General features: G+C 30.5%; 10 protein-coding genes and 1 long non-coding RNA gene across 23 annotated transcripts; 6 read left to right on the top strand and 5 right to left on the bottom strand.

The window, feature by feature from the left end:
- Positions 1-8,391: 8,391 nt before the first annotated feature.
- LOC126833853 (uncharacterized) lies at positions 8,392-23,669 on the top strand. The gene is made up of 22 exons (XM_050565414.1): positions 8,392-8,431; positions 8,550-8,660; positions 8,728-8,879; positions 9,066-9,395; positions 9,480-9,595; positions 9,680-9,850; positions 10,298-10,521; positions 10,578-10,786; positions 11,067-11,189; positions 11,255-11,403; positions 12,315-12,519; positions 16,497-16,548; positions 16,831-16,953; positions 18,389-18,546; positions 19,115-19,444; positions 19,618-19,733; positions 19,796-19,966; positions 20,128-20,363; positions 21,297-21,505; positions 21,873-21,998; positions 22,512-22,660; positions 23,169-23,669. The coding sequence occupies exons 1-22, from the start codon at positions 8,392-8,394 to the stop codon at positions 23,404-23,406; spliced, it is 3,738 nt and encodes a 1,245-aa protein (XP_050421371.1). The 3' UTR covers positions 23,407-23,669.
- Positions 23,670-24,412: 743 nt separating this feature from the next.
- LOC126833852 (DC-STAMP domain-containing protein 2-like) lies at positions 24,413-29,878 on the bottom strand. Its single transcript, XM_050565413.1, has 13 exons — positions 29,760-29,878; positions 29,439-29,589; positions 29,139-29,298; positions 27,768-27,889; positions 27,321-27,462; positions 27,047-27,260; positions 26,821-26,974; positions 26,442-26,610; positions 26,205-26,369; positions 25,667-25,916; positions 25,204-25,431; positions 24,626-24,777; positions 24,413-24,564 (listed from the first exon to the last, which is right to left on the bottom strand). The coding sequence occupies exons 1-13, from the start codon at positions 29,876-29,878 to the stop codon at positions 24,413-24,415; spliced, it is 2,178 nt and encodes a 725-aa protein (XP_050421370.1).
- Positions 29,879-30,476: 598 nt separating this feature from the next.
- LOC126833536 (NAD kinase-like) lies at positions 30,477-35,773 on the bottom strand. Its single transcript, XM_050564941.1, has 9 exons — positions 35,755-35,773; positions 35,559-35,674; positions 34,008-34,031; positions 33,138-33,247; positions 32,875-33,069; positions 32,519-32,807; positions 31,850-32,007; positions 31,450-31,532; positions 30,477-31,250 (listed from the first exon to the last, which is right to left on the bottom strand). Exons 2-9 carry the CDS (start codon positions 35,617-35,619, stop codon positions 31,145-31,147), a joined length of 1,026 nt encoding a protein of 341 aa, XP_050420898.1. The 5' UTR covers positions 35,620-35,674; positions 35,755-35,773; the 3' UTR covers positions 30,477-31,144.
- Positions 35,774-38,762: 2,989 nt separating this feature from the next.
- Positions 38,763-40,835, top strand: LOC126833453 (probable NADH dehydrogenase [ubiquinone] 1 alpha subcomplex subunit 12). Its single transcript, XM_050564802.1, has 4 exons — positions 38,763-38,931; positions 39,586-39,668; positions 39,828-39,943; positions 40,574-40,835. Exons 1-4 carry the CDS (start codon positions 38,837-38,839, stop codon positions 40,703-40,705), a joined length of 426 nt encoding a protein of 141 aa, XP_050420759.1. The 5' UTR covers positions 38,763-38,836; the 3' UTR covers positions 40,706-40,835.
- Positions 40,836-57,511: 16,676 nt separating this feature from the next.
- LOC126833258 (uncharacterized) lies at positions 57,512-81,422 on the top strand. 12 transcript variants are annotated; one of them, XM_050564475.1, is made up of 4 exons: positions 57,512-57,772; positions 70,997-71,094; positions 77,598-77,714; positions 78,552-81,422. In XM_050564475.1, the coding sequence occupies exons 2-4, from the start codon at positions 70,997-70,999 to the stop codon at positions 80,512-80,514; spliced, it is 2,178 nt and encodes a 725-aa protein (XP_050420432.1). In that variant the 5' UTR covers positions 57,512-57,772; the 3' UTR covers positions 80,515-81,422. The 12 variants fall into 12 exon arrangements, with proteins under 12 accessions (XP_050420432.1, XP_050420438.1, XP_050420434.1 ...); XM_050564477.1 differs by lacking the exon at positions 57,512-57,772 and adding an exon at positions 69,082-69,285; XM_050564479.1 differs by lacking the exon at positions 57,512-57,772 and adding an exon at positions 69,082-69,355.
- A 1,826-nt stretch (positions 81,423-83,248) lies between these two features.
- On the top strand, positions 83,249-84,470 carry LOC126833260 (dynein axonemal light chain 4). The gene is made up of 3 exons (XM_050564488.1): positions 83,249-83,370; positions 83,432-83,515; positions 84,181-84,470. The coding sequence occupies exons 1-3, from the start codon at positions 83,302-83,304 to the stop codon at positions 84,340-84,342; spliced, it is 315 nt and encodes a 104-aa protein (XP_050420445.1). The 5' UTR covers positions 83,249-83,301; the 3' UTR covers positions 84,343-84,470.
- Positions 84,471-84,861: 391 nt separating this feature from the next.
- Positions 84,862-86,740, top strand: LOC126833754 (uncharacterized). The gene is made up of 5 exons (XR_007685011.1): positions 84,862-84,977; positions 85,050-85,124; positions 85,657-85,708; positions 86,293-86,324; positions 86,680-86,740. It is a non-coding gene; the product is annotated as an uncharacterized LOC126833754 (long non-coding RNA).
- A 1,099-nt stretch (positions 86,741-87,839) lies between these two features.
- LOC126833486 (cold shock domain-containing protein CG9705) lies at positions 87,840-90,215 on the bottom strand. The gene is made up of 3 exons (XM_050564862.1): positions 89,896-90,215; positions 89,304-89,426; positions 87,840-89,240 (listed from the first exon to the last, which is right to left on the bottom strand). The coding sequence occupies exons 1-3, from the start codon at positions 90,018-90,020 to the stop codon at positions 89,084-89,086; spliced, it is 405 nt and encodes a 134-aa protein (XP_050420819.1). The 5' UTR covers positions 90,021-90,215; the 3' UTR covers positions 87,840-89,083.
- Positions 90,216-91,559: 1,344 nt separating this feature from the next.
- Positions 91,560-98,770, top strand: LOC126833546 (centrosomal protein of 131 kDa). 2 transcript variants are annotated; one of them, XM_050564960.1, is made up of 17 exons: positions 91,561-91,590; positions 91,679-91,756; positions 93,020-93,160; positions 93,241-93,355; positions 94,104-94,942; positions 95,040-95,118; positions 95,280-95,355; positions 95,456-95,566; positions 95,626-95,854; positions 95,936-96,130; positions 96,198-96,403; positions 96,880-97,084; positions 97,334-97,533; positions 97,723-97,894; positions 98,022-98,197; positions 98,289-98,454; positions 98,586-98,770. In XM_050564960.1, the coding sequence occupies exons 2-16, from the start codon at positions 91,691-91,693 to the stop codon at positions 98,422-98,424; spliced, it is 2,946 nt and encodes a 981-aa protein (XP_050420917.1). In that variant the 5' UTR covers positions 91,561-91,590; positions 91,679-91,690; the 3' UTR covers positions 98,425-98,454; positions 98,586-98,770. The 2 variants fall into 2 exon arrangements, with proteins under 2 accessions (XP_050420916.1, XP_050420917.1); XM_050564959.1 differs by having other exon boundaries at positions 91,560-91,756.
- Positions 98,771-113,674: 14,904 nt separating this feature from the next.
- Positions 113,675-118,762, bottom strand: LOC126833558 (maltase 2-like). Its single transcript, XM_050564975.1, has 10 exons — positions 118,471-118,762; positions 116,902-117,081; positions 116,673-116,827; positions 116,007-116,135; positions 115,701-115,945; positions 114,929-115,127; positions 114,600-114,855; positions 114,306-114,498; positions 113,951-114,094; positions 113,675-113,853 (listed from the first exon to the last, which is right to left on the bottom strand). The coding sequence occupies exons 1-10, from the start codon at positions 118,649-118,651 to the stop codon at positions 113,766-113,768; spliced, it is 1,770 nt and encodes a 589-aa protein (XP_050420932.1). The 5' UTR covers positions 118,652-118,762; the 3' UTR covers positions 113,675-113,765.
- Positions 118,763-120,491: 1,729 nt separating this feature from the next.
- On the bottom strand, positions 120,492-124,192 carry LOC126833496 (maltase 2-like). The gene is made up of 10 exons (XM_050564874.1): positions 123,904-124,192; positions 123,311-123,490; positions 122,795-122,949; positions 122,321-122,449; positions 121,963-122,204; positions 121,588-121,786; positions 121,269-121,524; positions 120,992-121,184; positions 120,749-120,892; positions 120,492-120,666 (listed from the first exon to the last, which is right to left on the bottom strand). The coding sequence occupies exons 1-10, from the start codon at positions 124,082-124,084 to the stop codon at positions 120,573-120,575; spliced, it is 1,773 nt and encodes a 590-aa protein (XP_050420831.1). The 5' UTR covers positions 124,085-124,192; the 3' UTR covers positions 120,492-120,572.
- Positions 124,193-128,352: the final 4,160 nt, after the last annotated feature.

Here is a 128,352-nt window from a genome sequence, read left to right as displayed (position 1 = left end):
TCGAGAAACTGCGGATCGTCTCGCGAAACGACTTTTTATCCGCATTATTAATTTATCCGGTCCGTTTGTTTTATTATTGTTATTATTATATATTATATATATATATATTTTAGCTTGGAGTTTATTGTTTTGCCCGTACATAATGTATAAGTGGCGCGCTATCGTTCTGAAATGCAAGACGAGTATGCGAAAACAGATACAGAGAAATGAAAAAAGAAACGGATAAAATAAAATACCCGACAATTGAATGGAGTCAATAATAATTATATTATACATGTATGTGAACGTTGCCGCCGCCGGCGGTATGTGTGCCGTACCATAGCACGGTCGCCGCAGCAATTACTACAGTGTCCAGTACTTGACCGTCTCTGTGGTACGCGTTAGTTTGTATTTGTATAAAATTATTAAATAAATACAGGATGACACCCAAAGTCCCACTGCATGTTACTAAGTATTAGATATTGTATTACAACAGGTGTCCACTCATGGATATATAGAATTCGAGCTGTCTCCCGTTCTTCTGAGTTTTAAAAGCTACTAGGATGAATTTTACACTCTGAGTGAAAGAAATTCTACCGCTTATATACAGCAGTCCCTTAACATTTTTCTTATTGAATAGCGTTATGCAGAAAGCAATCACTTCACAAAATTATGAAAAACGATATAGTGGTTCTACTAGACGGGAAATGTTTTGTTACACATTTTGAAAACTGCAACCAAACCAAATTTTACTTGTGTCGCAATCTATTAATGTTTTAAAAACTAACAGAATGAATTATTATTGTACAAACATTTTTTTTGATAAAACATCAAATTACCCCCCAAACAGATATTTGTGGAATGGTTGCTTTCAGCATAACGGCATTCAATTTCAATTTTACCCAGTTAAAAGAACCCCCCTCTCACCCTATTTAACTTAAATTTTTCACCGTGTACTCCCGTGTTAACTATATGGTAACATTATAAGTTTAACGCGGTCTAACAAACGAAAATACATATTATAATATGCACTGTATATTATTTTGCGGGACATCCTGTATAATGTGTTGGACGTAATGGTTGGGTCGCTGCGACTTGCGATTGTGTTCGGTGACCTTGCGATTTTTCTCGCATAATCAGAAAACGGTCGCCCCAAAGGAGATAGTGCTCCTCCTGCGGTCGGCACCTAACTCGATCACAATGAGAGGACGTTGTGGGAAAAACGTCCGAGACATTCACCGGGCTCAAGACAGAAGCGAGTACCTATGGGGAGATTCTAAATAATAATATAATTTTTTATTATTATCTATTCCGTTCTCGCATCTGTATAATATGCAAAGACGCGGCACGCATTGTGTCCCAGAGAATGAAAAAAAAAAACCTAACAACCACAGTCGTGCACAATAAGACAACGTTAATTACCCACGGGGACAATCGATATGAGACAGGTCGATGGTCACCGGCGATGGAGTTATCTCACGCATGGTACCAATGGGTGCTCGGATTGAAACCGGTAAGTATTAATTTTCGATAACGTAGTACGTCGGAAGACTAGCAAAGGCGAATGAAGTCAGCATACCAAAAATGAACAATATTAAGTATTACTAGTGCATTTTTTTAAAATTAATATATGTGAATTAAATTACTTATGTGGTTAGTTTGTTCATTTTCAGATCTATCCGAGTTGTCTTTAATTAGTCAGCTGACGTTTCGGACGGAATCGCAAGGTCCGTTTCTTTAGAGAGATAGTCACCGTTCTAATGTTGCTACTATATATGTATAATTTATGTAAAGAAGAGCCCTGTAGTGGATTCGAAACGCCAACTGCTAATCAATGACAACATGGATAGATTAAAAAATAATCAAACTAATAGTTCAATTCACGAAAGTCTTAAGAAATAAGACATTTATACTTATGTGGTTTTCACAAAAAAATAACACATTATATATTTCGTCCCCGAGTTTTTATTTCTACACAGCCCACTTACATTTTAAATCCTTTTTATAATTTTATGTGAAACCATTATCTCATGATGGTCTTAAAGCTACGTGAATTTTATGTAATAACTCGACGTGAGAAACGCTTATAAGTAAATATTATAAAATATATATATATATAAATACAACCTACCCAAAGCCGAGTAATTAAAACTACAATTTTCTATATAAATTGCAATATTAATGAAGCTTACTAATTGGCTATTTTGAAATAAATCAATTATATATGTTTATAAAGTGACACGTTGAATGTATAAAAAAAAAGTATTTGAATTGCTAAACTTACAAGAAATAGTTACAAAATTGTTTGGTTAATTACTCTTTCATAAATTGGTGAATTATGTTAACTAATATTAGCCAGCTAGGTATAACTAATAAATATAGTTTTCATGCGAGCATCGAGTAAGTGAACATTGAATATCATTTAAGTCTTTTGTAATAAATTGTATAACTAGTACTATAATATTGGAATGAATAAATCCAAGGTGAACTAATAATTATTGATATGGGTCAATATTTTACTTAACATTAAAGTGAATTTGAATGACAAGGTTAATGGTATTATAAGTATTTATTTATTTATCACATTTTAACCTTTAACCACCAAACAATTTCAATTAGCCTTTAAATTTTTTTTTTTGTGAATTACACATTATCGTATACAATGTTAGTGATAATAATATAATAGTACTAATTACTATAGTAATGTAGTAAAAACATAGGTATCAATTTATATTAGATATTAATGCAGGATTAAGTTGATATTTTAATTGATGATAATTAACTATTAAGTTTTCATTCTAAAACTTAAGTAGATACCCAAGTTTTAATCAATGAAGTTAGAACGAAACGCATTTGAAATTTTAATTTACTGTCGATTGACTGCAATATTTGTTCACTTGATTGAACGAAAAATTAAAAATGTTGAAACCTTGTTGTTTTATAGCCTACACAGGTATCCTTAATCATACCTGTCCCAAACCTGCACAAACTTAAACAATACCCAAAACCAATCAATCAACAGCTAATAAAAAATAACCTAAGTTTCCGAAGCTTAGAAAAAATAAAAACAGCCTTACATTAAATCGGATAAGTATTCACTGTAAATTAGTGTAAATCATTATTTTAAGAAAAATTATTTGCAGCAGTGAAAAACACATTTTTACCTAAGATGGACTTCCAAGTTTAAAATGTAATGTAATTTTATATCATGTCATCTATATTCTATTGGTAAAATATTACATACGATTGTATAGTTTCAATAAATGTTTTTGTTATTCTAAATATTTCAATTTATATTGTAAATTAAACGTTAAGGGAATATTTGATAGCGAATTACATCTGCACTCACCCAATAATAATATTCACCGGTTTCAAATCACTGTACTGACCATTGGGTTTGCATTTCAATTGTATATTAAGTTTGATTTTTACACTGTCGTAATAGAAATTTCGGCGTTAAAAAAATATAAAAATTAATTCATTTGCAGAATTTTGATCAGGAAAACAAATTTGCTATATTGTTATAAGAGTTAATGCATTTCAATTTCGTTTATTATATTATCATTTGTCGAGTTAAATTTGTGACACGTCGCAACAACGTTTATGTAATAGAAATTAAAAATACATTTTTTTTTTTTGCTGTTTTTTTTTTAATGAAAAAGGGAAGTGGACAAAGTTTTAAGCCGGCGAGTACACGTGCCGTCTAACTGTCGAGTGCAAAACAGCATAACAATATTCTATAATGCATATCTCAATGCGGAAACAGCGATAACACGTGAATAGAAACTACCTATAATAAACTGTCGAGGTATTAATATGACGTATTCAATGTGTAAAATAATCATTTGAAAGTCTATCGTCGAATAACGACTTAATTAATCGCACACGTAAATAATTGCTTCATTAATTTTATCACCGGTACGTTTTTTTATTTATTATTATCTAACGGTAAATATAATTGTATGTGTACACTGTATATAAATGTCTACGACCACAACTTATCCGTCATCCAAGTTCCAGAGACATTTTCGATCCAAGATGTAAGCGCCGCATTTCTAATAAATTATGATAGAAATACTATTCAAATTACGGGTCTTGTGTTTACAACTGGCTTACATAGACCGCCAATTGAAATATTATACAAAGCTTTAATGGTTTTTTTAAAGTTGTACATAATAAAGACTATGTATGAAACTAAATACTAATGTGTCACGTAGGTACTTATTCTGTATGATTTGATTTTTGATTAAATAAGATTATAACCAAAACCAATAGTGATTACCTAATATGTTAATATTTGTATCTTTGGTTAGTATTATAAAATCGATAATCGTCAATTTGTTTAACCATTTAAAATACATATTCACTTAAAAGCCCCTTTATAATACCTATAAATCATGTCTTCAGTTTTTCGTTAATATGTTGAAATTCTGGCTTCAATTATACTAATGGTTTTTTGTTAACCAACATGATTGTTTGATTTTTTTATTAATTATGAAAATATTCGCCATTTTTAATCAAGCACATGATGGGTGGTCCAAGAACCAAGAAGTATGCGTCAAGTAGGTACCTACATTAAAGTATTCTTTGAAACGCGAACGATGAATGCATTTAATAAGTTTATATAATCTTATGACAGATAATAATTTCAATTATTTCTTAGTAAAGGTTTATTTTAAACTTGTGATTATCTTATTAGGTATATATCATTATATCAACAATACACATTGTTTGGTAAATATTATTTATTTATTTTAACTCCACTGTTTTAAGATCTACATGTACTGTTACTTGTTAGACACATTCTTAATGGATTCATCTAAATTATTATTAAATAACTAGTTATTTACATAAAAATCATAAAAATTAATGATTCCTAAATAATTATTAATAATAATTATTCATTAATAATTATACGGCTAATAAACTACGTGAAATACAAATCGAATTTTCTCAAATATTTAATTGTTTGGATGTCAACATAAAAAATATTATTCAGTTTTAGAATAACCGATGTGAGTGCTTAGAAGAAAAAAACGTCATTAATTACATAATCATGGTTAGGCAACATATAATAGTCCAGAAGATATATTCATATTAGTTGGCAATAATATGTTTGAAATTATAATTGGCTAACACGTTTTTTGACAAATCGCGTGTCATTTTTTTAAAAATTATAGCCATTAATGATAATACATTTTTCATAAATATTGCGAACTTAAAATTCTTTATAGTTGTTAAGTATTTATTATGATTTAATTAAACAACCGAGTGTTAAAAAATAATCATCTATTATGTTAGATAATCGAAGCTAATGGAAAAAGTGAAGGTCGTTATTACGATAGTGACCAGTGTTTCTGCAATCATTTTTTTATACATTATTATAATGAAAAATATTTCAATTCTCCGAAAATTTACAAACATCTACTTTGTTCTCGTTAAGCAAAAATGATCGTAAAATAGGAATTTAGCAATTTTTCGTTTAACTCCGCTTCTTATTATTAGGGTATTGTTATAACTTATACTCTACTCTACTATACTCTTTACTTATTTTTTTTATGTTATTTAACAAGTTTCATTTGAAGTTATCATTACTCACACTACAGTTTACACACTTGAAACTGTTTAAAGTCGACCATCCACAACTTCTACAATAACCATTATTTGTCTTAAGGTTAAACGATTAAAAAATGTTATTAATGTTTGAAGAATGTCGGTGAAAATGATGATAATGTTTCCAATTTCTGTTTTGAACGTTTCCGGTATAGGTAGTCACAGCAACTAGTAAGGGACAAGTATTCATTTATTTTAACTCTGAATTTTGGTTAAATACAAAAAGGATTCCAACATGTGCAACTGTGAATATTGTTAATGATTTAAAAATCAGACAAAACTTAAATATATTGAAGACAATACGAAAACAATAAAAACGGTTTAATTCATTTTTATTGGTAGCGACGTTACACAAAAAAAATCACTAAAGAAGTCCAACATCGTTTATCATACAATTTAATATAATATATATTATTTTTTATCGTCACAGAAAAAAAAAACATTAACGCGTCTTCATTGAGTTTTATTTAATACCAATTGCATACAACTAGAATATAAGTAAAAATAACGATTAGCCGTTTGAACAAAAAAGCACAGACATACTAATGATATATACTTACAACATAAATAGCCTGTCTTGTTTTCTTCTCAAAATCACGTTTCGTTTTTAAATTGTGTTAGTATCACGCTTGAATGTGGATTATTCACCGAGTTTAAATAAGCTCGGTATACCTAATGTTATTATGTAGAAAGATCTTAACAAAATAAAGAGAAATAAAAGATGTATATAAAATAATTTTTAAAAAAATCTTTGACAACTGTTGCCGACATCATTTTGTGATACGACTGTAGCTACATCTTTTGTACCTACTTATCCGATAATTAATTTGTATACAACCATTGCACTGACCAAGTTCACGTCGCAAGAGACTTTGGAAAAAAATATAACATGGACACGCTATTACGGGTAGTAAAAATGAAAAGAGAATATTATGATAAAGAAATGGACGGGGAATAGGTATAATAGTCTCATTCTCGAGAGAGCTGACCTGTATGCTATATAATATATATATATATATATATATATATACATATTTTGTTGATTAAAAGACTAGTTCAAATGACCGTTGATAAATATGATTTTTTATGGGTATAAAAAAGTTGAAAACAATGTTTTCCTTTACTCATTCAAGTAATTTCATAGAGAAACTCGTTAAACCCGGCCTCCTCCTTCTCCTCCTCCTCCTCCTCCTCCTCCTCAGATGATTGTTCAATGTATTTTCTTGCAAGCAACCATGTATTCGGTGACCATAATCATATTATAATACTCTTATAAACAATAATAATATTGTCTATGTGTGTGTATCTTTTAGACAAGTTTTTTCCCCATCTCTTGCTCACAATATTTTTCTTCTTTTTGTTTTTGACCAGTAAACTGTCAAACCGGTCGATGTTCATTACGATATTATTTATGACAATAATTGTTCCTTGCGACATAAAAGGCCCTGAACAAGACGTATTAATATATTATGTGTTTTTATAAATATTTAGTAATTTTTTTAACGCCAATGCCATCGCCACACTTGGATACGACTTTTCTCTAATGGATTTAAGAGATAAACATGTTTTACTCATTTCTCGAACATCATTTTATACCTCATCGTTTAGTAGTTTATGTTTTTTTAGTCAGAACTTCTTTCGGTTTCTTTTTATCGTTGTTAAAAATTACAATACATTTCAAGTTTTTAGTTTGATCATTTTGTGAATTGTGAATCTATCCACGTTAACCACATGTATAGATTACAAAATAATCAAACTAGTAGAATAATCCACGGAAGCAACATTCCAGTTTGCATTTTAACCGAAAATAATCTTGAAGTAATCTGACAAGCCATGATTGTATAACTTGGGAAAAACGTCTACAAGTTAGGTTAAGAAGAACGCAGCAATTTAGTGTAGTATGTGAAATTCATTTAACTAAAATTGTGCGAGCCAAAAGGATTCAGGTATCACCTTTTTTTGAAGACAAGTTTTTGATCATATAGTAAACATCTGTATACTAATTATTTTTTATTGGTTTTCAGGATTCTATCTTAGTAAGGGTAGGAGGATTTCTAGGAAAATAATATGTGGATGGGCAACCCTGTTTGCACGATTGAATGTGTAAACTACAACCAGTCCTTTAAAAACATTAGTGTTTTAAAGTCTCTTACTTTACCTACTGACAAATACACATTTATATACTAAGACGTTTTTATATAATTTAATAACGGCTAAAATGTTGATCTCATCTGTTCATGTACCGGTGTACCTAAAAAGGTAATTTATGTAACGTCTACCATCATGTCTACAGTAAAAAAAAAACTGGAAAATTCTATTATTGGACGTTATTGATCATTATAAAATATTATTTTTAAGATAGCGATCGAATTTTATAGGTATAGCTCTTCAATTTAATAAAACACATTATAAATATAGCATAAATAAATCTAAATTGATATCGTCTGGACCTATAAAAGTGATAGACATCTACCATGCAAGCACATCTTACATTTTTTCCACTGAAATATTTCCAACAATATAAGTAAAAAAACATGACAACTCTGGAAAATTGCTTGCATAATAATCTATCTTGAATTTGTACACTATAAAATATAAATAACCAACATTAATATATAAACACATTTTTAAATTCTTTTGATTAATTCATAAAACAGAAAAGTAGGTTAAATACCTAAAAGTATTATCGTAATTATTCCCTTTGACGATATCGTTTACCTATATTAGCGTATTGATCAATTCTTGTATACGGTATCTATATAATATGTTTAATCAAATAAAACAGTGGAATGAAAAGCCATGTGTGACGATTTGGAAAATACCTTTCTATATGGTTTAAGTGAGAAATTGTATTGCAGTACTGAAATCAATTTCCTTCGGGTCGGTCGTGACGGTATTAAAAATATTGTCATTTAGGCAGAAAATGTGTAAAAAATCATTCCTATTGCTTTTAACAGGATTGCAATTTGTGTTGGCAAATGAATATGACGGTTTTATACGAACAGTGACACAACTGTTTTTACATAGACACATACGAACGGTGACGGCGGCAACTTGCTGGTCTTCTGGTAATTTCAACCAACGAACAATGGTGACAACATAACATTTCAATGGCTACTAACTTACTGTTCACAGTCATCAACAGCAATTTGTTAGTCAGATTATCGGACGTGGACGTATCAGTTACGTTTCATCCGTCTACGATACCATCGCATAATCCTTGGTATAGATACGGGATTTTAATCGACTTATCATGTACTAACTTCTCCAGCCCATTATTTAAACAGGTAAACAAATTACATACCATTAATGTCCGTATAGGACAGCCCAAAATAACATGTTCTTAAAAGTTCATCCAATAAACAGCTCATTATAAGGCCGTTTATACATTCATCATAAAATACTTTCACTGTACCGACATTATATTTTGGATTTCTTATTTTTCATTATTAAATTAATATGTTGTCTTTCAGGCGTTTCAGGATCGGTTGTTCAACATGCAAAACGATTGGATACTGTTCGGCGGTCAAACCTTTTCTAATGATACGAATTCATCTACGAATGTACTCAAAATATTTGAAACTTATTTGAGAGACGCTTACGTATTGCCAGATTCTAGAGTTTATTTATTTTCTCAAACCGACCAAGACGCGTGGGAGATTTGGGAAGGTTACCGAATTAGTTATAGAGAAAAAATTCGAGTGTTCCAAAGCGGAATGGCGACTACGAACAATTTATGTTTGAACGATTCAAATGCGGAGAGAATGAATTTTCGGGGCAACGTTCTAAAAGCAACTACAGTGGTTTGTGAAATTTAGTGTATAACATCATGTGTTATTGGTTGTAATATAATACAATTTGTCCTTAACTTTGCTGTGCATATACAGATTGTAGAGCCCGACAAATTTACCGGGTTCCACCCATTCGCTTACACCAACTTAGATGTATTTGCTCATATGCACAACGATTTGAACGCCGTGCTTCAAGACCAATTGAATTTCAAGTTTGATTTAATTTTTAATTTCGAGAAACCCCCGTCCCTTTTCAATTCACAACTTAAGTTCAACGTGCAAGTTTATTTTTATAGGATGGAACTTACAATAACAAACGATTATGGCTGGGACTTGGGGAACGGCTCGTTCAGTGGAATGACTGGTAATCTTCAAAGGGAAGAATGCGATTTTGGCGGTATTGGAAGTTTCATCAGATCGGACAGAATGACTGTAGTTGACTACACAGTTGGAACTTTTTACCGGCAGTAAATATTAAAATAAAATATTTTCCTCAAACATGTTTTATACAGTTAATGAATGTGAATTTTGTTCCGAAGAAATTTTAATTTACTTTATTGTACAAAATTGAAATAATCATTGTTAATTATTATAAATTTAATTGATAATTTGTTCTACTAATAAATGTTCAAATCCCCCCCCCCCCCGAAAAAAAAGAAATACTTTTTAAAAGATATTATAGTTCCGTTCTGTTCAGTTGGGAACAGTTGATTTGAACTCTTTTCAGTATCATATTCAAAACTAAGTAGTTGCCTCCGTGAATCTGTGAAATTCCATTTGCCAGTGCAAAGACTGTTAGAAATTGAACAGTGCAGTGCATTTAACACTTATGGCTTATAATATTATAAAATTAATTTAGTTTATCGACTAAAGTATATTGTATATAATTTTTGTCGACCATTTAACTATTACAGACCCGCTGCCCTCTACAAGCAACCTTCATTGTCTAGCGTCTACAATATATGCGTTTTACCATTTAACTTTGAAGTCTGGTTAGTGACGTTCTTTACGTTTCTTGGGTTTACAATCGTGATTTTATGTTTAAATCGGACTAGTAAAATAGTTAGACATGACGAAATTGAATCGATCACAATTTTAGATTCTGTCACTCTTGTCCATGGCGCTATTTGTCAACAAGGTATACACTTTGCTATTATTTTATGGTTAATTTAATAATTCAAGAATACTTTTCAGGATATTCAGTTAATTTGACCACCGCCTCTTCGAGGATTGCAGTTTTTGTATTGTTCACAACTGCAGTATTTCTATATACTTCTTATTCGGCTAGCATAGTAGCGTTACTACAAACGCCCAGCAACTCGATCAAGACTGTCGAAGACATAATTCAGTCACCCATGACGTTCAGTGCCCAAATAAGCCCATACAGTGAAGTTTATTTTGTTGTAAGTCTATCCTAAACCAAAATTTACTTTGTTTGTGGTTCCTAATGTAAAAGATTATGAGTGCTGAAAACTGTACTTAGCATTATGACTTTCCTGTTCTTAATTTGACAGTATTTAATCGAATAATTATGTGTTGTTATATCGGATAACATGAAGTTCGCTTAATTATAAATTTAAATATACAAACAAATTAGCTTAATTTATTTCAAATTCATAGAATTTGTTTTAATTGAATTGTAAATACACGAGTTCCTGTAAACAAATAGTAATTCATTTTTAGAACACAGATGATCCATTATTGCTTAAATTATATGACAAAAAAATGAAACCAAGTGGTGATAAAAAATTTACAAATGCTCTTGAAGGCCTTAAAAGAATTCAAACAGAATTTCATGGTTTTGTGGTAAAATTTTCGTTTTGTTTATTTTCTAAAATCTGCAATACTATGGCTAATTTAAGTTGTTTTAGGTTGAACTAATTACTGCCTATAAAATTATTAGTGACACATGGCGCGAAGAGGAAAAATGTGGATTGTCAGAAGTACAGCTGTTTAAATTACCAATTCTCGCATTGGCTGTAGTTAAAAAATCCGGATACAAAGATGTATTCAAACAAAAGTATGTGTTGGTCAATTTATAATCCACGTACATATTACACTTCGTATGTTAGTTTGCGATACCCAGCCAAACCTACTGTGCGCAGAGGCCTGACATTTTAAACATAGGTGGACGGAAGAGGGACTGAATGCGCCTCGAAGCCAGATTTAAAATTTTGAGCCACAAGTGAAGACAGATTGTGACAGTCACGATAGAATTTTCTCAATAGGTTTTACGGCTAAAATAAACATTGATATCATCTGTTTATTTAATATGGAGTTTGTTTGTGAATTATTATAAAAAAACACAACATGAACATGTCTTGTAGCTGGGGGTCTGTTGACGAAACCTACGCGACGCTTTTTTTGAAACCCCTTTGTAACATTTGGAGAAAGGGTTCGAGATATAGATGCATAACTGATAAGAGAAAATAAATTATTTCTGGATCCCTTATAAGATATTATTGATAAGTGAATCAGCCGATAAGAGATGTTTGGCAAGATAAAGAGCTGAAGCCACCACATATATAATTTCAGTGAAATTAAAAAGTAAAGTGAGTTATTGATCTTGCAAAATAATGGTTATTTTCAGAAGAATTAGACAAACATATTTTGCAAAAATAGTACCAATTACAACATTGTAGGTTAAGTTTTATAGAACGGTAATGAATCATAGCAAGATCGTATGGTTTATAATGTTAAGTTGTTGAGAAAAACCATTAGAATAGGAAATGTGTAACGAAAGACAGAGTATATACTATATATAAATAATATGATTGATTATGAGTGTATATAATATAAGAAATACATTATGCATGACTATAACATTTTGTAACGTGACTTTAAAGCAATAGTTAGTTGCGGAAAATAATTGTTTTATAGATTTTTATAGATGATATAAGTTCTAAAATTAAGACATTTATATTTGATTAGATTAATACAGCAACAAGAAGTCGGAATCAAGAACCGAATAATCAGAAGATGGATTCCAATGAAGCCAATGTGTGACTCGTCGAACAGAGCCAATGAGTTCGTCAGTGTGTCTTTTAATGAAGTTTATCCAATGTTTCAAGTGTACGGATTCGGCGTAGTCTTATCTGTGTTGGTTTTAATAGTAGAAAAAATTCATCAGTTATATGCAATGTAAAACCAGTACAACTCAAATAATTTATTTTTCTCGTTTAAAGATATAAGCTTTACTTTTACCACTTAACAACACTAGTTGTATTTATAATCAAATTGATAGAAACTGCATAGATAAATAAATGTGTAATAAGTCGAAGTAAGACAAGACTGGAGAGAGTGAGCAGAGTAAATAAGACATGAGGTTGGAAATTAGTTTGTAGGCAAGGTTGGAAGATTTATGATTAAAGGGTTCACGTTACACAATAATGATGGCTTTAAGGAAGATGTGAGCTTTAAGAGCGGCAATATAAATTAATATAAAGTGGAAAAAAGTTACAGTAGGACCGTAAGATAGATTGGATGTAATTAAAAGTAACTTGATGTTAGAGGACTAGAGTGTCCTACCTAAAAATATAGCAGGGCTACGAGGTAAAGTAGAAGATATTAACTATTATACTATATTAAGATATTATACTCTAATATAAGATATTCTGGTCTTGGCTGTGCTGTTATTTAACTGCAAGATACTAAACAGAAAGCTCTACTTATAAATGTCTTATCTTATTATTATAGTATATTAAGATATATCATCATGTATCATTTAATATATAGATGTAGATATTTTGATCAGTAACATTGTGTACTACTCGTATGTATAAAAACACTACAATTTAGAAAAAGGTATTTCGAATAATCAAATAATTGCTTCACCTAAAATTGAAAATGTTAACATTTTATATTATGACCATGTTCATGATAAATTATTGTACTAATAAAAATGTAATTACATAACAAAGTATTCCATATAATTTAATTTTAACACCATTTTGTACTTTTTTAACTTCAAACCCCGGATATTCCATCTAATATAGATACTCTCATCATTCAGATACAATATAATATTTTTTTTTTTATGAAAAAAGGTTGTTTAAAATAATAAAATTTAAGCATAAATTTAATCGCTTTTATCATTTACTATAACCCAAATAGATATTTGGATCAAAACATTTTTCTCGAATATGAATTAAAATTTTCCAAATGTATTACTGTTTCCAAAAAGTACTAACCTTGATTCATAAACTTACTTCCCTTCAGTTGTTTAATAATATATTATTAGCTTTTTCTAATCTATACCCTAGTTAATTATTTAACTTTAGATTTCAGTTATTATTGAATTGAAGTTAAAAAACATTTAAATACAATCTAATTAAAATTGTTTATTTTAATTTTATGAAGGTATTTTATATATTTTTAAAAGAGTTAAATCTAATAAATTAAAATAATTAGAAACTTGGTTTACTTGCACTTTGCCTTACCTTTTTAACTTAAAAGTAATTTGATGTTAGAATAAATAATGGAAATGAATAAATATTAAATTTGTTTTATTGGTATTTTATTAAATGAAAAATACTATGTTGCCTTCTGTACTATACAGTACTAAGGAATAATCAATAAAATACTGTGAGATTTTAATAATGACCTCCTTTAAATAGTTTTTGTGGAAGATCTGTGACCATATTACATAAATCAAAGACCCATCTTCGTTATTCTAACAGATGTTGGAGCAGCAAATTGTATGTTGTAATGGGAATGAAAATAATATGTAAAACGGCAGCGTTTTCTTTTTTTATTCCACTTCTTAATTAATTATCTATGAAATAAAATAAAAACCTCTGACTTTTTAAAGTATATAAATAAAACACTAGTTAGATTGTAGTCAGAGCTATAACCGTAGATATTTTCGTGAATACTTCTTGCTGTGATCGTTGTAATGACAATATTGATTTGCTGAAAAATGATTAGAGGTTATGAATTATTTACAGTTAAAAAAAAACACGTAAATTAAGCCAGTAGTTTCAAAATTTAAACAGGTATGAAACATACTTTGCGCTATCCCCTGCCTTGCCAAGTACATTTGACACACCGTATTGGACTAATTTAGTTGCGTTTGTATATGCCTTTTTTTTTATTTAAGTTTTCCATATTTATCAATATAATATTACTTTTAATTATATATGTTTTGTAACTATTCTAAAAAAGCCATGATCTAACCTCCATACCTCTCCTAAAAATACGCCACTGGACTGATATATTAAATGACCCTACAAAGGTGTGTCTTGATCACGCCCCGTCTTCTGTAAACTGTGTTTATTTCTTATTCATAAAAACCATGTTATAAGTGAATGTTTTCGCACCGAATCTACAATCATATCCATGTCAAAAGTTTTAGTTCAATAACTTACCATTGCAACATTCACGTGACAGTCGTACTCATAAATAACCGATTTTTTTGTTTTATCAACCAACAAAGCGTATTGGAATTGGGACGATCGCAGATTAGTAGTGTAAAAACCTACATAGTAAAAGACTCGCCTAATATGGGACTTATATTATGGTCACCTTAGTATCTCAGGTGAAAATTTTTTTAAAAATTCTATTCAGTAATACAAAATACATCGTATGTCTAAAAATTGAAACAAATATATCATTATAATACAAACTTCACTTCAAAGCTAATAACTGTGTAATCATTTTTAAACCAACTGCGTGCATTTTAGTTACCTGTACATTTATAGAATTTTGAACATTTTTTGTACTTAATAAATAACTTATAGTAGCTTATAGTAGCTTACAAGGAAAAATAATTGCGTGATCACTTTGGATATATTAGTTTTGACCTGGCAGTCTATTATATTATTAAAAACTATACAAAACCCTTTGATGTTTAATTAAACTGTACATGATAGCATAATTAGTGGATAATTTGTTTGACATTTAGTTGCAAGTATTACATTTAATAATATGTATTTGTATTTGTAATAGTATTTGGATCACGAAATCGTTTTTTTTATAACATGGACATTGGTATATTAATATATTGCCAAAAAATCATAATTTCTTGGTGTTGTCTATTTCGCGTAATTTCAAAATTGTCCGTGAATTTAAATTTTATTCACGTGATCATATCTTCGAGTATTTATTAATTTAAACATATTTACATATTATCTGTACTACGACCAACTTAAGAAGATGACTAGTCGCGCCGGTGGAAGAGCCTATTTTAACACTGCGTCGACGTCACGTGTTATAGTCAAAACAAAAACTAATTACACAGCATGTGCGTTAATTATAACAACGAAGAGGCGTATAGCAAATTTATTTGCTATCGGGATGTATGCACAGCTGATGTTATTTTGACGGCCAAAATTTAAACAGACAACCAGATGCCTCGAGTTTATATTGAATAGGTGTCGCGTAAAGGGGATCTGACCGAAAACGCACGCAGACATATCAGCCGCCGTGTCGTTTTCTTAAGTTGGTTACACTATAGCTATTCATTTCTATAATTACCTACTCTGTTTCACTATTATGATGGTTTTTAAATATGCATTCACACAAGTGCAACCACGAAGAGAACGAATCTGATCCAAACAACCTTGACTTTTAGTGTTCAGTGACGTGTCATTATATCCAACACTTAAAATATTTGGATGTGTCATGCGCATTTCTGTCGTTTTATTTGTGGAAATCATTTACTACGTGATTGAAAAACTATAAAATTAATAAAATAAAAAGTTATTAAACAACTATTGTAGTTTGGTTCTTTTATATAAGGGATTAATCAACAGATCTCGATTTATCTCTCCCAAAGATATTTTTACTCTCAAAATGTACAATATATTTTTTTAAATATATTTGTATCTTTTTGCATTCATATTTACATTACAAATATGATCATAATTGATATTAGCTAGCATTTTCTGTAGAACATAATAACCAATTAAAATAACCAATAATACAGTGAAAAGTAAATGCAATTTTTAATTTTGTTTTTGTAATTAATTAATCTTGTTTTTCAAAACCATCTTATCATACTAATCGAAAATTTCGGTCACGATATTTGCAATGAAAATAGTTTTCTGTATACTTAAAATTTGCATAATATAAAAATAATAATTTTTTTAAATGTTGTAAGTACTATGAAAGTAGTACTTACCCAATTTTGTTTTAGATGGCCATTATTATTATAATAATAAGCCAAGTATGTATTTTATGTGTAATATATTTTGATATGCTTGTTTAGGACAAAATTACCGCTTTGATGTCATTGTTTTTTAAGCGTTTGTCCTCACGCACTTATATTTGCATTTAATTTAGTAATTTTATCCATTGGGTATAATACACACAAAATAGCTTTAGTACATTAGACACTGAATTGGTAGTACCTACACAACTACTAAACGTCTTTGTAATCATCATTAAAACTGAAGTCTTAACTTTAACCTTTAAACCATGAATAAACGATGCTATATTCGTTGTCTAGTATTTATTATCAACCTAATGCCAGTTATTGGTGATAAGTACAATAATTTAATCAATGGACTGACGAACATGCTCAAGTACAGAAATATAAATACTGTCTGGGTGGCTACGTGTTGGGGTTCAGGTAAGTCGTTTTCGTTTTTTAAAACAAATGAGTTTAGAGGTATAAATGTCTAATACTAAATGATTTTATTCAATACATAGTAAGTGGTAATAATATATTCGAAAAAATTTAGTGTTTATTTTTTTGTAAGATCACTATAAAAAAAACACTTATTTACACAATAAACAGCACAGTGACAATCATTTCATACTAAAAATGAGCAAAAAGACTTCGATGACTCTTTTCAAGTCAAAATTTGGCAATATATAAAATTAAAAGTGAATATATACATTTTTGACCAATTAGAACAAAATTATTTTGGACATTTTTTTAGTATTTTCGTCCCAGGAAATATGTTTTTTTTTGTATTTTTACCAAATCCCAAGTACAATTTATCTGTAACGCGATATTTTATCTGTGAACTTCCTCAAATATTTAGAATTTTAACAGTATATCATGATTCCTTCGTCAAATATTTAGGATGCTAAACGATTTGAAAATGAAATTTTATTTTAAACACACAAAAGAAACGTCTTAAGGGAATATATGAGTTACGGGTTTCCATCGTTATAGTACTGTATATTTACTGGAATGAATAGGGATCGCTATGCCATATGCCGTCGACCTTAAAGTTTCCAGGAACTCAAAAATGAAAAATAGTTGTTTGTGTTTCGCCAAAATTAAATCGAACAATGAAAAAAAGCCATTAGGTATATAATATAGCTTTTATCACTAGCTGTTCCTCTAAGCCTTATAAATATAACCTTCGAATCCGATTCACTTATTGTTATAATGTCTACTGTAGACAATATATCCAGATCACATAATAAAAAAACACTTTAAACGTTCGAACGAGGTTATCACGATTAAACAATAATATTTCTAAAACAAACCATTATGCAAACATAACCACCAATAAAGTGAATAGCTCTCGACCTAAACGAAAAAGCGCATTAAATTTTATATTATATTACTATTTATACTTTATACCACTATAATTTGTATGACTTACCCATAACAATATGATCATTCGGGCTTTTTTTCTTGACTCTGATTACTGATACACTCATACACAAGAACAATATTAATCAACTGTCAATAATTGTCATTTTCAGTTAAGAGCTACTTATGTTAGTTAATAAAATGCCATATACTTACATCTTAGGTAAAAAAATAAATTATAATACATCAAAATATACACTTCTACATGTATATAACGATATATTTTAAGAAAGCTGAACCCAACAAAACACAACATAAAACTGTTGTGTTAATTGGTCATTCTATTATACTAAAGAATATACTGAACAATAAATGCATATTGTGTCCATTATTTTTGTACCTTCCTATTCAAAGTGTATGACTATAGTTGTCAATTTGTTTATAGTATGTATAAGATGTAAAAAACCCGAAATTGGATATTACAACCAATTCATGTAATATTTGTTTGTCACAGATGTAAACAATGAATTACTAACGATGCTATCGGCGGTGGACATATCTGTAGCTTTTGACCCGGAGGAAACGATACACAAGACACAATATGAAACCTGGTATAGATCCGGATTGCTAGTCGACTTGTCTTGCAGCCAAGCTCCAAGCATACTTCAACAGGTCGACTTTCGTTTAATTAATGTTGTTGTTTGTGCTGTCATGTGCATCCACTATAGTGAAATCGATCACGTATCACGTATCCGGATCTAACATTTTAGAGATTAGGAAAAAAGAGTTTACCTACTGTTTTTTGATTTTAACCTACAAAATCATTAGGTTAAACTCATTAGGGTTAATTTATTAAAAAATAAACATAACTGTTCATCCATGGGAGTAAGTAATAGATAAAGACAACATATTATTGTCAACGGTATATTAGCCACTTTAGTTGGGTGTTATGGTTAAGAACGACGTAGAAATTTACTTTTTCTATACATGAAGTATGATTACTTGTTTAATTTTTGATGGCAAACACAAGGGTTGTCGAGGTATTCATTGACACCTCTACACCAAATAAACAATTTGTTTACCTTATAATAACCCTTATTAAGGGTTTTTGAGTTTATATCTTTTGAAAACAGTGTTGACGCTCTTCATAAAAAACGAATGTGTCCCAATTTGTGTACACAACTCCTTCTGACATTATAGCGTGTTTCGATTTTCGTGTAATATGTTATTTTATTATCAGGCGTCTGACGACCGCAGGTTTACCATTCAAAATGACTGGATACTCTTCGATCAACGCGGAAATGCTAACAAATTTGATGCATTGGACTTAGCCGTACAGACATTCGATACATTTATGGATAAAGCTCGTTTGCTGCCAGACTCGAGAGTTTATTTACTAGTGGAGATCAAAGACAACGTTTGGGAAATATGGGATGGTTTCCGTTCGAAAAACAATGAGAAAATACGAGTGACCAAAGTCGGCATCTTGACACCACATCGTGCCCAAATGAACTATTCGAACTCGGAAAGAACAAACTTGAGAGGATCTGTCATTAAGTCCGCAGCTGCGGTAATTCACAAAATGATAATAATATATTCTGTAGTTAATAAGATAAACGAATCACCATATTCGAATTGTTGTAAAGTAAAATAATAAATTGCACTAGTGCCGTTATGATCAAAATTTGCTACAACAGTCTTTGGATAAATCTATCTGATATTAACAACAGTTTTGTCCGTTAGATTTTAGAACCAAAATTGTTCAGAGGATGGGGAAAGTCATTCGAATTCAGCCTTGACGTATTTGCTCATATGCATCATAACTTGGTGATTTTGTTGGCCGATCAATTGAACTTTACGTGAGTGTGCCCCCTAGGGTACCATCAGTTTTCGTTTAATAATATTTGTTTTTTTTTTTTAGTCTTGATTTGATTATTGAAAAGGATTACGGGTGGAATTTGGGAAATGGCACGTTCGGCGGTTTGATGGGAATGCTACAAAAAGAAGAAATCGAATTTGCTTGTTCCGGAGCTCTTATGAGAACAGACCGGATGGACGTTGCAGATGTTACCGTACCAACGTTCCCTGCTCGGTATTTGACAACAGTATAAAATATTTACTATAATTATTATATCTTTGAATAAGGTTTGAAGTCTTAAATTTAATGTGTACTGAATCAGAAGATTACGCACTAGGAATTTAATTTACAATTATTTGATACAAATTAATGTTGTCAAATTTCACTCTAAACAGGACGACTACTATTTTCAAGCAACCGCCGCTGTCGGCGGTATACAACGTGTTCATTCTGCCGTTTGACATTTACATATGGATGGTGATTTTAATTCTACTTTTGCTGTTCACAATAGCCATAGTATTTCTTGTGAGGTCTGCAGCTATGATGGAAAATCTGAATCTACCATTGCAATCAATACTGTTTACTGCATCGGATACGGTCATGTTGGTGATAGGTGCCATTTGTCAACAAGGTAGGCTTGGTTAGGTTAGGTTGGAAATAACGAGACTACAAAGATACAAATGTGCACACAAAAAGTTTTAACTGAAATGTCGACAATAATGATAAGAACATAGTGTGGTTTCGGAATGAGGGAAGTAGAAAACAATGCCATTAATTAAGATAGAATGTTGGCTAGGAAATAATGAGGAAATCTGAGATGATAAAAAACTAAGATCTATGTCACATAAAAAGCTAGTAATAACTAGTAAGTTTTGTAGTAAACTGTGAAAAAAGGCATCATGTCGGTTGTTTTCTATGTAATAAGCGGATAACAATAGACTAAAGTATTGAACGATGCAAGTTCTATATTTGTCCCTAGCTCTCTGTTGATGGATAAGCATGTTGGACAGTAGATAAGAAGAAATAACAAAATTGATTAAACGGAAAAGAGAATGTTATGGTTAAGAGTAATGTGTACATAGGCGGTAGCATAGATATTACTTAAATCTTAATAGTTAAGAAAAACTATTTAAGAGTTGTATGGACATGTTAAGAAAAGAGAGGACTATAAAGCAGTAAAAGCGGCATCATGCAGAAATTGTGATTGGATAAATAATAGTTTGGTGCTACGGATGACTAGTATAAGGGGGTTGTGACTTGTGGATAATCTGTTTGAATGAAGATCAAGGGCGTTTGATATAAAATAGATTAAAGTAATAATGAAGCATAAAGAATTTTACACTTTATACTTTATTACTTTTTTGAAGGTACCAGATTATATTACGCTATGCCTGGTTTATGGATATTACGGTTTCAATTAAAATTAATGATACATATATATTATAAACAGCATTGCAAGAACAAATTTTTTGTTTTTATAAATTAGTGTTGTAATGTAGTGAAAACTGTTGTCTAAAATAAAAAATGTTTCTATCAAATGTTCATGATTTCATATAATTAATAGGTACGCCAACCATTATAAATACAACTTCATCGCGACTAGCCGTGTTCGTGCTGTTCGTGACTGCTCTCTTTGTATTCACATCATATGCGGCTAGCATTGTTGTATTGCTCCAAACTCCAAGTCAGGCAATCAAATCCATCAAAGACTTAGCAGAAACGTCTATATCGTTTAGTGCATTAGACACTACACATAACTACATCTATTTCAATGTTAGTTTACTTATTGATTAAATATAGTTTAAGAAATAAACGTATCTGCTTCTTTAATTATTGTGTTTATAGTATACTAGTAGTAGGGCGAAAGTATCGCTTATCATTTTTTATTTTATAAAAATTATTATCAATACGTTTTGCTTTTAATTGATATGGTTTAAACTTCGCAAATGTGTGCATATTTATATATATACGTTTTGATCAAGATTAAATTTTTTTTTTTTACTCTAAATTAAACATGAAATATTAATCTATGTTTTGAAATTATACATTATCATGTTATTGATGTTGAGCATGTTAATCTTGTTTTCACTCTGTTACACGCACTCGTGCAAGTCTATCGATTTATCATCACTGTTAACAGGAAACAGACAACCAATACGTTAAAAAAATTTACCGAAATAAAATGTTACCAGAAGGTCAGAAGAAGGCTTTTACTAAACCTGACGTGGGCATGGCCAGAGTTCGTAATGAATTTCACGCATACCTAGTAATGATTTCGTTCATAATTATTTATACTTTATGTCTGTGATACCAGAAGTTATTTTTTTTTTTTTCACTTCAATTCAACTCATTTTTTCTATGTGAAAAACTTGGTGACTTCATTAAAAATATGATTTCCCAACTTTTAACTTAATAATCTTAAACCCAATAATAAACAGATATTTACTTTCTGCCACATAATAATAAATGATCTCTGTTAATTTTTTTTTAATTAGGGTGGAGATTCCTTCTTTGACCATCTCGTTTTATGTTAAAATTTAATAATAATTAGTGTTGTCATATGAATGAGAAAATGTAACTGGATCAAACTATGACTGAACTCGTATTAAACAGTGACTACATTATACTTACAAATTAAAAAACAAAGTGACCCTAGTAGGAGGGGTCTCCTCCCTATTTACACATTTTGTATGGAAAAATATAATTTTTATTTAATTATTTTTAATACTTTCTTGAATTTAACAAAATTTTTAAATTGAAATAATAACGTTTATTTTAGGTAGAAGCAACGTTCGCTTATGATATAGTAGCCAAGACTTGGCAGGAACAAGAAAAATGCAGTTTGTCCGAACTGGAACTGTTTAAACTGCCCATGCTGACGTTGTTTATCGTGAAAAAATCAGGGTATAGAGATATAATGAAGGAAAAGTACGTTTCACAACCTATTAAATAGACTAACTCACTTTCATAAAATAGGATTTGCAAAAGTGGGTATCAAATCTAAGCACTAACAAGTTACAAAGTTAGAATAATCAATTGAACAAAATATAAGTATTTTAAAGTAATAAACAAACTAAATAACCGACCAATGCCATCTTTTCTTATAGACTACTATTTTTATAATAACAATTAGGTATTATTTGTGTGTAAATATTTTTAAATATAACTGTTTTTACACAACACATTTTTTCAATCTAAATACTAAAGCTAAATAATAATGTTCTGAATTTTTATACTCGATGCTTCTTAAAAAAAGTGCTTCTTTATTAATAAACTACTTTTATAAGATACAAGAAGTGCAAAAAGTGAAATCAAAATCCATATTTTGGTTACCTTGGAAACTTAACCGATGTGCGTTTGTTAACCATGTTATAATAACTATTTGTGGATTACACTATCGTTATACACAAACACTTACTAAATTTTTTAATTTTAGGTTAATTAGGCAAAATGAAGTGGGACTAAGGAACAGAATTTTCAAAAAAATGATGCCACAAAAGCAAATGTGTGATTCTTTAAACAGGGCTATCGAATTCGATAGCGTCTCGGCCAGGGAAATTTTTCCAGCACTAATTTTGCTTGGTTACGGCATGTGTGTATCTCTTCTTGTATTTGTCTTAGAACTGACGTATAACGCCAGAGAGACTTGGCGAAAAAACCAGCACTATTTTTGAAATATAAGTTATCAACGTCTTATAAATCATGACTAACAGCTGTATCCATTTGGAAATATTATAAGAGCATCAAACCTCTGAAATAATCTAGTATACAAAAATAATTTGTAAAAAAACTCAACGTGTATTTTTTAATGACTAAAAACCAAAGATAATAATACGTTTTTACTGAAATTACCGATCAACAACATATAATTGTTTAACCGATTAATTAAATGAAACCGATGGGTAATAACTGTTAATATGTCTTTCATAAAATCACTAATTACTAACTTTTTATATTCATACTTATAAAGTACTTATAGTTTATAAAGTCTATTTTATTTGTCCAAATTTTTGGTTATTATTTTCAAATACGGTTTCTATAAATATTGCATACTCGACAATATTACAATAAACAAAATATAGTAACTATTAGATTTCAATGATTGAATTCAATTTATAAATTTAAAAAATGTGTACCTAATCCTTTCGAAACGCCAAAATATGAACTTAACAGTTAACAAATCTTAATAATAATTCTGATCTAATATGTTTGTCGTGTAATCATTGTTATGTGTTTTATTAGAAAAATATACTATTTTAATTGAAAATTAATTACTTTTTATAATGTTATTGCTTATAATGTGATGATTCAACTAATTAATTAACCATAGTCTTAGGTTGTATTTTATTACTTCAAACGCCACAAGTAAAAATGTGTTTAGTGTATAGTTTCATTAGCAAACCATTTTTATGTTTTAGCCTCACGTGAATTTATTTTGCTAAAGCGGTAGAAGTAAATACTGTAAAAAAATATATTATTATTTGATCAAGCCGTCCCGTTCAGTAAAGTAAATTACGTATCTTATAGTTTGTAATCCAAAATAATTATTAATGCGTTCGATACATCGACTCTTAATTCTAAAAATTAAAAAAAAAATATCATAATATAGACACAAAACTAATGTCAAGTGTAAGTTCTTATTTTTTCAATTATCCTGCAACCAAAGGCAGGTTAATAGTTTCAAACACTCAGTGTGGGACCTCTCCGTCTTAAATCGTTGCTGCTATATAAAATCATATTGACACAGTTCAACGGCGCGTTTACATAGTTCGGATCGTGTTCGTATGAATTCGATATGGTGCTGCACGAGCTACTCGAGTCTTCGCCGGAGCCTTAAATATATTTAATTAATGTTATTAGGTGTCCAGTTTAAAAAAAAAAATGTTTTATCACTTTCGTCGTCGCCTTCGTCACCCGAATCGTGGGAGACCAACGATACCGTTACAGTGTGGTAAACCGAAACTGTCTGTTTTTTAAAGATTCTTGGACGTTTTCTTTTCTTCGGCAATTTATTGATTTTATCTTGATTTTCATCCGAACTATCTCTTAAACAAATATGGTACACGATAATGCTATTACATAATAATATGTGATTGGGGGAGCGGTCATATACCGACCCTGTAGTCGTTACGTTTAACCCATCCAGTGTATGTCGACCCTTCACTCTTCAGCGATCGTTAAATTCACACATTTTTAGAAGTCAGTAAAATATTTATTTATTTCTCGTTATAGTTTATTGATAATATTATACCTATTACAATAATCCATGTAAGCCCCAACACTCATAAATCAAGATGACATTTACAGTTCCCTAACAGCACTAGCATAATGGATACTCCTACGGTCACCAAAGGTCTCCGATAAATTATTACAGTAGGATAGTGGATAGGTAGTACAAAACGATTTTGCATAAGTTCAATGGACTTAATCTAATAATTGATATCATAATAAACCATAACAGGAGTACATACTTTTCTTCACTTATGTCAGTCGCGTCTCCATAATCAATCGGTTTCTTGCACAGGGTACATCGGTTGTTAATGTCTGCGAAACATTTGGAACAATAAACTCCTCTGCAATTTTCGTTTTCACATTTCATCATATTGCCTTTTTTAAAGTCCGAATCTTTGGCTTTGTAACCGCACAACAGACAAACTATTTGTTTTTTGCGTCGCCATATATGCTCAAGAAATGGATATCTAAAAAATGAATAAATTGCTTAAGGGAACTAGTACTGTTGGAAGCATAAGAAGAAAAAAAAACGTCAAAGGTTCGGAAATGAACTTTTTTTTTTTAAATAATCATTTTACGGTAAACAAATCATTTTTTTAAGTGCAATTACTTAACGGTCGACATCTTAGAAAACAATAATATTGTATCCTCGTGATTTTTTAAAAACAGTCCTATACAACAATAGCATAATGTTATTATTACTTTGAATAAACATAATCGAGAAACGAAGGATCGGCAGATGTCTCGGCGGTTCCGTCCAAGCCGAATTTTCTTCGCAGAAACCGACGGGCAAACGTAATGAAATTAATCCTTCTTCGAAGAATGCGATTATGAAGCCATACCGCTCTGGTCCTGGCTACGTCCGGGTGATAATATCCCATTACGTATGACCGAAATCGCAAACCGTACGGTTGCATTATCGCCAGAAACCACGTCAAAATCAACACGGTGGCTATGGAAAACCCGTTTTCAAATCAAAAAATATACATTTGTCCATATCTATTTGTGATCGTTTGAAAACATATTTATCATTTTTTTTTTCAATTACTGTATGGGTTACCCACAAAGATGATTTCAAAGTCACCGGTTTTGACAATATTTGTTTTTCACTTCATACTTTTTAAAAATATACACACCAACTCAATTAATGCACTTACGGATTTCATAAATATGTCACTATTATTTAAAGTGCCTATACATGTGTGAAAAATATTGCTTAAATTACGATTGAATGTCGTACTGATCTGCCGGTAACGATGATAATCCGGCGGTAATGGGTTCGGTAGACATTTCATTGTGTCCATGTCCATTTGATTGGCCACTGGTCGAAAGGTGTGTATTATAGTCCTGTACAAATCGGCTAACAATCCGTCGCCTTCGACATTCACATCGAGCACACTGGGAGCTAAGAACTTTCGCCGTTTATTAAGATGACGTTATTGTACCCCCGACAAAAAAAAAATAGAGATTCACATACGGTCTAGTTGTGACGATAGTCTGCCATATTTCCTGACAGTTCTGAGTATCCAATAAAGGCTGTAGTCGATTGCCATTTGTACGGTAATTTTAAACGTAGCCAACACCAATACGGCCAAAGATCTGAACAAAGCTGTCTTTTCCGTGGACAACAACCGAATGGAAGTTCTCTGCAAAAAATTACCGTTCGGTTTAAGTGCACTATGTAGCACTGGGTTAATCGGGAATTCATAGTTTAAAATTATTCCGTTTAAAAGAAAAGTAATTTAAATTGATTTTAATGATGGTAAACTTCTCAACTCTTTCTCGTTTAGCCTTGTTTTTTAGTGTCTTATTTTAGCGGCAATCAACGTTTCAAAAATGCATGTTGTGCAGCCTACCTCGATGTATCTATTCTTTTCGAATCTCGTCAATGGCATGATGGTTGGTCGTTCGAGGATTAACTTTCTTTCGTCGAGTTCGTATAGTTCTTGTGTAAGGTACTTGTTATCGAACGAATCGGTCGTCAAATATTTGCGTCTGTACTGCCACGCCCTTATATTATGTCAACATAATATAAGACACATTCAAATGTGCTGAAAAGCATAATATGATGGGAACACGCACTTGAAGAAAACGTAAAGGAAGAATATCGAAAAAACCGATCCTGCCCAATCGAACAGAAAAAATGCTTTTTCTATTCTGTACTTGATTTCGGTTATGATGTTACGGACAACGTCACTGGTCATCTTACTTGGCTTCGACTCGAATGCGAACGAATGCTGGTAGTCGATCGACACGTAGAACATGTTCTTCATGTGTCGCACATAATTCTTTAAACCTGTAACACGTGTAGACCATCTTTACCGGGCTCGACCAAAAATTGCATAGCAACACTCACTGGCCCTTATGGCGCCAAATATCGATTCGTTGATGAACTCGAAAAATTCGCAAAGACTGTCTAGGAACTTGACCGTGTAGCAAACGTGCGAGATCACATAGGATATTGAACACATCCAGCTCAATGAAGACGGCACAGTAATCTGTTTAAGAAAAAATTATTCGAACGTTTTCAAATTCCATAAGGAATACAAATGATTTTAGTACCTAAATGCCAACGACAGAAAAAAAGTTTAAAAAGTACCTTACAAAACGTTTGTATACAATTATAGTTTAATTCGTCGGCAACTAATGATATTATATCATTACACGCCAATGCCTTATTGTATTATTCAAATAGAATATGTACAAGTAGTGTAGTTAAGTTAAAAATCGATTAGAAATTAAAAAAAAAAAAAAGTTCGTGTAGATTTTGAGTAGTCAAATGTGTTTCAGCGAAATCTCTTACCTTACAGTCTTCCAGGGCGTTATCGAAGACTCTAGTGCACCTCTGAAACGGTGTACCGACTTTTTTATTGCATATACTCATAATGCTATACAACCATTCGTATGCCACTTTAATGGTTCGAACTAAACCATTTACACATAAAAAATATCATTAGTATGGTATAAAAAATACATAATATGCACATGTGGTAAGAATATTTTAATGTGTACAACGAAAAAGTTATACACATTATGTTATTATAGTTATAAAAAAATAAAATTGTATTTAAAATTATTATACTGTAGCAGCACTATATAGTATCCAAAATAGTCGGACGGTGTTTTGACATTTTTTTTTTCTTTTTCACTTAAAAAGTATATGATATTTCAAACGGTTAACTAGAAGTTAAAACACATAAAATCGAAGCGTTTTCTTGAAAGTAATTCTATTAAGTTGAATATCTAATTTAGCTATTATCAAATAAGTAATAACGGATAAAGCTAACCAAAAAATTCTAGAGCTCACCACTTAACATATCGGCTGTACACATAAACGAACTCGAATATTGCATGTACATAACACGTCCTATGTTATTATAACTGTGTATTCATGGTGCTTTATACTCGTTAAATTAATGTGATAGTTGATAGTGACTGTACCCATTGTAAATTATCTAACGTGGACCAACAAGTCCGGAGATCAAGGCGGCAAGTAGTTAGGAGGTGGTATTAAAAAAACTACTTCCAAGAAAACCCTTCAACGTAAGTCTTTGGAAAACCAACCATTTTTGGTATCTACTGTAGATATTGGCTTTTTTACCGTCAACACTCCACATTATCAAAACATGAGAAGCTTTCACAATAATATAAGTATGTTTGGGATTTCTTGAAATTAGTAAACAAGCTCAACGGAATAGTACAAAATATAGCTAGACAATACTAGTTATTCCAAGATGATAAAAAATAAATAAAAAACATTGATCCTCAGCATTATGGAGAGTTTCCTGCGACAACACTATCATATCGACGACATGTTCAATAGCGTAGTTAACTGTACAAATTCTAGAGGATTACAAGAAAAAACCCGAGTACGATAATAGTAAGTTTAACGATTGCCGGGAAATGAACAAATACGTACAGAATACATACAATAAAGATTAAAGAGCGTAGGATTGTTTCATTCAAGTCTGGTTTTCTTATAACAGAGGTGTTTCTTTTTTTTTTTCGGGGAATATAAAAATAAATTGTCTGCGAATGGCAAAAATCTACTCGAGAGACGTTACCAATAAAAACTCAAAAGTCTCGTTATGATTCCAAACAGCGTGGGCGAATTAGAAGTATCTTTTGGTTATTCTGACAATGACAACGGCCACGACATAACTTAACTACTAACCTAATTCGGCCACTGTGTTTTTGACGGCCAACATTCCTTTTTTCATTTTCTCCACCATCGCGGCCAGTTCTACTTTTATCCTCGCTAACGATGACCGGATTGCTAACAACGGCCGCTTAATGATTTGCACTATCGCTCGAATGGCCGACTTGATCTCGTCCTGTGCAACATTATAAGAATACACGAACGATAGATATTGTAATATATGTTATAGGCATTCATTGGTTATATTATGTTACAGCAAGAGCCATTCTGGCAATAGATAAGCATTTTTTTGTTATATCAAATTGAACGCTATACTTGTAGACACGTAAGGGATTCTGATAGCACTCCTGTGTTGTGCATGGTGTTTTTCGAAGGTCCGGCGAAACACAAAATAAACGCATACACGAGCAAAGCATGTCGACCCCTTTCCGAAAAAAGTTGCGGCATCACCATCATAAAAACACATCTAAAATAATAAGTAAGTAGATAGGTACGTAATAAAAACATAACGTATATTGACTTTTCGACGAAACCGCTTCAATGGTCCGATGTCAGTCGCCTGACTTATATAGGACTTAACGAGCATATGTATACATGTTGAATTGCATAACTAAAACGCCGTTTTATTATCTGTACCTGCAAACCGAAGAAAACGCTAAGCCCAGCGTCAATACACTTCCCATGACAGCACTCACAATCGTGGCCTTGGTGTATGAATAATTTAACTGCAATAGCAGAAATGTAAACACCACCATAGTTATTAAAACGCCACCTGAGTAAAAACATTAATTTGATCATTTATTAACATGGATAAAAAAATGAAAACAATATTTGTGTTACATGTTATGTAAACAGAACACAAAACATGGCGACGTATTGGGATGATTAATAATTACTTATAAAGCCAACGGTGGATTTAATTATGAAGTTAAAGAACGTCCCGTGAGTTACTATCGTTTTCTTTATCGTGGCTAATTTAAATATTGTCTTATTTTCTTTTTTGACCACGCATAGTTTTTTAATCCATATACACCAGACAAAACTGGAATGACGAATACAAAAAACAAAATGCAACATTACCGCGTGAGTAAGCGGTCAATTCATTAGTCGACAGTAATATACTTGAGCAAAAAGTTAACCAGACGATCGGTAAGAGAAATTTTTGGTTTTCTACCTTTTAGCCTGTCTAATGCGTATTTCTTTCGTCTCAAATAGCTCTTAAAAATAAATTTTAACAAAAAAGTCCGAAAAAACCGGATACAAAACATTATACTCTATTTTTAACTGATAAGAAAATAAGATGGCTTATACGAAAAAAAAATGTCTTTGTTGAGAAATATATATAAGCAACTGTATAATTTATTGAAACACAATTAACTGTAAACTATAAAAACAAACAAAATAAAAGCAACTTTATTATTTTTTCTTACAGTATGTTAAATTTGTATGACTATTATTATTATTTATAGTGATAACAAAATATTACTGTATATTAACATAGCAACTAATAAACAGCAGACACACAATCACATGTGGATTATGTACATAGGTCTTGCTTACACTATTTATTATCAGATGTCAAATTATTTGTAATAATTATGTTACAAAAAAAAATGTATGTGTTAACAAAATTCGCGAATTTGTAATAACTATTAAGGTCTTCGTTTTGTTGTAAAGCTGATAAGAAGGTTTTTAAAGCAACAATGAAATTTGTTAGTAATTAATTACCTAAATAAAATTATTAAACTCCATTTAGGCAATGGAAACATTTTTTCGGTTAGATTTATAGAATAAAGAAAAATTGAAATAAAATAATAAAGATTTCAAGTATGTTATAAGCATGACTAATTTAATGAAACAATATTTTTATATGGTAAAATCCAATTATTATATATTATTGATTATAAAATTTAAATAAAGAAAAACTTGTTTATCTGAAAATCTCAATTACACATACTACATATAATTATTGGCTACTATTAATCTCCAAGCTTGACAATTTTGTAGTCAGTTTGCTCTGGTCAGACATTCCAATTCAAGGTTTTGGCCAGCGAGCTAAACCAGTCAGTTATTTGATTTTCAGAATTTATCGTCGGTACCGGATACACGGACTTCGTTATATATAAACTATAAATAAAAATAATTTTAATTTCATATAAAAACAAAGTTTATTGTAATCGAATGAAAAAACAATTCGTCAGTGTACATTTTTATCAGAACACTATTTATCTCCATTCAGTTTTAAGAAAGTACAGTTAATTAAAGCAAAACCCATAATATTAATATTAAGAAATTATAATTATTAAAAACCACTTTGGTGACTTACCTATCACCTATTCTTAACTCTTGATCATTTTTATTATCAAAAACGACAGAAACATTTTCACGTGATGCAGGATGCAAAGTAATCTGTAAAAAGCATTCAGACATACTGATTCTGTTTATTGTATAAAAGCCTTATTTAAAAAAGATAATTCCTTCATAAATCAGCAATTAGAACACAATTATTTAAAACAAATCACTTCTTTACCACTCCAATTTATTACTTTTGAAAAAAATTTGTTTATGCCGAACACCAAATACGACACTCAGATTGTATGGTCTAGCTTGATATTCCTTAAACCAATCATAATTTGTAAAAGCAAAAAAAATATCCTAATGCTGATTTACAATAGGATATATTTTAATTTTTGAAAATAATCAATATATTAGTATTAAAAGTTTACTTTTAATTCACCATCTAGTGGCACCATTATCGGTCTAGACGTCAGTGAATGAGAACATATAGTAGAAATCAAAATAGCCTGAACACTTGGGTACAGTAATGACGCTCCTGACGATGCTGAATATGCAGTACTTCCAGTTGCCGTTGATATAATTAGCCCTGGAAATAGAAGTACAAATAACACATAAATATTAATAGGTGACACACACTGTTATAATTTAATGGTAACAGTAAAATATTTAGATTGCATTTATAAATAAAGTAAAAATATTTAAATACCATTGAATACAATATTTAAAGTATAAATATTGTACACCATTTTGTATTTCAAATGATATGTTGGACTGCTTGTCATTTGAAGATAATATAGAAGACATTGCGGAGTGAAAATAAAGGAAAGTACCAAATTTGTAAAAACGAGTATAAACATGCTGCATAAATAACTGTGTATAAATTAAATTTGAAATACGTTTCACTCTTGGTAAGAATAATTTGGCAATTTATTTTTATATTGGATTACCCAAGGGCCCGAAAAATGATTTGCCTTGAACCCCTTAAAGTTCACATCCGACCCTGTTACATATTGTTATTTTTAGACTTGCCCCGTTATTCATAAAAAAAAAAAACTATAACAATATTTTATTTAAAAGATGGGTCCAAAAACGCTTACCATCTGCTTGCACATTTGTTACAAAATACCCATCATGATACACATTTAAATTGGTAAGACTGCTCGATATACGTCGCATAGCTACATCATTGAGCACCGTAAAATGTATGGGATGTTCCATAAGATCATCTTCCTTTTTAAAAAGCTTGCATGCGATTCTATCTCGACGAAATATCGTTGCACACCCTTCAAGAACTTTAGTTATGTCCTTTTGAAAATGTTGAATTGAAAATGGCGCTAAAAAGCCCATGGAACCTAAATTAAACGATATAATTGGAGGTACAGTTTCCTAAAAAAACATAACAATTCAAATTATAATAATACATTTTAGTTATTGGAACGTTATTAGTACATACTTGGAATAGACTACAAGTATAGAGTAATGTCCCATCTCCGCCTAAACAAATAATGAAATCAATTGTGTCTTTCATAATAGCATTATCGTTTTCGAAACACGACAATTCTTGTCTGACTGCCGATAATTTTAAGTTATTGATAAGTATAAGGTCGTTCGCCACAGCTTTTTCAACAAATACTTTCACCCTTTTTTTCTACAAACATTTTACGTAATATAATTACAAGCCGTAATCTATAGTTAAAATTATATATTTGTTTTTACTTGAATCAGCCATATAATAACGTCAACTAATGCATTTACGGCACCTTCATCATCTTTTTTTTTCACCACTAAGACAGATAATTTTTTCCTGGACCATGTTAATTTCAGATCTTTCGATAGAAAAAAAAATTAAATAAAAAATAATTACATACTGTTTACAAAATGAGCATTATATTGCTATAGTTAACTTTCATGCAAAAATAAAAGAAAACAAAAAAATATAAACTTAATAATTTACTTTTTTTATTTTTTATTAGTATTTACTTAAAACATGAGATTTTGTTTTAATCTTTAAACATTTTTCACTGTAATATGAATACATTTATATACAGGTAAGTATAGTTTTTTACAACATTTTTATTTATGTTAATGTTATAGTCGTATCATAAAATTACCATATGTATATATTTATGATGTGCTTAGGACCCGGACTTATTCAATTACACTTTTTTTTGTAATACGATCTTTGGCTTCACAAAAATTTAGTTTTTAAAATCAACTTTTATTTTGTATTTTTCACAAAATCTAGGCTATAGGTGTTTTTTAGTAATCGTAGTACATTCAATTTATTCTTCCGTATTTTTTAAGGAAATATTTACATTTTATATTATTTGAAGTCAGATGATATAAAAATTATTTATAAACATGTATGTAACAAAATACATTTTAGATTTCTTACTAAAAAAAACATTGCATACTTTTTGTTATAAAAAAAAAGTTTTAAAAGCTTTGCAATCTGCATACGTCTGTCATAGACACAGTTGTTAATATTGCTATAAAAATAATTTAAGAGTTTTTTAAGTAACTTGAGTCATTTTTTAATGCATTTTTAAAAGATATCTATGCTTATGTTTAGAACATATTATTTACCACAGTCTGTTGTTTCGCTGTAACCTACAAAAAATAAATATATTAGATAGGATACATTTTATATTAGGTAGGACTTATACATAACTATTTCATATTGAAGAGGAGAAAATCAGGCTTACAGATCTTTTTTTATTGTCAAACAACTTTTTTTTTTTTTGCAGATTTTGTAATTTTCAACATGAACACGCTATGTTCTTACTGTACAGATTTATACTGTGCTTGATTCCGACTACTGGTGTAAGGTTTAGAGTCTAATCCTTACAGCAGTAGTCGGAACTTAAGACTGAGCTTATAAACTGTGCTGGAATCTTTCTAACTACAAACTCACAATGAAGCGTTTAGTTGTGATGTATTCACTTTCAGATTTAATAGTTCCTCTGACCCAACTTTGTTAATTACTTACTGTAAAATTTATACTGTGATGATTTTTTTAAATGTAATTTAAAAAAATATGTATATTTTTTTTTAATTAATAAAACAATTATTATTTTACTGAAATGCATACAGTAATTACTATTACAAATAAATATTACTTTTATTAATAGTTTAATTCAAATTATATTTTTTCCCTGTGAGTACAGTATAATTATAATAATTCGTGGTAAATACTTAATAATAAGTAAAACTTATAATATTTTTTAATCGATTGGTCAAACCAATATAAAAGAGAGACCACGTGGCACGTAATACTGCATAAAACAGCACAGTTAACACAGTTAATAATGATATGAGCGTGCGGGCACAATGACGATTAATGCCAACGTCCCGCATTGCTTTTATAGTGTTTTTTTTTTGCTTGAAAAGTTAATACTGATATTAATATTTATAGTCTTTCATAATGATACCTTCAAATTGACCAATAACTTTAAAAATTAAAATTGATAGCTAATAAGTACTTTAAATTGTCAAGAAATGAACAATGAATAAAATATATATCTTACTATTTAAGTTCCAAAAGTAATTTATAAAATAACTAACTTAGAAAGGGGGTAGAACTATTAAGATTTATGAAAAATTAAGATTACATTGTATAAAAACATTTCGGAAAAAAATTATTTAAAAACTAATAATTATGTGTTATTGCGTGGCTCACTTAAAAAAAGTCACTCTGTATGTATATAATATACATATGAAAGTTTTGGAATATTTTAGCCTAAAGAAAGTGCCACTTATTATTACTGTTATACGATTTGACAACGTTGCACGAAAAATCGTTCGCAATCGTTTGTTATTGGGTATAAAATAGTTTTTCTTTTATCTTCCGACAATCGTTCGCAAAAGTCAAAACGTTCGCAATCGTGTACCACCGATTTAAGACATGCCTGATATGTTATAATGGTAACAGGATAAATACATTTTGAGATCTCGCAATCTTTAATTGTCTATAAATTATGCAAACCAAACGCGAGCGGCCTAACATTTTTGCAACAAAGTAACTTTGTAAAATTTATAAATGAATTAAGTTATACATACTCTAAAATAAGTTTAAAATTGTATTAATTAGAGAAAAACGCAATAATTACAAATATATACACAAATAATTATATTTACCACAAAAAGCGGTCGATAAAATAGTCCCTGCTATTAGGAAATAGGAAATAATACTCTTCATTCTGTAATTTTTTAGATTGGTTATTTTATATGTCGTATTATACCGTCGTCTTTCACTGAAAAATATAAGAATACTGAATAATATGTTATATCAAAAAAAAAAATATGATATGAATTATTATCAAAATTCACCAACGTATATTCAGCTACAGCTGTATCACGTCACAAACATAGAATATTCCCACTTTTTATAACGTTTTTATATACAAATAATGATACGTTTTGGCTTTTAAGCTAAAATATTGACATTGTGTTTTTATTACATTAGGAATAATATACCATACGAATTAATAAATAAAAGGTAAAATATACGACATAAGTAAGCAATACAAACAATTTTTTGTTTAACTTAAGTAACACGTGACATCTAGAAACCAGTAAACTAGTTTAGTCTTATAAATATTATACTAAATTTGAGAATAATACAAATTGTATATATGTTTTAACTCGCTTCCAAACTTATTATTTTTTCACCAACTTTTAAAACTTAAATGGTAACGTACATATTTTATTAACTTTTTAAATTATGAATATGTTACTAAAAATGTTGACTTGGTGACAACCTATTTTGAACAACTATTTTTAAAGTTATGAGTTTAAAAGTTAGGACGGAAGAGGAAGCGCTCGCAGATAAAAATAATACTACACTCCATCTTTCCCCTACCCTAAACTTGAAACTTAAATAACTTCAGATATAGTTATACAAAACTGGCCAGTCAAAAGTTTAGCACATTATTATCAATTTATAAAGTTAATGAAATTACCATTCAAGTTTGAAAAGTTGGTATAAAAATAATTAGTTTAAGAGAAGGGTAGTAACATAAAAATCTGTGGAAAATTAAAATCACAGTACAGTTAATACTATTAAAACAAATTAAATTATTTATAATTAAACCTACTGAAGTATTGTTTGGCTAACGATAAAAAAATTACTCTGTATTGAGGTCTGGTAGGTTACTAGCCTTAAACAATTATTTTATCTGACAGGGATTAAATTAATTTTAAATCAAAGCTTTGCTATGAAACCGTAAATGATAAAAAAAAATATAATATGTATAAATCTTTTTGTACATAATTAATGGGCTCAATATCATGTCATTTAATTTATTGAGTTTTCCTCGATAAAAAATCGTGATAACAATAATACAATTTAGTTTATACTTTATTCAGATTTCAGTCGTGCTCGCGATTAAAGATTATGTGGTTGCCCGGCGTACACTAAAGTATTCTTAGTAAATCAGACAGCTTTGTGGCGCTCTCTATTAGTTGAATTTTGAAACTATCAAACCATTTGGATATGCTATCGCGCCAATTTCAAATTTTGATAATTAAAAAATGTACAATAGCCTAATAGATAATAGGTATTTGAAGAGGTATCAAAAAAGGATTTAAGTGCCATTTTTTCCAAAAATTATTTTTTCAACCAAAAAGGATGTATGTTTCAACGCTAATGCAACGCAATAAGGCAGACATTTCTTCGTCGATTTGCACTTACAGCCTTTTTGATTCCACTCTTCATTTATGTTTTTAAATAATATAATGAAAATAATTGATAACTTTATTATATTATATTATTATATAATATGTAATAATATGATTTATTTAATTTTCATTAATAAAGAGAGAAAATGTCAATTTTCTTCGATTATTTTTGATTTTGATAAAAAAGTTTACTTCTGCACACGATTAAAGATAGTATTGTTCCTTTATTTTTTAAGATTATAGACAAACATGATTATTTTACTCTTTGACTGCGGCATAATGTTATGATGTAAATATATCATCTAGTTTGCCATTTTCCTTTACATAATTTTATTATTTTCTTTTTAACATTTAATATGACTTGATGTAGCTGTCTACCGTACAATGTAGCTAAAACTACTTTTGGAGTCATTAAAAACGGTGTAGAAACACATAAATAGAAAAAAAACTTGCGGTATGATTTAAAAAAGAGGCATAGAGTGTGTGCCACTCATTTCAGCAACAGTGATTAAACAAGCACTCGGACAGGCGTGTTTACTTCATCCCATAAGGGGGGGGGGAATAGAATAAAACAAGAGTTGTGTAAGACGTCAATAACACATAAACGTATAAATTATTGATTACTACATGTCCATCTTCATATAAGCGAAGACTATTTTCTTTTAAACGAATCTGACCAGACAGTATCTACTAGATACGTACACAAATAAATATCCAGAGGGGCGATTGCCCCGTCGTCCCCCACCCTTGAAAACGCCCCTCTTGGAACTCTGATTTAGTCACCTATCTATAAGTTATAAGTACCTTTAGATAACTGTAGAGTTAATATGCTATATTAAGTTTTTATCTATATTTGGCTCACAACCCATACAAACGTTCCAAATCGATAAAATTGTATGCATCAGGCTTAAAAAAAGAAAGATAGATAAATAGAAATCATTAATACATCATTATGTAAAGTACAAATAATTATTAATTATTATTGTTGGCATGTAAATAATTTTCAACGAATTGCTTATTTGATAATTAATTTAGTAGTTATTATATCAAATACTATAAATTATGGGTAGTATAATGTAGTAAAGTATATACCATGTATATTTTTGTAAAATGTATAAATAATTTTTATTATTTAATTACATAGGAGGTATAATTTTAAATATTATTATGAATTACGAATAATTAAACTTGTCTGCAGTGAAGTAGTTTATTGGTAGAGCGCGCCACAAGTTTGTCCGAAAAGCAACAATAAAAAAAGTTTATAAAAGTGTACCTTTAATTTTTTTTATAGTCCTACTTCGTGGCAGCTTTTTTATTGCACGTTGACCGTTGGACAACCATATTATTATCTTTAAATGTGGTCGTGCTTGTGCCTAGACATATCGAAATAAAGAATAAATAAATTCTTTATCTCGATGCCTAGACATGAGTTTTCATTTTAGTAGTGATAAGAAGTGATAAGATATACACATTTTTGCATTAAAATAATAAACATTACTTATTAGTTATTAATATTGTAATTTGTGTTTGTGATTATTTTATATTTTATCTCGTTTTACTTTTTATATTATTTACCCAAAATAAATTTATTTAAATAATTAAACCTTATGAATTGGTAAACAGCTGATTGTTTTACTAATCTAACGCTAAACACTGATAAGAGAAAACTTCTTAAAGTCACATAATATCATCAACCTATTTTATATTTTATTGAATCTGAATGCTTCTTCGTCAAAATGAATAAAATATTTCCTTTTAATAAGATCACTACTGGCATTAATATAATTAAAGCCAACGGTGGCCCTTTGAATGCATTTAAGAAATTATTTAGGTAAGTCATTCTAGATTATTTATATTTATCATAATTCATAGTCAATAGCTAAAACTAATCACTTTTTATACTTTGATAGTTTACTATACACTATTTGAAATGTTTAAGTCAACAAGTCTACCCAGTTCTTATTAGCAACTTTTAAACTAAACAGGACATGCCATGTTAGGTTAAATGTTCATTGCCGATAAAAGGGTATACTTTTCTGTTAAGAGCATATTTGTATTATGCCAAACGTAGGTTAAAACAAATCTATATTTTTATTTTACTAAATATTTATCAAACTAATTACAGTCAAGCACTTTATCTTCTTCAAAAAGTTGATAAATGGTTTTAGAATCCTGATCGTGTTACATACATTTTTATGACATGGTTATTTGTTGTGTTTGAATAATTTTTATATTATTTTATAAAACAAAACAGTAATACATTGTTAAATTATTGTAAAACTAAAAAATTAATTAATTGTATGCTTATTACTTGGACCTATTTTTTATGTTTTTTTAAATTTGTATACATAGGTATTGCATATTTTAGTTTTTTTAAAACATTTAGAAACCTGTTTTGATAGGTAGTGCAATAAACCATCATGCTTTAGTATATTTTGACTTAAAATAAAAAAATTATTTTTACATAATTAACATATTTTTACAGACAAGATGAACTGAAAATCGGAACATTTGTCGGAACTGATGAAATGGGCAATCGTTACTTTGAAAACAATTTATATTTCTATGGTAATATTATTTCTTTTTGTTACGAAAGCTATAGACTTCTTAACAGTTAATTTATTTAAAATATCTCACCACTTTTAAGAATGTTTATTAGTTTATTTTAAATTAATTAAGTCTAAAAGTTTTGTAACATAATAATAGTGTAAATTATTGTTAGTATAGGCCGAAATCGTTGGGTAGAATATAATGAACAAGTGTTTTTGGACTATGATGCCAGTCAAATTCCAGCCGAATGGTACGGTTGGCTTCATTACAAAACTGATTTACTTCCATATAATGTACGTATAATAATTTTGTTTAAAATATATAGTATACAAACTTAAAAAATAATAAATTATTGAGAAATTATTTGATTTTTAAAATAAAATTTGGTTAATACTTATAATGATGCCGTTATAGTTTCAAGAATTTTATAACAGTACCTGAAAATGAGATTTTATAATTTTAATGTAGATAGTCTGGCAGCGAGATAATTCATTCTGGCCAATTCATTAACTTTAATTTGTAAATGTCAATTTACTCAGTGAAAAGCGTTTAAATTTATAAAAAATTAATCTCTATTTTTTATTATTAAAGTATTCATTTTGATGTTAATATGGAAAAGCAAATATAGTCAATCAATTAAGCCAGATACAAATTTCTTAATGATTATATAAACAATTTTGCACCATTTAAACATACTAAACACATTTTTTTTTTTTGTTTATTTAAACTATAAATTATATTGTATTATTTATGTTTATATATTATTTTTGTAACAATATATACCTTTGAACGATTACACTTTTCTTATGTCACCTAAAAAAGCTCTACTCATTCTACTTACTTTACACTGTACATTAAATGCTAGAAATATCTATACTTTGGATTATAAGTAATTTACAAGCTAATATATAATTTTTTTCCAGGACCCATCTAGGCCCAAGTACGAATGGATGGCCAAACATACAGAAAATGAAACAGGGACTTGTCGTCAGTATGTTCCATACAGTACTGTTCCACCAAAAATTGAAGCTTGGGTACCACCTCAAAAAGCTTAATTTAAAGAATGACATTTTAGTGTAAATATAAAAAATTTACATGTTATGTATTTTTCAAAATTAAAATAGTTAATATTTCTTAAAACAATTATACCCTAAATTTCTTTAATAAATAGTGATTAGTATTATATATTTATTTTTATACTGTAATGATATTCTTTTCTCTTTTAATATTAGCATATAATTATAATTTCCTAATAGAAAAAATAATGTTAATATCATAATACACATTTTTAACTATGAGTTATTTGGTGAGAAATTGTGTACAATGATTCAAATTGATATAATTTTTATATTGATAAAAATGTAATATAACTCTAAAAGAGTTCAAACCAATAATGGCCGATGATTTAAGTAGCAATTGCTTGTACTCAATAATAACATTTATTTCTATTTAATTTTTGTGATCTGAATATACCACTGTAAGACTAAATTGTCATTATTTTATTGGTATTTTTGGATAAACACAATTAAAAAAATGCAAAATTGCACAATTATCGAAAATATATTTTTTTAAATATATGGTAACCCGAAGTATGGTAAAATGTACAAAACAAATGTTTAAAATCAGATTCTTTAAAATGTAGTTTAAATTTGTAGCTTTTATATCTTTTTTTCTGACCATTAAGTAAACTTCCGGGCCCTACTCATAATACATATTTTTCGACCAAAATTGGAATTTGGATAATAAAAAACCGGCTTTAGATTATTTACAAATCCTTTTTTATTTTACAGTTCTGTGAGTTGATATTTCAATATAAACAATGTAATTAATAATACTTACTTAATAGGCAATAGCAGAAATCCAAGACTGTTACATTAAATAAATAATTGAATGCTTTTAAAAATATTATAAAATCGTTTTGAGAAAAGAGTAAACATAGTTTTAGATAAAAAGAGAAAATTATTTTATTTGGACGCAAAGGGAAAGGTCATGTTTAGTCCGAATTGTCCCGCTAGTGAACACAATAATAGGGCACGTTAGCACAGACTATTCACACTTCATATTAAATTATATTCTTTTATAGTTCTATTATACTTCTCTTTCCCCAGATATAAAATTAATAAAATAGAACGAATCAAAATAACCATTACATATGTCCTTACAAATCTTTTCCTTCTTCCTCGTCCTAAAAAAAATTGAGTCTCCAACAACCGAATCGAAAGTTTACTTTATACTGCTACAGTGTGAGTAAACAATAAACTATGCTTAAGTATTATATTACTTATTAGTTAAATATTATTAACGTTTATCTATCAGCTGTTGTCTGTTAGATTTGAATTTAATAATACTATAATCTTTTGCGAAGATTCTTAGAAACTTGTTTTTTAATAATATTATGGTTAGAGCCAGGTTAGATGCGATAACACAAAATTCAATTTTTACAAAAACTATTATTCTAGTCATATACAAGTTTTATTAATGTGTAAGTTTTATTAATTGTGTTTCAAAAATAACCAAAGGTTATTGTGTTTATTGAGCTATCGCCGCGTCATGGTACTAATAATCGGGTGATATAATTAATATTTTTAAATATTTGTTTACTTTTGGTCACTTTGAAACACTAGTACGCTTTTTACCAAAATAAAAGTATTTAATTAAAAATGTTTAAAACTGAATAACTAAAATCAAAAACTTAAAAATTTTCAATTCATAATGTTTTTCTCGTTCTGTATTATATTTAATCAAATGTTTACAATTTATTTTTTATTTATTCAAGACTTATTAATATAGTAGACTGTAGCATATACCATGTACCGTTTGTCCGATGTAAATCTGGATTTTGAAAGCCTACCCCTAATTACAATGTAATTATAGTCGGGTACCGCATGAACTAATTTTTTTATTAACTCAAGTTAAACGAACTTTTACGGTAGGTTGTTCAAATAAAGCGTAGGTACACAGCAGTACATATCACGATATTATTTACATGCGTTTTATTTGTATATTTTTAGTTAACATTTGGTAGACTGATATTTTTATGGTGTTACAGCTATGGTGTTTTTTAGCTATTTTATAGCTTCAGATACAACGTTATTCGTTAAGTAAAAAACATCTACACGTGTTTATACGCGGCGACCGAGGTTAATGTTGCGACAAACTTTTAAAAAAAAAAAAAAATTAGAAGAACTAGAATTTATCGTGTACAAAACGTGGATAATTTATGATGGAAAATAAAAATATGATTGGGTAAATCGAGACTGGATTATTAGGTACTATAATAATAGTACCTACTATCTCACACGCTAGACCCTCCGGTGTTAAGTGTGTTTGCTTGTCCATATGGTGTAGTGCTTTGTGGCATTGGCTTAGCTCGGATGACCCGACTGTTTAAAAAACGACCGCCGCCGTCTCGATGAATGGCGTAACCGTTCGCCATTTGGTTCTTATGTGTTGTCTATGGGAAACGTGTATAATATTTACTCGGACCCGCATAAATATCGGTGCAATAGTGTACACACAGCAGTCGCACACTCATCCTTAGGCCATTAAATATATTAGGCTAAAAAAAAAACCAAAAGGAAAAGAAATTGGGTCGTATCTTCTCTCATGGCCCGCCGTGTGTGTTCACAATAATTCACATGATATATATTTTGCTCGCAAGGTCGTACCTACGCTTATGTACACCTCTTCGGGGTCGAAACGGTCTCGTTTCTAACATAATAACAGGATAGACATCTTTATATTTATATTATATGGTGGCTTTTGTGTATCATTGGACATAGCGTCGTTACGCCATTATAAACTACTATTACAATAATATTATAATAAACACACATCCGACCGTGTATACGTTTAGTGTATCAATATTATAATGACCACAGAAAAAAAACGTTATGTTGTCATAACGATAATGATATGTAACGTTGAATGCGGTTTTCGATACCTAAGCCGAACTACGGACTAATTATTTTACTTTTATTTGTTTTCAATAAAACGCGCGCCGTGCCCTATCAGTGTATTGAAATAACTGTATTATTTTAACGGAGGTAAATCGGTCTAGTTTTCGCATCAATTATTATAACTTGTAAATGTATATATCTGTCATCTGTATACTTTTGTTCGTTGGTAATAAAATTAAAATAGAAGGTATATAAATAACAAGTAATTCCAAGATAATTAGCTTTGAGAAGAATATACGAAATGCAGTGATAATATATAATGCCTATTAAAGTACATAAACTATAAAGAATAATTAAGTAACAATACAATAACAAATAAATAATAATTTACCATAATACAAATCAATTATGAACTAGATTATCGGAGAAAAAAAATTAATGTTATACGTTATAAAAGCATTATTTTGTGAGTGACATGAAGTATAAATAAAAGAATGGTTTCTTAGAATTATAAGATGGCACCCTGATCGATATCTCTCCGAACAGTCCATAAGACCATTTACTAATTTATAAATGAAAAAAAGAGTTGTTCCAAATTTGCGCCTGTGATCTAGCTATCGAGACCTAGATGGTAACCTAATGAGCAATTAGACTCGTTTACGTTATTAAATGTAGGATAAAAGTTTATTAAAAAAAATATTCTGCACTTTTACCAATTTGTTAATTAAACCTGGTTGGGTTTATTAACACTAATCCGTCTTCTAGATTAAAGCGAACTAACAAACAAGATAGCATTTTCCAACATATTGGATCATTAAATTCTCGGCAATTCCTACGTATAAAACCTATTTTAATTATCTTTGATATATTATAAATAGAATTAATCTGTTCTCTAAAGGAAAGAGTATTATTAAGCTTAGATTTCATCATAAGCTCTATAAATTATGAACATGAAAATAAAAATAATGATCATGACATTTGATATAAGTAATGTACGTTTTAAAGAAGACAAAACTATAACATTTTTCCAGATTTAGTTTAAATTGCCAATCGGTATTCGCCGCTTTCCCGTGCATTAGATCATTTTGAGGAGGAAATTGAAGTCCTTATATATGTCGCATTGTTCGCACGCCAATAATTATAACTGTCCTAAAGTAATTGCATTGTTCTGATATTTGATTGTACCTACGAATAAAATAAATTGGTTTGACAAGTACTGCTCTCTACCTTTATAAAAAAACGAATTGGAAATACAACATATTTGTAAAGTTCACATGCTTTCCATATAATTGCCCGACGTTATGGGTTTTTCGCGATAATTTTATAAAAAAAAACCTACCATTTTCTACAATGTGGATAGGGCGAGACATTGTGAGTACGGCTACCTACTATTATTAAATTGTAAAAGTATTTGTAAATCGTTGTATGCGATTGTCACGTATTTACTCGAGTATTTGTAAGAAAAAACAAAAAAATGCAATAAAAAAATTAAAATGTCATCCTTAAAGACTATAATCAGTATCTTATTATCGTTGTCATCGTCATCATCGTCAGTGGTGTTCAGAACTAATCTAAATTATAAGTTGGAGAGTTTCATAATATCTATGTACGTGATTACACAATAATATGATCTACTAGAAAACTGGCGTAAATAGTAGGTAAGGGCGGACTGGCTAAGACGGTGAATACTATTTACTGAATAGACCATAGCTACTTGAATCACTTAAAGTTTTGAATCATTTGTATTTTCCTAGGCCGAAATTATACAGAAAATGAGATTTAAAAAATTAGTATTTCACGTTAAATGGATTACTCGGTATACGTAAATACGCAATAACACACATTTCAATGGACAAGTTCAACAATTCATTATGCATTGTTATACACATAAATAAATTAATAAAAACATTATATTTATTTAATTCGCTGTAGTATACTTTGTGAGAAATGAAATAATGTATTTTAGCGATGGGTAACTAAAAATACATGGTGAAATGTAAATATAAAATATATTGTACAGGAGTACATGTATCATATATAGGAATACCGGATACATTTTTTAATTATGTCGAGAAACCTTAACACTTAATATATATTGGATCGATTAACCTATTGGGTATTTGTTGTACCTAATGAGTATTAATTTTCATAAAATATTCTATCAAAGCAATGGGTAATCGCATCGCTTGTCAAACGTTTTATTTGATCAATGGTTTGTTTCAAATAATCTGTAAGCAAAAAGTTTCTCTCAAACCTATGTATTACTCATACATCTTTCTAAGACGTTTAAATATTTAAATGCGAATTATGAGTTGAACCCAACAGTTATTTTAATTTCTAGTTATTACCGTTTCATACGAACACTATATGGCCTTAAAATGACTTTCACTCCTGGCGTTCATGTACCTACTCTATATTATGGTTTTAAAAAGTTAAAACATAATATTCATATGCACTTACTAGTTAATTTATAAAAATTAGTGATGACAAACTTTAAATAATATATTAAATACCTAAATTGTATTTAATATCGAGTGCACGAGTGTCATAAGTGTATATTTCTTATTTAAAAAAATGTAATTATGTACAGACGATAAACCAAACAACCTTATACATACTCCATTAAATATTGGAACCCAAAGATTTCAATTTATACGGATGGAGACAATACCAAGTTCGTTGAATAACCTAATTTGTATAGCGTTATTATTTCTGCCAGCGCAAAGGTCCTAAACTATTAAGTACTAGTATAATGCCAAATGGAAAGTTGTACAAATTATAATTTCATTTAAAAAGCTTCGAAGCATAGGCGCAATTTCAATTTTTAACTTGGGGGGGCTGGACATTTTTTTAAAATATATATATAAGTAAATATATTTTTGTATTTCAAAATTGTTTGCATAACCTAATTTTTTTTGGGAGGGCTAAGCCCACCCTAGCCCCCCCCGTATTTGCGCCTATGCTTCGAAGCAAATCTGAGGTCAGCGTTTACCATAATTTCAAGACCATTAGCTAACTGTACAGGATATTCTACACATGAATGTAACACCAAAAACCGGTAAAGAATGTGCTTAGGTCTTGTATATCTGTGTACATAGAGTGATGTCTCTCTATAGCACTGTTAGTTTAAGAGTTTTGTGTTTAAATTAATGCTGTAATAATGAAATATTGTAATTATATACCGTGGGCGTATATTAATAAATAACAATATGTTATTGTACACAGTGATCCAATAACTGAAACAGATTGTGTACCGATTATGTGTAAATTGGCACACGATCTCAATGATTATTTATACTGTAAATTAACATTTTTTTTTTTTTTTTTTATATTGTGTAAACGACAGTTGGACTTGAGTGAACTTATATGAGACACAACGTATCTGCGTGTTTCGGTTTAAAAAATAACTTATAACCGAGAACATAAATAGAACTTTAACGGATATGTCATTGAATGTTATGGTTTCAATTTACGGATGAAAATACCTACGCATATAAAATCGATGACTAATAATAATACAGCACATGAAATAGTTTACCGGACCGGTAAAGGACCTATGCCATTAGATTAGTCACTAGCTTGTTGAAAAGCAAGCGATGAGTCTATTGTAACTCATACTCAATATACTTTACAATAATAACGTATTCTACTTTTCGGCTTTCGCGATATACGCGGCATACCGTGGGAATCATAAGTTGTTATTTGTTATGTTGGTTTTGTACGGCCCTCAGAAGGCAAAAGCTTTGTGGTTCTATCCACTGTTTAGAAACGCAATTATTAATGTCAACAAAATATAAATACTACTAACACGAACCGGTCATTTGACTATTATAAAGATACAGTATAGTAAGATACAGTTCTCATATTTAATAATTTATACGCCTAAAATAACTGATAGAAAAAAAAAAAGAATAATGTTAAAATGGCCCGTGTATTACTAATTTTATCAGTGAAACCTATAAACGTTCATTACGAGTATGCCCCAATAGTCTACATAGTATTATTGTTTTTGAATGTAGGTCGTTTTTTTTATAAATCAACGAATTAATTATTTATTAAAATTGCAAGGAGTCGTAAATTAAAAACTGGACTATAGATGTCGCTAATTGGCAGACTATTTGCGCAAATCAGCAATGAATAATGATTAACTTTAATCTTAGAAAGTAGGTGGTATTATTATTTTTTTACACTTGTTGTTCGCCGGGCAGAATAGGAGTTTAATGACTGAGATATATTTTATAATTTTAGAACAATATTGACTACAATAGTCAGTACATAGCATATCGAAAGTACACATGTTTGCTCCTTGATAGCATGTATTTGTAAATCATTTTCCAAAAAATCGGTCATCCTACAAGACGTGTTAACTTTGCGTGTTAATATGCGGGTTGAACTTGATTTTCAGTTTTCAAATTAGTTCAAGTGCGTAGTAAAATTTGTAAGTGATTTAATCAGTGTTGGAAAATCACCCTTATTTTTTGTGTTTGTTAGCGCTTTTTTATACTACATATTATTTTATAATAACAAAGAAAATGTTTTCTTTAAATTCTATAAGTTTAAATAATTCCCTAACTAATGCGAAATGTTAGTAGAAAATATGAGAACATTTGAAAATAATCACTTTGAGTTAGGCCCATACATTATATTATACTACTGTCTACTGTAGAGTATAGAGCGTTGGCAATAGGGAGACTACGCGATGACGTCAGAATAGATTTAAAAAATGTATTATGTCGTCGTCTCTGAGTCGGACACAGGTGTACTCATCGGAAATGTTTTCATAGTGATTAATTAAATGTTGGCGTTTACTGCGTGTTGTTAAACCGTTGGTTGCGGACCACTATATATTTATTATTAAAATCCATTATGTTATTAACGAATTTTATCAGTCTGACAAACAACGAAAGGCAAACACAGAACACAGTAATATTACATTATATATTTTAATAAAACACGTGTACAATGTAGGTACATGTCATATTTTATTGGTGCTATAATGCGCGCCCACATTGTCACCAAAGATGGGTAATTAACGAAAATAACGACCGCAAACATGTCCCCCGACAAAGAGGTATTACCTTTGGTTTTAACGATAATGTATACAATATGTACCTCCAATTTAAGTATACTATTTTTAGGTTTTATTTGGAAAATGCGACGACGTCATCGCACGCAAAAGTTTCACTTTTTTTTGTTTCCCCTCGATCGTAATATATCAGTGCGTTTCCAATGTTTTTTTTTTTTTATAATATTAATTCGGTACTCAGGCACCGTGCAGTCATACTTATACACCATCCAGCTAAGAACGGCGGTGTCGATTTCACTGACAGTCAAATCATATAATGTTATACAAACGTTGACTATTTATAAGATAACGCGCAGATATCACACACATACACACGTTACCCAATAGGCGGACTAGGCGATCGACTATAGGTCCCGCTTCTTTTAGAGGCTCCGTGACAATGGATCAAAATATTAAAAATGATATAATAATCGAAGCACTGTCTTAGAATTTTTGAATACAGTTAATATTCTGAAATGTTTACATTTTTTGATTTCCATTTAAAAAAATACTCTATAGTGAGATTTCCCATAAAGTTAATTTCTAGTAATTGATAATGAGTTATCCCGATGACGACAACGTGACGGACGACGGTGGAAGATAACGATACATAAACAATATCTATATTTATATATATATATATATATATGTATATACCATATAACCATAAACTGTTATAATACATTTATGTGACCGCCACAGTGAGCCGTTTTAGGCAATTAATGTCGTGTACCCGTATGGTCGTATTGATTTTATATTTTGTGTAAGAGACACTATAGTATAACTGTGATTTTAGTTTTGACTGCGCGATTCCATAGATAAGTGATTTTAAATTGTATTAACTAAGTACTTATAATATTTTTCACAATATAAACGCTAGTCGCTAGAACCAGTGCCGTAAAAAAAAAATGTGTTACACATGCATGGGTTAAGCTTTTCAATTTCAATGACCCTCGCGGCGTAACTCGACCACCGGGTTACTTAATTAGAAAATAAACAGAGCGTTTCGTTATGCGATTCTACTACTCGCTATATTATCAGCTCATCGTCGCAGACGGATGAAACACGTTATTGATGTGCCAGTTCCAACGGTCGAAGGCCGTTTGAGAGTTCCCAGAGGACTTTAGAGTAGTCGTTATACTTAAGCGCGTAAACTTCACTCGGCCCGGGACGTCACGACGAACGACGTTTACGTTTCGAATTTCGGCTCTGGGGGTCTATTCTTGAAACCATTCGAAAATTATTCGTATACGAAATGTTCGTATGCGAATGTCAAGAATACCATTTAAAGCAGTGTTATATGACTATTCGTACACGAATAATTTTCTACTGCGGTCACTCAAAGCACTCGAATAACATTCTATTACGGGTCCAATTCGTATACGTTGCAACTACTGGGGTATAGGCAGTAGAATCTATGATTCGCGTACGAATAACGATTACTTATACTCATACTTATACTTATACGATTACTTTAATCCATAATAACAATAATAATAATTTAATCTATATTATTTATAGTAAATAATATGTGTACTACATAAAATATATATTTAGAGTATAAATGAAATTTACTATGCTATATTATTATTATAGATTAACATAAATGTTAAGTATCAATATGACGTGAAATACTTATATTTAATAATGACAAATTATTATCTTTAAAATGATAATAATTATAAAAATCAAACAATAGTTTCACGTTATGACAATAAAAACTCAATTCATGGTTATATTACTTACATATCTAATATTATATTTATATTTGTTACATATTTATTAGTTATTAAATATGGTATCAAAACATATTTAATAGAATATATAGTCCGCGGGCATATGTAGTACGCCAAAAAATAATAATTGGATGCAACAAATGCATGGTTAGGGTTAATGGTATTACATTGGATTTTATTGTACCTATGTATATTGTATAACTTTCTATTATACCGATGTGACACATATATTGTCCGCCGTAAAGATCACATAATTTTCGTATTTTATGCGATATTGTTTATAATAGAAAGATTTCATAAAAATTATTTATCTAGTCTCTCTAGTTAATCCATAAGATATATTATTGTACATATAATACTATTTGCGGTGTTTGTACTTTGTTAACTACGGTGTCACAATTTATGAGAATGTACTATAATCAAAAACTTTAACTTAATCTTAAAAGTCGAAATTACCAATAGTTGTCAATTTGTATTGTATAGTCAACAGTGTCGACTGTGTAATGTGTTTTACTGAATTTACCGTAAATTATTTTAAATAATGTGTCACCTCTATTGTTGACTACGTTTGTCGATATCCATTTATCGTTTAGTGATTACTGCCGGTGTCTGAACATTTCGGCAAGATTATTACTAAAGACCGAGAACCCACGAGATAAGTAAGGTCTGCCTTGTCTAACTATAGGTGTTAAAAAAGCTAAGTATTGTCATTACTGCATAACTTTTTTTTTTAAATGGATGATGATAATGATTTAATAATGCAATTATTTGCTATCGAAGAGTTGGAACAAAGAGAACTTGACGGAAAAGTTACTAGGCGAACTTATGAGCCTATTGATCCTTTTGAATGTAAGTACACAGATTTAATATTTTATGTTACTATTAAAATAGTTATTATATTACTAAAATAAAATATGTCTATATATATATTTTAACAATTTGCTGTCATTACTACTTACCCATAATTATTAGCATGCAAGACTGTTTGGAGAAGAATAAAAAAATCCAAATTAATTCGAAAATTTCTAATCTATAAATACTAATATTTAGTAAGTACAACTTTCTAAGTTAGTTCTTCCTACCAATAATTTTCATAATAGTAATAAAGTCTTAGATAATTATAATTTTGTATTATTATTATATATTGTAATTAATTATCAACTAAAAAATATTTTCAATGCAATATAATGAACATAAATCAGAACCAACCAACCAAATAAATGATTTATTAAAATTTAAACATTACATTAGTGTACTATAGAATGTTGATAAAGTGCATTTTGTACTAAATACCACCTACTAAATATATAGACTATATTTTATAAAGTATACATTTAACTAAATTTAATTTTACTATTTTGAGTAATCATAATTATTTAGAATTATTAAATAGTAAACCAATTGTATATTTAAATATTTGACAAGATTTTAGACTAGATAATATAATAATTCAGGTAATATAACGTAATTCGTATACGAATGCGTAGTAGAATAGAAAGAGTAATAGAAAACGCAATTTCAAGAATACACTTTTAAAAAACCAGTAGAAAGTCACATTTCGTATACGAAATGGTAGTAGAAAATTTTCAAGAATAGACCCCCTGCGGGTAAGTTTAAGCCGTCCAGTGGTCATAGTCACGGCGAAACACGAAAATGGCCTAACCTAACCTAACCGGCATGCATCGGCCTAAATGAACACCCCTCTGGCAATACGCGTATTTTAACCGGAGTATTTAATAAATTACAATATTAATTACGAGTCGGTCGTGTACGTGCGGATCCGTAAAAATTCGTCTTGGAAATAAAATACATAAGCTTACTTTGGTGCTTAGGTAATCTGACATCACAGCCATATTATTATGTGCACTATATCTAAACCACAATGTCGAGCTGAAATTAATAAAATAACCATGCATTCACAATGCAGCGTTAACACATCAAAGAAGATGTATACGAAGATATATCATGTAAAGATTATATTATACGTCATCCGTGTACATTATATAGTAATCGTAGAAATGGACATTGAAAGCGGTATGTCATACAACAAAATACAAAATTCTAAAAATTTAAAGAAACGCCCTGCTTGTAAATTATTGTCAATCTTAGATGTTTGAATAGAACGATAACAGAACTTCTTAAACTTTTATTTTAAGTAGTTAGCCACACAAATAATAATAAAAGTGGTTCTCTAATAAGTAATAACACAAATCAGTAACATATTTAAGAGAAGGACTAGGGGGGGCTGCTATCCTTCCCGAAATTTCCGGAACTCTAAATCAATAATTATAGTGCAGTGTGTTATTTTTTTAATTTTAGTAAATCAATGATTAGCCCTCTGTGTGGATACAACAGCTATCGTACAGTATAATGTATTATTCTATTATACTATTATTATCATTTGAATATTAAGCTCATACATAGATCTGTAATTTAGGTACAGCTCACAGGCACATTTGTTTTGCGTAAGTGTTTGATCCGCTACATGGAGAAATAATTGAATAAGGATTATTATGTAAAAATATGTATACAAACAACGAAAAAACGATTAAATAATATTGTTTTACCACTAGCTTTGGCTATGGTTGCCATGAATTGCTGTCTAGCTGTGAAGTACACAGATAAATAAATTGTATGTGATAGCAATCTCATTTGGAAATCTATTAGTCTAGGCAAACCGCAGAGCCCTAAAACATCATATACCTATTGTTATGATCGACTAGTACACAGAGAAAACCATGATTCGTTTTCAACTGTATTGTATCACATATGCGCTACAATAATTAATACTATGTGAACGTTTTTGGAACACCATTGTTATTACTTTTGAACAATTGTTAACGCCGCTATCAAAATATATTTGTTAACTACTCACACAGTAATTTATAAATATAAATATTTTGTTAAGATTTACATTACAATATTTGTTAGGACATTTACAAATAATTCATGTATAATTATCTAACTTATGATGCATAGGAAGTATTGAACCATTTATGCTACTATATACATTTAATATAATATGCGAAAAATATTTACGCAGTAATTTTACACCTTACTTTTAATAAGAAATCAAAATATATTAAGACAAATATTTCACTTTTTCTCATGTAGAATAAATTTCTTTTATTGTTATTATTCATTATTATACATGAGTTATTTTCAGAACATTGGTGAAAAATTAATATTTTTAAATTGCTCTGGGTGTTAGTGCTCAATAGGGGCAATATAGTTCGTTATAAAAGATTAATGATACAATAATATTTTAATGACGTTAATAAATAATAACAATAAGTATTGGCCAAAAAGGTTGTCATTTCAATAATGACAAATGATGTGCTTGGACAACTGTTATGAATGTTACCTATATATATATATATATAATAATAATAGTACTTATAGAAAATAACAGTATCCGATTTATGGTCACATAAATTTCCACAACGACTCCAACCGGTTTTGTGCCATCGTATTCAATAATCAATGGCATTATATAATTAGTAATAATAATATACTCGAGTTTATAGATCATTATATTTACGCGGAAGTAGGTAGGTACGACAATTCTAAAATATTATGCTAAGCGATGTCCTGGACGATGATAAAGGAATGATAATATTAGAAACTTTCGCCTAATATTTAATAAGCGTAATGAGGATTGGAGGCGGACTTATTGATATTCAAGTAGTATAATAACAAAACACCTAAGTAGAATTGACTCGACGCGTTATTATTATAGAAACCTTGCGTTGCTCCGACCGGCTGCGATTCCGGAGTTTTGTAATGATTATTATCCCGAAATGTTAAAACCACGACGCGCAACACTGATCAATGATTTTCTATAGCCGCCTCGATCAAATTGTCTTAAGAATATAGTGTGCACAGCGTTCGATTCGGATCAATAGCGAACCAAGCGACGTTTGGATTGTGAAATAAATCCGGGATTGCCACTGGATAAAGGAAATCGTAGCTGTAAGTATAATATTGTGTACCTAATGTACATATTTATTAGCGCCGGGACGTCAAGAACGGCAGTAGGGCAGACGCAGACTAATCGGTTCTATAAAAAAGCGTATCTCCGACTGATTAAAAAAAAAAAAAATCATAATAATACATATATTATTACATGTAAAATTAACGCATTAATACAAATGACTAGATTACGGTCCGGGTAATTGTTTTTTTTCGATAATAATCTATTTTTAAACATCCGAGCTTTCTTCTTGACTCATATCCGCGACCCTAACACTTGGCCGATCCTTCGGTTATGATAAAAGGATATTTGTTACTGCGCGGATACATAAGTCATGATGCAGATTATTTTAACGCAAGGTCCTTGCATTAAAATAATACGTTGGCTACAAGTAAAACGGGTTTGATTGGCATGGATACAGAACATATAGACTAGATTGTTAACTATGGATAAGCAGTGAACCAAATGAATAGCTTCAATGAATTTCTTCTATATTTTTACGGGAGAAATGTGTTTCACTGGTAAAATTTATCTGTACAAATTTAACAAATTTATTTAAATGGTTGATCTGATCTAATACATTAATAGAGTTAATAAAGTTTATTTTACGAGTTTTTAAAATAAAATATTACAAATTAGTATTTACTAGAACTGGTAATAGCAACAAAATACTATTACATTAAAAAAGTTGTAATTTTCTATATTATTTATTATATTTTATTATACTAATTATATATTTGTATGCATTCTTTGTAGGTATGCCAGTCTATATATTACAACAGCCAAAACATGATTGGACTTTCCTCAATAGAGATATTTAATAATGACTATTAATAATTTAACTATAATTTGTGCAAGTTTTGTACGTCTCATTAATATTCATTATTATTTTCTATTTTTTCTGCTAGTTTGGGTCCAGTTTACAAACAACACATATTTTTACTAGGTATAAACAACTCGAAGGCTGCCGCTACATAATATTTTGTATAAATACCAGTTAGAGAACAGTTCCGGGACTCAGATGCATAAGCTCATGTACTTGTATACGCTAAGATTATAATAATTATGACTTGAAAACCAATTCGATATGCGTTTGCTCTTCGACGAGGTTAGCTGACAACATGTGGTGCCCCTAATACTGCCATTTTATCTCTTCGCAAGAAATTGGGAAGGACCCGGAAAATGAAAAACTTACCTAGCAGGTATAGTTTATTCCAGACGGTGATATTGAATTAAGTCCCAAATATTAAATTGAGTTCCACGAATATTTTTAGGTTGTCGGAATTGAGTCCAACAAATAGTTTTTGGTTGTTTGAGTTGAGTCCCTTTAGCTTATTAGCATATCCAGGAGACACCGCGAGGAGGTTGGCTGATTAGTCTCCCAAAAATGTGTTTGCTTGCTTACACTATTCATAAATGGTCAAAAAAAATAATTTTTAAAAATAATTAAAATAATGTCGACATTTAAATAGTTGCTGGTAAAAATTTAAATGAAACCGATTTCAAATAGTCAAATCTGCTAATTTCTTTATTTTGATATTTGATAATCTGCTACCGTAAAAATTGTTCTTTTTCCAATGTTTTTTTATATGGTTTTGTTGCATTGCTTCGTATTTTTATGTAGGTATCTGGCTATATGCCCTGAAGAGTGTCAACAAGAATAAAAATATTCGGATGTCCTGGGTGAAACAATGCATTTAATTTTGCATGAAAACTTTCACAACTGTTAGTTGTCCGATTAGAATTTGCTGACAAATCACACCAAATTTTTAAGGGGAAACTGTCAAACTTCATTGTCAATGTAATTATCTAAAATGTAATCTGTGAAACTGCCAATTTTATCATTATCATATGGTTCACCATCAAATCTTCCGTGAAAAATTCAGCTACGTCATTTTCGTTTAAAAATGGCAATCCGAAAAAGCACTTGAGATATTTACTTTTCTCAGAATTAGACTTATATTCCTTAGACAGACCCAACTTCTGAATTTTTCGCCAACATCATTATTTGGGACTCAATTCAGTATAGTCCGTCCAAATTCCCTCCTAATAATAGCAAAGGAGACTATGCTTACGATCTTATCTACGTAATCAATTCAAACATTTATTTTTGTTAAAATGCATTTTATTCTAAGGCAATTTTCATGAATTAGAATACATGACTTTAAAATATTTTACTATTGTAACAGTCTAGCTGTGCCTACCATTAATTGTTCATAGTAGTACGCCAAACAAAATTATAATTATAAACAAACATACAAACATAAATTACATTAAATCACTCGGTGTAAAATAGCTTATTACAATTTTAATCATCGAAAATAGTAAACTATAATAAAATCAATTTTCGATTCTGATTAAAAAAAAAGTATACTATTTGAAGTACAATTATATATTAGCGATGGTGACAATGAAGCAACCAAACTGGCGTAACTTTTTTTTACCAAAATCCTTTTTGTGAGCTTAAAGGGTTTTAAAAAGTCTGAACATCTAAGGCCCTGTTATATTGTGGGTTTAGAATAAGAACTGAGCAAAAAATAAAAATAAAAAAACTGAACGTCTAAGCTAGGTGAAAATTCAAAATAATTAACTTAGTTCATTTGCTCAAACCGACTGCACAAAAATACCTTAAATTAGTTTGCGCAGTTTAACTAAACGTTTAAACCCACCTTTGTGGATTATATTACTTAAAATGCTTAATCTATCATCGATTTGAAAATGATTGACACTCTTACACTGGAATACAATTATCATAATATAGTTGAGATTGAAGAGTTTGTCATCATATAGCACAAATCAGATCGAAGACGTAGAAAATTACATGTACAACGTTCCACACTACGGTATTATAATAATTATATTTTGCGTTTTGAATGTGAGTAGTGACTATAGGCAACTCGGTAATAATTATTATATCATCCTGTCTGTGATGTCTGAAAACCGAAATAGATCTATACGAATTTGACGCTTTAAGAGCGATCCGGTTTTACAATGGTTTCGACTTGCAGGCAAGTCCTACTTAATTCGACGGACGGCGTGGAATTTCATATTTTCAGTTGATTTTTGTCGAGAAATCTGAAGATACGGTTGCTTGTTTAGCCGGATAGAACGGCGGCTTGTTGATCATCGATGGTGGGGCGCACGTCGGATGAACTCCACGCTAACGATGGGTTTCGGGCAGACCCAGAGGTAGTTTCCTAATGTGCTTAACCGACGGTTGTGTGCTGTCGGCTCGTCGCGGTCGCCTGTTCACGTGTTGTGTTAATAATCATACTGTACCGAGTGTTGTTTTTCAAAGTAAAAATATGTTTTAACTAACTTGTTTTAAGTTTGTCGGCTTATCGATTAGATCATTTATTTTCATATTATATTCATATTGATATTATGTGAATATTATATGCGCTGTTGACAATTGGATGACCAACGCATTCGTATCGTAGTCGTTCAACGTGAGTACCAAAAATTATCGATAAGTGATAACCATTAATACATTGTACATTAATGATAAAGTTACTACGGTTATTCTTTAATGGCCAATTTCACTAGCTTAGATTAAAAATGAAGATAGTTTAACCATGTTAAAATAATATGTTTAACAATACTAACCAAACTGGTGAAAATGATCATGAATCCTCTAAAGGTAAAATTGTATTTTGAATTTTAAATCTATAATATACAATCCAACTTCTAAATGAACAATACAAAATGTTCATTGCACAATCTATTGCACACAGTATAGGTAATTTATACGTTTGTTAAGTTTCAATATGTTATTACCATAAAATTGTCATAATATTCACAATAGTATCGTATATCGTACATCAATGAAATAATTTAATATATTTGATTATTTCAGTTGAGTAGCATATAATATATATATAATGATATTTGATGAAGATTTGCAAATAACTGTATTTCTTTTGTTGTTACCTTAACTTGTTTTATTTGAAATTCATTGAAACGCATTGAATACATTTTTAATAATATTTGTTGTTTATTCGTATGGTAATATTAATATTGCAGTTTTATTAGAAGAAGTGCTGTTTAAAATTTCAATGCTTGTCAATTATAATATTTCATTTTTTGTTAAATAAAATATATTTTATAACTCATGGGAATTTCGGACGGATGTAAAAGTTATTGTGGCATACACTCGATAAATAATTATCAGTAGAAAATAATTACATACGTCATGCAAGACTTTCTTATTGGGAAAATGTACCTAGTTTTTTTTTTTGATATTCAGATAGAGAAATTACTTTATTTGTTAAAAATTACTGTAGCAAACTGCCATTAAGACAGAAGATAATATTTTAAGGTTCAGACGTCTCATGTATTCATTTAATAAATACAACTTTGATAACAAATAACAATTATTATCAAAGTAAAAATCTTTAAAAAAACAAAAGAATAGTATTTTTAAATTATGACTATCCGCATGTATGTACACCTAATAGTGTATATTTTATACGCAAATAGAGTAACTCCCAAGGTTAACATGTTTTATGTTAACGTAGGTATTATTATATTTCATTATCAACCGATGTCCGATCTCACGGCCACGGTTGGAAGAATATAAAATAAGGTGTCTACTGGGGAAAATAAAAATTATTTGTTTTATTATTATCCCTTAATAATTAAAATAAATTCAATTATTATTTAAAAATAAAAAACAAAAAAGTTCAGCTTTTAAAATATTATTTTTATTCTGTTTGTTGATCATTATAAATGTAATTTATACATTAAGAGTATGAAAAAAATATTCGTCGTTATTAACGGTTGATGATTATTTGTTTGATATTTAGAATTTTAATTCTGATTCCGAACGCTGTGTAATATAATAATTGGTACCTAAGCCAATAAATACATTTTATTACTGTTTATAATTTGTATTTATTTCATGTTAATTTTAATTTGACATTTATAAATAATTAATATAATTATTCGAAAATGGCATTACAATTTCTATTTGAACTCAATCGCTATTTATAAATATTATTTCTAATACAGAGATGCATCCGCAGTATACTTATTTTATTGACATTTTTATTGGCCACTGAGCTCTAAATGTATTATTTACTGATATAGTTGCGGTTAGCCACATGCCTAAAGATTCAACAGATCTTTTTTTTTTTCACTAATATGACACATTATCAAAACCGATTTTAGTAGCATCCGTAGACATATATAGAATAGGTTTGTTACTTAGTCGGCGTGCCCATTTAGTTTCTTTAACGGTATAACATGACTTATGGGAACAACTGTAGAAATATTTTATAGTATTGAAACGGGTTCGTAAGTAAAAGATTTCATTTTATTTTTGCACACACACATTAATGTTTTATAAAACGTGACTGGGATGCAAAAGTGACAAGAGTTCATAGTTCATATAATGTAATAATAACATAACGATACAATATCATTATTTTGTACAACACATAAAATTATAAGCGCCCATTCGGCCTCGTATAGTAGAGAGATTTTATGGCGTGTAGGCGTGCTCGCCGTATTGAATTTTAACCTCATCTATGATAATTAGCGACAGATAGTCGTACAGATAGACTATACTAAACGCAGAGGGATCATTAAAATATTATGCTAAAAAATAAAAATCATCTACAGATTGTGAAATAACAATGTTATGTTTAATTTACTATCGAGACGTTATGTAAAATGGACTGGATATATTTTACAACAATACTATTTTTTTTGATAAATGGTATCTAAAATTTACAATATATATTACAACAAAGGATTTATTTGTGTATGAAAGTTTATCTAGTTTTTGGCGACTAACACAAAAAATGCGTGTATTATGGAGAATTTCTTAAATACTAAGCATAGCTTCTAACTATTTACAACTACAGTCTACACAACTTAAGTTTAAAATAAACATAATGTCGCATCATAATATTCTGTAACTAGTTTTGAATTCAATAAAAAAAATTGTCCATAGTGTCTATTTTTGAGTTTGCACTAATCATTAGCACATTAATTGATTAGATAACACTTTTGGAGAACTATATTTTTTAATCATTTATTTTTTCGATCTAATATTTTATACAATATAATTTTCAGTTTTATTTTTTTTATAATTTTTTTATTTTATAACTATTAACATTATTTATGATACCAATGACAATTTCCTAACTAAAAGCTTTGATTAGAATAGTTTGTACCATTTTAATAAGTTGATCTAAAAGTTTAATGCACTTGAGTTAAAAAATACTTTTTTCGCACCAATAGTTGCACCGATATTTAATATGTTATTGTACTAATATGATTAGTATTTAGTAAACTATATTGTAATTAAAAAATAGATCTCATATGACTATACATAATGCACATTTTTTAATGTCTTAAGGACACTTAACACGCTATAAATCTTATAAGAACCATTGTATTTTAGTTCTTGTTGTTTTACTCTTATCGTGCAGTTTAATTTAAATTGGTAAACTAAGTTAATTTTCTCGTGAAAGTATTCATTAGTTTCAATGCAATTTGACTGTTTGAGGTATTACAAACAGATGTGTTTTTTACTGTTGCTATTTGTGCACGTGTGCTAAAAACGGTCAGCTATAAATTCGTACACATCCTATAAATAATGTATTTGCGTTTTAAAGGAAACGTCGAAATACTCAGCCAATTCGATGTTTTCGTCAAATTGTAAACACGCGTAGATCAGCTATTATTTTTGAGTTTATTACATGATAATAACTAAAATACCTTAATAATATTGAATTTGTGTTTCTTTAAAAAAATACTTACCAAAAATTATAAGTTTATTGTTTTTACAATGATGTGTTTGTTTATGTCTACGGACTAGCGATAATTTTTTAAATTTGTAACATCTGTAAACTTTTTTTCACATATTATTGTATAGATTTCGATAGCTGGTACCAATTGTACCCTCCGCCCCGTCGATACATACATACATTTAGAGATGATTGAAAACTGAACCCTAACATTTTATACAAAAAACAATATGGTATAACCAATAATTCATGGGTATTACGTGTAAGCTATATGGAAGTGCATACATTTAACCGTACGTTTCAAAACTTAGCAGCGACCTTGGGCGCACTTGGAGCTTGAGAAAGCGTATTATCAATTTTTAACAGTAGCCGTGTGTTAGGTATATTATGCCACGTTTTTGTGCCTAGTATAGTGTATTTTACGGCAGTGTGGAAATTCCTTCACCTTTTTTTTCGCGCTAGGTTATTAATTATTTTTACTTCTGTGTGTTAAGACTTGGGTTACAATTTTATATGTATATACCTATAATCGATAGCGCCGCAATTCGTTCGGGTCGTGGTGGACGACGCCCTCCACCGAACCACGACCCCTAGAAACCCGGCTCACTCCTTAATAATAATTATTATTATCATTATTATGTATTATTGATGCGGCGAGACGCTCTGCCAAGGATTTATGTCTTTTGCCGTCGTCGTACAATGGGAGGACCACGCGATCGCAGACCGAATCCAAATTCGTTTTAGCACTACAAAGTGCACAATACCTGTCTGTGTATGTCTCTTTAAGGACGTGTCGACGGTTTCTGATGGCCGGACAATTAGCTAGAATCGCAGAATTAATGAATAAGTCCGCGCTCACCGTGTTTGTAGGTAATACGGCGTTACGCAACGACGATAACTGTGAAATTATTCGGCCTCGGGTGTTTTTTATGTTTTATTTTTATTACTATTTAATTTTTGCATCTTTTTACAGTTCAGTTGCCAACTATAAAATATAACATTAATTAAATAAATGTTAAAGTTTCGTTGAAACATTTTTTACTAACCACTTACCTATTTTCAAAGATTTCATTTTTATTTTTGAAGTTTAATTCAATTCTCTGTGTAACATTTTATTATAAAATAATATATTGTATACTTTTTTATCTATTTTTTTTTTACACAAGTTTTACATTATTATTTGTTTATACACCACTTAACAACAATTTTAATAATTTCACTTAACATTATCAAAGACAGAATGTAGAAAAAGCGTAGTTAATCAATCGGAATAAAAAAAAAACCAAAAGACTGCAGTCTATCATGTCATTGAGTATTATACATTTTTAATTCGATTCGGTTGTAATAATAATATGTAGGTACTTGAGGTGATGAATGAAGTACTCAAAATTGATCACCATTTATATGATATACTATAAAACATCTTTAGGAAAATATCAGTAAAGCACTGAATTTAATAAAAAAAAATTTAACCAAAACACGCCAAACGTATGAAATGTGTTTTCAAATTATACAAATTTATATTACACCACGAATTTCTATTGTAGACTGTGCTCATTCGATTAGGGTATTTCTTTTAAAGTTTTTTTTTTGTTTTTACATTTACAATCTGTACATAAAATATACAATAAGCAAATATGTTAACAAAGTAAATATGTGACTTGGAGACTTTGGGTAGGGAACCTATCCAGTGATAGGACCCTATGACATGTTACGGCTAGAAATTAAACGGTAGCATTACAATTTAGGAGGTCTCGACACCAACGTCTTTTAAGACGACGAGGGGGGTTGTCCGGGATAGTAGCTGTGTGCTGGCTTGCTATTAAAAGATTCGAGTGGAGCAGTAATCTAGAGTGGAATTTTTTATAATGAGTCTTAACTAAATTTTCAACTGATTCGATGTGTAAGTCATTGTGAAGGGTGAGGTTGGAAACATACCATGGAGCGGACGTGATTGTACGGAGGGAAATCGATTGGAAAGCTTCTATTCTTTTTAGTTGGGATGGTTTGGCACAACCCCATATTTGAGCTCCGTATGACCAAATTGGTCTTAACATTGACTTATAAATAAGAATTTTGTTATGAAGCGGGAGTTTGGATTTCAGTATAGGACGTAGTAAGTGCGAACGAGTATTTAGAGACTTCCTTTTTGATTTTAGGTGGGGGCCCCAGGTTAGTCTTTTATCTAAAATAATACCTAAAAATTTGACTTGAGACAAGGAAGGGATAGGAACTTCTTGGAGGGTGAGAATAGACGTATTTTTTTTATTGAGTGTAAAAGAAACATGTACAGATTTTTCTGCATTAATTTTAATTTTCCAGTTTTCTTTTAAAGTTAAAAATGTTTCTACAATTCAATTATGTAAGCCAACCAAAAGATAATTAGTCGCCAAACTTATATAGTCGTTACATGAGAGAGTTAATCAGAAATATTTTAATTATAATCTAGCGTAATGCGCTTTAAAATTAATATGATTTTTGTTTTTAATAACAAATTTCTACTTTAGATAATTATTATCCTATACATGGGTACAATGTACATACATATTTTGTTTTTTTGCCATAATTGAGTAATATGAAAGGAACGCATTCTTAGTTATTACTATTTATTGCATTGAGTAGTTTATATGGCATTCTGTCCAGATGACATCCTGGAGTTTTTTTTTACAAAAATTATTTTTTACTCAACGAAAATGATTTTTTTCTTATTTAAAATAATAATATTTTTATTATGTGTTCGGCTTGTGCTAAATTTAATATTCGTATGTAATTAAACCTATAACATCTAATAGATTAGGGTACTGCATCACTACTAAATTTGTTCCTAGAAAAAATATAATTGTATTAGTAATATGTCTCTTGTTTCGTATAGAAAATATCAATAATGTCCCAAATAAAAAAAGTAGCTTTTAGGAAATCTCTACCTATTATCAAATGTTTTTGTTACGAATTAATTGGGGTTACTCTAATCTATGGCTATTACATTTGCAGTTAATATAACCATCATAGATCCCACTATTAGCATCAAGATATTATTATAATACAAATAATAACAGTTTGTTTTTTTGGTAGTAGAGAAAACTGCAACTTAATAGATCTCTGACGTTGATAACTACAGTATTGAAAGCTGTTTCGATTAAGTGTAATCGACTATCTATCAACGTAATAAACTACCACAACGGTGACAAAATAATAATAATAATAATAAAATAGTCTTTTTTTATAATATATGATCATAATACGGTTGTTTTCTCGATTGGCTTGTTTGCTTCCATTCGATACGACTTAGTGTCGCCTAATCAATTTGAATTTTTTTCTCTTACATCCCGACACTAAACAAAACAAAATTGATATTATCTCTCTTGGTGGTATTTGGTAATATTATTTTTGGTTTTACAACGAACCAATCAGCCGAAACCTTCACGTCTTATTAAATAAACTTAAATGGCTTCTTCTCCGTAGAACTGATCGTTGCCTCTAGGTTAAAAGGGTAATTTACCATAGTTGACAACTGTTTTATTGTACAATTTTCATATTAAAAGATTTCAAATTTACATTTAACAGCTAGGTACATGTCGTTTTGTTTTCGTTGTAAAGCAGCGTTCATTAACCCAGGGACTGCAATAGGTACATCATTTTTTTTCCAACTAAAAATAAATACAAAACGAACTAGGTACCACTATACCTTATCGCCAAAAGACAACCCTTACTGATGAATATCATAGAATGTCTTCTATGAAGTTCATTATAGGATTTATTGTGTTATTCCATATAACCAACAAATTTTACTTATTTCAAGACACTCGAATAATGAATAGAAATCAATTCTAGTATCGAGGCATCATTGGGAACATTTTTCGGGCCAAAACGAATTGACATTTCGAAATACTCAAACACGCACTAATATTATATCGTGTATAGCTATATTATATTTTATTTATGCATAGGTTTGTATTTGGTATAAACCAGTCAAATTCATTTAAGCCTCTATAGTCATACAGCATGTCGAATGTAAATACTACTACATAGTAGGTACTGGCCGTTATGCCATACATTATTAAGTTATATAATGCTTAACCCTCGACACGGCTATATACTCTTAAACACAACTGTGTAAATAAAACTATATGCTATGTAACGTCGAATTCCTCTGTCTGGAAAAATCTACAAAACAAGAAGCACCTATATACTTAGAATTACGCCGTACATAATTCAGGGCCTTATACGGCATTTGATATATTAGGTACGTACCTTCGTATAAAATAACACACTATAGTCACCTACCTATTATATTATTGGTTTTCATTAAGGTTTTTAATAAATATTGCTTGACCTGAGCCCTGAGGTAACTCTAGAGTCTAGACTGACGAGAAAATAATGTAAAATGAAAACTATTTGATATTTTAAAAACAATTATTCGCAAAAAATTTGTTACGTTAGTTAAAAACGTAACTTTTTAAAAGTAAATTCAATAGTTTTTTTTTTTATACTTTTTTAGCATATTTTATGCAGCTGAAATTAAAAATGTACTGTCTATGTACAATTCACTACAAGGACAACGTGTAATGCCGTATGAAAAATACTCACTTTAAGCAAAACATTTTGTTTATAAATACGATTCATATTGCAAACCAACATATTTAATGAAACGTTTTCGTGTTATTAGATATAATTAAACGAATTAAATATACTAGACTGGTATAAACAATAAGAAGCGTTAAGCTTCCTGGGTCTCTAACTCATATATTTTAGCACAATAAGTATTCGCTCGTTTTAAAGTTACTGTCTTACTGACTTTATAACAATAACAAAATAATTATTATACACCATAATATTAAGTCAAACAGTTAAATAAAAAAAAAATTATTTTGTGCGACTGGTCCAAATGTATGCACATAATATTATTAATAGCTAAATCATTATAACGTTACAATTATTAACGTGGCATTGAGATAATTTTTTAAAAATAATCAAGATTAAAATCAACATAATTTATTATTTGTAAATTAATAAAAATAATTAGTTTAAAGAATTCGATAGTTAAATTTAAAATTGAATGGCGGTTAGTCTTTAGTTACAACATTAAGTAATTTAATTCTTAAGTTTTGCAATGTTAAGCAATAGCGATAAAAATAAAATTGAAATAAGGAATTATAATATTTTGGTGATTACAGATCAACCGACCTGTTCGCGTTGCGATTCCTATTGAGTAGCAACCTAAATATCATACCTAGCCACTAGTTGACCCGAGGATCTGTCTTTATCTATCGTTCTGAGATAACATCGCATAATTAATACATTATTATATCACTTGGGAATTATATTTTGCTCAATAAAAATTAATAACCCGACTTCTATATGACATTAAATGATTATTCTAATACATGTGTTATGTAATACTACGAAAATGAATAAACAAAAACAAGTAATACACGTTAGTTTGTACGGTTCAATGTTTGTGAAACGATTTCACTCATAATCTTGCATTCGTTATTCATATTAAACAGGTGGCTACTTACAAAATGGATACATCTAACAGTGGCAGATCGCAAGCTTACAGGTCTTTTTTATTAATAATAATTTATAATATTCGAAATCTTTAGAGACACTGAACGCTATTTTCGTTCACCTGTCTATCAATGTTCATTTACCCGGTTGGCGTTTAATTCGATATCTAACCGTTGCATCCGGCTTGTAACAAATACCATTATTACTGAACGCAGTAAATGATTAATCTGTTAAGAACTCAGATGTAGATAGCTGGCGCCAAATAGCTAGGGTAGAGTAGTTGTTCGATGGAATGTTAAGCATGCATGCACATAAGATATACATTTGCCTAATAAGCATAACAAGGTACAAAAAAAGTAGAAAAGAGTTCTAAGTAAAATTAAACTATGTAACTCTATAGTGTAAAGCTATAATGTATTGCAATGTCTAAGTTCAATAAATTAAATTAAAAACAATATTAATTAGACAAGCTTGTGCCAACTTCGGTTTACATATTACCATCTCCTAAATTAACTTCTTATTCAAATTATACTATCTCTAAAAATATAAAATTTTAATTGAGTTAAAAATATTTTTTGACTATAACTTTTACAAAAATAATCTTCAATTATTAATGACTTTAAGAAAAAATATATTTTTTTATAATAACTACATATATATACGATAATAATCATAATATGATATTATGTAGGTAGATAATGATCAATTTTTTATTCATTTTTCGAATAGTATTTGTCCAAGTATGCTAATAACAAATCGACATACGTTCATCTGGTCGTAATCTGAACATGCAGACGTGTAGACTTTTTGTAGTTTGTTTACAATAGCGACTCGGATACAATACAGGAATTGTCGACCTTTGGTTTTTCTAAAACGCCTCGAAAACCACATCCGACTACTGTGTCCGTATACAACTAATATCCACACCGGAATAACCGCAAAATGAACGTATAATATTATATCCAATGGAAATTAACACCGTTTTAGTAATTTACGGGTCACATGTGCCACCGGATTGAGTCTCGGGTGCAGGTTTATCAGACCATATACACAACAACATGCGCTTTCACTACTAAGATTAAAGATGAAAACCGTGTAGTCGCCAAAGTAGGCGCACAACATATAACTTGATAAAATGTATATTATTATTACTATTATCATACCTACATAAAGAAAGAATAACGAAACACGTCACGTTGGCTAATTCACACTGCCGGACGCGCGTACCTCAATACCACAAAGAACATAAGTAATATGTACTAAATTATGTGTTCTGTGATTGGCCATATCTAACTGCATTTATTGTTATTGAATGCGATAATGATAATAACAGTTCTTCGTGTGCACTGTACGAATATGATCAGATGATCTTTGAAACAGCATGTGGAAAAAAATATACATCAGTAAATTATATCAATACAGCGTTATTAATATTATGTTATTATTTTATTATTCCGCCATGTTACCTGCTGAGCGTCTGCAAATGGGAATAAGTAGGCAAAAAAGTAGTTTTTTCTTAAAGAAAAATACTTCACGTTTTTTTATTTATAAAAAATAAATCATAACCATTAGTTTTAGTGGTATACAAAGTTTGCAGTTGCGTCAAATGAATTACACATATTATACTTAACATAAATAATTATCATAATATAGGTTTTTATTTTTTATCTTTATATAAATTCCCATACTATAATATTATTTATTTATGTAAAATTAAAAAGAAAATTATACTTTAATGTGGTGATTAGTTATTAATGGGTTTTTTAAATTACAATATAAGTTTACGATAATTATACATTAATTTATACAAAGTACAAGGGTAACAAAATAACTCCAAGGGAACTTAAAATTACACCTGTAGTATTGCTTTAAAATTTGCTGTTAGTCATTCGGCTAGGATCTTCGGCGGAGGTTGTTCAGTGAGAAATAGTAACAATAGTAATGTAGTTTCTTCTCGATTGAATTTTCAACATTCTTATAGTAATCATATTGACTGTAACTTGACCAAGGCTCACGCCTCACAAACAACTTACTAATATTTGGATTCTTTCTGTTTAGTAGGCGTTGGCACCAGATGTGTCGTTACTTTTTGATTACATTTACCTAATTCGATTCTTTTTTCAGTCAAGAGTTGTAATGACAACGTTTTTACGAATACTAGTTAAAGATCAGAAGTACTCGTTTTCTCAGTCGATTAATCACTTCAACAAAAAAAAAATTATACAACACCGTTTCACCGCACAACTCTGCGGTGTATATTGCAATTTGTATTATTATTAATCGTCAACTCAATTCATGTAATACTTGATAATATGTGAAAAAACGGTTGAATGCATTAAAACAAAATTATAACGCTCAAAGGTTATTAGCACAGATAAATTAAATTTATAAGCAAATTATTCACAAGAAGTCGGCTATAAAAAGCTCTTTATCTCTCTGTGTTTTTTTTCAACATAATGTTACAACAAATACTTACTAGAAAGAGTTGCCACATATATATTTTTTCAGACACTAGTCGTAGTTACACCTTTCAGTAGCTTACATACTCAAAAGCACGGGTATAATGTTTTACTAATTTGCATTTCAATTGTAGTACGAAACAAACGGTCTACCGCTAGTGGTCAACGTTTACATTTTTTATTTATCAAAAACAACATAGTTCGTTTGGGAATGTGACAAATAATGAGTGAAAATTGAAGGTTTGTCGTATTAGCGCACTTGTGCGCGATAACTTCAAAGACAAAGATTGTTATTGGCGCGGCTCAACAGGTTTTCCATTTAATATATTAAATGTTTGCACTTGAGTGATTTTTTCTATTTTGTTGTACCGTGCGACACGTGAGAAAACGACCAAAGCAAATATCGTCTTCTGAAAAGACACTCGACAGACCGCCCGAGGACTCGTGTTAATCGCGATGGCTGGTTGTATAATTCCATAATAACGTCGGTTCCCACAACCTATAAATATTTCAGGTATAACTTAGAAGTCTACTCTCCGTCCGCAGTCCGGATGTCCCGAAGGCTCCGATGCCTACAGATTTGATTCCAACTCCAGCAGCAATAATAGTAGTCATAATAATATGCTTAACGCACCGAAAATGTTCTAAAATAATGTAGTATTGAACTTTCACGCCGCACGTTAAAAAAAATAAGATCTCGATAACTTGAATAAAAAAAAGTGCATCCGGTGACTGAGTTCCTGTTTGTGTGAAACAAATTTAATTATAATCGTCGATTTCCGACAACAGTTTTTTTTTTAACAATATTTTCTTGCATTGTTTCAACCGTTTAGCGCGTTGTCGAACATCGAATGTAAAACATGTAGCTTAACGATACGTCTCGCCTACTACGATTACCCGACGATGATATTTTGCTATAATAATATAATGACAAGCATTTCGGTGAAATTTAAACGTTCTTTTATTTTTAGATACTTTTTATAACCGACCGTGTAAACGCATTCCTCCAAAAAACAAACACATTAAACCACCGTAACCCCGACTGATACTGCACGCGCTAGAATTATTACCAAAAGGAAAAAAGTAAATAAATACTCATTGAACATCTCTGCAAACGCATTTGGTATATTTGTGCACGGTCGTCGTCACGTCCATGGCGCAACGGTTTCCGTATAACGTCATCCGTAGATCTTAAACGTTAAGTAAAATATAAAATAATGAAGATTCGACAAACGATAGATTCTATACTCGAAGAATGCGGCTAATAGAATTATACTTTGTCGAGTGATATAAAACGGAATAGCGTGTGTGTATGGATTGCAACGAGATGAGAACAGCTGTGGAAGTAAAAAATATATTTTGTAATAAAAAAAACTTAGCTTTAGTATCCGTCCTGGATTCGAAGACGAATTTAGATACCTAATATATTATTATCTTTTTGATTTATACCCGATACATTACGATGCCAAAGATAGTATAATTAATGTCTCAACACTGATGTCACTCTGTAAAAAGGCGATGTGATTGTTGATGATAGGATATATTTTGTCAACTCAATGTGTTTTGTCCTTTCACTATTGACACACATCATGCGCTGCATCTTTTTGCCGAAGGTGCATACGCCTATTGATTTGGACGTTAATAGCATACTAATTGCGATGGAGACTTATCCTAAGTTTCAAGACATCATTAAACCGTCGTTAATATGTTTTATTCTATTATATAGTTTCATTCGAATCCTTTTTCACAATTTCGTCACGTTTTGCCTCGAATTATTTCGTTTCATTTCGGATGGAAAATAAAAAAAGTGAACTGATTCGAAAATAATTACATTATACTCAGTACTCTTAATTGACTATTTTGCGCGTCGACCACGCAGGTATATCATAAATATGATATAAAGAACAAACTTATAGATAATAATATATGGTTTTTATTCGTGTGTTTACAGATGAAAGTGCAATATTTCGTAGCCACAACGTTCATCTGGTTGGTTTCTTGGACGGCCGCCTTAGACATTCCGTATGAAGACCTCAATAATCCTAATAAGTGAGTTATATACCAAATTAAAATGTTTTTTTTTTCTGTAGTATAAGTATATCTAATAATAATATTTTACACGAATAGCATTATATGTTTTCGGTGCCATTGTGGTGCAGTATATTTTTAACACTGTAGTATTAATTAGTAAATAGTTATAAAAATGTCTATACAGCCTTGGAAAATCCTACGACAAAATCCCGACAGTGGATATGGCCATTGTTAATTTAATAATCGTTCCTTGGTAGATGAGTTAAGAACAGAATAAGTACAAGGTGATTTGGGACAACATTTCAGTCGATAAGACTACAGAAGTGTTATTAGTTAAGTTAAAACAATAGATGGAAGAGTTGAAAAGAAATTAATTTTAACGGTCTAATAAAACGGACCAATATTCAACGGTCAAATTAAATTACGAAAAGGGTAGAACTAGAAGCTGTGGCCTTGTTATCTTTAATAATTTTCAATTACTAAACGAGTGTAAGCAAAGCGCGATTGATTAAAGGTCGGGGGAAACAATAAGTTAGGTTTTGTGTAAAAATATGGGGGGGGGGAATTATATTGAATCACAACAATTAATAAACGTGAAAGTAGAAAATGAAATAAAAGTGCAGATGGAAATTAGAAGAAGCCGAATTGAAATGTTCAAGATGATTGGTTGGAGTAGTTATTTTTTATTTTTTATTTAATAGAATAAAACTCATAGGGAAAAATCAGGACGTCAGTCGTGATATGAGAATGTTAAACATGGGTAGAAGAATATGGAGAAAAAAAATAAGGTCGTCGGACCCTCATTTGTGTTTGATGTGGGATGAACCGCAGAAGATGATGATATATTAATGATCTATTGTTCAGTGCAATGTAAGGCGGTTACTCAATGAGTTTATCTAGGTTGGATAGTTGACACAGACAGAGTAAATTATAATTCAATAAACGCGTTTGCGCAAGCGACCATAGTATTAAATATTTATATTTCTTTTTTTTTTACCAAAAATTTGGTAATTTAAATCACGTTTAGTATTTTTGAACTGTATTTTAAAAAATAGTTATTTAAACCGTTCTCAAATAATGCAACTCTGCGGCTTTTGACAATTATGTGTAACGTTAATATTGTTGCATAAAATATTTCGATTATATTCATCCGTACGTGATACACACACGGGTATAAAATAATTTTATATCTATGATCTTAGAAATCGACCTAGTGTAAAAAGAGTAATGGAGTTTTGGACGGAATGCGGTTAGGCTTCATATTATAATATGATTTTCAGTACATATAATTTAATACTTATTCGACGCATTAATTAGATATTAAGGCAGACTATTCGGTAAATGGAATTCTCATAATTATATACTGTTATTATTATTTATTGTTACCAGTGACGGTCAAATGCCACAGTCCATGTTAATGTGTTTTCATTAATGAATACCTATTATTATGGATGATACATCACCGTTGCAGTTTTTTTAATGATTTGTTTACGAAATTCAGGAATAGTCTTAAGTTTAATTACACTGCACTATTGTGTCGGGTTAGGTACATCTAATGTATAGTACAATGGAAAAAGTAATAGAATTCGATTGCAATATTCATTGAAGAAGCTGAGGTAAGCACAAAGCGGCGAGTTAGCATTTAATACAGGACGTTTAATAGTGGGATTTTTCCTGAGACGGACCTGCCCAACAAATAACGTTCAAGTCGCAGCCGTATCAATGTTTCTGTACAACTCTTCTCTTTATTTCCGCAGTAACTCGGCTACTATGAACAGGTTAGCCCCAATAGTTAAATTAATTATCAGTTGTACTCTTTTTTCAAAAGTGACACAACATCGTGTAAATTCAAGTTTTTTTTTTTTACTAGTAATCACGGTCGGGGGTTTTTTTTTGAACTAGAGTAAATTCTTATATATCGTCTTAATTAAATAATGTTTAATACCGATTGACAGAAGATGTGTCACTTTAAAATGAGGAGTATATATTGATTTTGGTTTGTACTTGGTTAGCAGTATTAGTTTTTTCTTGTGGCTTTTTTGTAACGTTTTGCTTGGGCTTGATGTATCATTTTCGAGCCAGTCGAGTGTATGTATTGTCGCTATTGTGTTATGTACAACTTATTGAAATGTTTATGACTAAATACTAATCAGCATGTTTACTGTAAAAGATATTTTTTTCAAATAGTTCCTTTTAAGTGCATGCGATTCAATATTACTTATCCATGATCGACGTTTATTGTAAAAAAACAATAAATTAGTAATAAACCTCCCAAACAAATTGTGATGCATTAAAACACGGATATAAGTCATATTTATTTCGGTATTCACACGTTTAAAATTTACCTTGATACTAATTATTATGTGCGAAGGTTCAATTATAGTTTGAAAACCGCCCACTCAAGCATGCACGAGTTTTTATAAAATAAACTAATATTACTTATTATAGTTAATACTTTATTATATTTACCTCGACGCCGTGTATAGTTTAATTAAATATGCTAAAAATCATGTATATTGTATAATATGTAAACAGCATAAAATAAAATCTCACCTATACAAAAATCGTGTTTGTCAAGTTCATAAAATTATAATAAAAAAAAAAAGCTTTTAATTTTGTATGAAATTTTATGGTAAGGTTTTTTACTGCATTAGAATGTAATTTTGAATTCATTAAAATATTACTCTAATAATTAATAACTTTTATTTAAATTAAAATAGAAGAAAATCACGCACGTACTTAAATACAAAATCGATTCTCTTATAAAAAAAAACAACTTATATAAGGTTCGAAAACGTTAAAATTAAAATTTTTGTTAGGAAAGTCTACATTGCAATTTCGTGCCATTGGGTTTCGTCGGTGTTCAATTAATCAGTTTAAAAACATTAGCAGTATAGCATTCGTTTCTCTGTAGGTGGTTTTGAGCTGCCTTGACAGTTTTTTTTATTAACTAAAAATCACCAATAGTGATGTTTTATAATTCCACATCGGTAAGAGTCATTTTCAATTACTTAAAGCACAGTACAGTTCACGATCATTGACGGACGCCACGCTCTTAAAACGTGTAACAGCGACGGCAAGTTAAATGTTAAGTTTTTGCCACCAACTAATTGTACTTTTATATACTATTCTACTTTTTTAAACTTAGGGTTAGCATCTGCAAAACCCGATTGCTCTTAATCGTGTCACTGTTAACGATTAATTCTAGAACAGACATAATTTCTAAAACGGCAGTATAGATTCAATACATTTTTTTTTTTTTTTTATCTTGTTATAATTATATGCATTGTTTATGTTACAATTTGTGCGTGCAGGACTAAAATTACTCAATATCCTGCGAGAGTTTAACAACGATCGAGAAATTGAGACAATTGAATCATTGCAAACGTGTGGGTAAACTATTAAAGTCTCCAAGTCCTTGTTGATTGCTTATGTCACGTCTGAGGTAAAAAAAAGCAATGGCACGTAGGCCTTTTAAAGGAATTCGGTCGGTCGAGTGTATTTGCACGAAGACCCAAAAACATATTAATGTGTTAATCGCAAACACCATTGTTCGGATAGCACGGGCGAGACTGTTAATCGGTCAGGTCAAGATTTTAGGATACGCAACCTATTGTTATGATTAATATTATGTAGACTTATCCCACACGAGCTGTGTTCCAATGTTATTTCGGACGGCTTAATAATATAATAATAGCCCCAAGTATAATTAAACCTGTTAGGCGTCTTTGACTCGTTAGGAAACGGCAATGAAGAAAAAACCTGTTGTTGCCGTTCTTGTTGTTTTTTAAATCATGCCAAACGCTTCTATACAGTGTTCTTTTATAATGTTTGTGTAATATAATTGCTCGTTTCCAAGGACATGTGATATTGCTTTTTCAATGCGTGTGAGTGTGTTTGTTTGTTTGCAATTAAGAAACTTATTCGTTAAGTACATAAAACTCATTTTTGTTTGTAAAACTAATAATATGTTGGTATTTTCAGGATATGCCAGCCTCAGTCAAGCTGTACTGTCGTCAAACCGTCGTCGTCGGCGGAAAGTGACGAAGATTTTGCTTCGAACTGCCTGTGCGACAAACGTTGCGCCGAGTACGGCGACTGTTGTACCGATTCGGCGTTCTTTGACCCTGTCAAACAGCTGCGAGCGCCCGCGCAGTACCGCTGCGTTTCGGTGGGCGGCCAGAACGTCGTCGGCGACGGCGGTAGCGGCGTTTACATGAAGGCGTCGTGTCCACCCGAATGGACGGACAAACCGGTTCGGTCGGCTTGCGAACAGCCGGACGAAAACGCTACAATGATGGGCAACCCTGTGACGGTGGGCACGACCGGCGTCACTTACCGGAATAGGTATTGTGCTTTGTGCAACAGCGACACTAAAGGCCTAGTCATCTGGGACACGCGACTCCGGTGCCAAAACTTTACCGAAAACGTCACCGTGGACGCGGACGCCATTGCCAATTCGTTAACGCAACAATCCGACGGCCAGTGGACGGTCGAGTATCTGGGCAAAACGTACGAATGCAAAGTCGAAGCCGTGCCGCAGCCGTCGAGCCGACCCTGCATAACTAACATGGTGACCTCGTGTCACACAATGTGGCCCAACGACGAAATCAAATCCAACTGCGAAGCATACACCACGGTTGTCTACGAATTCGACCAACCGTACAAAAACATCCATTGTGCCATATGCAATCACGTTCCTGTGCAGAAGTTGAAGTGCAATAAGTCAAACGTTCAGAACCGTTTCAATATAGATTTTACGGCCCGTAGTCTAGGCACCCTGTTCTTGGCAAAGCCCGGTCACCGGCGTTGTCGCGCGGATACGTTCTACGACCCGTTCGGTAAGACGTGCCGACCGCTCGTACCATCTGGCTTGCCGCAACTCAATTGCACTAAAGTGGCCATGTACACGCAAGTAACGCCCGGCTGGCAACCGGGTAACGGCACAATTGACTACGTATTGCTCGACAATGGTACGATGGCCGTTTGCGCCGAAGACGCAGCCATCAGAGCTGAGCCCTTAGAATCGCTCAAGTCAGTCGTGTTGACATACGTCGGTCTGGGCGTGTCCACCGTGTTCTTGATCATCCATTTGGCTGTGTTCACAGTGCTACCAGAAATGAAAAACTTATCGGGCAAGAACCTGGCTTCCTTTAGCGTGTCGCTGATATTCGCGTACGCCGCGTTCGTCACCGGAAACTGGCTAACCGGCGTCGCTTGTTACGTGGACGCCACGCTCACCTATTATCTGTTTCTAGCGTCGTTCGCTTGGATGTTGATCATGAGTTTCGACTGTTGGCGCACGCTCCGGTTGGCTACGGTCGAACTGCGCGTGTCTTCCGGAAGGCAGACTAAAAAGTTTTTAATCTATTCGGCCATCTGCTGGCTTGTGCCGGCCATGATCGCTTTCGTGGCAGTGTTGGCCGATACGACTCCCGGCGTTCCCGAACACCTGCGGCCCAAGTTCGGCGCCGACCAATGTTGGTTCGGCGGCAAGACGGCGCTGCTGGTGTTCTTCGCGGGTCCGCTGACTGCCGTCATGTTCATCAACTTTGTACTGTTCCTGTGGACAACGTACATGATTCACATGAGCCGCTGCACGAGCCGGCACGTCAGCACCAGACACGTTCGCCGCGATTTCCGCATGTACTGCCGCTTGGCTGTGCTAATGGGACTCACGTGGAGCGCCGGCATCGTGGCCAATTACTTCGACAGCAAACACCTTTGGGTTTTGTTCGTGGTGCTCAACGCGTTCCAAGGTCTGTTCGTGTTCGCGGCGTTTACTTGTCGACGGCGGTACCTGAACTCGCTGGTTGGCAACGACAACGATTTCGACAAAGACGACAAAAAGAAGAACCACGTCACGTCCATTCGACACCCTCCGCCGTCGTTCTCTTGGTCGTCGTCCGCCGATAGCAGCGTGCCCGTTAGCGCCGAGAAAACGTCATCAGAGACTCTATACTAATGGTGTCCACTCGACAGCTGATAATATCCGGACGAGTACCGCGATCCAAGCCAAAAAATCAAACAAAGCACGAAGACTGAATTAAAATCATAAATAACCATGGGTGTTGTATTAAACGTCTGCCCTTAGAAATTCGGCCATAATCCAAGACGACGCCGCTTACAGGGCAGATTTTACCACGTTTAATAATTTGTACATGTTTTTCCTTTCTTATATTTGTAACGTTTATATTATATTATGTTTTTTTTTTTTTTTTATATTATGTATTGTTGATTTTATTATAATGTAATTAGACGTATGCTCTCAGAATCTAGATTTTGTATAAAAGTTATTCGCTTTAGTTGTTATTTTAATATTCTTGAAATTGCTTACTTATCAATTAAATGTCGTCATTTGTTGTATTTACAATTTACTTAATGGATTATAAAGTTATTGACATAAAAAAGCATTTTATTTTTTAATATATATTATATATTTTTATTAGTACCATGTATTATGTTATTACAGTTGGATTTTCTGTTGTCGAATCAATCATTGATTAGATTAATTTTTATAGTGAAACAGATGACAATAGCGAATCAACAATACCTTTACCGGATTATGACATGTTCAATATGACTGCTTCGCCCATGGAAATGGACACCTTAGATTTGAACGACGGAGTTTTAAAGAGGTATGCATTTATTTTAAAAATATGTCCTACATAATAGATTAAATATAATATAGATAAACTATGATATTTTAACCTTCTTTTTTTAGGATTGCATAGTTTATTTTAGTTTCGTAATTTTTCCGATTGTTAAATTAGCGTTTGCATATCTATAGTGTCGTGGCCGAAAGGGTTATCGCGGCAGTGTTTCTACGCACTAGCCGTGGTTCGAATCTCGGTCGCTGGCTGTTTCTCTAGCTGGGTGGGCAACCGCTGGAGAGAGAAATGGCCACCAAACAGGTCGTAGACTTGTTAGGTTATATCTATAATATATTTAATCAATGCCTGATCTGATCTGATATACATCTTAATAATTATTGTTTACAATCTGATGAATAATGTATAATAATGACGCTCCAGGATATAGAGAAAATTATTTTATATCTTACATACGTGTGATAATAATGACAAAGAGCGGTTTGTGTTGATAGGTTAAGTAATTGCGCGCGTGTGTATTTGTGTTTTCTGAGTACGTATGTGAACAAGAGAGTTCACGGTGAAAGTTAATGCTCATCACGAATCGGCGCCAAAGCATTACTAATTTTCTATTGTAGTAAACGAAATCATTAATGTTGTTTGGGAGATATGATTGACTTCGGTAAATTGTTGTGTGTGTCTGAATAACGAAGTAAATATGGCTTCTTGATGACTATAATAATCATTGTGATGTTACAAGTATATGTTAATATGACAAACGCTTTTTAAAATTCGGCTGAAAGGTAAAAGCCTGCTGTCTTAAGACTTAAATTTTTGTTATTTTATTGTTTTATAGCGATAATAAATCGGTTTTATCCGTTGCAGGACCGACACGAATTTAGTATGCACAAAAAAATTCGTGGTTAACGGACGGACGCTGGAACATTGTTACGGGGACGAACACTGCCGGTCATATGGCGACTGTTGTCGGGACAGCGCGTTTTACAACGAGCGTGAGCAGTCTGCGGCCATGAGCCGTTTCGGGTGCTACAACGTACCGAACACCGATTTGGTGGTGAAGGTGGTCGGCCGGTGTCCGTCCAGGGCGTACTTGACAGCTCGCCAGCTAGCGAATAGACAACTGTGCGAGACAAACGGAGGTGACGGTGCTGAAGAATTATCGATCGGAGCTTACCCGGCAACGGGTACTTCCAGTAATCTAACGTACAGGAACGCATACTGCGCTAAGTGCAACGGCGAGCCAAACGTGGTATACTGGAAACCGTTGTTTAAGTGTTTAGCGCCAGCCGCCTCCCAGTTGCCCGATCGTACCGCGCGTCTCGAAAACGCGTCCGACCAAATTCTGTTGTACCACGAACGCCGCTGGTACCTCGCGGACTACGATAACAAAGTAATATATTCGTGCAAGATACAGTTGTCTGCCGACGTACCCGTGCCTCCACTGCGACACTGTTCGTCCGACGGTCTCCTGGTCAACGACTGTCCTGCCGGCAATAACCTTGGCCCGTTGGCCGAGACATGCAAGTCGTCCGCTAACGAAGTGTACGAGTTTAACGCCACCGGAACCGGTAGAACGTTTAGGAACGCGGCGTGCGCCTTGTGCAACAACGTGTCCATCGCTCGACTAACATGCGTGCCTAAACCGCCTTTAAGAAGCGTTTACCCGGATTTAAAACAATTGTTTAACGTGAAATTACAGCCGTGCACCCCCGACGAAATTTACGACGTTTCGGCGGCCAAATGCCGGAGCATAATGCGCGAATCGGGTGCCTGTTCAGAGTCATTCATGTTGTCACTGGGGGAATTCGACAGATCTTCATTTACCAACGGTACGGTATACGTTTTCGCGTACAAGAAACGTCTAGAGTACGCGCCGACCAACGGTACTGATATATTGGTGTGCGTTGACAACTTGAAATTACTTTGGTCCGAGGAGCCAGTGTACGCAGCCTTCCTGTCTTACGTTAGCGTAACCTGCTCGGCGCTGTCGGCGTTGTCGCTTATCGCGCACCTGTCACTGTTCGCCGCGGACGCCGAGCCTAAAAATCTTCCTGAAAAAAACTTGGCCAGCCTCTGCCTTAGTCTCTTGCTGGGCTACGTCAGTTGGCTGTCTATAGCTGTCGGGGCCGTGCCGAAAGGAAAAACGTCGTGTGTCGTTTCTGCGTTGATGATGCAATTCGGTTTCTTGGCCTCTTTTGCTTGGATGTCCGTCATGGCCACCGACGTGTGGATCGTGCTGTACGCATCTACCAAGAAGCTGAGGCTGGTGGGTGGCAAGCGGAACAAACGGTTCGCCGCGTATTCCGCGTTTGCTTGGCTGACGCCGGCCGCGTTTACGACGTTCGCCGCCGCTCTACAATGGTCGTCCACGGTGTACGAATTTGTACCTCAACTCAAACCCAACTTTCAGCACACCTGCTGGTTCCTTAATCCTGAGTCGTTGATCGCGTTGTTCGTGCTGCCCGCCGGCGTCACCATCGTCACCAATTACGTGACGTTTATCAGCGCCATCAGACTGATCGCCGCATCGGCCAACGGCGTGTCGTTTGCCGCCGACACTGCTGTCAACCGGTCTAGGAAAAACATGAAAATTTACGGTCGCCTGTCGCTCATGATGGGCTTGACGTGGGCAATTGGCTTGGTGGGTGCATTTTACGACCACGACGTCGTTTGGGCCCTGTACACTGTGCTCAACTCTCTGCAAGGGGCCTTTATCTTCTTGGCGTTTGAATACAGCCATAGTGCGTTGCGTTTGTTGTTTCCTAAACCGGCCGTCTATTCGGAAACGCAGTCCTCGGGCGTTACGCCACTTAGCGCGTCCACCTAAAGTTTATCGATTTTGGTTAGGTTTTTAACACTAAGTCGATTGAGCTCGTTTCGGGTTGGGTAAAAAATCGCGAAAAATAATAAAATGATTTGTCAAAGTTCCTGAACGTGCAAAATATAAAAAATGTCGATGGATTCTGTACTGATGAATCGTCTAAATGATCAGCCTTTATAGATCACTTGGACGAATCATCAGTATAGCATAACCATCAAATACTCGGTTGTCGAAAGAAGTAGAATAATTCTATACAGCTTAGATTTTAATCATGAAGCTTTTTCTTAAAATAATTTTTTGACTTTCGAGTTTTTTTATGATTTTTAAACATAATATAATATATATTACAGGCAAACTATTGTATTTTACCATTGCGAGGTCGTTGTAGAATGTGTATAATTAATGTATTGTGAAGAAATTATATTATGAATGTTTGAAAATTCCGTTTGTATATCTAATAATAAATTGTTGGAATGCCAGTCAGAATATTATATGTAAAAACATGCGTAATCTTAACTTTTTTTATTGTATACTAATGTGTACCGTCACAAAACGTTTGAAACTCTTCTGCAGAGTATTTGCGATAACGCTCGATGACGTCTTAGAGTGTATATTTGATATATTGAATACGATCTTAGATCTGAAACTACGATTTATGATAATTTCAGTTAATAGGTCCTTTTTAATTATCAAACTGACTATGTATAAGTCATGATGGATGCTATGCTAAGTTAACTTACCTTTTTTTTTTAATAGTTATCACAAATACACTGCATTAGGGGTATACCTATGTTTTAATTACCTACTATTAAAATATAAGTATACTTTTTTCCTTATCTTTAAACTGTAATTAATTGTCATTGGTTATGCATATTATTATAGCTTGTTAACATGTATCACCAATGCTATAACAACATAATATTATGGTATTGTGATATATTTTTTTATAATTAAACATGTTATTAGAGAAATATATTAAAATAAATTATAATATTAACTTAATTTATTTTTGAATTCTATTTATATAAAGTCATATTTTATATTTTGAACCATGTTATATAACTATATGTTTTGTTCTATGATTAAAGTTTATTGCAATTATTTTACCGAAACGTATTAACTACCTAAGTATTATAATTAATAATGTGTATACAAAGTCTTCGAGCTACTTTTATATTTTTTTATTTTATTATCTATACAGTAATTGGGAACAAATTTAAATTACTTAATGATGACATTGATAGCCAACAATTATTTACAATAAAATTAGGTATTAATAATAATTAAAATAATACATGACCAACGATTTAATTGATCAAAAAAAATAACTCTTCCATCATTCTACAGAATAGTTGTAGTAGTTTAAAGCTGATATGTTAAATCTAACATAAGTCGATTTTCTGTTAATATAATCTAAGTAGCTAAATATTCAATAGGTACTAGTTGTTGAGCAAAATCAAGTAGTTCGCATAGTTTGCAGCCATTAAGCCATTAGACCGCCTTAGGCACTTATCTCGTAGGACTCCAAATTTCAGTCATGAATATATAAATAAAATATAAAAATAATTTTAGAATCCCTCCTTCGAAAAAAATAGACCTGTTAATTCTTTATCAGTTAAAAAATCGTATTAAAAAAATATTACACAAAAATAGGTTCACAAAGTGTGAATATTAATTATGATCTATGCTTTAATGGTTCATCCGGCTCTGATAGTTTAAATTGGCTTAAGGGTCAGGCAATTATATTGCATGACAGGAAACCTAGGTATTAGACTTAAGCTTTATAACATTAATACATTTAATAAAGCGTATTTTCTATGTATTTTGTATGAACTAATTTACTTTCTTGTTCAAATTCCTTGTTAAAAAAAAACAATTGTTATTATGTCATTGTAATTTTATTTAGGCGTATTTTAAATAACTATATTATACATTACCTCTCATTATAATGTATTTATTATTTATTGATTTAATTGAACAAATTTAATAGAAAAATATAATAATTTCGTAGTACCTTTAAAAAGATTAGTTTTGTTTTTGAAATTTTATTGTAGCGTTTATATTTTTACTTATTTGTAGTTTTTCCAATAAATCTAAGTAATTTTTTAATTCAATTTGTATTAAACTTTCACCATATTCCATAGCTCAGAAAATATACATTTTTTTTTATTAGCTTTTACAAAAAAGGTATTACAGCTCAAGAAAATATAACTTTAAACATTGTGTTACCTTCAAATTGATGGATTTACTTTAGTTGATGGCTCTTATGTCGATTTTTATCTGCCTCTATAAATAGCCCCTACTCCCTTTTCGTACATTTCGTAAATAGATTGCCAATGAAAGTATCGAAAGTGTAGGTAAATTGTAACTAGATAAATTTTTATTCTGAACAATATATATTTTTAGATCCTATTTTAACAAAACAAACTAAATATTAACAACATAAATTTACTCTAACAACTTATTTGAGATTATGCCCTAAGCATAAGCAGAGATCCTGACAGATATTAGGGGGCTTAAATATTCGGTAGCAAATCTACCTGCAGAGATTTTAGTATGTAGTCTGTTTTTGAGCACCATTAAAACAAAAATATTTATTTCTAACATAAGAATAATAGTTAACCTCATATTTAATGGAAGTATGGTAAAACGCATAAAGTTGTCACGGACGATTATAATTATAGTGTGCGCCTAGCAACAACAAAAGCAGAGAATCAATAACTCAGTTTTTGTAATTTGGCTGTGTAGCTTTTGACTAAAAGTTAAAACGCAAGTACTTTGGCCATAGTGACCATGGAAGAATTGGGAGATGGCAAAGAGGAAGAAGGAAAAAAGATACTCCATACATATCCTTTAGTAAAAGTGAGTTTTCATTTGAAACATAAAGTGAAAAACAGCTTTACATGTAACCGTGTCGTTATAGATTTGTGATATGTCTGAAGAAATGAAAGCCGAAGCGATCGAAGTAATCATAACGGCTTGTGAAAAATTTGGAAACGACTACTATGTGAGGGTCATTTTTATTGATAATATTTTACAATTTTAGCTTCAGCAAGATAATAAACATAGTTAAGAACACGTTTTTTTTTAATTTAACGGGCTTAAAGTACGTGTATCCTTGTATTCAGACCCGTACATTGTGCATTTAAAAATGTCATTGAAAAATAAATTTTAGTATAATATGCTATTGTGTGCTTTCAATAATTATCACTTAACTGTCTTTATAAAATTGTCACCTTAAATAACTGGTTACACTTATAATAGAAAACGGTATAACATAATGTACCTATGTATTTTGGATTTATAAAAAAACAAAAATCAGATTTTAAGAGAAAATAAACATCAACATTGTTCATCTACATTATGCGTACAATTGTGTATACAAAGGTGGGTTTTATTTACAAATTTATGCTTATATTAATATTGCATTTTAAAACCGTGGGCACTTTTTACAAGGATACATAGAACATGATTTAAAACTAAATAGAATTAGAAAAAATAGTGTTAAAACAACACTATTATTAGTAATATTTCCCGCTAGCCCGGTGTCTATATAAGAACATTACAATTTTAAGCCCAAGATTTAGTATTAGTGTGATAAATTTTTAGTAAACAAAAAAACAAATAAATGCTTAGTTTGTGTATTTTTATTTTTACTATTATTAAATCTAGGCGGCTGCTAAAACAATCAAACAAATGATGGACAAAAAATACGGTCCTCAATGGAATACAATCGTCGGAGAAGCTTATGGCATACAAATGACACATCAGACGAAAACTTTAATATATATGTTTTTTGGTGGCAATTTGGCTATTTGCGCTTGGAAGATTTAATCAACGCTTTTTTCTTGAACATTTTTCTTTTTGAAAAATATAACTTTCAAAATGTCAACGTATAAGCATTGTATGACTATCATATTATAAAGTAATTATCATACACATGTTACATTTGTCCAGCATAAACATTAAAATGCATAATAAAGTTAACATAGAATTTTGTGATTTTCTTTAATTTAAATATTAGCCTTTGGAAATAATCACATAACCTAAATTTGTTTAATAATATTATATTATCCTCTTCATGCATGTAGGTATTATATGATACCATAACATAATACATGTATTGATAAACTACATAATATGTTTTGTTGGTCCGTAATTGCAAAAAAGTATCACTTGTGTACATTTGATAAGAATCATATCACTTTATTTGTTACTAGGTTTATATATAAGAAATAAAACAAATCCAAATGTGATTAACTCCGATAGTGATAAAGTACACATTTTACCGGTGGAACTAATGATTTTTCATTATTATACATTAAAATTACAATTTAGAAAAATTATGTACAACACATAATATGTTATAGGGAATTGTTTTTTATTAAGTTTCGGTTCTTTAGTAGTTTAGGAGTTGTATAATTTACGTAAATATACAAGGTATCAAACGATACCACCGTGCAAAAAAGGTACATATTACTTACGTATTACTGTGTTACAACTTTTTTTCTAAAAATTTATTTTTTTAAATTTTGTTTTAGTATATAATTATGAATAATTTACAAGATGAAGAAATTGAATGTTTCTTGGATTTTGATATACCCTCCTGCTCAGAAGTTAGTTTTTGTGATAGTGATGACAATGACAGTGATATTGATATTGAAAATGAAAAAAACAAAAATAGTTATGACCAATTTAGTATCGAAAAACTGAATCTAGCTTATCATGACATTAGTGACTTTTTAGGCAATATAAATGATGATATAAGGTTTGGGAATGATGATAGTATAAATGATGGTATTGATGGTATTATTATAACTGTTGATAAACAAAATAATTGAAATATATCTGACATTGAAACGATAGCAAAACAACCTGTAGTAACTAAGTCATTAGGTCCATCTACATCAGCAGGACCATCTGGGTTTAAGGAGTTTCAAACAATATGTTAATACCTCTGTTATTAATAATATATTTTATTATTAATTATTTAAATTTAAAATAAAATTTTCTTGTAGACTATATAAAACGCGAGTAGCATGTTTATTATTTATTTTATAACTGTGTTCATAATATGAACATTCTTAATGTTTTTATGTGAAATAAGAACAAATCTTGAAAAGTTAAAATAAATTATATTTGTTGCAGACTTGCATAGAAGTATCATTTGATGCCGGGGGTTGTTACCCTCGGTAACAAAGTAAGGATTGACCGTGGAATTTTTTTATTATTTTTTTCAGTCTTTTCAGCCGAATATCCGTATAAATTAATTTTTTCTTTTAAATTTAAAAATTCTGTGCATGAAGAGGTTATAATAATTGTGAACAGTGCAGTTGTTAAAGCTTCTTTCCTAAAAAAATTAGTTCCCTTCTTCGTTCCTTACTAGACTCCTAAAAATAAATAATAATCAAAATACTTAGTAAGTACTGAACGTTTTTAAAAATGGGTAAAAACTAATTGTTTGTAAATATATATGTTTCCCCCCCTCCCCTTAAAAATATAGTTTATGAGCTTTAAACACTGTACAGTGTACTGATAAAAACATTACCGTAAAACCGTGTTACTTGGGACTTAAGTAAAACACTATATATTCTTAATATATATTGTTTTACTCATGTCCCAAATTACCCTTAAAGTCCCAAGTAACCCGGTTTTACCGGTACCTATTTGATATTCCTCTCATTTTGTTCAATATGTTTTACATAATCCTAACAACATACAAAAACATTCTAGTTACATTTTAGTTTTCGCTAGTTTTTTGTCAATTAATCCTACAAATTTCAGGTAGGTAAATTTTGGTTACATCAGCATTTAAGGTAAAAAAAAACTGTATTCTTACCGTAAGTGTGCATTAGCATTTAGTTTTTAGCTTAGAAGCCTATGCTTGTGTGTTACACGTAATCCGCAGAATATATGAAAAACCGTGAACCTTAGTTCAATTAAAGAGGAGTACTTTATTTAATTGGCTTGGGAAAGATATCTTTTAATTTCTCATTTTTAAAAAAGTCATATAATATTAAACATAAACATTCTAACCTTATGCGTTTTATTTAACTTGTAATCATTTTTAATAATATGTCCACCTTAGTATAAGCCATACTCTAGTGGAATTTTATTGCAATAAATTATTTTCTTATTAATTATTATATTCTATCATTGTACTTTTTACAGACAAAAACAATGCATTTTACTGTAACGACTTCTTAAATAATTTTTAACACTCAATGGTCCAGAATGAAAAAAGGTGGTGAAAATAAATGAATTATTGTCTATTGAATCGTTGGAAAATATAATTTTTTTTTAGGTTGTTACAATGCTAATCTAAAATTCAAATTATTGATTTGAGAATTAACTTACGACTTCTTAAAAAATCAGTTATATTGTGTTGCATGGAAATCGAATCGACCACAATAATAATAATATATAATATTTATTGTACAAGTATATACCATAAAGTTAGCAATAATATGTTTGTCAATTAAAAAGCATGCACAATAAAAGATAATAGAGAAAGCGGATCGTTTGTGTATATTATGTTGCCTAATGTGTATATATAAGGGGCTATAATGTCAAGCACGAATAATTATTTTAAGATATAATTCTCATAATCGTTTCATCGATTACATTTGTACATTTATGTGTCGTTCATTGTTAAAGTATATCATCTCCTTGTAATTGAATTTTGAAATAACGAGTTTTTTGTAAATTAATGTGTAGACAAATCAATACATGTATTCATTCCGTATTTTCTATTTTTTTTTTTGCGTTTATTGGAGTTGCTTCTCTTTTATAATGAAAGATATGACCAACTATGACTCAATATTAAGCCAAAATATGTATATTGTAAAAATTTGGAGTTCGTTAACTTGCTGGTATTTTTCTTTTAATAAAGGTAACATAATATATTTATGTTTTTTTTTGTTGAATGTATCTAAACTAAACATATATACAATATATAATAGTTTCAAATTGGAAAAATTTCAAATAAGTTAAATTTTAAAACTGACGATTCATTTTTGTACATTTTAGTCTGTCAATGTACAATCTCATGTTTGTTTAATCGATGCTTCTACTTTGTAGAAAAGAAATAACGAGATCAAAATTACATTGTACTATCTAAAACATTATTAAAATATATAATTTTATATTTTATGTTTTATGCAATTACTGTTAGTAGTAGTACAAATTAAAAATACCACTTAATGTTTAAGGATAGACTTTAGAATTTATAAGTCTCCAATTATTTCTATAATTTAAAACACAACGAATAATATCATAAATACTAATTAATATTAAAAGTTTATTATAATAATGCAATCAAGATGAATTAGATACTACAATAAAAGCAATAACACTAAAAAGCCAAATATTATACTTTATCTTTTTTAATATTTAAAAAAAATGTTATAACCACAAATTTTATTTTTAAAACAACACACCTTAAATTACACGGACATGAGACGGTAAAACACACTGTACTAATTATTAAACTTCAATTATGATTTCTCACATTAATGACACAATGTATTTTTTTTTTGACATCTTAAACATTGAAAATATTTGTACCCTTAAAACTACAATAAATAAGTAATAATAATAATAATAATAATAATTGTCTTTTTAATTGTATATAAAAATTGGTTTGTAAATTAAAACGAATGTTTGGCTATGAAATCATGTAGAAAAATAAATTACATACAATTTGTTCCAAAATTCTTAAACTATGCTTGAAAGCAAATTCGGTAATTGTTAATTTACAAAAACAAATTGGCCACATCACATACAAATTTAATGTTAAAAAACCATTATAATAACCGTGTTACACTAAATTTAAAGGTTCTTAATTTTAAAGTACAGTACAAACAACAAGTGATGATAAGCTTTACAAATATTTACGCATTTTTATAATAATTAAACAAATTTGTATACTTATATTTATATTATACTTGTATACTTATATTTTCTATCTAAATAGTGTAATTTAAAAAGTTCTTAACTGTAAAAATTAACAAATTTGATATGTTTTCATTTACATGTAAACTATCATCATGAAAAAAATGACAAGTTTTAATGAAGGAAACATTAAAAAAAAATTCACAATTAACATTTGAAATGAACAAATGTAATAACATAATGACTAGCCAAACGGTATAATGTTGTGACAACAGTCTGTCTTTTGCTATCAGTATCTAAACTTTAATTTTTAACTTAACTATTATGATTAATATTTTTTTTTATATTAGGGATATAAAGAGGGGGAAATATGACCTATTTCTAAAATTAATTTTCCAATTTTTTAATTGTGAAGAAAAAAAAATTACATTTAAAACAAACTTGTAACCACATAAATTCAATACATTTAGAAATCAGGATGTTTTCATTTTTAATTAGCATTAAACAACATTAAATTATTGGGTTGCGTATGTATTGTGTATTACGGCACTCCGCACAACAGAACTACTAGAGGATATTGCCTAACGTAATAGAGGTAGTGGTAATTGGAATGTATTAGTTATAATGGAAGTTAAGTGTTTATGTAATGTATATTATTTTACAATATTAAGCCTGTGACAGATTAGTTGGTTTCTGGAGAATCCCACCTCAAATGTACTTGAGGTGTTAAGTTGATGATTTCTACATGCGTAGCCTGGTTTTTTTCTAATTTTGGCGGAACAGGGCATAGACGATAGCGGACTCGATCTCCAGGTAATGGAACGTATTCTCCTTCGATACTAAAAAATTACAAGAATATAGTCAAAAGTATAGGTAATGAATAAGAAAAAAATTGTACTTACTCAGATATATGCACAAAAATATCGGCGTCGCCGTTGTCAGGCGTAATAAATCCGTGTCCTTTTGACTTGCAAAAATATTTTACATTTCCTGTTACTTGCGGATTTCTCAGAGCCAGAGCAGATCTAACGAGGTAAAAAGTGATGTGTATTAACATACAGTACAAAAAGTTATGATCAAACAAAATTAGAAAGATTTTATGCACAAAGTAAACAATGTGCCTGTATCACCAGACAAATCGAGCACCTGGAATCCTTATGAGAACACGGACAATCTGTTATCAGAATCCTTTTTGACCTCCCCCTCACGCTATACAAGCCGTCCTTAGACGCAGTAGAGTATACTGATAACGGACCGCCCGGATACAAATTAGGTATCCCGGGGCTAGGAGATGTAGATTGAACACAACATAAAGTGAAATATGGTTAACGAATTACTATAAGCAAATAATGAACATAATAAAACGTGTATTTTAAACCATACTTCATTACCGTTACCGTATTTCATTTTACCTTAAGCCCGTCGTAAAGTGGATATGCAACGGCCCAAGTTAAACTCAAAAATAATGACCAACGAAAAATTTGATGTACTTACGTGGAGTCCGTCCTTGTCCTTCGGGTAACTATAGGACTGGGCGCGAGTAGTCCCATTTTGCTTGGAGACAAATGATGTGCGACTCTGGCCGCGTCCAGTTCTTCGTTTGTATATGTATCACTCATTGTGTTTTGGTTACACTCGAATAAACGACTTCCGAACAATAATTGAATAAAGCGTGAGGAATTAACGTAATTACCACAAGGTTTTTTGGACTAACTACAAAAATACACTACAGAGTAAACACACCAGTAATTCGCGACCTGACGCTTAATGGTTAAACAAAATTAATGGCGTTTCGATAATAAGACCGAATACTATCGAATTACTATAGAGCATTATGATAAGCAGTTCGGTGTCTGATAAGAATACAAAATCTACAAACCTGATCAGGGTTGCCAACAGCCTCGGAAAATTTGCGTAAACAATAATATTTTGTTTGATGTTGTAAAATGTTGTCATGACTCATGTTACAGTAGGTGTATTCACGACGTACCTATTATGTTACTAATGATATTTTTTATATTGTTGTACGTATATACTGTTGAGTGTTAACCATTTTGGCTATTTTAAAAATTTGTCCGATCGTAGACAACAGTTATCATTTTAATTTGCTTAAGATATTTGTTTCCCTTATAAAACAATAAAAAAAACATTTTTTAAATAGATATTAAATTTATTTTTAGTTGTTAACTTTGGAAACTGTCACTATGTTGTTAAAATTATAATTTTCTCTACTATACAGATAATAATTTTTATGTTTTTTGAGAAGACTTTTAAAACTAAGAATTATGAAATAAATAGAAAAAATGTTAGGGTCAGAATCAGACTAGTCTTAAAACACGTCGAATAGCCAATAGTATGTTTACATACAATTTAAACAAAATTATGAATCATTACATAAATCGTGAAAACACAATTTAAATCTTAAAAACAAAAAAAATAGGTGTATGTAAAAAGAAGTTGATATGAAAATGTCGATATGGAAGTATGGAGTAACTACCTACGGTAAACATTTTAAAATGGAAGTAAATATTTGAAAGTTTGGGAGTTGCGCTTTTAGCAGAAAAACAAATTCAAATAGATTGGGCATGTCGGGAGAAAAGGTGGAAATAAAAAATAGCAAATTTGAATTGTGTCTCGATTATTTTCATTGTTATATTATGGTATAACTTGTTTTACCAAACAAGTGAGACAACGTATAAGTAACATTGATAACTCCAGAATTCATTATCCGTTAAATTCAAGTACATTGTCTTCATTATTACTCTATTCTATTCATGTAAATATTGTAAAATGTTACGATAGTTCAACATGAAATTGAATAGATGTATACACCTTAATCTTATTTTGTTCTAATACATATTAATTTATGTAAGTAAGGTATATATATAGGTTTTTGAACCAATTATTATTTATGTATACACATTACATTGTGTATTTATTGTGCACGTCGTGGACGTTTCTTGGACTGATTATTACCTACCATAAAAATATAGTATTATTATTTTTGTTGTTATTGTTACATAAGTACATCATAGTATTCACGAGCACAAGCTGGAATTGTATGGAAAATAAGTGCCGAGTTGCCGGGCAACCGATTTGTTGTTGTTGCGTTGAGAGTTGTACTAACTAATGTAAATGTTGGACGGGAATCGAGTGCGACAAAGGCTTACACTGAACTACATTTATTTGGTAATTTATAATACATGTATAAATTATAAATTTATATTTCTGGATTGATCTATGTATTGCGATACGATTATGCTTATGTTAACACAAGACTGTAACGAAGATGTCGAAAAAACCGAACAATAAAAACGCCACTTCCCCCGGATCTTTATCGTTACGGGGCTCGCAAGTATGTACCGTTGAGGCTAAGTATCATTGGTGTTTTTTTTTTTTAATTTGTTTCTATCATACTTTAGAAAGCACACCTTCTTGTTTTTCTTGATAATTGATATTAGTTTGATACTAGGCAATATTTTGTACGATGCATTTATTTATGTTACAGTCAGTAACGTTAAATCGTATTAGTTTTTATGGAATCACGAGTATTAATCTAGTCGACATGCCGTATCTAGGTATAGTCTATAAGACTATATTATTATACATGCATTATCTGAATGTCTTTAATGGACTTTTAAAATCTTCGACTTTAGTTATCGTTCTGGTAACTTGTAAATGTAAATCAACAGACACGAGTAAACATTATAATGAACCAGCCATCTGATCTATTTGAACGTTGTCAGTGCGAATGAATGAATTAATAATTAAATAAACTGTGTAAGGCTTGCTTCCTATAAGATTATACTGTACTACAGCTGGCTATTTTAGTTATAGTTATATCAACTTCACTAAAGTTTGTGTTCTTAGAATATTTTACCTATTGAATAATAGTATACTAGTCAGATTGTAGTGTTATATTATTTTGGTTTATTGTCTTTTAACACTTAATAGTAATATTAAGACTCCCGTCTTGTTATTAGACTCCGTACGCATTTGTTTGTCACGCGATATTCCTACAGTATTGTTATTGTATTAATAAGAATAAATATTATGCACGCAACGTGACCGCGTGCGTAAGACGTACAGTTGTACAATATTATCCGAGCTCAAACAAAAAATGAAGTTAAACGTGCAAATGACATATTTTTATCTACGTGCTTGCCGAGTGACGTCCGTTCTTTTAACGTTAAACATTTTAACAAAACAAAAATGTTAACCGGATACGCTTAAATTAAACGTTGTAGGTACTAGCAATTAAATAATTATATATGAATAAAATAATGAAATTTCGAAGTCAAAATAAATTCTAGTATTTATAGGATCTAAGATAAAACCTATATTGCCTACCATCTCTGATTATCTATTCTAGTCTAAAAAGGCCTAATAAGAATCCCTACTTATTTGTTGCGGGTAAAATTATCGGCTTTTGGTATTAGTGTTTTAAACACATAATTAAAAAAAAAACATTAAGTTTATTTATACTTCAAAGAGAAAAGCTGTAATATTTATTAATAATTATTCTCTGAGACGTAGTTCTGTGAAGACCTACTATGTGTTAATTATTACCTATTTTACCTTGTATGAACTAAAAAAAAAAACTTAATTCATTCCTCAGATTAATCTTTCATCCCGCTTGACAAATTTTAATATATCAAGTCCTCTACGCTGCTTTTACAATGAGAACGTTGACTTGTCAACGCTCAACCGTCAATCGTCGAGACCAATGTCAGCCTCTACTTTGGGTCCAGTCAATCAGGTTGCTAATTATAATGCAAAACGGCGTCATACTTGTATTTAAATTCACTAATACTTTTTTTTTTATTTACTCATGCTTAGGAATCGCCTCGTAAGCCTAAACTAGTTAAAAGACCTCAATCTGCCGATACGCTTAACACGTCTAATAATAATCGACATAATGCGTTCAATTTCAATAACCAACAAAATGAAACAGGTAAATAATTTGAATATCATAATAAAGTTTATGCTAACTTGGGTCGCTCGTGACCAAATAATTCAGTGATTCTTAATTTTTTGAGTAATAAACAGATGTTAACAATGAAAGTATATACCTAAAACTTTAGGTATTTATATTATATAAAGCGTTGCCAAGATATAAATTAATAGTAAGTTCATATTACTACGAACCATGAAATAAAATGTATACAACATAACAATATCGTCAAAAACAATACTATAGGGTATGAAGTAACAAGTTAAAACGGAACTGTTAGATAGGTCTGGGTCTATGTTATCATTACCTATTTTAAATGTGTAAATAGGAAAAATTCAGACACCCAAATTCCCAGTCCATTACTAATGTATGTAAATAAATTAAGCAATTAGTACTGAAAAAATACTCCACATTTTATTCCAAACTTCAATTTGTACATCATATCTGACCTAACCTTTTCTTTTTTACACTTCAGAATTGTAGGCGCCTCCGTAACCAAACTGTAAGGTATTCGGAGCCGTCATAATTTATTATTATAAAAATAAACAAATACTACAATGATAAAAACAATGCAACCGTTTATATATTTTTTCTCAGTTTGGATTCCTGTGTTCTGTCCGGCGTCCACCTAACGCCTTGAGATCCAGCATTCTTCCTTGTTTTTCACCTCGCATCTCGCCTCGTGAGATTCTAGGTGAACCTAATCTAACTTAACCTAATTACAATTTTTTTGTTTACACTGTGGAAGGTGCAAGGAACCGGATCGAGGACACTTTCGACGAATTAAACGTTGCAGAATTGTCTGAAGACAGTTGCTCTACATCAGTAAAAGACAATAAACAACAAAAACCGAACGACGACCGCCTTGAACCCGGGCTAACTTCTAAGCCCCCCATACCGCCGACCACAACAACCGGTAATTCTCCTCAAGAATATTACGGGCGAGAGGTCAAAAATTCCTCGGTGACTTTTGACGATGCTATTGAGCTTAAGTTCCAGAGATGGTTTCCCAACTCGGTGCCTGTCTCTCAGGTCACGACCGCCATTGAACCCGACCTCGTCTCGTTAAACGGCATGTCGTACGAATACAGCGAACGGGTCATCGACAAGGACAAAGGCACTATAACGTACACCAGGAGTAGTTCATCCATGAGCATCCGGGGTAGCCAGGATCAGTTGGACGAGGAGCATCTCTACTCGAACTTGAGCGCGGCTATAAGCAGCGACGATAAGCTCAAAGCTACCGTGTCAGTGGACCTGTTGGAAGTATTGCAGAACGACGACAACCGCCGTGGGACGACGATCAAAAAGAAGAAGAAGAAAATAACTCCGACCGCGGTTAAGACTATAAAGGATTTGGCCAGGTCTGCTGATGTGAAAAAAAGAGATGGGGTCAAATGTAAAGCTTCAGACGGCCAGAACGATGCCGTCAAAGTATCCAAGCCCGTTGTGGTCACCGAAAAGAAACGGGAACATCTGAGAGCTGATGTCTCACCGGTCGACGACCACTCTAAAGTAGAAGTTGTTTCGTGGATGTCTAGTCATCCGAACCAAAGACCCGCGACTCCAAAATACAGTCATATGTTTGTGAGTTAAAATTAACAATAACTGCGTTGCTATGAGATAACATAATATAATTTTTTTTAAATTAATTTTATGTTTTTTTTCATTGGACGTTTCACAGATGGACGATCGTAAAACGTCTACCTACGAAGAGATTGTAAGCATATTGAAAGAACTCGAATCAGAAAACGACGATATTGGTAGTAGTTAATTATAATAAAGATGATTTGCCTTAGTTAAACTTCATTACCTAATTATATTTTAATGCAGTAATATTGCCACATTGTATTTTTTAGTACTTATTGATAATAATACACCTAACAAACAGTTTAAACACAATTCTTGTTCTTATTTCTTGTAGACATGAATGTCAGAAAAAGTGGTGTTTCAGATATAAATAAACAACAGACTCTAGTTCCAGAAACTTCCAGTTCAAAGTTAATATCAAATGGCCATTTTTTATTTTATTTTTTTTTTTTGGATCTTGACATTTTTTAAAGCATTTTTTATTTTTGTTTTTGAAACGCGTTTCCAAAGGGCGCTTTGGTCATTTTTGGACGAGGTAGAAAAAAATTCGAACTGTTCCACTCCTTCCAAAACGCTTAAGCGTTGTAAGTCTCCCGAAGCTGTGACGAGTACGCCTCCGTCGTAAGTCGGTTAGGTTTCTGGCATATTTCATTAATAGTAAACTCTATAATTTTGTTTAGACCTGAAAAGAAACTCACCGGTTGTAAAAAAGGAACTCTACAACAATTTATGGAGCTCGGTAAGGCCGAGTTGGCGCAGAAAGTAGCAAGTCTACATTTAAAGTTAACCGAAAAAGAAGATGTGATTGAAAAACTCAAAATAACAATGACCGAACTGCAAGCGGAACACGCAAGAAGTAAAGCGGATTACGAATCTACCGTAACAAGGCATCAGAAATTCATCGACAAAGTAAATTTTGAAACAGTTTAATTACTTTACTAACAAGCTAATTATACAATAAATAAGTAATAAAATTATTTTGATTTTCAGCTAATAAATGAGAAGAAAGAACTGAGCGCAAATTGTGCGGCCACCGTGAAAGAGTTGACAAAAAAAATGAACGACAGTTTAGCTAGTCAAGAAGAACGGCATAAAATCGAACTTAAAAAAGCAGTTGATAAACAAATGGCATCCGAGAAAGTGAATAAAGATAGATGGGTAGATTTGAAAACGAAAAAAATTAAAGTAAATAAAACGTGCATATCACCTTCTGTGTGTCTTTATTGTAACTGGAAATATTTTGTATTTAAAGGAGTTAACAATAAAAGGCATTGAACCAGAGTTAAATAGGATGTCTGTCGCTTACCAAGAAGAGCTGTCGGAACTTAGAAGGATCCATCAAGCCCAAACTGAAGAGATTGAAGCAACATGGCATAGAAGAATGGCTACCATGAGAGATAAGATGGATGCTGAACGGGAACAAGCGATAGTGGCAGAACGGGAAACTTCTAGGAATCGGTATGCAATAATAATGTACAACCTTTTTGAAAAATAAATATAATATAATCAGCAACTAACTTTCAACTTAATTCGGATAATTAACTCGACTAGTGTCTGAAAACAAGTAATTAACACTAACGATGATCTACTCAAGAAACTTCATAAATTGTGTACCAGAAAATATAAATAAACTATTTATTCTTGTTACTAAATTATAGTGTAAATACTACCACTGGGCTTAAAAATGTACACTTTAAAATATAGTTCAAATTTGTAAAATATTTTAAATAAATAGTATTTATTTAATAAGTATGGTAGCACCAATGGTAAGATTAGTGAGCGCCACGAGCAGGCTCTTACTTTACCCACATTTGAAATATAATTTGTATACATTCTATCTAGGTTTCAACTAAAAACTCAGAAACACATTTTTAATTTAATTGTACTTCAAAAATTTTTTAATAAAATAGTATGTTAAATATTAATTTGTTTAGGTTGGAATTGGAGATAGCCGAGCTTGAAAAAAGTTACCAAGAACAACGAAAACGGCTGTTAGGAGAAATTCATGCAGAACGGTTACGACAAGAGCGGGAAGGTGAAACTGCTTTAATGGAAAAACGTCGAGTTCTTGAACAGAAGTTTGAAAAATCAGTTACCGAACTCCAGGAAAAAATTAGTAGTAAAGAACGAGATTTTCAGGTAAACTAAAGAATATTTGAAAACATTTGCAAGGCAATAAAATAAATATTAGGTTGAAAAGATTTATAAAATATAAGACCTACATATAGACTGAATTTAATTTATCAATTCAAAATAAAAATTACATTAAAAAAAAAAAATTATTTTATTACTTAGAAAAATCTAGTTACTAAAAATTATGCATGTAGTTATTATAGTTAGAATGTGGCATGGCTATCTATTATGTAATACATAAAAATATTGTTTTAGAAAGAATTAAAAACAATAAAAGAAACTTGTGAGATCGAAAAAACGGCGTGGTTAAAAAATCAAACTGTGGTTTTAGAAGAAAAAGAAAACGCTATTAAAGAAATGTATAAAAAAGAAAGAGACAGACATATAGAGTTAGTTATACAGAAATTAGAAAATGAATCTACAGAAAGAGAAAAAGCTTCAGAAACCAAAATTAAGTAAGAGCACTGGTCAAAAAATACAATGAATACAAATTTTGCTACAATATATTATTATTAGCATTATGGATAAAGTTTGAATTTTTCGTTGTTTGTAATTTAAAACAATTCATCATTGTTGTTGTAAATTCTTTACATTCAAATTATTGTACAGCCATCTGTCATAGTTTTAAAAATAATTTTGTTTAGGCGTATAAAGTCTGAATACGAAGCTGATATACTCGAATTGGAAAACACCATATCTGGCCATCGGATGAAGTTGAACGAATTGCGTACTAAAGTACAGGAAGGTGACGACAAAATAGCAGATATGACAGCAGAACTAAGCAAAAACCAAGCTGAAATCAAACGATTGCAAGAAGTATTTTTTTGTCTTTTATTTATTTACTTAAGACATTCCTAGCCTAATAGCAAAACAAGAAATATCAAATAATTATTATAAAAATTAATAATAATTAGAACATTAACGACTATATTATTTGTTATAGTCTATTTCAAAACTTAAAGAAGATCTGTCCACAAAAGATGAAATCATAAAAACCGAGACCGTATCGAAAGTAGAAAGTTTGCAAGCTGAGCTGACTAAAGCAAAATCACATTTCGAATCTAAAATTAAGGCAGTTGAAAACGAAAAAGAAAGAGAAATCAATCACGTTTATATTAGGTAACATTGAATATTTTTTTTTTGTTCTATTGCGCTATTAACCACATTTGTTAATAGTATGTTTATTGTTTTTTTCTTGACGCCTGTTTAGGGTAAGAGAAGCTATTGCTCGTAAGGATGAATCCATCCAGGCATTGCAGAGTGAAAGAGATGCCGCTTTGAACCAATGCAGCAGTATCGAAAGACTGCTAGAAAAACAGAGGAGAGAATTTATGAAACTTAAATAAATCACCAGTATAATTTATATGATTTATTTTGTAAGTAACGTGTGCTGTTTTCATATTAATACTTTGCTATTAAAATATAGTATTATACCTTCTTTACGATATTACAATATTCACGACACCATTATAACGCGTACACTACAATGAATTAAATATGTATTTAGGGTGACTTGCCGATGCCGCCACCACCACGCAATTACGAGCAACCGCTGCAGTCCGCAACTCCATAAACACACGAGGTCCACGTGTCGAGATTCGTTGGTTATTTGAATATTATTTAAATTAATTGAAAAAACTATTTCGGATCAATTTCATTAAATGCAATAGATGAGTGTAATTTGCATTTCAGAATAACGGTATTATTTATGTAATTGTATAAATTCTTTACAGCTCTCTTGAGTCTATAAATTGTAATTTAATGTTAATAATAGTGTTTATACAATATATGTTTATAAAACGTTTTTGATTTAAAATAATGTATTTATTTATTACATTTTTATGCTGAATGAATAGTTTAACGAATTTTGCAACAACAATTGTTTTAGAAAACAATCATTACGTTAATTTTTTTCTCATTTTTTTTTTGGCTTCACCAACTTGACGCTCCATGCGAAAGGCAATCGAAAAATTCGATTTTGCAAACGAAAAATGATTTCATAGCTTAAATAAACAAAGATCTTAAGTATAATTTTTCGTTCGGTAGCTTCACCATGTGGTTTTCATAATAATTCTTATCGAAATCTAGTGAATGAGAGATATATTATATACGCATCATTATTATAGGCTTAAGAGTTTGTCGTTTATATAAGGTTTTAATAGTAATAATTAATATAAATGCTGCTAGGGAATCGGTTGTTATTAGTTTTGACCGAAAAGTATGCTGGCCGTCAAGGTGTAGTTATATTTTTCCGTCAGATTTTACTTTGTTAAAGTTTATTCTTTTGTGGTGAAAGACCATATATTTATGTAAATTTTCAAATTGTTGCAGTTTTGAGCTGAAGCGACGATATAACCACAAGTTTTGCTCAGGTTTTTTCTTTATATATTTTTTTTATTACCATACAACCTTAAACATTATTTACATAACTGTATATAAAATTATTATTTGTTTACAAAGTAGTAAAATAAATATTAAAAATTATTATTATCTCGGAACCACTAACAACGTTATGAATAAAATAAATAAATTAACAACAATATTGGGTAGTAAAAAAGTCGTTAAGCAAATTTCAATAAACTATAAAAAAGACAGCTAAACAGGATACTTGTAATTTTTTTTAAATATAATCATCGATGTCATTTTCTGAAGTTAAAATGAAGAAAATTCCAAGAAACGCCGCTAAGTATTACATATACTTAAAGCCCGTTGAAAAAACAGACAACGAATCGTTTACCGTTGCTGAAGATGGCAGGGTAAGCTGTATTATTATTTATTACAGTTCGTTATAATATCAATAATTTAATACAGTTGGACAATATCTAAAGATAACTCGATTGAATGTATAATTTCCAAAATATCTTTGCTGTTAGTCGATCTCGATAAAGAAAACTTTTAAGATAAAAAGAACGGAGACATTCCGAGTGACAAATGAGTCGTTCACAGCGCATCGTTTATTTACAGAGAAAGATTCCAGATCCGAAATATTTTACACTATAATCGAGGATATTGTTGAGGGGTAATGATAATTGAAATTCAAACAGAATTCATGAAAATAATTAGGTAAATGTATTAATTGTTAGTGCTCTAGAAGGGGTCGATGCTGTTATAATGGCTTGCGGCTCTGTTCGTTCGGGTAAGACGACCGGGATCTTAGGATCGTTTAATGATTTCCAAGTAAAAGTTTTTTTTTAAAGTTAAGTAATATATATTTAGCTTCACGCGTGACGATTATGTATAATGTCGTTTAGAATCGAGGCTTTGCGTCGAGACTCGTCGATCATGTGTTCGAAGCAAAACAGAAATGGAAAGAAGAACGTGAGGTTACGTTAGAAATTAGCTGTGTGGAAATAAAAAAAAATTCAGTTTATGATCTTCTCGAGTATCCAACCGTACAGAAATCAATGCAAGTGTGTGCTTTGAAAAAACACTACACTACACTACAGTTAATAGTTTATAAGAGGGAATAGTCTGTCGACCCAAACCCTTTAACTCCTAAGCCGATCCAAAAAACAACATTGGTGATTTGTATTGAAACTTCAATTAATTACTTATTCTAAAATAGCGCCGTAAGCTTAAGGGGGTTATCAAATGTTATAATGTTGATTAGGAGTGACAACACAGAATCTTTAGTACAAATCACAATACCAAGGTTTTTTTACAAAAAAAAAAAAAAATTACTATATTAACACACGCCATATAATATATACCTAGTAAATAGTTTGTGATGATTTATTTAATATAAATCTATGCTTTATCTAATTTTAGATTTTTAATTTTTCATATTTATAAAAAATGTATATAATAAAAAATATAAACCTCTAATATCATTAAAATGTAATCTATACAGTAAATTTAATTGAAATGATTATACTGCTTAATATCTATTATATGTCGTGTAATATTTCATTATTTTAATATTGTTAAAAAAAACAAATTGTATAATTTTATTTTATTGTATTGTAGAACTAAATTATAATATATCAAAACTATTGCTTAAATTGCTTCAAATTATTCGTTTTTCCTATGCCGATTTGCATTATTGTCACGATGACCATTAACCATTAAATTCTCTATATTTTTTTAATTATAAAAATTACTCGAATGGGATTTTATATAGTATGAAATGTAAATATATTATTATTTAAATTTAAATATCCTATAAGGTTTATAATAAAGTAAGTATAGTCTCTAGACGCATTAGCAGGCCCATAAATCATGCGTCATAAATAACTTATACGAATAAAGACTACGACAGTGTAATGAAGTTGTGAGAGACACATATTTCATTAAATAAAATGAGGGTACTTCGCAACACTATTTTTCATACTTGTCGTCAAAAACGAGTAAAAGTCATTTAATTTATAGTATTATTTATGGCGATGCGTTAAAGTAATTATTATTGTTATTATTACCCTTCTTTGAGGCTACGTAGGTACAAGTAATTGATAACAACAAAAATTATTCGCGAATATATTATTAAGTTTGTTTATGTATTGTGTGTAAATATACCGGTATTAAGTCGTATATAATGATGCGGTGTATGATAAAATATAATAAATTAACTACTATAATGTTTGGCTGATTAGGTTAGGTTCATTATAAAATAAATATGATCTTAAAGCCTATTTTTAATAAAAAGATAAATAAATGGATAACACCTCATTTATTGGCATGATTTTTAGCCATTTAATGTTAAATAATTAATCATTTAGAGAGTGATAAAGAGAACAATCCATTCGGCTGCCGAAGGAATCGCATTATTGTCCAAAGCAACCTGTAGGCGGGCTACCACGTCAAAGATGAACTATACGTCGAGTGCTAGCAATTTTATACTTACATTGCATGTGTGTACAGTAAATAATTATCCAAAATTTGACAATAGAAAACTAGCCAAAGTATGTGCCACGTCTACTCGCTTTCTAGTACATTATTCGTTAATTAACATTGAGAAATTTACGTTTCATTAACAGATCCACGTGATCGACACTATGGGAATTGGCGGTAAATATCCCAACGTAGAAGCTACACAGACAAAATTGAGTCTGGTCACATTTTTCCTGCGGTTTTCCCAATTGAATATAATAAAAAATCCGACTAAGTTTCTACGTTTCAACGGTAGACTTTCGCCGTTAATAGATTATTGCGGCAAAGCGTTATCGCCTGGAAGCAACTTAAGGTTGGCAAAACATAAAATAAGGCTAAAACTGTGAGATCGATTTTAAAATTAATTTTTGCCGATTTTCTATAAATTTATTTTAACGTTATTATTTTTATGGGAGCTTTTAAACTGAAAAAAAAAATACCCTCTTGATAATGTAATTTTTGGAACAAGCAAACCCTAGAAATCATACGAATTCATCTTGTTCACGTGGCGTATATTCCAGGTTAATATGTCACATTCGACCCGATAAACAAGAGGTAAGTTCAGCATTGTCGATTTTGAAACTAGGAGAAACTTTACGTGGATTGCGTTTAACGAACCCCGTCGTTACTTCGATCGTTCACCCGAACATACAAGTGGAAAAATTGCAGGCAAACATACAGATGCGATGCGGTCCGTGAATAGGTTCCTTAGTGGGAAAATGTTTCATTTTTTTTTAATGTACCTATTTTTATGTTGTTATTCTTAATAATCTACGAGAATTGAAAAACAAACTTAACACGAGAAGCAGCATTGCCGATTAATAGCATTGAGTAAGGATTTTTTGTAAAAAAACAAATCGTTTTGCTGTAAATTTGACTTTTCCGACCCAAGGTGTTTTTTCTTGGTTCGCATCGCCCAAGTATACTTATCGCGTGTAATTACAATGAAATTTATTGACATTTAATAATAATACAGAAAACCGTAAGTGATTTAAAAACAGAACTGACCATGGCTAGGATGCTCGACGAACTGATGGAAAACAGCGACGAGCAAGCCGCTCCCGGTGATAATTTGATGTTGGATAATGCTTACGTCTTAAAGGCCATGGCGGAACGATTTTTTTTGAAAAATAGTCCCCTGCCGGTTGAGTTGTGGAGAAACACTCCTACTACCGTTTTGTTGTCCGTATTCAAGGAACAATACGACTATCTGTAATAATCACGTGTCGTACATTTATAATAACTCTTAAATTGTCAGTAATACGGAAATCATGATCATCGCTATAATTGTGTTCATAAAGGTCGCAAAATATTTCGGATAAAAAGCAACGATGGCGTTACCCTACGATGACAGAACCGCCGTACGAGGAACCATTTGAAAGGAAATTCAGCAACATGAATCACTTTGTGCACAAAGTAAGTAACGTACGCGTCCATAGTAGCCATTGGGCAAACTTAATAATTAAGATACATATTGAAAACAGGTGGCCGATCTTTATGAATCTGTGCAAAATGCTCTGAATGATGGGACATACCAAGAGTTCGAGTTACAGCTGGTAGAATCATTCAAAAACACAAATAAAAATGATTTCGAGAAATATAGAATTATGAAAATCGCTCTCGAGTACGCCCAAGGGTAAGGTTAATATTATAATCATTGATAGAGAATTACTTTCATATTTTTAATGAACATTATTATTAATATATCATTACTACTTAATATATACTCACCGTAGCGGCTTTAAAATGTTCGTGGATGAACTAATAAGAAATCACCAATCCATGAAACAAATTTACCGAGGAATCGCATATGAGAGAGGTGAACATAATTGATTTAATAAAATGTTTTGTAGCAAAATGTCCTCAACTAATAGATTGTACTTGTCAATTGTATAGAAATGCGTTATTCGTCTCGCGAAAATTATGCAAATGAAGGATCTGTTATAATCATAGGAGAGAACGAAAAAAACTTGTTAAAACAAATGGATTTGGTCGTGGACACCATTATGAAACAAAAACCCGGGCTGTTGCGATTGAAAAAATTGCTCGACTCGTTACTTGTAAAGGTTATGGTTTTTAAAAACGAACTCGACGTCAAATTTCGAGTAAAATCATACAAAAACGTCGAGTTGTGCTGTTGATAATGTATCATGTTTGTTTTATTTAAAATGTCTAGGATTATATCAACAATATGACCGGATTGCCTAATAAAAAAACCCACAAACCATTGGCCCTATTGTCAAAAGAATCATGAAATATGCCGAGATAAAAAATACCATGACTATTACTAATACAGTAGTATTAGCACATAATTGAACAATAGAAATGATAATTAAAATACATTTGTTTGTGTTAAATAACATTTGTATATAATGACAACCTATAGATTCACAACAATATGTTCCTGGCCAATAAGTTTGTGTTCAAATAACAAGTTAAATGCAGATTGTTGTGACCGTTTTTATTTTTTAATTAATAATAATTATTCTATAATATCATGTTGCTTCGAAAAGATTTGGTCTTGGTCGAATGTAGATAGATAATATAGTTGCATAACTATAATCTTCAAGTTATGTATAATTTTATTTATAATATGATAATATTACCCCTTAGCTGGAACACTAATATCTTTCACCGGTAAACGTATAAATCGGAGCATACTAGTTGCGTCTCGAGGCCAGATAAGTCTTAAAAGTATGAACAAACTGCGGCCAAATTACCTCTAAATTGTAATCCAGATCTTATCGTAACACAAAAAGGCCTTCACTAAATGCCACATGTTCTATTGATAAGTACTTAAAAATTATTTCAAGTACAGAAATGTATTTAAATCATGGATCCGAATAAAGCTCTGGATAAATTTCACCTTTTATTCTCAAACTAAAAAAAATTACTTTATTTTTACAACCGGACAATCATTAAAAACACATTCAAACAAATTTTAAAAACCAAATTTGATATAGTATTTAGTTCCAAAGAAATAATTGGTTATAAATTTAGCTATCAAAAAGAATTTAATGACAACAAAGAGATATGACAGTACACAACAATGAACTGTAGGTTGTAGTCTCTTTTAAAAGTTGGTTAACTTTCAATCAGTTAGATTATTAAAAATTGGAAGTGTCAATAAACAATTTGTATAGGGTAAAACCCTCTTAAATTTAAATGGGACGCAACTAGTATTATCAAATATTTTTTTATTTTTCGGACTTATTTTTATAAGATGTACCTGAGCCTGGGACGCAAACTTGTGAATTGTAAATTAACCTTTCTTAGTTACGATAAGGATTTGGACGAAATACGTAGTTTCACAGACATAACTAGTATATGCGTGTGCAAGGGTGTGAACATAATGTAACTTAATAGAAATAATAAATTATTGATTCAAACGATAATACACACTCGGTGATTCTACAATGCAATATTGTATCGATTTTGAAATATTACGAAAACTTGCATGGCATATAAACAGTCACAGCAGGAGTTGGCAACGCTATATATTATTAGACTCCTTTTCTAAAAATCACAATCATAATATAGGTTCGTTACTGTAAAAAAACACAAGTTGAAGGAGGATTCTCAATAGTCCCTTATATTTTTTTTGTATTTTTTTATTGCCTATGAATACTCCAGAACTTAACTATAAACATATAACAAGAAGACCAATATGTTTTGATGTCAATGAAAATTATTTCGTATTTACATTTACTAATTAATAATGTCTTTGATGAAATGTTAAGATAGAACGTTTTTTTAAAAATTGTTTTATCCAATTTCATTTTTAATTGTCTTTAATAAAATAGTTGTTGAATAAAAAATAGTAATATAAGTAATACGCGTACGTTTTTTTAAACAGTTAAATGACTCAAATACATTATTATTTAAACAAACAAGTATTATTTAAATTAATGCATCGCCATGTTTGATATTTTGCAAACTTCCCTTTTTCTTCTAAGTAGAATTAAACGCGAGAAAACAGTTTATCCCATTTTTAAGGGAAATTAAATTTTTTAAGTTAAGTTTTGTTTTGAAATTCTCTTTTTAGTATCCTAATAATATCATCTAACTTGGTAAGCGTAATTTATCATAGTTACAAAACAGGATAGGCTACTGGGCATTGGTGTTTTGGTGTTTTTGCCTACTAAAATATTATTTTAACTGGGTAACTTTGGTTTTGAAAAGTATTACTTGGACACTGTAACGTAAAAAAATGCATTTTATTAATTCTAATATTATGGAGGGAAAATGTCATCCCGGATGATTGAATTTGATTTTGATTGATTTTAGAATTCATTAAATGTTTGTATATATTATTATTTAAATTTTTTTTCGCGGTTAAATCTTTTTAGTGAGTCATAAAGCTAATAAAAAAAAATATGTATATATATGTATAAATTCACGGTCCCCTCACCTCTAAACGTATGCCAAGGGTGAACATGGCTATTGTACCACACGTCTTACTTTGGGCGACGGCAATGACGGTGGCAGCTAAAACCCCAACACCGGCGACTTTGTTTTTAAGCCCTCGCGCCGTTCCCGGACCATTATGGTTGCTACACAGTTTTAATAATCACAATCGCAATGGTAATCCGTTGTCGACAAAAGATTCATTTGGGGGTTCGATGGGGATTACAATAATGGGAAAGGGCCCACGTTTGTGGCGGCAATGAGTTAAATTATTGTTGACTTTTCCGAAGATGTTATCATCACACCCCGTCGAATATTAATCGCGTTCGATCGTTTTAACCAATACATTATACTATATTGTTTTAATAATATTATGTTGGTTGAAACGATCAAACACGCAGAGCGATAACAATTATTTGAATTATATGTTATTGAAAAATATCATCTTACTTTTAATATAAGGGCTAACTTATTTTGACTAGGATTATTATCCTATTGGAACAAACTTTTTTCTGGTCATTTGGAACAATTGTAACCAATTATTTCTTTATCAGCGTTATCGTATTAGACTGCGAATAAATACCATAGATAATCGGAGAATTTATTAAAAATTGAAAGATGTGTTCATAGATTATATCAATTATCAGCGAAATGAAGAATCCATTTCAATAATAACTAACAATTAATGTACACATAAATTAAATTAGGAAAAAAATTAAGTAATATTTAGTTGTAACAGACTTGGTTAAATCCCTGTTATTTTCATAAACGACTTTTTTTTATTAAAATGTATTCTCTGGTTTAAGCTTATGTAAAAAATGTAAATATAATTTTTTAATTTTTTATTCCAAAAATTATCTAACTAGATACTTCTTCAAATCAATTTATTCGTAATTAAAAATGTATAATGCGAAATCAATGGAAAGTGATTTTGTGGATCGAGTATAAATTTTAAAATATTTTCCAATGCCTTTAAACAGTTGATTCACCCAAATATATCAATCTAGAAATCGACTACGGGCCGTAGTCTGCGGTCTAAGTGTAATTTCCCCCTTTTATAGAGTTTTCCTAATAAAAAGTTTAAAAGTAAAAAGGCCTACTTATATAGCTTTCATAGACGATTTGTGATCTATAAAGTTGCTACGCGAAAATCTGCACACTTGTCATGTGTGGTTTAGATGGTAATGTTAGAAATATAATTAATCATCTATTAATCGCTCGAAATAATATTTGTCTGTCGCTTCTTGACCAATTTTATAATCAATATACCCTGATTTATGCTACAAAATATAAAATTATTATTATTATTATTATGAGTAATACAATTCATTTCTTTAGGATATTTTCTTTTCATCGGATAGGTGATCTACTTTATGAGTGAAGTCAATTTAAATTTACTAGATGTTCTATGTAGAAATAATTTCAAATTTGATTTATTTTGTGTTTGTGTTTACTTGTGGAACGGTATAAAGTAGTATTTTTCTTATTCTGTTTTAACTGAAATAAATACATTTATACCACTACATAGTAAAAGTTGGCAAAAGGGAACGAGCCCTTTATTCTTTCCTTCCTGTTTCCTTCCTTATCCCATTCGAACAGTGTGTGTCTCTTGTTAAGACCCTTCTGCAAATGTCAGTACCAGCAATAGGCAAAATTGTAATATTTTCGTTTGGCTACGCTGGGATATGATTTCTTTTCCCCCACTATCTTCTACTTGATATCTTTTCTTATTCGTTAAATTATGTTTTCATAGACATTAAATACATAAACGCACAAACTTGCACTACCGACTAAAACATATTTAATATTATAGTAGAGTATTAGATTCTATGTAATATTATAGTAAAACATAATATTATACAACAGACCATTCATCTTCTCTTAGTAATAAATAGTTTATTGTTTTTTATCATGCGAACACGTGTCTATATGGTAGTATGGGCGCTTGTTGTATTTTCATAGCTTACGTGTGAACCTCTAATACGGTTAACGAAACATGGTTTTGTCACCCCTTTAGTTTTGACCCCACGGGATATTATTAGACGGTACATTTTTGTTTTTATTGCAATCGAAATAAACAAGTAGTGACATGGTGATTGATCGTCGTGTGGATCGGTTCTTCTTGAATTTGATTAAAAAGTAACATTTTTTTATTAGTGCACCTAAATATTATTATGTTAAGCCCAAGAACAGTTGGTAAAAAAAAAATATAACACGATAATATACAACAAAAAAACGAGCGAACTGTTTTGTTTCTGCTTCAAATTAAGATTATTCGAAAAATTGGCTATACCGAACTGCTAAATATGGGCATGATCGTATAATAACATATCTCATTATACTGGGAAAGCGTTCATCACTTTAATTGTATGCAATTCAACCGCCAAATATTTACTGTGACTATTTTTGAACGATCAACCATCAATATATTAAACACATTTTTAAAATTTTTAATTACATTTGTATTAATTATTACCAATATATTAGTATTATAAATAGGGGAATTTCAAAAATATAAAAACGTGTGGCTAAATCATTTGTTTTAGTAAAAATTTTATTTTTTTTTAATATTGTACCAAAAGCCATTTTATTTAGTGTTTTTTGATATAAATTAATACACTAACTTCGGTGTTAGGAAATAATTAATTAAAAATAATTATTAGAACGCATTGGTAATTAAATATTACCGATTTCGTTTATTTTCTACTCCAACATTATATTAAACGGTCCAGATCAACACGCCCGGTCGCCGGGTACTTACAATAATAATTTTTTACGTGGTATTTATTAAAGTTTTTTTTTTAGAAAAGTTTATAACTTTTATCATTTTTGTCAATGGCACCATGTTTTATTCCCGATTATATTTTTTATTGACAAAACCAAACGAGCAATAAAGTTTGATTAATGGTTAATCATTTTTTTTTAAATATGTTAAATTGTCAACTTTTAATACTAGAATAAAAACACTTTTATTTTCTAAAAATAATAAATGAGGTTATACAGGGTGATCCATATAACGTTAGACGTACATATTCTCGGAAAATAACTACAATTAAGTAGTTTTAAAATATTGTCATTTATGCTCTTGCACAATATTATAAAGTTACCAAATATCTATTAACTTGTGAAAATTAAATGATAACGTATATTATAATCAATTAACTTTTTTAATTAATAATAATTTGATGAAAATGTTGGCTGGTTGATGATCAGTTATGAATGAAGTAGTAATTACTTTTGAAGTTAAAAATTTAGGACGAGAGCGGTTGATTAACGCTCGCAAATAAAAATAATACCACACTTTATACTATTTCTTAAATTTTTCAACATAAACAATTTTAAAGTATTTACCCATAATTGGATTATAATCCTTACAGTCCTGTGACTACCCTACGTGTTGACTCTTTTTTTGAAAATTCAATAGTTTTATAAAAAATATTATGTAGCGTTTTAAGTAATTATGCATGTAGCGAAATGGTTTGAGAGTTGAGACCGTAAGTATATCATTGATGTCGATTGTTTTCTAATCTTATCGGATTCTACCGTTGGCCAAACACAAACTAATCGTTTTACTAAGCAAAAATATATTCTTATACATATCTTGTTAGCGACAGAAAGGGGTTTGACAACATAAACGACCCTCGTCTCAGAAGGGTCGTAAATTATTGATAAATTAATAATAAACAACGGTGTGTGGCGGCGGCATGGCAATGGGTACTAGCCAAATCACATACACGCACAACAGCAAACCTTGTGAAAGTTCTCTAATCGATATTTGAAATTTATAACCCCTCGGTCGCGATAATTTTTTTATTAATTTTTTTTTCGATGCAAAAGTCTTTTTTTATTTTTATTATTGTGATTATTATTCATCCGGCGGGGCACACACAAGTCACACCGCCGGATGACAAAGGGCTGTGGACACGCGCCTTTAAACCGTTTAACGGGACGCCGGTGGAGTCAATGACTCGGAATCAAGTGCGCCGCCAGCAATAAATAATAATATCTGCTGTTCTCGCACAACCTTTGAATCCCACCCACAAACCTTATGGGCACTGGGCTGGGGTTTGCACGTTTGTATGTGTGTGTGTGTGTGTAGGGGCGGACAGATAGCAAATAAACAACTCCGTCTCCGGAACTACAGGATGAGATGAGAATATTATGTGCATTTTTTCCCCCTTCTGTACAACATTCAATTCGATAGAGCCACGAGTGCACACCGCAAACCTTCCGAGGGAGGATGACAACTGGGGTCACTGATTTTGAAAAGATCACTAACGAGCCAATATGTCGCATTATCGATAGTCGTACATATGTATTATATGTATATATTGATATTATATTTATATCGCTTAAGATCAGCATTACGAATCGCCTTATTAAAATCCATTACTTAATTGGGTGAGTTGTTATTTGACATTGTGGTATAGTGTTTGTTCTCGGCTTTCATCGGTATAATTTTATTGGAATTTGTTTTTATTTCGAAAAAAATCGTACAAATTGACCGCCTAAAATGTGTTTTCAGCAAGGATGGAAGTATTTGATCAAGAACCGTTACTCGTCGTTAGTATAAGAATAATGGTCCCGAATTTCGTTAACTACACTGTATGATATTGTATTGTTATATTAAGACGGTCAATGAGTATTATTGTTATAATACGAAAATATCGGTAGGTATTAAAAATAAATATCATTTTCCAGCTCATAGTTTATCAACTAAATTAATGTGGAATTTTTTTTTAATTTTAATTTCATCCAATGGTGAATTTATACATTTAATGGGTAGCTTTATAATGTAACTTTAAAAAGACAAACGGTAACCTATATATTTGATTCGCATATTTAAAGTGGAATGTACGGTTTATAGATGGATTTCAGCTGTATTTGTTGTGTACATAGAAAATAATAAATGAGTTTTATATTATGTTGATTTTGAAAATAAGGGAATTTGAACGCAAAGGGTGGGACGATCAAAGAAAACAGGCAATGTGTATGCTTACATTGGGGTTGCTTAAGGATAATAGTTGTGTTTATGACAGGTATGCGCTTCTCCCTCTCCCCCATCGAAAACATACACAGCTTCCACTTCAGATCACCGCACCATCTCAACTCATCAGACATACAACTCCGGTACAGACGAGCGTACGCTAGGTATATTTATATTTTACAATTTGGACCAATGTCTTTTACACAGGTGGCTTCATATCAGAGATAATTTTGAGATATATCAGATTACATATAATATATTTGAATATGAAATACATAGAAATATTATATGGTTCGGTTAACACATAAGATATGTTATAATTTGTGAGTAAAAAGACAATAGTATAAAATTGTCATTCTTATTGTATTGTAAAATTATATTTCTAGTATTAAAAACCTGACACATAGTTATGATTATGTTAATAATAGTTTTATGTGTTATTTATAAGTCATAGGTATGAGTGATAAAACATCACGTTCATCCCAGTGTAAGTTTTTTAACATTTTAACATTGTTTTTTGGTCATAGTTGTTAATAATTGAATACTTTTACAGCATTTATTTAATTATATTATTTTAAAGTAACACATTAATTGATCAATCAAATTTTCAGATCCGATGTTCTAAAACTACACATAGAAAAAAACAATTATAAACTGATTCCTTGATTTTTTTTAAATTTGAACTGTAGATTTAAACATTTATATATAAAGACCCCGCCCCCCTCAACAAACTTAAAACCATTTTAAGCTTTCCGCACTATACAGCGTCATTTCTGTATAATTCCTGATCTGTATAGACTTGCTACACGAATAAACCATTTTAGTAGTTAAGTGATCGTAGGTCCAGACACAAAAAGTATTATAATATAGTTGAAATATTGACTAAATATAAATAATAGTTAACAGAATCAATTTATTGTTTACATTTTTAGCTGAGACTTTTTTAGAGCATCTTATTTAACGAGTCTGGTGTATACTTTCAATGAGCATGCACAGAAATTATATTTAAAATCTATGGTTAATATTTTTTATCAGACAACCAGAGATTCTATTTAATACATTTGTTGATACAGAAATCGTTGTAAAGTTCATTTCATTATTACTAGTATTCTTTTATTAAAGTTTTACTTTATATTTTAGTTTTTGTTAATGTATAAAATACAAATTAAACTATAAAACTAAATTTGTAACCTTTGACACTTAGAACAAAAAAATAATGCTGTAAATATTAGTAACAGAATGGAGAAGGTTGACTGTCGGCGGACTTAAGTGAAAGTGATCCAGATAAGTAAGGTCGTAGATAAAAACGCAGTACTGTGTAAACTAGTACAAAACTTAAATTACAACTATATTATTTTAATCGTACTATATTTCATATAGGCTTTTCCGGTGGTTCCAAACCATTGATGGATTTGTAGAACAATTTCTAGTGAAACGATCACAATTTTTTTTTCAGGGTCCTCTAAATTATACCTGCAAAGCTTATACCCAGCACTAGGCAAACCTAATATTTAAATAGGTATTCGTGTGTAGCAATTATGTTTGGAAAGCCGAACCCTTGAAGTATGTGTAAGAATGAATTTTTTCGGGAGAACTGTTTTCCCGTTCGATGTATAATAAAATATTTGGTTTAGCGTTATCCTGTCACACACACACACAAACAATTTCGGAGTTAACCGATAATTATTGTACTTAGGGTGGGTCGGCCACTCTACGGACCACGACCACGGCAGCTCCCTTTTTTTTCTTCTATACATGGTGGTGGTACACTGCTCTTACCCCGAACACGCCCAAAGAACCAGTGAAACTTTATACAATACAGATTACACGTCACAGTTATGCCCATGGTATATTAAGACGGTGACGTAACTACTTATTATGTACAATTTATTTTTTTGTTCATCTCCACGAAAATCCTAACGGTTTTCACAAATAATATAATGCATAAACTATTTGGGATCGCAATACCTACAGTGTATTTTAGCCCAAGACACGTCGTTTAAACGTCTGAGGCAGGGTTGAAAATCCAATAATAATATATAAATCTATGATTTATACTGTAAATCGCAAAACCGTCGGTTACATTAGTTGTATATGTATTGCTCACATAAAAACATACCAGTTTGTAAAATGTATTCAGCACACTTTTTGAGTTTTATCATCTAAGTTTCTTCCAATTATTGTAGTCGCGACCAGTCTTGGCTGTTAAATCCCATTTCTTTTTACAAATTTAAAGTATAAGAAAACGATTTTGGTCATGGATGTTATTGTAGTAGTTGACTAAAGAAGAAAATTATCTTTGGCAATCTCAAAAAAAAAAAAAAAAATGCAAACAATTATAAAAGGCTTAAATGTATTAAAAACATGTGTGACTTAAAACAATAATGTGTACAGTTATCCTAATTAAATCTAATTTTGTCCTGTTAATCAATAATTATCTTCGTTAATTCGAGATGTAGTTAGTACGAGTGCTGTTTTAGGTCTCATCGTGATGTATTCAGAGTGTAATAGATTTCTAGAAACAAGTGTAAAAGCAATATTATGTTAGTTCAAAATTGTAAAAAAAAAATAATCATAAAGTATCATTTTAGTATTATAGAATTTGTTTTTACCCTGTGACGTAACCAGAGTTAATACTTGATATTTTGACTTTCAAAATGTCCGGCAACGTGTTTCTAGCGTTCAGTAAATTTATAGTTTCCATTTCACTACCAAGATTAATAATGACAAAGTACGTTGGATGATCATAATAACTCCTAAAATGTAAAGTAAGTTTTATTTACTTATATTTACTAAAGATAAATTAAAAATAATTTTTTTAATAATATATATATATATATATATATATATTTTTTTTTTTTATATTTCATACGTGAACAAATAAAAATATTTTTCGGATAAATTGCCTACTCAAACTTTTAAAAATGCTAGTGTAAAAGCCCTTTAACAGGGAAATTTGTTACCAACCTTGAAAAGCCGAACACCCATTTTGAGAACGCATACACATGTAAATCTCCTCGAACAAACGTAGGGCTCTGTCTTAACCGAGCAAGCTGCTTGTATGTCTTTAAATGACTCTTAAATTTAGTTTGTGCCATCATATTATCTCGCCAGTATCTGGGATTAATGGGTAGCCAAACTTTTGATCCATTAGAAAAGCCTGTTGACATTTAAATAAATTATAAATATGTACTTATAATTATTGTATAATTTCTCTGGAAAATCTCATAATCGTCTCTAGCTTTACACTATTATGTCTACCTGCATTTATGGAATCGTCCCAGGGAAATGGACTCCTTGCTGGATCTCTACTAAATTTCTCATAACGTCTGGGCCCAACGTTTAATCCAGCAGTATCAATTGTTTGATCCCATCGAACGTAAGTGTCTTCTACGCCAAGTTCGTCGGCATAGTACGTGACCGCGGTACCTGGCAAAAGCAGTTGTATCATATGAAGTCCGTCCACAAGCATTGGATCTAGTCTCGACGCTATTCTACTGTTATCGTGATTTCCTAGCTGTGTGATCATAATGAAATAACTTATTTTGAATTCGATACTGTTTATCATAAATAAAAGCATATTAACGTACCACCCAGTTTGGCCACATGCCTTCGGGCATGTTGCGTATCCAAGATACGACCACATCTCTTAAGTCGTGCGCGTTGGACTGATGGTTAAACTTCCCAATAAATTGGAAGTTAAACGGGAAGTGCGCGGCCGGTGCAGATGGAGTACCGTAGTACATCATAGTTTTGTCAAATGGCGAGTAACATTCCACCATGATGAACCTACGGGAATAAACGAAATTATATTTAAGACTACCTATTTATTAAGCACTTCAATAAGAGTGATTTTTTTAAAAATCTTAAGGTAACGTTGAATTTGACAATTTATTAGTATGGTTTTTTTTAGTGGTTTATTACTCGTATATTTTGTATTGCTGGTTAATTTTTTGCTTGTTACACCATCACCGCGTTTTTCGTTAATTTTTAACCATAACATAGCTACTTCGTAGAGCAAGAACACCCGTTATTAAAAGGAAAGATGATGACATTTCGGAGGCATCTTATATATGTGGCTTAATATGAGGGTAACGTTAAAAAAAAAAAATTGTTTAATTTTTCAATACAGCAATAACTCTTGGCCTATATGAAGTATTTTTAAAGACGGCTACGGCATTCCCTCCAAAATGTCATCATCTTTCGATTTTATTCTAAATATTTTTACTCTAAATCACAAAACCGAGTAAAACGCATTTTTCCTAGTCTAGTTTTACACTAGGAAATTGAGCGCATAACGTTATCTGAAACGTTAAGTTGAAAATATAATAACTATTATTTCATAAAAAATGTACTGTTTACTTAGTGAACGGTTCTTGTTTAATTTCAGCATATTTTTCCAAATACTCTCGCCAGACACGGACCATATCGTATGTTTCTGGTTGATCGAGCGTATGAATGTGATTCAGCGAATCGTAATCAGTGTCTTCGTAATCCGGTTTGCCGGACTTTGGTTCATCGAGCAAGTCTTCTCTTTCGAATAAATAGTTAGTGGCATCGAATCGGAATCCATCTACACCGCGACCAAGCCAGAACGACAATGTATTCTAAAAACCAATGAAATCGTTCAAAACCCGACTTTTCACTTCCAAAGACATTATTTCAGACCTTTATATCTTCCACGACCGTTGGACACCTATAGTTCAAATCTGGTTGTTTTACAAGGAATTGATGGAGATAGTATTGTTGACGTTCCTCGTTCCATTCCCAGGCTGAGCCACTATTGAATACTGATAACTAAAAGATTTTTTTTATTAAACATTACATGTTAAACAGTATTCGCATTTTTTATTGCGAAGTCCATTCACAGTATAGCTTTATAAGAATGTCGAACGAATTAATTAGTTGCAATTTTGTAGTGTTTTTTTTTGAAAAAGTTTGTATTTATGTTCTAGTAGAATATTAGACAATGTTCAAATTTTTATCTTTTTTAATATTTGCTAGAGCTTTATCAACTTTTGAAACTAAATGATAACATATAGATTTGAATGAATTTTTAAATTGAGAAAAATTTACTGTAACGTTTTACTGGTCGATTACCAACTTTGAATAATTATGTTTAAAGTTATTAACGTTTAGAATAGGAGGTGGAGGGCGGTTGAGCGATGTAAGCAAATACAAATAACTCTACACACCACCCCTCCTCCCGTCTTAAATTTTAAACTTTGATAACTTTAAAACCATTTATTCAAAAATGGTTATCAGTCAATAAACATTTTTAGCAAATTATTCTTAATTAATTCTTATAATTTTAACTAATTAATATGGTGTTACCCAATTGTTAGGAGGGTGCCTCTCACCGTCTTTGATTACAGGGTCTTTCCAAACATAAAAATCTGTGAATGGCGCGATTTTCTTGACTGATTTAATGAACCATTCGTGTTCATCGCTCGTGTGATTTGGTACGAAATCCAAAATTACTTTTATCCCTAATAATTAATTAAAGCTGTTACAACAAAATCGGTAACACTAGTCATGTAACAGCGATGTTATAAATACTTACCAGCTTTATGGAACTCGATCAGTAAACGATCAAAGTCCGCCAGTGAGCCGTAAGATTTATCGATCTCTTTGTAGTTTGATATATCATAACCAAAATCTAGTTGCGGAGATTGGAATATTGGAGATAGCCAAATAGCACCAACTCCTAAATTTTTAAAGTAGTCTGTTTTTTGTGTCAATCCTGAAATTATTAATGGGTAGTATTAATTTATGTATAAATTTTAAATATCGGTCATGTTTTGATGTGATAATGATGAGTTATAAAATTGAAATCTAAAACGCTAAATAATCATTAAAATTACAATTTATAGGCATGTTTTAAAATTTTAAATAGTTATAAAAATATTTTTAATAAGTTAGATTTATTCGTTCAATACTAACTATGTGGACATATTTTCATTAAAAATGCATATTTTCAAGAATTAAAAATATTAGAATTTATAATTTTTTCTTATCTAAGATTTTAACGTTCATTTTCTAGTAAGTACACATATGTTAATATTTATTTATTTACTAATATTTGACAAAATCTCAATATAATTTATAGTATATTATATTTAAAATTATATGCATAATAATAAAATGTTATCAATGATAGACCAGAGCGCGACCTTACAGACAGCGTATCAGAGAGATAGATGGAGAGAGATTTTGATAGTAACGCTAGTCCTGAATTGGGGACCGTTTAGCTGATGAAGAAGAAGATAACAATGAAATAAAAAATGTTTGTCACGGTGAGTTGTAAAGTAAATTGAAGGAGAAAGAAGTACAAAAAATTGAGTAAAGTTTCTGGGCGACTGAGAAGAAATTCTGAAATCTTAGTATACAAAGAAATTAATCATTTTTTGTGTATAATATTATTTTGTTAATTACGTTAATATTATATTTTATTATTTGAACGTTAAGGGGATTGCATGCGGTTGGTTCTTAAGGAATTTTGTATAGGCAATATTTAAGAAAAAAGAGATTTTAATAAATTTCGATCATGTCAATTAATTTACCGGTTAATTTGTATTAGCATCATTTTAGTTAATATAACATACATTTGTTGTTCCATCGCATAGACTGAACTAGTAATCCGATAACTATCTGATTACTAGTTCATAAGTAATCTGAAAACATATTTGAGTTTGTCATGAAGCTTACTTATGATCGGTCAGGGTACTTTTTTGATACCTTATTCCTACTATGTATAAAACACGTATGAACATTATATAAAATTTCAAATTTAAAAATCAAAAATTGAAAAAAGTACCCTGACCGATCATAAGTAAACTTCATGGCAAATTAAAGTCTGTTTTTAGATTACTTATCGGATCACTGGTTCGGTCTGTGCAATGGAATAAAAATGATGTGTTTTGACTGAAAAAACCGACCGCATGCAATCCCCTTAATAATGTTGATATTTTATTTATACATAAATTTGCTAACTAAGTAGTTATTTATATTGGCCATAAATTGACTGACGATCAATTGTTTATGAACAATTTAACGTCATCTAAATTTTATATTAATGAGATTAGTTGAAGTTTGTTCATATATTCCAATATGACACAATCATAATACTCGCCAATTAAATCGCCAATCCCATCTCCATTACTGTCTTTGAATGATCTCACGTACACTTGATAAATGATACTTGTTTGCCACCAATCCGGAACGTATGTACTATTAAGACCTTTGCTAATTATCTCTGAATTTACAGAATAATAGGAAATTAAAAGTCCTAAGCATATAGTTGCTTTGATCATAGTGAATATTAAACAGTATTTTTAGTTATTAATTATTATACAGTTAATACAATTTTTTTAGAGTCTATAGAATTAATGAACTGCTATTGCGATATAAGCTTACTGAATATTAAAATATGTTTTTGAAGTATTTATACATTCTGGTTGAAATACAAACTACTCCAATAGCAGGTATTGTTTTTTAAGCAAAGATAATCTACTTTGAAGTGGTTTACGGCATTTCTCTTAAGTAAACTAATCACGCTACTTGACAATGTATGTTGACGTAATTGTTCGAAAACTGTTTTTTATTTTTAAATGTAAACTCTTTCTATAAAATTCCAATCCAAATAGTTTTTTTTTCTGATAGAAATTTGAGAATGAAAATGTATTTTCATGATAATTTGTATTATTAATATTATCATATAATAATATGGTTCTAGAACCAGAATAATACGTATGTAAGATTATTTAAAACAAAATACATGTCAAATAAGGAAGAAAATTATAAAGAAAAGCATACGTCTCGTGGAATGAAGCATTTTGTGATATTTATCAAATTACAAATAAACGAGGGTTGAAAAATATATAATTTTATCTGGAAAAGTATTAGGTAAAACAAAAATACAACCTCGTTTATAACCTTGATAGTCCTAATAGATAAAACTGAAGATGAAGACGTTATATAATATTTGTATGGCTGCAAGTGTAGCTGGAGATTATCTGGTAAAGCCGGTTTCGTTAATAAGAAAAGCTACTGCAGCAATATATTATTTAAATACTGTACATGTTAATTGAGTTGAAACTATTTTTTTTTTAGGATTATAAAACCAATCATTTTGAAAAAAGTTGAAGAATAAAATCGAAAATTTCGAGTATTCCCTAATTATGATACCAACTATCTAAAGTATTATAATCACATAAATATAATGTAAGTTGTAATAAGTAATTTAAGAAGTAAAATTCATTGAATAACATCTTAATATCTAATTTCAATTAAAATATACATACGACTTACACAATCTTATAGATCATAAATCATTGATACTGTTTATAAAATTTCATATGAGAACTTTATGATCTTTCCAGTAAAGACTCCTACCAATAAGAATGTAACTGCACAAAAATATAATTTTATCATGTTTTATTTACTTTACTGTTTAGAAGTATTTTACAAATTTAAAAAATATACATACAAATATACAAATACATATTTGGAAAAATATTGTACTAATTTTTTTTATTTTTCTATTATTTTTAAAAATAATATCTAAAAGTTAGAAGTAGTTCCAATGTTTAAGTAAAAGATAGAAATATAAAGTAATAGTATAAGCTACTACTTTACTAAATATTTTTAGTGTCAAGTTACTAATAAGTTAGTACAATGAACACTATACAAAATAAACAAATATATAGGTACTAAATAATATTAACCCTTTCTTTATTAGACTATTTTCTGTGACTGATTATAAATCGGTAATCCTATTGTACTAATTTATTCCAAACAACCGTTTTTATGTCCATTTTGATCTACTTCCATTGATATTTAAGTCCTTTACTCATTGTCCAAGACTTACTTTAAAGTATAATTTTTTACTTTAAAAATATTTTATTTAATAAGATAATAATAATGGCATTATTTAGACAAACGAAGTTTGAGCAGTCGCTACATTTTTGTTCTAATTATGTAATCAAATGGGCCGCAATAAAAACATATCCCTGACCTCACTATTCTGTTTTTCCACTGACCAATTCACTTATACATAATATCCATTATTACTGCTTCTTTAAAATATTAATTTCAAAAGAAGTACATCAATAATGAGAAAAAAACAAAGAGAAATAAAAAACTAAAACGATATGTGAAATAATATTATATAATTTAATATACTTTTATCGTATTAAGAACATATTAACCATAAGAACATATTATTATAGTTATTTAAAAATTATCAGCATCTTCATTATTTCTAGACGTGGTCAAGACGAGTGCAGCCTTTGGTCTTAAAATAATGTTTTCGGTTCGTACCAAATTTCTAAAAATGTATTTACAAACTCTATTAATATTATCGAATAAATAGCATAGATGTTTTTAATATGAGTTACTAATAAACTTACCCTGTGACAAGACCTGAGTTAACACTTGAAACTTTGACCTTTAAAATGTGTGGTAAAGTATATCTAGCATTTAAAAGATTAACTCTTTCCGTCTCACTACCCAAATTGATAACAACAAAGTATGTTGGATGGTCTAAATAACTCCTATAAAAGTAATATTAGATTTAAATTACAATCCTGAATCAGATGTAGAATATTTTTTTTATGACGACAACATCTGGTATAGTATAACACTAAACTTACCTTGAAAAACCAAGCACCCATTTTGATAAAATGAACACATTTAAGTCTCCGTACATTATTGCTGGGCTTTTTCTTAAACTCACCAATTGTTTGTAAGTTCTCAAGTGGCTCTTATATTTTGTTTGTTGTTTCATGTTTTCCCTCCAAAACTTAGGATTGATGGGAAGCCAAGGTTTTGGACCGTCGGAAAAACCTATTGAAAATGTATTAGGGTATTAGGCATTCACAAAAAATTATAATAGAAGTATTACAAATATTAATACACTTCTGTTTATACCTGCATTCAAGGAATCGTCCCATGGAAATGGACTCCTCTCTGGATCTCTACTAAACTTTTCATAACGTCTGGGCCCAACGTTCAATCCAGCATTATCAATTGTTTGATCCCATCTAATGTAAGTGTCCTCAATGCCAAGTTCGTCGGCGTTATAGGTGACTGTAGTACCTGGCAAAAGCATTTGTACCATATGAACTCCATCAACAAGCATTGGATCTAGTCTCGACGCTATTCTACTATTATCATGATTTCCAATCTAAAAGATAGTGGAAGGGTAAAGAAAATGGTTGACAAATAAACCAATATTGTAATTACTTACTACCCAGTTAGGCCATTTTCCACTAGGTATATTAGTTAGCCAAGACGCAATAACATTTCTCATTTGCTTAGCGTCCGATTGACGATTGAAATCTTTAATGAAAAAGAAATTAAATGGAAAATGCGCTCCTAGTGCTGTATCATTACCGTAGTATTGCATGGTTTTATCCACAGGAGAGTAACATTCTACCATAAACATTCTGAAACGTGTGTGAAAAACTTTTCATATATATTCGGAGGCTAATTGTTTCCCTTATTATAATTCTTATTGGTGAGAGTAGCAAAAATTCTTTTGAAAAAAGAATCCTTTTGATTTTAAACAATGATGTTTGTTTGTATATTTAATGTATGTGTTTATATAAATAATTGTCTTTGCCTGGTTGTATCGTTTTCGCTCTTCTTATAACTGTCTATAACTTCTCTCCATTGGTGAACCATTTCATACGTTTCCGGTTGATCTAAAGTATATATATGATTTAAAAAATCATAGTCTTTAGGTCCGCTTTCAGGATCACCAGACTCTGGTTCGTCGACTAAATCTGCTCTTTCAAATAAAGCGTTAACTGCGTCAAATCGGAAACCGTCCACACCACGGTCCAGCCAAAAGCGCAAAACGTTCTAAAAGAATGATTCTTTTAAATAACACAACATTTATAGATCATAAAACAACATTTTCAGATATCGTGTTAAAGTATTTTCTTGGAATGTATTATTGGAAAATATTATTTTTGTACCTTCATTTCTTCTACTAGCATTGGAGATCTATAATTAAAGTCTGGTTGTTCAACTAAGAACTGATGAAAATAATATTGGTTACGTTCTTCATTCCACTCCCATGCAGTACCACTGTTGAATACTGATAACTAAAACAATAATAGTAAATTTTAATTTTATTAATCCTTAATGATACTTATTTTTACAAATTATTTTGAGTTAATCAATAAACACTTATAAGTATGTACAATTAAGTTTTATAGAATGATGTTTTACTATACATTGTCTGGGTCGAAAATAAATAATACGAGATTCAATGAAACTTCAGGAAATTTCATAATTTCATGATGCAGTGTTTTATCATTGAATTGAATGTCTTTAAATAATTTGAAAAAATATACATAAATAACCATAGTTATAAGGGCGCTTAAGTGTGTTGATAAAAACAAATTGTTAATGTATGGGTAATAAAAAAAATTCATAATGTTTTTTACCCAATTATTAGGAGGTTTTCTTCCTTCTTTTGTGATAACTGGATCTTCCCAAACATAGTAGTCTGTGAATGGTGGAATTCTTTTCACGGATTTCAAAAACCATTCATGCAAATGGCTCGAGTGATTTGGCACAAAATCCAATAAAACTTTTATTCCTAAGATTACATTTCTTATATAGCTATAATAACACATAGTATTAATATTATGAAGAATAAATAAAAAAGTAAGCATTGGTATTCTGAAACTTGTGTAAGTATTAGGAATCATTAACTAAAAAACTGTTAATTATAGTTATTTAACTACGACCATACTAAAGTGGATGCAGATTTATTTGTATACTTTTTAGGAAACATTTAAATTTACTTTTTAATAAACAGCGTAATTTTAACACTTTGATCTGGCCTAAATTAAACTCAACAAGAATAATCTACTTATGTAAAGGTAACTAATTTATTTATTTACTTATTGTTTTATTAAATTAATACTTGTTATAGATACTAAAATAATTATGCTTACCGGCTTTATGATACGTATCAAGCAAGCGATCAAAATCTGCTAAAGTCCCATAGTCTTTATCAATTTGCCTATAATTTGATATGTCATAACCAAAGTCATACTGTGGTGATTCGAATATCGGAGAAAGCCAAATTGCACCAATACCTAAATCTTTTAAGTAGTCTACTTTTTGAGTAACTCCTAAAAAAATGTATTTAATTATATCACTTAAATTCTTTATAATTAAATTAATAGTTCACCGATACGACATCGCCTAACATTGATTATATTTTAAACTCTGTACATTTTTAATAAATTTTTGTATTAAATAAATAAACAATATGACCAAATAATACTATTAATAGATAAAAACAAACAAATACACCATTTTCATTTTGTCGAAGACCATCTCATATTGTAAGTTATGGCGATGCCGTATAATATATTTTTTAAACTACATAATAATTGGATGCACACACGCGTTCGATGTATCAAAAATAATTCATTGGTAGTTTAAAAAAAAAATTGAATTTGTTATCCTGTATATTTGTAAGTGATTTTTGTATGTGGCCTATTATATTAGAATAGAATATTGACCGCAGGTCAGTACAAACCGTTTAAATCACCAATGCCGTCACTGTTGGTATCTTTGAATGACCTCACATAAATCTGATAAATAATGCCGGTTTGCCACCAATCCAGTTCGTTTGTACTGTTGTAGGTCCTATAGATATTCTCGGAATATACAAAATTTTGGGTGAGTGTCAACCCAAAGTACAAAAAAATACGAATCATTTTAGTATAAAGTCATGCAATATAATATATTATATTATATCACACATGTTATAAGCGATAGAATTTTAATTGAAAACTGCTAAGTTTGTATAATAACGTAACTTTTTATACTCCTTTTCTGTCATCCCGATGTTTTTTTATACTAAAATCTTAAACCTAGCTTATTGTCAAATATAATTTATTACTGTAATAAAATAGTTTATAACAATTGTTTTAGGATTAAGTAGATAAGATAGTAAGATATTAGTTATTCTAATGTTTAACTGGAAAACGAAAACAGTCGTTTGGTGTTGTTGACAAAACGTCAGTTCTAATAAAAAAGACAATTAAATTGGATTACCAGATATAATTATATAACAGACAGAATTCTTTGTGTTGAAACCATCACTCCAGTTTTTTATTTTAATAAAGCACACAATTTTAATGCATTACCAACAAATTTTGTTGAAGAATACAATGAAATCGTTGACAATGGTCACTAAATTGAACTATGTCCAGAAACTACTAAGTTGTCACCTATCCATGAACGAAATCTCTTTTCATCATTTAACAGTGGTAAGTAGAGAAAGGGATATAACTTATAAGTATGTAATCCAGCAATATTTGTCTTAAACTATACTGCCGCATTACAAAGAAATGGTATACATACAATACCTTTAAAACTAGGTTTATTACAGATTATAGCCGAGTAATTTTTTTTTCTTTAACTAAAGAAGATACGGTTGCTTGAAAAAACAATATGTTTTTTGCACCACTCTGTATTTATTTTATATTTTTTTTTGCGGTTAATAAGGCGGAAGACGCAAAAATAAGAAAAATTCAGTCGTCATCCAATTAAGTAAACCGCTGTAGTTTTATTCAATATTATATAATCTATAATTCATACATTAATTGTTTCCCACTTAGTTTATTTAGCTATCTAGTTATAAATCATCTCTTTTAAATACTATATTTATTATATTCCATTTTTTTTATCTTGCATTTGTCTAGCATATATGTTTACTTAAAATTATAATGTTATATTTAAAATTGAAAAACTGATTTTTGCATATTTGTGAACATATATGGTACATGAACCTCAACTTTGTTATATTTTTTCTTATAATGGTTCATAACAATATTTAAAAAAAAATCTTGTATACCTTAATGATTTTTTATTATGCTCAATTGTATCTTATCAATTCATTATCTTTTAAATACTGTATAATAAAAATGTCTACAATTTAATAATAAACTATAAATGTTTCTTTTTAGGTTTTTAGTTAAAAAATTGCTCTAAAATGTGATTCTCGGTGGTTAATTTTTAAAACTTTTCCGGAGAAGAATCACTACACCCTCTTTTTATTGGGGGGTTTCCAACCTACCAGTAGGGCCCTTATAACGAGTTGAGCTTAATAGTCTATAGTTCTTAAATACGGTCCTTAGGATTATTCAAGATTTGTGTGATCGTGCGTTTAGCTATTGGTTCTAAATAAGAAATAAAAAAACATTTTATTAAAATGTATTTGACTGCACAAGTCAACACAAATTAATGCCTATGGGGATTTCACTATATAAGAAATCAAGATAAAGTTAATTTAACTACTTTTGATAATGTAATAATATTATATGCGTTTATAAATAAATATATAATCATATTGGATTTCTTTTAACATGTTTCACGTTCTAAGACGACTTTTGTAATTGCATGTGTGCAACATTTCGGCGAACGCCAGATGCCTAATTTTTTTTTAAATCTGAAGTGTACCATAATAATATAATGTAGATAGATAAAAAAACTGATGTCGTTAATTGAAACAGTAGTAACGTCAATCCTCTTTGATTTTTGTTCACTTTATTTGAATAATGTATACTTTATTCGTGAAATTATTCACAGTTTCCATCTATATTATATATATTGATCATAGCGAATTGTTGACAAGAAGAGGACATCAGCCTCAAAAAAACAGTAATGAATTTTACTTAGTTTTTATTGCGTATTGGGATGTAATGCTTCACTATCTAATATATACAACCAAACTATTTTCTAGCCAAAACATTTGTCTTTTTATACTTCTAAAAGATAATGTGACACTAATATATTTGTTGTACTGCTTATTCAGCGATACTTTTACCAGAATCTTATTGAAAGCCTCTAAAATTATTAATCAAATTATAACACATAATACATTAAAAAACATACAACAACCTAACCTAACCGAATTACGTAAATAATGTAGGAGCCGTTGCAAATTGCACACATTAGCTGTTAAGCTCATGTTAGAGTATTCAGTAATCCTACAAATGATTAATCCTGTAATAAGATTAGCCTTTGATAAATATTAAATGCAGATAAAGAATACATCTCAATGAAGATACAAACAAGTGCAAAACTATTGTACTTCTACTTTACACGAAGAGCAATTCAAATATCAAAATATAATTAATAAATGTTTTTAATAATTTGACAAAAACTTTAATCCTAGATATCATATTATTAATTATTATAATATTATTTATGAATTTCTACACAACATTTTTTAAAAACATCCAAATATTTTTATACTTTATTATAAAATAATTTGTACACTTTTACTATGGTAATTATAGTTAAATGGAATAAGGAAGTATTGGATATAAATAATAACAATACAATTTGTTGTCTATCTTCAATAGCCGCTTTACCATTCAAAATAAGGATTAATTTTATGATGTTTGATGTTATTAGTTGCGAGTTTCATCATTTACTAAATATAAGTTGATCAACCTACAAAATTCATTAATTCTGTATTTATTTTTTTTAAGAATAATAAATAAAATGTTGTAAACACGCTTACTAAAACAAAATAACAACTATTTTTATAAAATACAGATTATAAATATAATATACAAATGTTTGTTAGGGAAATCTGTACAACAAAAACAATTGTTGGCTATAGGGATTTCTTTATAATTATAATAATTTCTATTATCTAGAATAATTGTTTTAATACACATAACGTAATCATTTTCAGTCAAATCATAAGCGGTTGTGTCATGTCTCGTCAAACAACAAGACAATATTACACTTTGAATTTTCAAATGTAGGGCTTAATGTATGAGGGATCATTAAATACGATCTAGCACACTAATTTTTAAGTACTACATAACAGTCTTATAGAATTTTATAGATAAACTATCTTGTTTACACGTGTAAGACCTCTTGAATTAACGTGAACCGATTTGGCATTTTCACCATGTTATGTTTTGACGTTTTCATTGACGGATATTGTGGGCAGCTTGGTGTGATAAGCACTAGCTAGGTAGCTAAGTAATTATTTGTTTTTCACATTTTTTATCAGTTAACAGTACTTAGTGATGTATACAACAATTTTTTAATAACAACTTGATACAGGCTATCAAAAAAAATAAAATCAATATGCTACGTTTCTACGACGGGCTGTACGATATATGATTAAAACATAATAATTATGAAAACAAGTCTACCACAAAAATTGAATTATAGACTAATGGAGTATGTATTCAACTTTGAGAGTGACTTTGAAGCTGATGTTATAATATGATGACCAAACGAACACATAATCAATCTAAGATTCGATCTGTGATCAGATACAACCTTATCAATAACTAAAAAGATTTTCCTTTTTGAAAAGCTGTCTTCGGAAATCATATTCCTTAAAATGTCTGTTGTGTTTTTTTTATCGAAACAATAAAATAAATTTAGTCTATAGTTAAAAAAAAATATTTTATCAAACTTAATAACATAACAATAATTTCCCGAAGAGTTACTAAAAAGGTCAAATTCTCGTGGGACACTCATTCAGATCATTAATATGCATAATAGTTTGTAAACACTTTACTCTATAATCTTATACTCTATATACTTTGTATTAATTAAATATAAAAAAAATGAAATAAAACCCAGGGAAAAAACGTTATTAACAATTGTAATTGCGTTTTTTTAAATTAATATTAATCTTGCATACTTAATGTTTGTAATACCAGTATTAACTCCTTCAGTGACACACCCAACAACGTCTTTCGAGTGACGTACATAGTGAAGATAAGAAAATAAAGTCTAAGGTTACCGAATAAGCTCGTTGTAATTTAATTGTTATCTAAGTTCTTAATTGTATGTAAACATAAATATCAATAGTAGTTCTATGTTAGTAAGTACTAGAACAACAATTATGAAAGCGTTTTATGTAAATTCAGCTTTACTCGTTCTACTAAGAATCTGAGATTACAACATATTACCGTGTAAAACACAATAATGCTCACTAAAACAG

This window comes from Adelges cooleyi, unplaced genomic scaffold, assembly GCF_023614345.1.
Source record: "Adelges cooleyi isolate 19-005CV unplaced genomic scaffold, UGA_ACOO_1.1 ACOO_flye_CR_arks_rails_tigmint_CR_PRNA_2, whole genome shotgun sequence".
Taxonomy (NCBI): Eukaryota; Metazoa; Arthropoda; class Insecta; order Hemiptera; family Adelgidae; genus Adelges; species Adelges cooleyi.
Note: the sequence above shows the minus strand (reverse complement) of the source record. Positions and strands in the feature narration are given on the sequence as shown.

Bases quoted from the DNA above. Each gene is read 5' to 3' on its own strand.
- LOC126833496 (XM_050564874.1), bottom strand. From the start codon at position 124,084: ATGATTCGTATTTTTTTGTACTTTGGGTTGACACTCACCCAAAATTTT. The intron at 122,205-122,320 runs GTACAAAAATAA...TCATTCTTTTAG, and splicing joins TGCTAGTAGAAGAAATGAAG to AACGTTTTGCGCTTTTGGCT. The intron at 121,185-121,268 runs GTATAAACAGAA...CATTTTCAATAG, and splicing joins GGACGATTCCTTGAATGCAG to GTTTTTCCGACGGTCCAAAA.
- LOC126833852 (XM_050565413.1), bottom strand. From the start codon at position 29,878: ATGGTGGTGTTTACATTTCTGCTATTGCAGTTAAATTATTCATACACC. The intron at 29,590-29,759 runs GTACAGATAATA...TTATTATTTTAG, and splicing joins GCGTTTTCTTCGGTTTGCAG to ATGTGTTTTTATGATGGTGA. The intron at 26,975-27,046 runs GTGCGTGTTCCC...ACATAATATAAG, and splicing joins TTCCTTTACGTTTTCTTCAA to GGCGTGGCAGTACAGACGCA.
- LOC126833453 (XM_050564802.1), top strand. From the start codon at position 38,837: ATGAATAAAATATTTCCTTTTAATAAGATCACTACTGGCATTAATATA. The intron at 38,932-39,585 runs GTAAGTCATTCT...ATATTTTTACAG, and splicing joins GCATTTAAGAAATTATTTAG to ACAAGATGAACTGAAAATCG. The intron at 39,944-40,573 runs GTACGTATAATA...ATTTTTTTCCAG, and splicing joins CTGATTTACTTCCATATAAT to GACCCATCTAGGCCCAAGTA.
- LOC126833486 (XM_050564862.1), bottom strand. From the start codon at position 90,020: ATGAGTGATACATATACAAACGAAGAACTGGACGCGGCCAGAGTCGCA. The intron at 89,427-89,895 runs GTAAGTACATCA...TTACCTCGTTAG, and splicing joins AGGACAAGGACGGACTCCAC to ATCTGCTCTGGCTCTGAGAA. The intron at 89,241-89,303 runs GTAAGTACAATT...GTAATTTTTTAG, and splicing joins ATTTTTGTGCATATATCTGA to TATCGAAGGAGAATACGTTC.
- LOC126833558 (XM_050564975.1), bottom strand. From the start codon at position 118,651: ATGATCAAAGCAACTATATGCTTAGGACTTTTAATTTCCTATTATTCT. The intron at 115,946-116,006 runs GTCTGAAATAAT...ATTGGTTTTTAG, and splicing joins CGGTCGTGGAAGATATAAAG to AATACATTGTCGTTCTGGCT. The intron at 115,128-115,700 runs GTAAACAGTACA...TTATTCCCGTAG, and splicing joins AAACAAGAACCGTTCACTAA to GTTCATCATGGTGGAATGTT.
- LOC126833260 (XM_050564488.1), top strand. From the start codon at position 83,302: ATGGAAGAATTGGGAGATGGCAAAGAGGAAGAAGGAAAAAAGATACTC. The intron at 83,371-83,431 runs GTGAGTTTTCAT...GTGTCGTTATAG, and splicing joins ATACATATCCTTTAGTAAAA to ATTTGTGATATGTCTGAAGA. The intron at 83,516-84,180 runs GTGAGGGTCATT...TATTAAATCTAG, and splicing joins AATTTGGAAACGACTACTAT to GCGGCTGCTAAAACAATCAA.
- LOC126833258 (XM_050564474.1), top strand. From the start codon at position 70,358: ATGGATTGCAACGAGATGAGAACAGCTGTGGAA. The intron at 70,391-70,996 runs GTAAAAAATATA...GTGTGTTTACAG, and splicing joins AGATGAGAACAGCTGTGGAA to ATGAAAGTGCAATATTTCGT. The intron at 71,095-77,597 runs GTGAGTTATATA...TAATTTTTATAG, and splicing joins GACCTCAATAATCCTAATAA to TGAAACAGATGACAATAGCG.
- LOC126833536 (XM_050564941.1), bottom strand. From the start codon at position 35,619: ATGAAGAGTATTATTTCCTATTTCCTAATAGCAGGGACTATTTTATCG. The intron at 33,248-34,007 runs GTAAATAATATG...TTCTATCGAAAG, and splicing joins CAGCGAAACAACAGACTGTG to ATCTGAAATTAACATGGTCC. The intron at 33,070-33,137 runs GTAAAAACAAAT...AAATGTTTGTAG, and splicing joins TTATTATATGGCTGATTCAA to AAAAAAAGGGTGAAAGTATT.
- LOC126833546 (XM_050564959.1), top strand. From the start codon at position 91,691: ATGTCGAAAAAACCGAACAATAAAAACGCCACTTCCCCCGGATCTTTA. The intron at 97,534-97,722 runs GTAAGAGCACTG...AATTTTGTTTAG, and splicing joins GCTTCAGAAACCAAAATTAA to GCGTATAAAGTCTGAATACG. The intron at 97,895-98,021 runs GTATTTTTTTGT...TATTTGTTATAG, and splicing joins AAATCAAACGATTGCAAGAA to TCTATTTCAAAACTTAAAGA.
- LOC126833853 (XM_050565414.1), top strand. From the start codon at position 8,392: ATGTGTGACGATTTGGAAAATACCTTTCTATATGGTTTAA. The intron at 9,851-10,297 runs GTAAATATTAAA...TAACTATTACAG, and splicing joins GTTGGAACTTTTTACCGGCA to ACCCGCTGCCCTCTACAAGC. The intron at 10,787-11,066 runs GTAAGTCTATCC...ATTCATTTTTAG, and splicing joins ACAGTGAAGTTTATTTTGTT to AACACAGATGATCCATTATT.